The following is a 144,179-nucleotide window of genomic DNA, read 5'->3' as shown; positions in this document are numbered from 1 at the left end:
AAACAATTGATGACGCCAACTCTGAATCAAAATACACAGCTGCCAAATTTTCTATATATTAGCCTATAAGCATTATTATCACAACTTTACAGCTTTAATGTGCCCTTTTTTTCTGCCTAAATGAATACATGATGTTAGCTAAATGCATGATTTGTATTAACTTAGAACAGTATGTTTTCTGTAAATCTGCTTCGATACTAAATGGATTGTGAAAAGCGCTATACAAATAAATGTGAATTGAAATCTTAATTAAATATACTACAATGAATATCAATTTTATTCCCAACCAAAATATTGGATACAATTGAGAAGTTTGGTGTGGGACGAGATACTTCTTTCATGCTAAGTTAATTGTGTGTTGGATAATAGTTTACGTCTCTAGCTCTTCTCACAACAAAACGACATGGAATTTATGTCTCTAATGCTTTAAAAAAGTAATAGCACACCAAAGTCTATTGTATTCAGGTAATGTTCCAGCAACAAAAACAAGCTGACAAAGGGCTATGGAGTTCTTGGGGACCGCAAACATGTAGGGCAATAGAAAAATGCATGGGACAAACTCTTTGTTCACTAACGAGAAGAGAAGGCAGACACAGGAATGAAGCACCCATATATCTACACATTACCATCCCTGTGTTTATGGCCTGTGCGGGGCACAAGCGGGAAAAGTGCTCCTGCTAAGTGATCCTTAATGATGTTATGGCCGTTTGTGAACTGTCAGAGCGGCCATTTTACATCCATTATTAATGCGATGGATTTCACCACTGCTCTCAGTGCTACACACCCTGCAATAATATCTGAGCTTTCCTTCTCATTGTATAAACACGCCATCATCATCAGGATTTTCTCTCAAAAGTGAGCAGGAGGAAGAATTTATATGAGTGTGTGTTTGTGTTCAGGAGATGCTGTAGGCCTAAGTCTTTGTGTCTGTCTGATATAAAGATGGTTCTTCAGTCTAAATTTGACCTATTTCTTTCTGGTTATTGGTCAGCAGAACTCAGATACATGTTAAGATACAGGCTTAGTCCAAACTTTACACTACCCAAGCTTTGGTTCCGGAGAGAAAATAAACCGTGTTGGCTAGTTAGCTGGTAACTTTTGTTTTATAAATTGCTACACAATTGAAGATGATTCAAATGATATTCAAATGATATTATGTCATTGCCATACTTTTACTGTAACTTCCAAACAAGTAAAGACACTGTGCAAAAATAAAACTACATCAGTTCTTTGTGACAGGTGTCATTTCACCAAGAGAAGACAAAACAAATAGTCAAACAGTGGCAAATTATATGGCAAACATACATTGTTATGGCAAACAAATTATTTGTACTTTTACTTTACTAGATTCAAAAGCATAATATTGTCATTTTTACTCTGCTACATTTCATAAAAAGACGTTGTTCCTCTTTATTTTGAACTTAAGAAACCGTCACCCGCTCAGAGACACGATAGTGGTGTCCGAACACACAGAACGATTTATTCGTGAATTGGACCGATCCGATTGCATCTGTTTTTTGAGTCAACAACTCACTGGTTTATAATGATCTGTCAGAGCGAGTCTCCAGTTTACAATTCACTGAATTCACAAGTCTGACACAAAATGAGCCAAGAACGGGGATACTTGGAGCAACTGATGGCGCGAATAGTTAGTTACTAAGGCTGAACTTTAAGATGTATTGTAAATGTAAACAGTGCCGCTGCTAGCCATTTTGGTGCCAAGACAAGAAGTAATAAAAGCAAAATAAAACTGATAATGAGACTAGAAAAAAATAAAGAAACAAAATACTGTAATAACAGAATCTAGAAAAATGTATAAACAAAAGATATAAATAGATATAAATAACTGAAACTTGCAAAAAGAAATAAAACAAGACAGCAACCTTGTAGGGAACTAAAAAGAAAAGATATAAAAGATTAGTTAATAATCAAATACAAAAACAAGCGAGAAACCAAAAATAAAGATTGGAAGAACTAGATCAAGATAAAGACTAGAACTTGACTAGACTTTCAATTAGTGATGTGACATTTGAAGCGAGGTTTCGGAGCTTGTGTCGAGAAAAAATGCGTGTGCCAGATGAAGCCGCGATTTGAGGCTTGTGTTGTTAACGTGAAAATCACGTGACTAATGACAAACGCGGCCTTGGTCTGTGTGGATACGTCATCGGTTTGGTCTGAGTGTCGCTTCCGGATAAAGGGGGTTCGACCCGTCTAGGCTCAACAGAAGCATCAGTATCTTCATTTATACCAGCTGGTATTTTTATGTTCCTCTGCATCCTCTGTTCCTTGTGAAAGGATCTTTTCCAAGGCTGGAGAAGTTTTATCCAAAAAGAGGAACCGTCTAAACCCCAACACACTTGAAAAAATTCTGTTTCTCAATAAAAATCTATTGTAATCCTTCCTTCACCCACCCCAAACTGCAGTATTGCAGTTTGCTCCTCTATATCCCCAGTCCCATAAGCAAAACACTGCACTAAAAATAGTAACAGTTCACTGCACAAAACCCCCCAGAAACAATTCTTAACTTTTTTCCACCCCAGACTATTCTGTTGCAGTTTACTTTATTACACTCCCTCCATCATAAGCACTGCACTCAACACAGTGTCACTTTTGTTGTTCATACTGTCACCATCCAAACAATTTATGAATAATTAATTAACTGTGTGTGTGAACTGCACTAGTAAATTCAGACAGAGAAAGATACATATTTTATTTTATACCCAGGCAATGGACAAATGTCTGCTCAGGTCTTTTTATTGTTGCAAATGAAAGATTACAGACATTAACAGTGAGAAGAAAATAAATAAATAAATAATTGAAACAGAATCGGGGGTGGGGTGGGGGGGGGATGCGGGGGTATATGGACATCATAAGTCTGCTCAGGTCATTAGTTCAGAATTAATTAATTTGTCTGCTACTTCTTTGCACAGTATCTAGGTGTCACTAGTGAGCAATGCTGTTGGGTGAAGCAATGGGCTGCGAGGTCTCGGTGGTTCAGGAAGCCTCATTTTGCCATCACTACTAACAATCAGGAACAGAGAAAAAAACTGGATAAAAATCAAAACAAACACAAAGCTAGACCTGACAGAGAAACTAAATCTAGCACCGACTGACAAGAAGCAAGAATGCATGCACACAATGAATGCAGATAACGCATAAAACGAACTAGCAAAGACATGAGGGAAAGAGGCACAATATAAAGGGACCAGAGCACATGCGGATCAGGTGAGCACAATTAGTGAAAGAGGACTAGACGTGGATTAAACATGGGTGCATGGTAACAGGGAAACCAGGAGGCGGGACAAGAGGAGCAAATGGCCAACACAAACAAAGACAAAGCCATGTGCTCAGGCACAAGAAAAACAAAGAAATATTGAACAGAGACAAGACTGACCAGACTGTCAGGGTTCTATCCTGTGGGAACAAGATGGACTAACATGTTAAAACCCAATGCCATACTGTATTGTATGTAATGCTGTGGCTCTAAAGTAAAAAAAAAAAAACGCTAATTAATGCTCATGCATCTTCCCGAAGCCATTGCAGTATCAAATTATATAGCCTAAAACTTTGTTTGCATAGTGTTCTTTTTAAAATCTTAACACATTTTGCCCTATGTGACGTCTGTTTTATATTGTATGTTTATATATCAACACACATTTAGTTTTTCTTCATTTCTTGGTACTATATAGGATGTTTTGTTATTTTCACTTGCACACTTGAATTATCAGAAATTATCAGTAGGGTAGCTATCAGTATGACAAGTTTTGGTAATACAATAAAACATTTTCATAATCTTCAAACATAATCTTTCTTGTTGAATAGTGCTGACTAGGAGCCAAGTGTGAAAACGCTCTCTCTCCTTTAGTGGACTTAGATTTCAAAGACATTATCAAAAGTTTTGCAACCTTAAAGAATGTGATTGATTGTGGCACAATAGAAAACCATTAAGGCCTTATATGTCAGTTGCAGGTCTTTGTAATCAAAATGGAACCTAATAGATATCTGTACTTTTACTCAATTACTTGATTTGTGTACTTTGTCCACCTCTGTAGTAAAATAATATAATCGTCATATATATTTGAAAAATTAATACAAAATACACTTTCATGGCTGATAATCAATATTAATGGCAACAAATGTGAATTTTCTCAAAATGGCAAAATGTTACTTTTAGACCCTCTTTTGCCCTGGATAAAGGATCCTAAAAGAGAAATATATACTTTGTTCTAGTCAAATTGGAAACAAATAGAAACATCCTACTCCTGTTTAAAACATGAAGTCTTTAATATGGAAACAATATTGTATGTTCCTTTCATATCAGAACACAGAAAGTAAAAATTACAACAAGCACACTTAAACAAGGAACACTGCTCAACATTATCCAGAAATCCACTTTCACATTATTAAATTAACAGTGAATAGTCAGACAGCAATTAATAGTAATTGATGAGTATGTTCTTCAAACACGGAATACCAGATCACCTGATTTGATGATTCAACAAGATCAAAAAAACAAAACAAAAAAAAAACAGAAAGGTTTACGTTGACTGGTAGATGTTACACATACTGTCTATATATATATTAATGTCTTTCCATCAGCAGCTCACACACACAGGCTGCTCTGCTGTACGTACTCGCAATCTGTTTCTCTGACCTTCATTACCATCGTGACATCACAGATCATGACATCACAGATCCCGCCCCCTCATTCATGCTAATGACATCACATCATCAACCTTCTCTCATGTGTGTTTGTGTATCTGTCCAGTCTACTAGACTCATCCATCTATTCTGAATAAAGCCATGGTCAAGCATCAAGTACATTTTATATCACTAATAATCTTATGTCGTGCTTTGAAGGAGTATACTATATTAATGTGTTTTCTAACATAAAGCACGTGTTAAATACTTGATTATAATTTTAACTATAGGTGTTGTTCAATACTACATTTAAAGTTATATATTATTATACAATATATTAAGTGAACTAAATTGCAACTGTTAGGAGATACAGACCTGAGACATTGATGAATTGATGAAAATAATACACAAGCTTTGTGTATTATTTTCATCAATTCATCAATGATGAATTGAACAGTGTCCACAACAGGCAAGTAAAGACCCCAAACGATATGCAGTGCAATAGAGCGGGCTCTGGGGCTGTCAAATTGTGAAGGTAGTATTGGAGAAGTGTGCTATTATTGTTCCAAGTAATCAGATCTACACCTAGTTCATATTTTGAATTCACACATAAAACAGAACAGCAGAAATATAATGGCACGTGTCTATTATCTGTATTTACCTGCACCACAAAAAAAATTCCACACTGTGTCCAATTTGGGCTACCTGAGAGTGTTTGAGAGTTTGTTATGCAATGTGTGTTTAGCAAGGTGTCAGAAAGATAATCACTACACAGCATTGCACTCAATGCCTTCTCTTACCCGAGTGTCCTGAAGTGCTCTGGAGTGGGAGGGGCTGAAGGATGCATGTTATGTAAGCTTTTAAATCAAGGGTCCTCTTTCACAGAAAAGTAGCTACAGTGGTGGTACAGTAATGGTATCAGATGGTAATACTATGGTACTTTGATGTATACTGCAGTTGAAAAATGAGTAGCATCACTTTTGCAAATAATGTTTTTACTATCATGGTATATGTCCAAAATAATACATAAAACCATAGCTAATGCTAGAGGTAAGATGTAGCTAGAATCTTGTAAATATTCTTCATCTTTAGGTCTGCTGCTCCAAGACTCATATATGTTTTCTCAGAGTGGATGAAGCGAGCAGAGAAGGAATGATACAATGCACAGAAATGATCAAACGCAAGGAAACCAGAGAGAATGAGACACTGTTGTATATTGTAAGGCTTATACCTGGAGATCTTTTAAGGCTATATACGCTTTTAATCAATATTAATTTCCATGCAAAAATGAACACCCCTAGAAGCATCCACGAGTCCACATATAAGCGACGGTTCATGTAGGGTACGTTTCCATACAATAAGAAAGCAGATAGGATGGTTTTGGGTCTTGAAATAGATCCTCTCAACAGCAGCAGGTAAATGCCACTGTTTCTCCTGCAGAGATGAGTCACAATCCAGCAAGACAACCCCACCCGAGTCAAAGAAAAGATTTGTTTCAAACCTATATGAATCTTCTTTGAAACACAAAAGAAGATATTTTGAAGAATGTTGGTAACCAAACAGTTGATGGCCCTACTGACTTTCATAGTATGAATGAAAAAAAATAAAAATACTATGGAAGTCCCATCAACTCTTTTGGTTACTGACATTCTTCGAAATATCTTCTTTTGTGTTTAACAGAAGAAATAAAATTCACACTGGTTTGGAACAACTTGAGGGAGAGTAAATGATGATAGAATTTCATATTTGGGTCAACTATGCCTTTAAGTAAAGCATCCACGTCTTTAACACCCCTAGAAGCTGCCACGAGTCCACATATAAGAGACGGTTCATTTAAGGATTCAAGCACGTAAGGATTCAATGATGTACGTCACAGATGCTTTTTTCAGGTACGGCATCACGGCACAAGTTTTATGAACAAAGAAAGAGCATGAGGATTTAACATTCACCAGAAGGCTCCACTCCAAATGAGCTTCATTAATATTTTACTATTTTTACTATTTTAAGAACTGTGATAATTTGAGAGAAAATTGAAACTGCCACGACCTCCTGGTCATGAAAATTAACAACCCGCTCAATATGCCACTTCTTCTTCCACACACACATAAACTCTCTGCTGCATGGCAGATGGATGCCCGAATAGTCAATGTCCCCATTAATGCCATTTAAACCTTGTCTGTAAACTTCTGAACAGAAGAATTTGGAGTAGGTATCTAAGGGTGTCACTCTTGATTGGCTGAATATAAAGACAAATGAGCTTATATGGTGTGAGCAGAACAAACCGAAGAATTTGGGTCACTCATTACAGAGGAAATTAATTGATGTAACGAGGCTGACATAGATGTTGAAGTGTGCCATGGAGAAATTCAGTGCGCTTGTCATAACCTATTTTTCCTTTTGGTGTTTTCAAAAGATTCTCTTAAATAATACATGAAGAGTTGCAGTAGAGTAATGGAACTGCCTCCATCTAGTGGCCACGGTGGTGAAACCTATGGCTATAATCAGCTGTTAATAACACACTACACAAGCTGTTTAGACATGTCAAACTGAATAGATCAAAAGGGAATTCAAGGACATATCCGGAAATTCAAATGCAAGTGTCCTTGTTACACGTTACATGTACTTATTACCAGTAAATTATACATAATTACATTCAACTAACCTTTCATTTTTTTAAAAGAAAAATTAACATAATCCTCCTAACCATAGTAAGTACATTACTTTACATTATTACTCAGTACTAAAATGTATAATTACACTGTACCAAGGACACCTTAAAATTTAAAGTGTAACCAGATATTTTTACAAAGACTCTTTCTAAATATCTATTGAAGCAAATAGCAATAGTTTGTAATAGTTTGACTGAATAGGGAAATTTAACAGTTTTAAAATAATGTGACCTGGCAAAACCTTTTATAACCTTTCATTAAAGATGAAATACACCACAAATACAAATACAGCATACACTGTCACGAACAGTGTGTTTAGTTTTACTCTCATGGACATTTAGTTTGTTTTCGTTAGTTACCCGTTTCCTTTGTTCCTAGTTTCCCGCCAGTCATCAGTTTCCATGGACACTCATTAATCATCACAGCTGTTAGTCAGCGTCTCATTATCACTGTGTTTTATGTTCTTATTTGTGCTCATGCTGGACGCTGGCTGGGTACATCAACTCCGCCCTATTGGTCGACGGATCTTCTTTTCCCAGCACTGCCAATGAGGAGTCCCGAGCTTTGCCTCGGTGCGTCAACCAATCAGCTCCGCCCTGGCAGCTTTCCCCATTGGCTCCACCTGGGACCGTCGTCCCTTTGTCATCACCGGGCTCCCTTGTCCCACTGGCTCCTTCCTGGTCAGTTAACGCACCATCATCGCTACGGTCTTCTGAGCTGTCTGTTGTGCTCCACCCCTCCCCGCTACGGCCCCGTCGGGCTCCTCTACCCCTCAGGCTTCACTGGAGTCCTCAATCACACCGGCGTCGCCTCAGTCTTTCGGCCCCTTGGTTCCACCTCGGCCACCGCCGCCAGGACTCCGCCTTGGTCTCCCAGTCCGTCGATGTCACCAGGCCTCTCGGCCCATCCGGACGTCGCCTGGGCCTTACCATCTCCCTGCGTCACCTCAGTCTGTCTGGCTCACCCCTCCATCACTGGAGCTGTGGACCACCCTGGGTCCTCCCTCCATCACTGCCGCTGTGGGCCGCCTCCATCATGGCTGTCTCCTGGGTCGCTCTGGGATCTCATCAGCCATCCATGGGCCCTTCCACCATCTTCATGGCTTCTCCCACCATCAACTCCTCCATGGTTCTTCCCATCAGCTCCTACATATCTCCTTTTGCCATCTGCTCCACCCTGATCCTCCCATCTGCCACCCTATGGCTTTTCAGCGCCTCGCTGGTCCCTCGTCCACCACCTGAACCTCCACCCTCCTTCCATTCGAGCTATCCATCACGGCTCGAGGCTGCACCTTTCCGGGAGGGGGCAATCTCAATGAACAGTGCATTTAGTTTTAAATAGTGCTGCACGATTAATCATATCGCAATCGCGATGTCAAGCCGATGCGATTATATGATGCAAAATGCAGCGATTTTATATGAAATAGCATAAACAAATTAGGGCTATTAACGCAATTAACGCAGAATCTGTTTATTTTTGTCATCATTTGGCTAGTGTTACATGATCCCGCTCTTATTCATGCAAATGCTTTTAAACCATTTATGCGCGACAAGACAAAAACAGAGCACGCTGTCTGTGAATGTTCTGACTGTGACTCACAGAAAGATGCACGCCAGTATCATGCGTGCGCACAAGACAGCACGCCAGAATCCAGTTCTCTTTCGCGCTTGAATGAACAATAACACACAATTATGCCAAAATGTTTTTTTTGTCGAGTATCTTCATAACATAAGAGCAGTCTTATGATGAACGTAAAGAGTTGTGACTCGTGATAGAATGATGCGCGTGTGAGATCCGCGTCTCTGTCAGCAGCGGCTGGTCTTAAAGGGACAGTACACAGCAGCCACTAATTATCTCGGTCGTTAATCAAAGAACAAAGGGAACAGAGAAAACACTCACTGCTCTTGACTAAAGAACTTTTGTAACTTTAATAAGGATTAGTCTATATATAATTTAAAATGTATGCAGCACAGACTGTTTGATAACTTCATTCAATGTCTGTATATGTCCTACCTGTTAGACAGGAAGTTGTTATATTTTTTGAAGCCTAATAAATGTTTTAAAAAAATTGATAGCTTCCAATTGTAATGACGGAATCACTGTAGCCTAATGGTTTTTTATCCAGACATCAATGGCTTATTGATCATTATAGGTGTTATCAATTATTTAGTTTTTGTTGCTAGTTTGAGTTGAGAAATACACATTTCAGCATTATCACTAATCTGTGTGTGCAATTTCCTTGAGAACCAAGCAAGTTGACTCATGAAACCATTTGTTTATTATAAAATTATATAAAAGTTATTTAAAATTATATATTTTATTATAATGTTATAAAACAAATTATATAATACATTATACAATATAAATGTACTATGTTTATATTATATATGTAAAATACATTAGATGTAAAATAGATTCACATGTTGTAAAAATAAGAAATGTTGTCAAAATTTTAGCCTCTATTAAGTCACTTTCCCTGGTCACACTACACAACCTCTGTGAAGCAGCGATGCACATACAGTACATTGACCACTCAAACAACCCCACATGAATGGATAATGACAGAAACAATATGCTGGCACCTGTATGAATATGGATGCTCTGATTGATTAAGCAGAGACTTACCTGTCGTTTGATGAAGCTGGAGGTGGTGTCAGACGAGGTGCTGCCATCTGAGCGTTTAAAACGACCCTTGCGCTTTGGCAACTTTCGTGGTAGCTATAAGGAGACAATCACATCAACACAAACAGTCACCCGGTTATGGTAACATCAGACACAAGATGCCTTGTATGCACTTCATAAAACAGATGCTGAATTCTTCAGAATTTGTTTTACTAAACCATTCAATTCATATGGATTAGTTTTACGATCTCTTAAAAAAAAAATTGTTGGTAAATCCAACCCGATCACACTAGAAAACGTAGCTATGATGTGGCGATTTTATATGAATTCATACGCAGTCATTGAATTAAAACAACCATGTAAGTAAGCATGAAGGTCCACTCCTAAACATGTAACAAGAAGTAACAGGGTGTAAACACAAATGTACAAATGAAGTCGTACGAATTCAGACAAAATAGCCACCAGTTCGCCAAAACGTTGCAAAATTGCCTTGAAATTGTATTGGAAAATCCAGGTTAAGATGGTAGTTGTGTTTTGGAAAATAGTCTAAGATGTTCATTAATTAATAAAAGCTGGTTTAATAGCTGACTGATCAGACACCATTTCCCCCAAAACAGGCTTGACATCAGAATGACCAGTATTGTTTCTGGTTCAAGATTGTATACCAAAATGACTGTTTTGGACTAACTAATAACCAACTTAGACCCAGAAACCATAATGTTCAAAAACACAAACTAGCTTGCATTTGAAACAGGGACTTGACAGGTGACCATGGGACTAAGTTGGCTACAGGTGAGACCCATGACATGACTAGTAAGGATTGTCCATTTCAGTGCCGTTTATACGTACCAATATGTATAGAAACTGAAAGAGAAAAGTGTTTGAACTGTAAACACTATGCCTATAGATGCCTGGCCTTAAGAACGAGGCCTTGGTTGCGGAGTGAAATCTCAGGGCGGAGGAAAAACGGGAATTGGGAGTTTCGCGGATGGCGGAGGAGCATCAAACATCTTATCAACATCTCCCCTCCGCTCATGAAAAACAACTGGCGCGATAAAAGCGCGATAAAGGCTATATTACACGGGCAGATTGTGTAGCTGTAGCGCTCTGTCGATAAAGGCTTCAATGCACGACAGCTCAACAACAAGTAGCCAAAATTTAACCATTTACTAGAACATATACAAATCCCCCCAAAAGTCTTACCTGGAAATAGTGAGACTGAGAAGCGCTTTCTACACCAGACAGAGGGTCTCCGGAAGATTTGGACATCTTTACTTGCACCATCTATTTGAGAGCGCAGGGAGGCGGGTGCATGCATGCATTGGTGCTTACTGGAAGAAACGGCGATACGAAACACATATGCCTGCCGAGGAAGAGAGAGTATCACGAGTGAACAGTGACGCCTCTATTTGAGCGGTATACGCAGAGATCCTCTGATATATTCCCTCGCGTGGGTTATCATAAGCTAAGACAGTTATACAGGTGTACAAATGCAATGTGTCTATTTCTTGTGCATGCGTCTTTTGTAATGATGTGTCTCTGTCTCGCGCGCTACCGTGTGTGTGTGTGTGTGTGTGTGTGTGTGTGTGTGTGTGCTGCGCTCTCTCTCTCGTCTCTCCCACTCTTTCCCAAGAGCATGCTATATTTGCCACTTGTTCAGCATGGCCGATTGCTTCCAGCAAACACATTTCCCACCCAAAACTCATTAGACAAAAGAGTAAATTTCTTTTTTTTTAAAGAACATATCAGTTGGATTGGAATACTGTTTAATATTCTAAATGTTGAGATTTCTCAAATAAGTAGGCCTACACTGCAGTGGTGTATTACAATATTTGTCAGGTAATTTAAAGCTGATGAAAGCGATGTTTTAAAGTGAACAATGCCTTAAAATGTTTTCTAGTGCATGAAATGTACCATTAAAGTAGGTAATCTGGAGAAATTACAAGTTTATTTAACAGCCTTATTTGGGCTCTGGCAGTCTCAGAGTCAGCTGGCGTGAATATGGGGCGGGGATATTCATTTGATCGCCTATATCAACTAAGTTAGCAGACAATTATTATTTGCAACTGAAAATTCGTATAGTAAGGACAGCCCTAAAATGATATTAATAATATAATCAAAGCAGTAGGCTATTTAAGTAACAGCTTTATAAATAAATAAATAAATAACATAAATAATTAGAAATTGAAGCTCAACGCCATTGAGTGTAGGCTATTAAAGGAGTGGGATCTTAGTCGAATTTAAGTTAGTGATTTTGTTCATGTTTATCTTCTAATGAAAATTTAAAAACATTTTTTTTTATCTGCATCATCTGTACACAGACCCTATTACACCAATAAACCCTCGTGTAATTCCCCGAACCTTGCCGAAATACCTCTTGCAGCATTGAGAATGAGATTTGAAAGCTGCAGAAGCGGGAAACATTTCAGCAATATTGCCAGTAACAATATAGCCTATAGTTGACACTAAAGATTCATTCTCTGTGAAGAAGTAAACTATGCCATCTGCTGGCACCGTGGAGCATATGCTATAGCCTACCATATAGAAAATGGTGTAAGTTTAAAAAGGCTTACCCCTGGTAATTTGTAAAGATTTTCTCAATCGATTTGACACAGATTTTCAAACTCAGATCACTACCTTCAAAAAAATTAACACAGTTATCTGAACACTTTGTAATTGTCCCAAACAGCTTGTAAATTTTCATTAATTTCATAGAAATTACAAATCGGGTATGAGATATACAAATGAGAGTAAAACTAAACACGCTGTTTGTGACAAAGTTTTCGAATTTGTGGTGTATTTCATCTTTAATAAAAGGTTATGAAAGTTTTGCCAGGTTACATTATATGCATTTCTTAAAAGATTGTGAACAAAATTCTCCAATGTGTTCACAACAGTTCAACGAACCAAAATTTGTATAGGCTTTATCAGGAAAAACATTTGCAGCTCTTTTTATTGATTTTACAAAAATCCCAAACATTTATGTACCATTTTTCCAAACACAACAAACAAAACTCATATTGTATTCTTAAAATAACATAGATTATGTATTTTGTTATATTCTGAATTGCACACGGAATGATTTCATGAAACTGTATCTGCTGGGTTAATATATTACACACATAACAGGGAACTATGTTTTTCTATGGTCTACAAAGCTGTCACAACTGCATTTATGTAAATCCTTTTTAACAAACATTATTATATACAAATTTAAAAAAAGAATAAGAATAGTCATGAGAAGGAGAAAAGAAAGAGATGTAGTGGTGGAGAGAGTTGAGGAATGGTGTAACGAGAGGGAGAGGAATATATTTGGAACAGGTATGAGATGAAGGGAGAGGAGGAGAGAGTTTAAGAAAATAATAGGGCATATGTAGAATGGGAAAAGGAGGAGAAGAGATGGGTAAAGTAGAGGGCATTGGTGTAGTGGAAAGAATAAAAGAAGAAATTGTTAGAAGACATGAACAGAAAGGAAGGAGACAGCAGGATGGAAGAGGAGTGAAGAAACGTAGAAGGTACAGACTTTCAAATGAAATGGGAGTCAGTCACACTAATTGACCATGTGATAAACCATGGCCTCTTCTTGAGAGAAGCTAGGAAACAAATCCAAAGTGTTACTATGGCATTCCACTTCTAGCCTATTTATGAGTATCGTACTATGATTATACTATAGGCTAGTTTACATTGATGTTGAGGCAGCCTTAGTGAAAAAAGTTCTGTAAATGTCAAAACATTTTTCAGAAGTAAAGTTCAAGAACACTGATGTGGATGTCTAGTTTGTTTTCAATGGAATTAGACCATGCCATTGTTAAACAATACCACCAAATTAGACCATGCCATTGTTAAACAATACCACCAAATTAGACCATGCCATTGTTAAACACAATGGAAGAGGCCTGTAAAGATGTTGAGGCAGAAGAACCATGGATGCATGATAAGAATATATTCTGTGATGTAGATTAAATTATCATGGCCAGATGTAAATTAGAGGCATGATCAATACAGGTTGGTGATTGCAGTACTGTACAACAATAAACATTTGCTGCAGGATTGTACATGTTATTTTTTTTTATGGGTGAAAACATAGCCTATATAACAAAACTCCTCATTAACTGAAGAACTTTACAATAAACATGCATTTTTATCTAAAGCTGAATATATCAATAGAGAACACATCTGTAGTTTTGATGATAGCATTTACTTTTAATAAATGCATTACCAGTATTAAAGGCTCAAGAGGGACTTTTATTTTGAAGCCATAGTCATAGTAATAATCCAGTAGCAAGCAGCGTAGGTCCGCTATCTGCTCTGTCATTGCGATCTGTTCGAGCCGCCAGCTGAAAGGATATTCCAGTCTGTTTGTGGTGTTTGCTGCCAATGTAATCAAGGTGTCGGTCCTTGACCTCAAAGTTAAGCCATTTGTATTATATTTGGGTGTACAGTGTTCAGACCGAACTGTAGGCTACTGTATTTAATTTCTGTGACATACATGCATGCCCAGACATGTGCTGTTCTGTTATTCAGATCGTTAATATTATTTAAGGTGTGATTATTCATTCTTTATGAAGTTGTGGATCAATGTTACTGGTTCCTATTTATATGATGTTAATCTGTATTCTGTTATATTACCGTATTAATGATTAGCCTATAGTGTTATGTTCCATTAAACGTTGCTCATTTATGCCACGATTCTATACGTATGGACACATTTTATTAATGGAAACTTATCGCTTAAAGGAATAGTTCACTTTAAAACTGAAAATTCTGTCATCATTTACTCACCCCCAAGTTGTTTCAAACCTGTACGAATTTCTTTCTTCTGCTGAACGAAAAATATATATATTTTGAAGAATGTCTGAAAGTTGATTGACCCCATTGACTGTCCATCAACTGTCTGGTTACCGATATTATCCTTCCAGTTCTCTCTCTCTCTCTGTAAATCCCAGACCACTTATAAGATTGACAATGACTTTACTGCAGATCGTCTTAACCTGTTGCATCAGTCCTACCCACTAGAACAGCTACAATGGAAGTGCAGACATCTGCAAGATCTCCCAATTCAAATGCTTACTGAAGTCCGGCCTTTTCTTCTCATAGGTTCCAATCAGCCCCATCTCATCACTCTTACAGAACCTGTTTGATGGGGTGGCCCGACTGCACCAGGTGCTGTTCATACACTCCTAGGATGGCCGCTTCAGGGCCCCATACGGTCCATGGGGTGCTATCCTGTTGCACAGCAATGTCTACTAACCTACATGGCTCCAACTCAGGATGAACTCTTCCAGAACGTTCAATAACTGTGGCAGTTGGATGCTGTTTGCAGTAGGAAGGGATAATGGGTTAAATGCCTTACCTTCCTCTTCGGTCAACATCGATAGCTGGAACTACAACACCTGGAAGGAACTACTGGACTTCACCGCCCGAGAACTTTGTACTAATCTTGCTCCAGGAATTTCTCCAGAGACTGAAGATTACTGCCTCATCCTCAAATCGATGCGGCAGGAATCCTTCCCTGAGGATTATAAATGTTTAGGGTTTGAAGTAAGGAGATACTACTGGATTCTATCAGGCCACAAAGCTGTGTGGGGGTTTCAGCATTACTGCCCAAAATGTTGATGAGAGAGGGCCCAGCCGACAGTCTCTAAAATGACGGATCTACCTACTGCATGCCTTTGGCTCTGCAAACCTACCTTATATTCCTGTGGACTGGACCCCACTTCCATGGGGTTGAAAAAGAGTTACGGGAAACTTATGCCACATTGGTTCCTAAATAAAAGTGTCACCTTACCCGCCAGAGGATCCACTTCTGCTTTAATCCTCCATCAGAGCCCCACTTTGATGGAGTTTAGGAGAGGGAGGTGAGATCTGTTAAATGGACTTTGTACACAGTTTTTGGTTCACAGTCAATTTCCTTGGGGTATGTGTCATCAGATGTGGCAGATTCTGACCCGGTGATGCCAAATAGTCTTCTTATGGGGCGGCCCAATGGGTCTCTACCCCAAGTCGTTTACCCAGAATCAGAGACTGATTCTGGACAAGGTTCATAAGGGATTATCTTCTTGGCCTCCAAAACTCTGCAGAAATGGCAAGCCTCCCCACCTGACTTGAAGCAGAAAACATTTGTTATGATTGTAGACCCCCAACTACCTCGGGGCTTATGACCTGTGGGACAAGTCATCAAGACCCACCCAAGCCCAGATGATCATATCAGGTCAGCTGATGTAGAGATAAAGGGCAAAGTTTTTACTAGACTGGTAGCTCACCTGGTCATCCTACCAGCCTTACCAAAGGATGGTCTTAATGCCCCCAACCCTGATTATTTGAGTCTTCTTTCATGAAAACAAAGATGCTCTTCATGTATTAAAAGTCTCCTTCAAGAGGGACTTTTATTTTGAAACCATAGCCGTAATAATTTTCCGGCAGAAAGCAGTGTAGTTAGTTGAGCTGCCACTATCATCTGTATCATTGTGATCTGTTCGAGCCGCCAGCTGAAAGGTTAATTCCAGTTTATTTATGGTTAATTCATGGTGATTGCTGCAGATGTAAGCATTTGCCATTTAGATTATATTTGAGATTTCGGTGTTCCGACTTGTAATGTATTTAATCTCTGTGACATGCGTGCATGCAGGCCTGTAGCGATTGTTTTGTGTTATTCAGATCTGTTATATTATTTGACGTTGTGGCGAGCAGGACGAGGTCGACGGACGTGAGAGAACGGCGCGAGGCCGATGGCGCGATTAATGATGAACGACACCTGTGAGACGCACCGGTCTCGTATCTCTCACGGAGGAGCGGAAGCATAAAAGGAGGAACGACGACTGTGAAAATCGAGAGAGGAACCGGCCTGAACTTGTGTTTTGTTTCTGTTTTTTGTTGCCAGCAGTCGTCCGTGATTGGCTGCTGGCTTATTGTCAGGGACCAATCAAGCTCGGTTCCATTCACCACACAGAGATCGCTCTCTCCAGAGTACTAATCACCCACACCTGGTCACTATTAACAACCTCATTTACCGACACTTAAAACACTCACGATAGCTCCAGTCTATGTCAAGCCTCCAACAGGAACTGAACTTATCCCGTTGTATCCTGAACCTTAGCGTCTCCAGAGTTGTCTTAATGTCACGTATGCCCTCTTGGAAAGAAACACTAACCTTTGTGGCTTTATTCTGCTGTCTCCAGATCTGTTCTCTGATGTCTGTGATCCAGCGTTCTCCTGAGTATCCTATTCCTCTTCGAATCCGAGTGACTCGCATCTGATAGAAAGGAGATAAGGATTAAAGGACTGAGACTGTTTTGTTTCAACATTTCTGAAGTAATCCGGCTGACCTGCTGTTATCCCCACGCCAAGAGATTTTCACAGAATCTGCACCTGAATTCACAATACTCACCTTGCACTTGTTTCACTTGTAAATAAAGTTGTGAAATTCACTTACCTCGACCTCCGTGCCTGAATCCTGACAGAAGGCTTGACCTATAAAAAGAAAGGAAAGAGTGCTGCTATGGACCCTGCGCAACCGGCAATCGCCGCCGCGAATCCTACACAACCTACAGCCAGCACTTCCGCAAACCCCACTTCCTCACTGGTTTGCTTCGTCAATCCCGCCTCCCGACCAGCGCCATTCTCTGGTCGGGCGGAAGATTGCACTGAATTTCTGCTGCAATGCTCACTTGCTCTTGAACAACAAATCCAGTTATTTCCAACAGAAAGGTTGAAGGTTTCTTTCGTTATTCAACAGTTATCTGGATCAGCATTAAGATGGGCTGAAACGTTGTGGATGCAGGAATCTGCAGCTACATCCTCAGTACAGATTTTCGTGAGTCATTTCAAAGAAGTTTTTGGACTTCCTGTAGAAGACTCCTCTGTTAGCGATAAATTGTCACAGCCATCGTGGATTCCGGCTCAGCAGGGGACTTCATTTAAAGAAACCTCTGTAAGAAGCTGCAGCTCCAGAAATCCAACACCTCCAAGCCATACTCAATCCATGCAGTAACGGGTGACACCATCAATAAGGGGTACGTAACATCCCAGATAACACCCATCATATTATGTGTTAAAGACACACACCATGAACTATTTAACCCATTTGTGCTAGAAAACAGTCAGACTGATATCATACTTGGTCGTCCATGGCTTATACGACACCAACCTTCCTTTGATTGGAAATCGGGCAAGATCTTGACATGGGGTTGCAAATGTTCTTCGACTGATACTGAGTTGCCAAGCTGGTCCATAGCCGAATTACCAGAATCAATCCCAGTGAGTTCAACATCCATCGAGAGTCCCACTGAAAATCTGTCAATGTCAGTCCCTTCATGTTAGTCCTCGTACTCCGATGTGTTTCAATCCTATTGCAGCCTCCAAGTTACATCCACACCGAACCTGGGATTGTGCCATTGTCTTGATTCCTGGGGAGTCCATTCCCAAGGGCCGGATTTACGCTTTTGTCCATCCAAACGGCCATGCAACAGTACGCCGAAGAGGCTCTACAACAGGGGTATATCCGACCATCCACTTCACCTGGTGCTGCTAGTTTTTTCTTCTTTCCTAAGAAGGATGGAGGGTTATGTCCATGTATAGACTACAGAGCGCTTAATTAGATCACGGTAAAATTCAGCTACTCCCATTGGTCCCATCCGCTCTAGAGCAACTCAGAGAAGCCAAGATATTCACTAAACTTGATCTAAGGAGTGCATATAATCTCGTTAGAATACGAGAAGAGGATGAGTGGAAGACAGCGTTCATCACTCCCGCAGGACACTATGAGTATCTGGTGATGCCATTTGGACTTGTAAACGGCCCATCAGTCTTTCAGAGTTTCATGGACGAAATATTCCGAGACTATCTGAATCATTTTGTGATAATCTATATTGATGACATCTTGATCTTTTCAAAGAATCCATTTGAACACCAACATCACTTCACTCTTGTACTCCAGCGTCTCTGAGAGTTCTTTCTGTTCCTGAAAGCAGAAAAATGTACATTCCATCAAACTTCCGTAGAATTTCTGGGATACAATTTAAGCGAACGGGGAGTTGAGATGGACGACCGTAAGACTAAAGCTATCACCTCCTGGCCTACCCCACAGTCCTTAAAGGAGTTGCAACGGTTCCTGGGGTTTGAAAACTTTTATCGAAGATTCATCAACCAATATAGCATGTTAACTGCTCCACTAACGTCTCTCCTGAAAGGAAAACCAAGGTCCCTCCTCTGGAACCCTGATGCTGAACGTGCTTTTCAGTCTCTCAAGACGGCATTCACTACAGCTCCTTTGCTTCGTCATCCAAATCCTGAAAAGGTATTCATCATTGAGGTAGATGCTTCTACAACTGGAATAGGAGCAATCTTATCACAGTACCAAGACTCATCTTCAAGACCTATGCCTTGTGCATTTTTCTCTCGCAAATTATCCACCGCTGAAAGTAACTACGATATCGGCAACCGAGAACTTCTGGCCGTCAAGCTTGCCCTAGAGGAATGGAGACATTGGTTGGAAGGAGCCAAACATCCGTTCCTTGTCCTTACTGATCACAAGAATCTCCAGTATCTGAAGGAAGCTAAGAGACTCACTCCACGTCAAGCCAGATGGGCCCTTTTCTTTACTCTTTTTCACTTCCAAATATCCTATCGTCCTGGTTCGAAGAACATCCGAGCAGATGCCCTATGACGTCTCCATGCCCCGAAACGGTCCTAGAAGAACCTGACACAATTCTGCCGGATAAAGTGTTTATCAAGAGGATATTGTGTCTGACAGAGGACCCCAGTTCATTTCCAAGGTGTGGCGGGCATTCTTCGCCTTAATGAATGTAACCGTGAGTTTAACCTCAGGCTATCACCCACAATCAAACGGTCAAGCAGAACGAAAGATTCAAGATGTCAGTCGGTGCCTCCGTACCTTTTGTCATTCAAATCAGAACAGCTGGAGCCACTATCTAATATGGGCAGAGTATGCCCAAATCTCCCTCCGGCAGACATCCACGAACCTAACACCATTTCAATGTGTACTTGGTTACCAACCCCCATTGTTCCCCTGGTCTGGTGAGCCATCAGAAGTACCCGCGGTCAACTCATGGTTCCAAGACAGCGAAAGAGTATGGAGCCAAGCACACCATCATCTCCAGCAAGCTCTGAATTGACAAAAACGCTTTGCAAATACTCACCGCCACGACACTCCTGAATACCAACCAGGACAACTAGTTTGGCTTTCCACTCGAGACATCTATATAAGACAACCTTGTCGCAAACTGAGTCCAAAGTACATTGGTACATTCCTCATCAAAAAACAAATCAGTCCAGTTACCTACTAACTCTGTCTTACTGCTCAGTACCGCATCCATCCCACATTTCACGTCTCTCTCCTAAAACCTCATCATTCACCCGCATCTGTCCCCTCTACAGACCCTATCCCAGACGACAACCCTTCAATACCACCCATTGAAGCCGATCCCATCTACTCTGTAAAGGAGATTTTGGACTCCCGACATCGAAGGGGTCGACTTGAATATTTGGTGGATTGGGAGAGTTACGGACCAGAAGAAAGGTGTTGGGTACCTCGTAATGACATCCTTGATCCCAATTTACTCACTGAATTTCATGATCAACATCCTGAGAAACCTGCACCACGACCTCGAGGTAGACCCCCACGATTTCGAGGTCCAAGATCCGCTGACGCGGACTCTGGAAGGGGGGGGGATGGGGGGGTAATGACAGGGACCAATCAAGCTCTGTTCCATTCACCACGCAGAGATCGCTCTCTCCAGAGTACTAATCACCCACACCTGGTCACTATTAACAACCTAATTTACCAACACTTAAAACACTCACGATAGCTCCAGTCTATGTCAAGCCTCCAACAGGAACTGACCTTATCCCGTTGTATCCTGAACCTTAGCATTTCCTGAGTTGTCTTAATGTCACGTATGCCCTCTTGGAAAGAAACACTAACCTTTGTGGCTTTATTCTGCTGTCTCCAGATCTGTTCTCTGATGTCTGTGATCCAGCGTTCTCCTGAGTATCCTATTCCTCTTCGAATCTGAGTGACTCGCATCTGATAGAAAGGAGATAAGGATTAACGGACTGAGACTGTTTTGTTTCAACATTTCTGAAGTAATCCGGCTGACCTGCTGTTATCCCCACACCAAAAGATTTTCACAGAATCTGCACCTGCATTCACAATACTCACCTTGCACTTGTAAATAAAGTTGTGAAATTCACTTACCTCGATCTCCGTGCCTGAATCCTGACATTTATACTTTTGTTTTTGTATTTGTTTTATTTTGTTATTAAAATGTTAAATATTCACCGGTTCCCACCTCCTTCTTCCCATAACATCTAACCTTGTTACAAACGTGTTATTATTATATGGGCGCTGGATGGTATTAATGGCAAATTATTGCTTACTATATGTTTATGTATAGAAATGTCACTGATGTGAATTGGGGATACCTTTGTTTGAATATGTAACAGTGAATGCTAATTTTGTTTATATATTACGTTTATTCATTATCTACTTATTATTTTTCAGACTATGCACATCTTTGAATATACATCTGTGGCCCATCCCTCTGTGTCCAATACACAGTGTTAAGCTGATTACAAGTCTCCTCATTATTTGTGCTCTGACCAGCACCCAGGGGGGTTTACTTGTCCATTACCTAATCAGAAACAGTCCAAAAGCCTCTCCAAAATAAAAACTGGTTATTTATTATGCAGTTGTAAGGATTATGCTTCAGTTTGTTAAGTTTCTTTATGTTTTGGTTTAGTTTTCCCTGTTCCCGTTTTGACAGTGTTTCCTTGTCATTGTTAGTTACCTTGGTTGCTGATTTAAGTTCCACACCTGTTCACTGTTACATTGTTTACTCCCTGTGTATTTAAGCACTTCGTTTACTTTTTTCATTGTTCCGTGTCATCTTAGTATAATGTGGTTGTTATTCAGTTCTCCTGCTTGTTTCCTCTTGAAGATTATTATTAAAAGACTATCTATTTTTTCTCTTTGTCTTCGTTATTACAACAACAAAGCTTGACAGAACACAGAACCCAAGATTTTTTGTTCCTTTATTTTAAATTTGTTACGATGGACATACCAGCAGTCCGCCTGAAGCAGAAGGAGCAAAATCTCAAGGACCACACAAGGGTATATCTAGATCTGGCGTGCATCGCCCACTACCCCGGATCGCTTTCTTTACTACACTTTACTTTACTACTTTTTACTACACCAGCCTCAGCAAGCGGTCCAAGGCATGCCTGCCCTTGGACAGTCCTCGGGGAAACTTCGCTTGTGGAGTGGGTGATGATGAAAAACGATCTCTGTTTGTCATCTGGCTTTCTTAGGAGGACATCACCAGCCTCACTCCAGATCCAGAGCCAAGCCAGCCACCCTGCACGAGCTTATGCCAGAGCCCAGAACAGACACGGAGCCCGAGCCTGCGTGATGTCCTTCGGCCTTGGCAAGGGGATCCTCTGACTCCGCCTCCAGCCGCTGAACTTGCCTTGGTTCATCGACCTCCCTCCCTCGGCTTCATCTGGGGCTGTAGTCCTTATGGCTCCACCGGGCTCCCTCGTTCCTCCAGCTCCGCCTTGGTCAGACGGCTCCACCTCTGTCCCACCAGCTCCGCCGTATAGTATGATATAGTATAGTATAGAAAGCAGTCTGTGTCAACAGAAAAATATTGAAAAAACAAGAAATGTGTATACAACATATGTAACGTGGGAGCAGGAATGAAGCGGAGAGCGAATCCAAATGCAAGCACAAATTTAATAACAAACAGGTAATCCAGGGTAATCGACAGAAACTCAGAACAGGAACAAGGAGACAGCTACAAGCAACATACCAACATCAAAACATCGACCGACAAACAACAACTGAAGCACAGGGGTTTAAATACACAGGCAAACAAGCTAAACAAGATAACAAGGGGCGGGGCTAATTATAAACACCTGGATAGACTAATAAACAAGAAAAACTACAAAACATGGCACAGAACAGGAAATAACAAAAGTCAACATGAGACAAGGAGAACACCAGACAAGAATCATGATATAGACCCCCCCACTTAAGGAGCGGATTCCAGACACTCAAAAAAAACAACAACAACAAACAAACAAACACAAAAAAAACACGAGTTCAGGAGGGTGGTGAAGCGGAGGTGGTCCTGGGGGAGGGGTGGAGGGCCACGTCCATGGAGAGGAAGAGGACCTGGAGATTGTGGCAGGATGGGAGGCCAGGGCGGAGCAGACGACCCATCGGGCGGCCAGGGCGAAGCAGACGACCCATCGGGCGGCCAGGACGAAGCAGCCGACAGTCTATCGGGCGGCCAGGGCGAAGCAGACGACCCATCGGGCGGCCAGGGCGAAGCAGACGACAGTCTATCGGGCGGCCAGGGCGGCGAAGACCCATCGGGCGGCCAGGGCGGTGAAGACCCCTTGGGCGGCCAGGGCGGTGAAGACCCCTCGGGCGGCCAGGGAGGTGAAGACCCCTCGGGCCGCCAGGGCACAGGAACAGAGACCAGCTCAGGAACAGCAACAGACACCGGCTCAGGAACTGACATCGGCTGAGGAACTGACACCGGCTCAGGAACTGACACCGGCTCAGGCTGGGCAGTATTGGCCTTGATGGGTGGAATGGGTGGCGCTGGCAGGGCCAGGAGCTTGGGCGGCGCCGGCAGGGCCAGTAGCTTGGCCGGCGCCGGCAGGGCCAGGAGCTTGGGCGGCGCCGGCAGTGCCAGGAGCTTGGGCGGCGCCGGCAGCGCCACGAGCTTGGAGACAGCCTCTGGACTGACCGAAGGCTCAGGAAGGAGGCTCTGGGCTGGACGGTGCCAGCGGTGAGGGCTCTGGGCTGGACGGCGCCAGCGGTGAGGGCTCTGAGCTGGACGGCGCCAGCGGTGAAGGCTCTGGGCTGGACGGCGCCAGCGGTGAAGGCTCTGGGCTGGACGGCGCCAGCGGTGAGGGCTCTGGGCTGGACGCCGCCAGCGGTGAGGGCTCTGGGCTGGACACCGCCAGCGGTGAGGGCTCTGGGTCGGCAGGATTGACGTGAACAGTCTCTGGGTCGGCAGAAGTGACGTGAACAGTCTCTGGGACGGCAGAAGTGACGTGAACAGTCTCTGGATCGGCAGACGTGACGTGAAGTTAAGGCTTGGCGGGTACTGTGAGGCTCCAGGGCTCCTTGTCCTCCAAACCCACTGTAAAGGTTGAGCCGCACAGTAACAGGGCCAAATCAATATAAAATTCTAAAGTCCATTGAGGATTGTGCAGTGGCATGGCTGACCCAAGTGGCTCAGATAGTCCTCCTCTAAAGAAATTAATGAGGCACAAAGAATCCATTGGAGTTACATTTGACAGTTCAATAAAGTCTCTCACGTAATCCTCAATGGGTCGGTCTCCCTGACGGAGGCGCATAATTTGTGCTACTGGATTCATCGTTGGTCGGTCGTTCTGTAATGTGGGAGCAGGAATGAAGCGGAGAGCGAATCCAAACGCAAGCACAAATTTAATAAAAAAACAGGTAATCCAGGGTAATCGACAGAAACTCAGAACAGGAACAAGGAGACAGCTACAAGCAACATAACAACCTCAAAACAACGACCGACAAACAACAACTGAAGCACAGGGGTTTAAATACACAGGCAAACAAGCTAAACAAGATAACAAGATAATAATTTTGGTGGCATTTGCCAATTTGCTGTAGGTTTTGAAGCATTAATAAAATGTTTTGGCTCAGTGATCCAAACACCTTTATTTATTGTAATCCCAAAATATACCCCAGCATGGACAGGAAAAGTCAAAACAGTGTAAAATCAACCAAATTCTTCAAACCTTTATCCCTAATAAGATAACAAAACTAATAAACATAGTTATAATATACTCAATATAATAAACTTAAAAAAAATCTTGTTCAAAATCGTTTTGAAGAAGAGGCAGAGGCTCCAATTCAAATGTTTGCGCGCACACGCGCACACGCACACACACGCACGCGCATGCACGCGCGCGCAACAAACTTCCAAACAAGTACAAACAGGCAGACGGGTAAAACCGACCAGGACTGACTGAACAAAAGCAAACTAAATACAGATACAAATCAAACATAACGGGGTGAAAACAGGTAACACGGATGATGAAGATATGAACAGGTGGGTAATTGAGGGAGTCAGTTCTGGTGTTGTGACAAGGAGGATTCTGGGAAGTGTAGTGCAGACGAAGACAGACTGGTGCAGACGATGACTGTGACAGATATAGTAAACAGAAAACATTTCTTGTTACAAGTGTGTTCAGTATTATTATACAACAGTTAGTTCCAGTTTTAAAACTTTATTGACTGAGAGGAATTCTTGGAATTTGTTTTGTTTTGTTTACTGTTTGGTCTGTGTTTGCGCATTCTAGAAAGACTGGCAGTCTGGTCAGTCTGTTCATTTGTTGGGAATTTTCTCTCTCCAGACGTTACATTGTTACGTCAGTAGGTGTCTGTCTTTATGGGTCATTAACTTATTCATTCAACTGATTTGTTAAAAATAAATAAAAAATAATGACGTACACAGATAAATCCTTTAAACATAATAAACACAGCGAAAATCAGTGTTTGAGATTCGTCGCAACAGATTCAAGCAGCTGTAGTTATGTACTTGTGTTTGTGCCAGATGCACAAAAATATGCCAGACATTTGTGAGAAAATATTCTACAAGTGTAGGCTACAACTCTCATTGGATGAATTCACATACTGATTTGCAGATGAGCAAAATTTCTCCGTGACTTCACATTTTTTGATGCGGGTTTGTAAATGCGTTTTGCACCATATTCACTGCAGAAACTGTAGCAAAAATTTGAACATACGAGTTTCTTAATTTGAGATTTGAAGAATAGGATTTGTGCACCTGCAATGAAGAATTTGAAAAGGTGTAACTGTTGTGTTGTGTTTGTGGGAGAGAGAAAAAAGTATACAAGTTTGCAACTCTTAAAACATTTCTCTCTGTTCAAATTTACTGATACACGTGTGGCTATTCTCCAGGCTACAACTACAAATTTCACTGTCACAGGCATTCAGTTGATTTGCACCAAATATACCTTCATAAAGTTACACCAGATTAACTTATTGTTTATTGAACTGTTTATGAAATATCACACTTGCTAGTCACATGCTGTTGTTCTGAATATTAGGAACAACAACAGCATTCTTCCTCCTCCTCCTCCCTCTCCTCCTCTCCTATTCAGGTATATAGGTTATTTCAACTTCCTAATTATTACAAACAGTATAAATTAGTTTTTGAATACACTAAATGGCTGAAATAATAATATTATAGTATTCTGCTGGTGATTGTTGTAACTTGTAATTCAAAGTGTCTTGTGTTGTGTGCATGTCCAAAGGCTCTTCCTCCCTGTTTACGCCATCACGCTGAAGCAATCAGGCTGTCAATCACGCGGATGTAAACTCCTTTGGCAGACACTAATCCTCAGACACTAAAATCATGCGGCCATTGAGTTGATGTGACAAGTGATGCACTGCCGACAGCTGGAGCCTGATTTCACTATGAAACAGCAGGGTGCCGTCTCTGTGTAATTACAGGTGATAAAGAGCTGTATTTGTGTTTTTTTGTTTGTTTAGATTGTTTAATTGCAATAGTTTCTATTGCACTTAAATATAAACGCCGTCAATTGGCACATCTGTTATGTAAAATGTAGTATTCAGGTTATGTTATAAGACAAGTGCTAATAGCCTATTTTAAAAGCTGTGTGTGTGTGTGTGTGTGTGTGTGTGTGTGTAATCCTGCAAATCCTGACATATGAAATAATAGTAAGAAAAATAATTTTTGAGCCTTTAGACAAAATATATAAAAGTTTGCATATATGTTTTTTTGGGTCAGGCTTTTGTGGATAATATAGTATGATATAGTGAGAATATGGAGCTCACATTCGAACTAATTTTATTTAGAGCAAAAATATTTGGTGCAGTTTCTGATATATATATATATACTGTATAGTCTTTTTACTTGCAAAGAAAGTATAAGTATGGAAGGCATGTAGGTTATCAAATTTGATACAGTAGGCTTTATAGGGTTAATTAGTGCACTTTTATACTCCTTAATAACAGAACTACTATTAAAGGTACAATATGTTAAAGTTTCACCATTACAGCACTAAAATACACAAGTTTCCCTCTGAGGTTGAATCAAACAAACGCCAGCGCTGGTTCAAATAGCAAAGAAAATAGCCCTACCTTAAGGCAATGAGGAACATATGAAGGGCAAAGATATGGCAGTCTATCCAAACCAATTTGTCAGCTGAGCATTAGACAATAGTCTTGTATTTATTCTAACCTTTTTCATGTCTACCGTCACTACAGAACAGCAAAGCAACAACCAGTGTACAGCGGCACTGAATTACAATTGTGTAAACACAACAGACAGAAAGCTTTCCAAGCTTTTGATTAAATGAAAAGCATGCTACTTATATTTGTGTCCTAATGTGTGTTTAGATGTTTAAATCATCATCATTTAATGCTCGAAAGACACATCCCAGATAGCATGGTGACATTGATACAATGTTGAGTTTTGATCCAAACCATCATTTTGGTTGAGATTGACATTTCAGTGTTTAAAGTGCGTTGGATCAGCATTGACATTTTGATGAAAGCCAACAGCACACATGGATGGAAGACAGTGAAATTGAACTAACAGTGATTTGTACAGTAGTTGATGAGCACAAGATCATTCAGGCATTTACCTCTGCAGAACACTAGTGGGTGTTTGTCAATCAGTGGGGTGTTTTCAAACCACAATGGGCATTTTCAACCGCTTTACCGATTTGCTCTAATCCACTGGGGGCTTGGTTTAGGGCTGGGCCTTCATGATTTTAGCAAGTCTGTTGAAAATGGTTGAAAAACATTTATTGTAGTTTGAAATTGGCCACTGCTTGGTAAACGCCCATTTTGGTTTTGCATGTGCACTTCTCAGTGGTCTAATGCTTCCTCATTAGAGAGAAAACATAGATGCATCCTATACAGACCTCTTGTTTGTTGAAGCACCTGACATACTTACATGACTTCTCTAGCACAGTTTCAAACAATGGTGCATCTACCTTATTTCTCTGTTCCTTTGTTTTGCGTGCTTATTTAAAAAAAAAACAAAGAGAAGCACCCTGATAATGCTGACATTGATTATACACTGAGCTGTTGTCGACAGCATAATCACCTGACCTGGGACTTGATGATATCCTGAGCCTTATCACTGCTTAATCAGGTAACCATTCATATTCCTGAATCTGTATTAAATGTGAGAAATGTAACTGATTTCCATTCAGTTTAGCTTGTTTCCACTGACACACAATAACGAAAAACATCTTGTGTTTATTAAGAAAGTGACTGAGCTATTTGTGATATTTAAAGAAATGAAGGTCTACATAAGGTGAATCGGCAGCTTTAAAGGGATAGTTCAGCATGACATGAAAATTATGTGGTCATTTATTTACCCTCAAGTTGTTCCAAACCTGTATGAATGTCTTTCTTCTGCTGCACACAAAAGAAGATAGAGTGAAGGATGTTGGTAACCAGACGTGATGGTTGATGGTGGCCATTGACTTCCATGGTATTTTTGTCCGACCATGGAAATCAATGGCCACCGTCAACTTTCTGGTGACCAACATTCTTTAAAATATCTTATTTTGTTCAAAAGAAGAAAGAAACTCATACAGGGTTGGAACAACTTGATGCGTAAATTATGAAATCATTACGGTCTGAACTATCCCTTTAAAGAAATTTTCAATGAAACAACCTATGCTCTCTTATTCTACAAGAATGCTAAGTAGTTTCACAGAAAATGAACTGAGATGTAGTTAATGGCTATAGTGTTTGTTCCTCTTCATGAAGAGTTCAGCTCCAGCACCTGGAAGTTTTCATTGATCCTCATGACCTTGATTAGCTGCCTCAGGTGTGTTTAATTAGGACACCGGACACCCCTGCCATAGTGCTTTCTTGTGACGCAAGACAGATTTTTAAAAGCCTGGACCGTTGGACCACCTGCAGTTATGACATCAGACTTCTGAAGCCAATTTTATTTTTAAAGGTTGAAATGCTTTTGTCCTATTTTTCCCCCTTTCTTTTTTAAAGAATAATCTTTGAATATATTTTTGTCATTGATTGATTGAATAAAATAAATTGACTCAACTGCTGGAAAGGTGTCATTTATATTTTAAAAGGTTTTTGCCAAATTTATAAATGGTCATGGATTTGTTGACGCACCACTGAAGTGTAGTTGAAATGTTGATGTTGTTTCAACATTAACTTGGTACATTGGATGGCAACATTGTTTGACATTCCTTTTCAGTCGTATTTTCAGTGTTTCAACAAAATGTATTTAGAATCAACATCACGTTGTAACATTGATCAAACCATTTTACCAAAGAATATTTTTGTTAATTTCAGAGCTGATTCAACAGCAGTGATTTAGATTCAACATCATAGTGTAACGTTGATTCAGCAATATTACCATTGATTATTTTTGTTAATTTCAATATTGATTCAGCATCAGTGATGCAGAATCAAACATTGTCAAATGTTGATTCAATAGCATTACCATTGATTTTCTGTTCAACATTATCTCAACATTAACTGAGGGTGCAAAAGTGATGTTGATAAAATATCACTTGTAATGTTGAATCAATACTATTACCGTCGATTTTGGTTGAAATCTCAACATTGCTTCACCATTAACTGAGGGTGCAAGAGTGATACTAAAGCAACGTCACTTTGTAATGTTAATTCAATGCAAATAGCGTTGACGCATCAACACTGAGTCAACATTGTATCAATGTCTCCATGCTATCTGGGATATCCTACTGTACTTTAAGTGGTGGGTGTGCTGTGTTTAAATGAAACGGGTTTGTCTTCACTTGGTAGTCTTTAGTATACTAGCTGCATTTGTCTTGGCTTGTTCTCTGTTTATTCAAATGTGCATGGAATAATTTATATCAAACATTTACACAATAACCATTCATAGTTTCATATTTGGCTCTCGTTTTTGTATAACTGCACAGTTCAGTATACAGCTGAAGTTGGATTCATTGCCCAGTATTGTTTTGCAGTGCATCATTAAAGCAGTTCATTTGGAAAGTCGTATCTTAGGGTGCTTTTTGAACGAGTGTGAAACTGTGAAGGGTTTAACTCAAATGTGTTTTTATGAGACGTATAGTTGCATAATTCAGTATGGCACATATGAGTTTGAGTCACTGCAACAATCTGACCTGCAGTTGATGATGTCGACAACATAATGATATGATTTCTTTTTTAAGCATGATGAGACAGTCATAACTCAGAGGAATCATTTACCCTCAATCACTTGCTCACCAAGGCTGCTTTAACAACAATAATTTTGTGAAATATTATTAGACTTTAAAATATCTATTTTCTATTGTAATATATTTAAAATTGCAATTTATTCTTATGATCAAAGCTGGATTTTCAGCATCACCATCCTTCAAAAATAATTTGAGTCACATTGTTTTGTATCAATGTACAAGTATTTACTGTCACTTTTAATCATTTAAATGCATCCTTGCTGAATATAAGTATTCTTTTTTTTTAATTCTGACCCCAAACTTTTGAATTTGCTTTAATAAAATGTCCTAAAAAATCAATATTTTTGGCAACAGAGACTGTGGTATTTACTTGTGGGTCTATGGAGAAAATGTACAATTAATGGAACAGAACATGAAATATTTTGACAGGGTTGGGGCAGGCATTACAAGTAACGCGAGTTACGTAATCAGATTACTTTTTTCAGGTAAGTAGTAAGGCAATGCATTGCTTTTAAAATTACTACAAAATATCAGAAGTGCAGATGATGAAACATGATGGTTATTGTATATCTAAACTAATGTGAGCATTCACTCATCTCACTTGCACAAAAACAGATTCAGTATTCCGAAAAATTAATAAAAAGAGTGAAATGCAAACTCAAAACATTACACAAACCTGCAATAATTAAATATGTTAATTTGCCCATATATAGCCTACTTTATGTATTTGATCTCACCTTAATGACCAATGTCTTTACCGCTGACCCACAATGATCCAAATGAGCCGTACTAATAAGCACGGGCGAATTCCAAATGGCGTTTTTGCGCCCTTAAAGGGCACTTCGGAAAGGGGACGCCATTTGTAGGAGCGTTCCAAACAAAAGTGAACAGCTGAATCCCTTCACGAAGGGCCTTCCACAGGTCCGTTAGCGAAGGAAATATGCAATAGTCACTTCAAGGAAGTAATTTAATGATTTATGGTCATATTCTGCCGTTGGGATTGAGTAGGGCATAGTGCATTGTGTTTCATTTATTCTCCTTCATCCTGTTCTTCAGCAATCCAGAGTGGCAGCGCAGCTAAAGGGTTTGTTGGAGCGCCACCCTCTACTGTACAGGTGTGGATTTGCATTTTCTTCAGCCTGAGGCTTATTGATTTCACTTTTGGTGTGAAAAGGCCTTTAAATTTGCCAAAATATAACTTTTTCTGTTATTAAACAAGCAAGCCCAGCCCAGGTGTGAAAAAATAATGCAAAAGTAACGTAACTCATTACTTTCCATAGTAACTAATGCAATTAGTTACTTTTTTAGGGAGTAACGCAATATTGTAAAGCATTACTTTTAAAATGAACATTCCCCAACACTGTATTTTGAAGTGAGTGCTCTGTTAGGGTTTATTTGTATTTTATTAACTGAATTCCCACTTGAAATGTCTTTGTTCACTGAGACAAACACTAACCACACCATCAATCTGGGTACAGCGGACATAGTGAAGGTTTTTGACCTCCAGTTTTTATCTTTGTAATCTGAGATGTTATAAGAACTCTGGCATATATGTTATAAAAGATGTAACCATTGTTAGACAGGAAATCTTACAGTTTTGTTGACGATGTATTTTGTATATCATTAATGTATTAAATAAAGGAGACATTTTGTTTTTAGATTTTGTTCCAAAATCTATTACCTTTTCAATATGCCTGTGGGCATGTCATGAGTATGTGTAAGACAGAAAATATTATAAGACAGAAACTTATTATTACACTGTACAGTATACAACTAACCAGAGTCTGTGAGATGTTTTTGAACGACAACTAAGGTAAAATATAGCAATTTCATCAAATTTAAACTACAAAATGTTTTTAGACAGTAAAAGTGTCACAATCCTCAGTCACCGGAACAGTCACCTCGCACTACATTTCCCATAATCCCGCCTGGCTCTAAACTGCACACACTCATCTAATCTTCACACCTGTTCATATTCATTTCATTATCTCTGTGTATTTAGTTCCTCTGTTTTCAGTCGTTGTTGTTCGTGTATGTGTTAGTGTTATGTTTATGCTTTTGTGCGCTCTGTTACTCCTCCCTGCCTTCTAGTTAATAAAACTTTGTTGATATTTTATAATCCTGCCTTTTGTCCATCTCCATCATCTTCAGTCCTGTGGCAAAAAGTGACAATGTGAAAATTATAATTTTATTACATTCAATTTTATTTAAAAAAATTGACTTCTTTCTGTCAGGAAATATTTATTTAAAATAAACATATTTAGATTATTTCTATTTATCTAAAGTTTAATAGAGTTTACTTTAAGAAAATATTGTAGGCTATGTAATGAGGACTTCACCCAAAAATGAAAAATCTGTCATCATTTAGGTTACTCGCCCTAATGTTGTTCCAAACCTGTATAACATTTTTTTATTCAGCAGAAAATAAAAGAAGATATTTTGAAAGTTGGGAACCAAATAACATTGGAGAACATTGGCTTTCATTGTATGCAAACATACTTCTCACATATCCGTGTCTTATTTAATATTTGCTTTGAAATATTTTGCTTGAAATGAGAGCTTGTGGCATGTGGCTTTCAAATGTCAACGGTTTGACATTTTGTTATGCAATATCATGGGGGTGGGTTATGGTTACAAATATGATAGATAGATAGATAGATAGATAGATAGATAGATAGATAGATAGATAGATAGATAGATAGATAGATAGATAGATAGATAGATAGATAGATAGATAGATGGGGTTTCCTCATATGAGAGCAGAGGAGGAGGAGGACAGGTGATATCAGCTGGCTGTGAGGAGCTGCTTGTTCGCAGGCCTTTAGGGGGAGTGTTGAGACGCGTGGAGACTGAGACTGGCACCGCGTCTGTGTGAAGGGGGAGAGGCTGGGAAACGACGGGAGCACAAGCGAGGCAGAGCTCCACAGTGTGTGGCCCTCTGTCCTCTCGTCCTCGATGCTTGCAAAAAACACATCGCCCTGCCGACAACACGGACACCGACCGACCGCCCGCGCGCGCTCTGGACGCCACCGCCGCTGCTGCGCCCGAGACCGAGAGATGTGCACGGTGAGTCAGAGCTTTTTCCAGGGTGATCAGTCATGTTTTATGCAGAGCTGCTTTCTAGCATGGTTTCAGATGGACACGCGTTATACAAGCGTTTGCCTTTTATAGAGGACATTTGGAAGAGTCAGATGCGCGCGTGTAGAAGGCTTTAATGCAGCATTAGCCCTGAGTTTTGACATGACGAATATGCAATAGCCAAATGCAACACATCTCTTCATTCACACCAGCGATATATTCAGGATTAAACGTCCCGATGTAATGCCTGTCTTAGCTCGCACTGCTGATGTTGCCCTAAAGGTCGAACGGTCCCGCAAAAAAAGAAAAAAAGAAAGTGAAATAAAGAGCAAAACAGCAGTTGCCGGTCTAAATAGATGTCATGCACGAGGCTTAAGGCATAAGGCTTGATATCCAAATGATGGTTGAGTTGTGCGTGTTTGCCTCTATGAAACAAGACGATGATGACTGATGCGTTGGAATGTTTCGCACGCTATGATCCACCGGAGCGAGTGGACGCGCGTTCACGGCCTGTAGCGCGCTATAATTCAGCTCGTTTAGGTGAAGGACGGGTCTGTATAGAGTAGACCACACTTGGCGGTCGGGTGTGACATGCTGTGTTGCACAAGTATCCGCACACTGTTACTGTAACAGCCTCTACGGTCGCTGCTGCGAATATGGTACACCACACACACATACACACTGGACACACACTCGGTGTTATGTAACGAAACATCTCCAAACGGCCTATGGGAGAAATGCTGCATAGTTCTTCTGGCAACATGAGCCATCGGTGAAGCGCTGAAATTATGCAGCATGCATATGTTACGGCGATGGCGAACAGTCGTTGATGTTTACACACGTCGATGCTCGCGTAAATATGTTTTTTTCTTTTTATAATTTTTTTAAAGGACATCATATTTTATATATTGATCTCCTTTATGAGGAAACGGAGATTTATATTAGACTAATAGCAATTAGTGTTGTGACTGATGCGACATTGCGATCTCTACATTATGTAACATCAGCGCACGGCTGTTGAAATGTCGCGCAAATGTCCCGGAGGAATACAGCACGACACGAGGGTGCACGTTACAGACACAAGCACATTTGTTCAGTAGGCTACTCCTCGTTTGTATGGCCTCTACTAAAATAATGACTCAGAATAGATTGGCTGTGGGTACAGTACTGTGTCATTAGTGCGTTCTAATGAGCGATGTTCGGTTCGTGAACGAATCCCTCTTTGATTTGGATCTTGTTCACAGAATCGATATGAATGACTCATATGATGATGATGATTGATGATGTGGTTCATGAGTATACTTAACATGCTGAATACTAGCACTACTCTCTCTTTTTATAACATATTCTTATCTAGTCCACAACTGATATGGCCAAAAGTAAGTTACATTAATAGCCATATAATAGGCACAAATGCTCTTATTAAAAGTTTTAAAGTCCCCATGAAATCTAAATTAAAGTTCATTGGCTTTAATATAAATATGTTAGCTTTACTGCTATCTCTAAGCTAGTGTGTTCAAAAACAATGACAAAATTCACATTTAGAAGATATAAGTGTTCAAAACTTAGTGTCTCTCTTCTGCCGATATGGGTCAATGATTTTGATAACATCACTTTGCACTTCTGCTTCTCATCAGATTTTCTGTCCAATCAAATGCTCTCTAGAATCTGAAGCATCCCCCCCTACATTATATATAGAAGCTGTGGTCACTTGTTCACACATTTACCATTTTCTACATGGTAAATGCCACATAGTGCACTATATGGGTTAGGGAACGATCCAGACAGTGTAAATATGCTTTCCAATGGGGTGAATATAGTCTGGTTTCATGTTAAGTGTCACATGAACCACCTCAGCTCCGGTCCAGAGACACGAGAGCACAGAGCGGAACATATATGCGGATCGGCACATACCAGAAAACTTATCTGACCCATTTGAATTCTGCACAGAATTCTATATTGTAAAATGATATGGAGGAGATCAGGAGTAGAAATGGTTAGAGATTAGGAGGAAACAGCGACTTTACCGAGCTCAATGGCTCTGGCCGAGCTGTGATATAAACTAAACGCTATTGGCTATGAAAAAAGGGGAGGAGCGATTTGATATGTCCCACCCTGTCTTCCTGTTTCAGTGTAAAGTACATCAAAACAACAAAATGCTATGCGTTTCAAGGGACTTCAATGGGCCTTTAAGTCTTGGATGACTGTTTATCGCAAAACATATTAAAATAGTTAATTTTATTAGGAATTATTATTACTACTAACTGAACTTGCACACATGACATTATGATTAACACACGTATAATAAAAACCATAATAAACCTCAATATGTGCCTATATGTCTTTCCTGGAATGTTTTAGACTATATAATTTGGTACGTTGGGATGTCAGGGACCACGCCATTGCGTAAAGAACCACTGAATCCTTTTTAGATATGAACTTTTAAATGAACTTTCAAATTAACCGTTTGGAAGAACCGATTCACTGAGTCAGAATTCCCAAGTTCCCATCACTAGTCAAAATGCGCTATACAAGTGAATATGTGCCAGTAAATTGCTGAAGACCGACAGTAACAAATTCCTGTTTGTCCATCAATACCTTTAAACCTCACCAGCTGGTCCAGATCCAGATATGTGAGACAAATATGTGCTATGTGTTCATTTGTATAAGAATATTGTTAATTTATTCGTTCATTCTGCTGGTTTAAGCCTGCCAGGACTGAGTGATTGACAGCCGGGGGATCCGTTTAAGTTGATCACGTCTTACCTCTGATTATCTGTCATTTTCTGATTAGGCAGGAAAAACCGGGACTGTTACTTTCAGATTAAAGAAACAATTATCATTGATAGGAAGTGCCATGTGCTGCTACAGTATATGATTGTCTTATAAATATAATACACTATACTATAGAGATGTAAGAGAATAGTTAGGCAATGAGAATTAATTCCAAGTTATAAATTAATGATGAGCAGTCAGTTATACATCATCGTTGCCCAGGGCAACTGTCATTATTCAGATATATTTGACTGGATGCCACAACTGGCCAATGCAAATCAAGTATTCTAGAGAACAGTGTAATATATATTCTTCTTATCCAGTGATACTTTTCATATGCAGTTTTGCAGTCACCAAAGCTTTATTTGCATGATTGTTAACATATACAGTTGTGGTCAGAATTAAAAGCACCCCTGGTAAATATGATCAAAAATGGCTGTAAAAAAATAAATCTGCATTGTTTATCCTTTTGATCTTTCATTAATTTTTTTTTGTTGCAAAAATAGAACCTTTCATTGAAGTAAAATAATTGAAAGTGGGGGGTTAATCACATTATGAAATAAATGTTTTTCTCCATAACACGTTGGCCACAATTATTGGCCCCCCTAGAATTTTTTACGAGTAAAATATCTCTGAAGTATATTCCCATTAATATTTACCTTTTTTTAGCACACCAGGGTGATTGTCTAGCTATGACTTCTTGTTTCACAGGAGTTTAAATATGAGAAAACACAAAGGCCAAATTCCCATAATCATCCATAATCCATAATAATATAATAATAACAATGAGTAAACCAATGAATATAGTTCTGATGTGCATCAAAAGATTGTTGAGCATCACAAAATAGAAAGTGGCTGTAAGAAAATAGCTAAAGAATTTAAAATCCCCATTTTGACCATCAGGGCAATAATTAAGAAGTTCCAATCAACTAAAGATGTTACGAATCTGCCAGGAAGAGGACATGTGTCTATTTTGTCTTAATGCACGGTGAGGAGGAGAGTTTGAGTGGCCAAAGACTCTCCAAGGATTATAGATGGAGAATTGCAGAGATTACTTGAGTCTTGGGGGCCAGAAAGCCAAAAAAAATATCAAACAACCCCTACATCACCACATGTTGTTTGGGAGGGATTCAAGTAAAATCCTCCTCGCTCATCCAAAAACAAACTCCAGCAAATACAGTTGTCAGACACGACTGGAACATCAAACGGGACTGGGTTCTGTGGTCAGATGAAACTAAAAAAAGAGCTTGTTGGCAGCAAACATGCTAGATGGATTTGGTGCACACAAGGATAAAGAGTACCCCTTGTCTACAATTTAATATACCGTTGGATCTTTAAAGGGATAGTTCACCCAAAAATGAAAATTCTGTCAGTATTTATTCACCCTCATGTTGTTCCAACCCCGTAACACCTTCGTTCATCTTCGGAACACGAATTATAATATTTTTGATGAAACCTGAGAGTTGGATCACTCCTCTATAGGCTTCTTGAGGGATTGAACTTGTAGGCACCGAAAAGTTATTAAAGACATTGGTAAAATAGTCCAAGTAACTACAGTGGCTCAATCTTAAGTTTATCAAACAACGAGAATACTTTTTGTGCACAAAAAAAAAAAAAAATATCGTATTTATTTCAACTATTCATGTCCTTCTCTGTGGGCCTCGAGTCAGTTCACTACTGTAACAGCGTAGAGCTTCTGTTGTTGTACGTCACACACATCACCCACATGACCAGTGTCAGCCAATAGTGAGGCTACGTGTGACGTAGCTCTACGCTATTACACTAAGTTAGCTGACTAGACGCCAACAGAGAAGGAAATGTATAGTTTAAATAAAGTCGTTATTTTTGTTTGTTTTTGCGCACAAAAAGTATTCTCGTCGCTTGATAAACTTAAGATTGAGCCACTGTAGTCACTTGGACTATTTTAACGATGTCTTTAATAACTTTTCGAGGCCGGCAAGTTTCAATCCTTTTGAAGCCTATGGAGGAGTGATCCAGCTCTCAGATTTCATCAAAAATATCTTAATTCGTGTTCCGAAGATGAACGAAGGTCTTACAGGGTTGGAACAACATGAGGGTGAGTAAATACTGACAGAATTTTCATTTTTGGGTGAACTAACCCTTTAATGTTGGGGGCATATTTTTCTACTGGAGGTCCTGGACATCTCGTTCCAATACATGGCAAAATGGATTCTATCAAATATCAACAGATAAAAAATCAAAACCTGACAGCTTCTCCTAGAAATCTTGTAATGGGGCGTGGTTGGATCTTCCATCAGGACAACGATCCAAAACAAACATCAAAATCAACACAAAAATGTGTTACGGAGCACAAAAAAAAAGCTTCTGCCATGACAGTCCCAGTTCCCTGACCTGATGAGAGGAGTGAACTGAAGAGAAGAAGCACCAACATGGATCTGGGAATCTGAAGGATCTGGAGAGATTCTGTATGGAGGAATGGTCTCTGATCTCTTGTCGGGTGTTCTCCAAACTCATCAGGCATTATAGGAGAAAACTCAGAGCTGTTATCTTGGCAAAAGAAGATGGCAAATAGTATTTAATAAAAGGGTGCCAATAATTGTGGCCAATGTGTTTCGGAGAAAAACATTTATTTCATAATGTGATTCCCCCCTCCCCCCCCCCTGCTAAGCAACTTTTGTTGAAAGTTGAAGCAGTCAGCGGTATTGGATCTGACAGCATCTGCATCACAAACCTTAAGTAAGTGTTTTCAAACACTTACTCGCGTCCAATAACAAGTGGGCGGTGATACTGTTTTCAATGCAATGATGTTAGCCAATCATTACAGTGGGCGTTTACTGACAAGCCTTAAAGGAGCCGCTCCTGAACTGATCATTTCAGACAGAGGGTCAGAATGAAGGTTGAAAATAATAATTTTCCCACATATATTTGTTTGTTTGTTTGTGTGCAAAAACTTTATTAACATTATAAGCGAATCTAAAGGAACATATTAAAATAATAAAAATATCCATTTCATGATCCCTTTTAAAGAAATATGTTATTTTAGCATAATGCCTCATCATTCCAGCCTTGCGACCCACAGCCTTGCTAGAAAAGCGTTGAAAGCTCAAATTATCTTAAATGTGAAACTTGCATCTAATGTTACAGTTTCTGAGCCTTCTTAACTGGTTTACTTAGGCATATTGTTATTAATCATTGGTGATAAGGAAGTGAAGTGTATATAGATTTAAGAGCTGCCAGTCATTGATTAGAAAAACAGTGACAGTTTAGGGAAATGAACCTGGTGCTTTCCATATTTGTTGCGATTGTTTTATTGCTTAGTTTAGGTGCAGTGCAATTTCAACCTGTTAAATAGTGTTCCTATATAGTGGAATAGTGGGAATTTTAGACAATGTGAAAGCATGTGTTATGATAACCTTCTACTACTAATTAAACTAAATGCATTTGTATGTCTTAATTCAACAGTGAAATTGTCCAGATTCTTTAAATGTATTTTATCGATCTCAAATTGTTTCTATTGATGGTTTATCGTCAACAGATCTAGATGTTATGAAGATACAGTTGAACGGTGTCAGTAAAAGATCTCCAGATCCATCAGGCCAGTCTACAGTAACTGAACGCCACTGGATTCACTGATAGCCATCACTCACTTGTCTGAACTCCACATTTTTGCTTTCACTCATCCACTGCTCTAAATGAGTGTCTCGGACAGCAAGATCAGGGCTGGGTCGCACACCAGAACCCACACAGGTAAAGAGATCCACAAAACCTCAATACAAAAACGCAAATTCTGATTCTTCTCTGATGAGCATGTTTTTAATAACTCAATTAAAATTAATTTTGATATTTTTTCCTGATAATGAAGAAGAAAAGCCTTATTACAATATTGAAATTCATGAATAGATTTGGTAGTTATTTGGTAGTTTGACATAATATTTTAATGGTAACCCTTTACAATAAGGTCTCTAATATATATATATATATATATATATATATATATATATATATATATATATATATATATGTATATTTTAACCTATGTTAAAGGAATAGTTCTGTCATTTACTCACCCTCAAGTTGTTTCAAACCTGAAACCTGAAGTTTCTTTCTTCTGCTGAACACAACAAAATACATTTTGAAGAATAACCAAACAGTTGATGGATCCCATTGACTTCCATGGTATTTTTCTTCCTATTATGGAAGTCAATGGGGTCCATCAACTGTAATTACCAACATTCTTCAAAATATCTTCCTTTGTGTTCAGCAGAAGAAAGAAATTTAAATTTTTAAGTGAACTATTCCTTTAATGTTACTTAAACATTTTCGTATTCATGTTATTTCTCAGTGTATCAACTAATGTTAACAGATACGACTTTTGATTTTAAAAATGTATTAGCAAATTATGATATTAACATTTTCAAAGATTAATAATATGCTGTAGAAGTATTGCACATTGTTAGTTTGTGTTGAGCTTATGTTAACAAATGAAACCTTATTGTAAAGTGTTACCTGTTTTATTATTTTTTATAAAAAAAGGCTTCACTGCTTATTAAAAAAAAATCTGTCATATGGTATAATTTTTTTGAAAATAATGATCAAGATTAATTTTAAAGGATGGGAAGTTTTTTATTTCTCTTTACTTATTGGCTACGCCACTTGACATTTCTTGTAAATTGTAAAAACGTTTTTCAAAACCATATTAAACCTACATGAGTAAATTTCTAAAGACCTGGCACAAGACCTGGTCCTTTAAACGTTTTTTTTTTTTGTCTGACCCACATAAGCATGGTACAATGCCATAATACTCTGTCTCTGACTTAGATTTTCCTCATGCCTCCCTACAGAATGTCCTGGATCAACGGCTTCCTAGTGGCCAGAGTGGATGATCGTAAGACCGTGTGGGGCGAGCGCAATGGCAAGAAGTCCAAGCGCAAGGTTGGCTCCTCTCTCTGCAACCCACGCTACATGAGCTGCCTGCGGGACGTGGAAGCCATGGAGCCTCCTCCCCAGCCGCCCCACTCTCAGGCCACCCGCTCTGGAGGAGGAGGAGGAGGAGGAGGAGGAGGGACGGGCGGGGGCAACTTCGGCATGCGCTGCGGATGGCAGGAAGACCACTACGGGAAAGTTGGGGGTGGGGGGGAGGGGATGGGGCTGAAATCTGTGGACCTGGGTTTCGAGGACGGCGAGGTCAAGGGGAGGAAAGGTGGCGGCTCGGGTTGCGACGGCTCCAGCGACGACACGGCCAGCGGGACGGGGTCAGTGACGGCGGCCGACTGCTGGCAGCGGGTGGTGCGCGTGTTCCAATCCAAGAAGTTCCAGTCGCGCAAACTGGAGCGCCTCTACCAGCGTTACTTTTTTAGGCTTAATCAGAGCTCCCTCACAATGCTGATGGGCGTCCTGGTGATCGTCTGTGGGGTCATGCTCACCTTCCACTGCATCCACGGGCCGCCCGACGTGGTCTACGCCTCCGTGCTCTCCGTGGCGATGGCCCTCTTCTTGGCGCTGATGGTGGTGTGCAACCGAAACGGGTTCCACCAGGACTACATGTGGATGGTCAGCTACCTTGTGATTGGAGTGTTAATTGTGGTGCAGGTGTTCGGGGTACTGATGGTCGCCCCCCGCAGCGCCTCGGAGGGGATCTGGTGGTCCGTCTTCTTCATCTACATCATCTACACACTGCTGCCCGTGCGGATGAGGGCGGCAGTGCTCAGCGGAGGAGTGCTGTCCTCCATACACCTCCTCACCACGTGGAGGATCAATCAGGAGGATGAGTTCCTCTGGAAACAGGTGGGTCCTGCTCTGTAGTCATCCATTTCAATTCCAACTAAGCTTCATATTTGATTTTGATCTATTCCTTCATTATATTTGAGTGTATTTGACTTGAGTTAGGAATTGAGAATGGTCCCATTTAAAAAAAATAATGCCCCATTTAAATTAATCCAATTTAAAACCAATTGCTAGAGCTATAAAAACGCAGATGCTTTGGACGTTGCATCTTGCTCTGTTTTTGAGCTCCCCATAAATGTGCCTTTTCAAGTGAAAAATATTTGAAAGAAAATAGACCTGCTGCATTCTTTTCCATTTTTTTGCTTTCAAGAAAACATATTATGAAAAAGCCCCATAAGAAATGTTAATTGTTTAGGGCTTTCAGTTAGGGGGTCAATGACATAATCTTTTTAGTAATTTATTTAAAAATGCATGAAAATGCAATTCATAGATGGAGTGACTTTCTGAAATTTCTGAATGATATGATATCAGGAAGAAGCTTTGTTAAAAGAATGAAAGGAAAAGGTTTTCTTTTCAAGTACTTTGGCATAATCTATTATTATTATTACTTTTCAAATCTAAGTCATGTGCAACAATCAGAATCTTGCAGACAAAAAACAAAACAGGAAAGGATATCATAGAGAGAACCCCTGTAGACCCTCGTGACCCTGTGTGTCAAGTTCAATAAGTCTCAAATCAGATAAATGGAGGATGATCTTTATATGACAAGGCTCAGGTTTCGAAATCTAATGCAGTGCATGCAATGCAGTGCAGTGCACATCCCCATCTCCAAAAACCTAATGATATTTATGAATGATTAATTCTTGATAGTTGTGAAAAAAATTTGAACTAGAATAATATTTAAAGTAAATATCATTAATATATATAATAAATAATAATAGTATATTTAAAAAAAAATTCTTGACAATGGTATAAAAACCCATAAAAAAAACAAAAAGAACTTAGACTTGGTGTGTGTGTTTTAATCTAGATTTTTTCCCCTTTTCTTTATCATGGAAATTCTTTCTTGTCATTGACCCTAAGACTGATTAGTTGACCACTAGTTCAGGCAGCTAGTAGCTTTTGGAAATATGTGGTTATGCAATATGTAAGGATATGCATATCCTTAATCGGAATCAGAACTATTAAATTTTGTCTGCGTCTGAAATCGCAAACTCTCTTGAGTACTGTAGGTATTTATTTTAATAACTACATGACCACTAAAAAAATACGTTCTTTGAATTATGAATATGTCGTATGAATGTAATGTAATGACGTACTACATTCGCCATTTTGTCATTATCATGTGAACTACCAGCGTCAGTTCCCAGACAGCAACATAGTGTCGGCCCAGATCCGGCCCACATCTGGGCCAACACTATGTTGCTGTCTGGGTTGCATCGTTTCACCTCCGTTCACAAATCCTCTCCCGTGGCCTCACGAGATAGCAAAGTGCCCATCGTATGCACACTTCAGAATCTCGCTGGAAGCAGTAGGTCATCCAGGTACTTTCTGCCTGCTCTTTTATGAGTACTGTCTGTGAATTCGGACGTACTTCTTTTGTCACATACTGTTTTTCGCCTACTATATAGTAAGGAAGTATGTGATTTCGGATGCAGCCTTTGTCAATCAACACACATTAAATAATTCCCATCCCTAATGATGCCTGTTCTAATGCCTGTGCTAATCCCCAGAGGAATATGGTTTTGCGGCAGTATGTTGCAAACTTGAGAGATTTTGATACAGAACAAATATACAGTACATATACACAGTACATATTTCATTATAAACAATATTTGTTTACACATACACAGCACTTCCATTTTATCTATGTTTAATGAGGTTTGACTACTTCCACCTGTCCATAATTATATTTCTGTTCTCAAATCTGTATTTACTGCCTTTTTTCTGGAAAGTGTTTAACATTAAAGCCATGATATATTGTACAGTGTCAATAATGCAAACACTCCGAATTGAATTCCACCATGGTAATCAGTCACCTGATCATATGTGCACTTCCACCCACAGCGCTGACATTAGCACGATTGAAGGCACCTCTATGGACATTTCTCTTCCTTTAGAGTTGGTGGCATTGAATCCCAGAATCTGTTAGTCACAGTTACTATTTGGCTTTTCATGCATGCATATTAAATGCAATCTAAAACAGAAAATAAACGTTGCAGACAGTGCTGCTTTGAATACCCTGTTGTTTTTGTCTGCTAATAAGGATTTCTTGTCAGTGTGTTGTGATAATTCTGTTAATGGACTGCATTCGGACTGCATTTAATAGGTAACCTGTTGGTGAGGTAGCCATTCTTTTAGAGAATCGATTCTGTCAAACATCATGTTAACACACTTTCCTAGTAAATGTCTTCTGCTTTCACGGTATTGACTCAACTTAGTTGACAATCTGTGTATGATTGATGTATGTACAGACCAGGGATGTTTCCCAAAAGCATTGTAAGCCTAAGTAAATCATAGAGATTTTTGGTGCCAATGGTTTCTACAATCTATTTGGCTTTTGATGCTTATGGGAAACCAACGTAGCCCAGGATGGCTGATGATGACCCATATAACGTGGATGATAGCACATGAGATGTACGTAAAATTGCTGAAATTAAACACTATTTCCCTACAATTTGTACTCATGATGTACTCAAATATTAATATCTGGCAAAAACACATGCTTATCAACAGATGCTGGTCTCAAAATTGATAATCTTGGCAATTATATTAGCCTGTCATTTGGCTAAACCATTAATGAATTCACAATTCTTTTTTTTTTTTTTTTTTTTACACATTCTCACTGTGTGGCAATTTTCCTATAGCTCAGAAATTGTGCACTGCAAACACCAAGCTCATGGGTTTCAGTAGTTTAAATAATGGAAAAGCAGCATGGTGGAAATGTTAGCATTTTACCCCTTGAAATACCTTTTTATATTAACCAATTCAATTCAATTCAATTCAAATTTATTTGTATAGCGCTTTTCACAATACACATTGTCTCAAAGCAGCTTTACAGAAAGTGCATTTCGGAAATGTACATAGAAAAATACAGTTAGTTAATCATGTATTAATTTATGGCATAACATATCGCCGGCTTTGAGTCGTCTCTTCACAGGCGTCGAGTCGTCTCTTCACAGGCGTTGGGGCATCTAAAGTCTCCGTGAGAGGCTGGATACAAACTGGAGCTGACGAACGCTATTTAGATAACAGCAGAAAGGCAGATGGGAAATAATTAGCATAGCTGATGTTCATAATGTTAATGCATTCAAACTGATTCAGCAGTAGTATTAAAGGTTAAGCATTAAGTGAATGCTTGGTTAAAGAGATGCGTCTTTAATCTAGTTTTAAACTGGGACAGCGAGTCTGAGTCTCGGACAATATCAGGAAGGCTAACCAGTCAGAAAAGCTCTTTGCTTATGATTCATGCAACATGAATCACATTTTTTGAATTGCTGGCATCTGTGTGGCTGAGATGTCTTTGGAGGTGGGGTTTTAGAGAGAGGGCGTGTTGTTGAAATAAGCAAAATGGTGGAATTTAGCGAACCAGTTCACAGCTAAACCTGATCAAATTTGATCCGAATAGGCATTTGGTGCTTTTGTCTGTGATGTATTTGTTAATATTAGCATGTTAGCATCATCTGTATCGCGTGTGTATTGGTAGCATGTTTGAAAGCGCTGTGCCAGGCTTTGGCTGTGCTATCTGTGGCCGCAGTGTGTTGTTGTGAGTCAAGCCAAGGACCTCGGGGGTAGGATGAAGGTCAGGCAGTGTGGTTGAATGAGCCGCCCCGGCAGAGCAGATCCTTTTCTCTCCTCGCGCTCCTCTCATGAAAATATCAGCATCATGTTAAGCACTGTCACCCAGGCCTCTGTGCTCCTACACAAGGAACGCTTTGTACTTTTCTCCCGGTGTGTGTGTGTGTGTGTGTGTGTGTGTGTGTGTGTGTGTGTGTGTGTGTGTGTGAGGAGTTTTTGGGGACATGAGGAGGTTGTGGGTGTGTATAAAAGGAGGGAGGGTGAGGTCTTGACCTTAGGGTCACTGTACGACCATAGCGCACTGTGAAACTGTTTACTTCTACTGTACAAAGTAGTGGGAGAGAATTGGAACAGGAGGTCATTTCATTATAAACAATCAGGAAGACAAAGCAGAATGCTTGGACCCATTAATGCAGGAAGGAATGCTTGCTTAGAAACACATTTCCATCCTTTAATTAAAGGACTGTTTTGCCGGTTAGCAGATCTCTGTGAGGATTCCTTTGCATAGTGGAAGACTGTATATTATATCTAGCTGGATTATTTGCGTTAGTCACCAATGTTTGCAGTACGCCTGTGCCTTTTTATCGTTAGCCTTAACATTTGATTAAGTCAACACATATTAAAATGACTCTCCTTCCTTTTCCAGAGATAAAACTATGTATATCTTGTCAAGTTGTCCTTGGGATATTAGTATTGAGACATTGAGCAGAGACCTCCGTTGTTAAGAGAGAATCATTGAATGTTAAAAGAATATTCTGGTTCAGCTCAATTGATTTACACAGGGAAAAAAAATTGAAACTCTTCCCTGCATTTCTAAAAACAAACAAACTGTGTTGACAATTAAGAAATTACAATAGAAGTCTATGGGGTAATAATAATGGAGTGAGTCATTTTTGTACACAAGCTCTTTTGTTTGTTTTTCTGAGTCGGAATTATTTTCTGTGCTAGTCGATGGAGCTTAAATTTTGTTTTGATCTACTATATTCCTTCAAGGTTTTGATATGCATTGCCCTTATCAAAGTCGCAGTTGGTTATGTTCTTTTTTTTTAAGCCATCAAGATTTTGATTAGTTGTCTATGCAATGTTTAGACTCCATGGGAACCAAAAACGTTTTTCTTTTTCATTTTTCACAGGGGACAAACGCATGAAAATACAAGATGAACTTTGGTAGGGAGATTAGATGAGGAGTATCTCTCTCTTATCATTTTCAAAGACATAGTTCGCCCAATGAAAATTCTGTCATCGTTTATTCACCTTGATATTGTTTCAAAGTGACGTTCTGTGGAAAATAAATTGAGATATTTAACTGAAAGTCCAGGATGCTCTTTTTCATTTAACAAAAATATGTCTGTCAAGCTTTAAAAAAGCACAAATACTGTGTAGGTCCATCAAATTGTAGTTAATCTTCCAAGCCGTAATAGTCTTCCAAAGCTATAAAATAGTTTTGTGCGATGAACAAGCCAAAGCTGTTATTATGAGGATTATGCTTAGTGGTGCTTGTAAATTCTTAGATGTTTTATTATTATTGCAAAACGTATATATATTTTCCTACACACCATCATACAAAATTGCAACTTTGTGAAATACTTGTGTTTTCTTGTAAGATCGGGTTGGATGTTTAGCTGATTTATATTTATATTTGGATATTATGATGAAATAAAGAGGTTCTTGTTAAATCTGGCCTATAAAAGTTATGTAACATTTAGACACAAAAAATAAAAGAAATGTGTTTCAAGCTTTTATGGCTCATATTGAATAATTTAGAGAGAACATGAAGCTCACATCAAGGATGATAAATGTCAACATTTTATTCAGAGGCCCAAACTGAGAAAAATTTGCAATTTAGTGCAGTTTTTTTTTTATAGGGTCAAAAAGTAAGCTTTTATAACAGTATAATACTTTAATAAAATCCATATAAATATCAGTTGTTACTCAAAATCTCCCAATAATACTGTATGTCTTCGTAAGATGATATTTAAATGCTTAGTTTTATGATTAAAGCTGTAGTTTTTATTGGGGTTGGCAAAACATGATTGAGTGATGAACAAATAAACGCTCCTCAAAAGCCTGATAGGACATATTTAATACTCATATTTTAACATGGTTTTCATGATTTTATGCTCAGTCCAGTAAATTTTCATCTTGGAATAACAATATAACAGATATTCTTACATTTACTTTATAAAAACCAGTAAAGATTTACCATCAAAAAGATACACGTATCACGACCTGAAGGGGGATGTTTTTACATTTATACTAAAATGCCCTTTACTTGCTAAAAAGTATGAGCTATTAATCAGTAATAGTAAAGTTTTGATCATGTTGATAATTTAGAGCCCTTAGGAACTCATAAATTAAATGTGATACAGTGGGCTTTATAGGATTAATAAATATTAACAAAAAAATGTTTTTTAGATCAAATTTGCATGCATAAAATAGACAATACAGCAATCTTTCCAACTATAACAATACAGTGAAAATCAATCAAAATGACTTATGAGAATGACTTTAAAAATGACTTAAAATAACTAAATTAGGAAAGAAAATGACCCACTTAGATCTCAAAATAAGTCCCTTTATTTTTTCAGATATGAGCTACGAAGTATTCAAATAGACAATGATAACTTCCCAATAACAAATCTGTCATGTACATCTGAGACTACCACCTTGTTTTTCATAAATATTTTCAATGTGACCTTTGTTGTCAGTCAATTTCTTTAGGAAGAGCAAGCACTCATGACACATACACTTATCTCTAATAGGCTGAAGTGGATCTGAGTGTAGATTTCTCAGAAAGCTGCAGTGTTATACGGGCCAATTTATCCTGCCGTGTGGACACTGCATCCAGGCATTTCCCCTTTCCTCTGTGACTCATTAAACCAGCACACCATCCCTGCTGGTTCTGCTGCTGGAGCATTTGTGTGTTTCTGCCTTCAATAATCTGTGATCTGAGACATACCGTCTGTTTGTAGCCGTCCCAGCGGTTAAAACTGACCACAAGAATTACAGCTGTGTGTTGTTAATGCCGCACCATAGAAAGATCCTATTTATAGAACAATTCATACAGTCGTAAATCTATTTTTAAGCTTTGCACATGCATCCACTCTTTCTCTCTCTTACAGATTAATTGTAGAACATTGATGTGGAAGGGGTGTTTAGGCTGATGACTCAGAAATCTAGTTTCAAGTCTTATATTAGTGTGTATGTTTTTAGATAATCGCGCACAATTTCATGTCTTGTATTTTTGTTTTGTTTTGTCTATATGTAATTTGCATGCATGCGTGTTGATGCCAGCAACACAATGCTTTGGAGTGTGTGTGAGCTTGAGTGCATTAGTCTTATTGTTTAAAGGGATGTTCACCCAATATAAAAATCCTGTCATTATTTATGCATTCATAAATGAATGAAATTCATTCAATGAACAAATCATTATTTTCAGTTAATCGTTTGATCTGGTTCACATTTCAATTAGCATGATTCATTGATGAAATGGACTGATCCAGTTTTTCAGTTCTGCAACATGATTGACACGAGAGTGAGTAAATAATGACAGAATTCCCATTTAGGGAGAACTTTTTGAGAACTTGGGAGAAAAAATAGTTTCAACTTAAAGTAGGTGTTCGTGCTGCCTTAATTTTTAAGTTTAGTCAACTCAAATATCCAAGTTGTCATTATGCACAACTTCACATTTGTTGAGTTAAAAATTTAAGGTAGCACAAACACTTTCTTTAAGTAAAAACTATATTTTTTACAGTGTTATTCCAGTAACATTAATAGAACATTGTTAAAAGTTATCTGGTCTTTAAAAATGTTCTCAAAACATTGTTTATAACTGACACATGGAGTGTTTGTCTGCATTTGTTTTAGTGGGATGTTCATCTACTGTATTTAAACATTGCTACAGTACTTACTACCTGTTTCTGAATGTTCAGAGTAGCTACACTTTAAAAATAATAGTCCCGTAATGTTTTAAAGATTATAAAATGGAACGTTCCCTGAAAGTATTCTCTAACGTTTGACAAACATTTGTTTTTACATTTTAAAAACTGTACGTTTTTAACGTTCAAGAACATTTAGAAATAACGTTTTCGTAACTTAATGGAAATGTTAGCAAAATGTTAGTAGAAAATATTTTTCTTCTGATCCACCCAGTTTTTAATATTGTAACAAACACAGATATTAGCTTTTCAAATTGATACATAATGGTGATATTGTACAAAATCCATGAATTTGAAACAGCGCTGGATGACTTAAAATACTTATTACTTAGGGTGCTTTCACATCTGTAGTCCGGTTCATTTGGTCCGGACTAAGGGAGAAAAATTATACTTTCTATCATTTTCAGGCGTTTTGCTTCCTTTTCACACCACACTAATTGCTCTGTTCTGAATCAGATGATGAGTTGATGAAACAAACCAAAATGTAGTCACGTGACAACATCCACATCACTCGTTGGCCAGAGGTCACTTTGATTGATCAGAATTAACGTGCGGGAAAATTCCAGAGCTTCCGGAATTAAACAAAGAGGAGGAATATCCGGCAGACAGCTTTTTACTATGGAGAGACGACTGCATGGGCTAATTGTATCCCTGGTCATAGTGTATTATATAGTTTGTCTACACCACTTTAGGCAAACAATAACACTTGAGAATGAAGCGAGGATGCGACTTGAAAATGTTTTAATGCATTGCACGCGGCGAAGGAGTATCGCAAGTCACTTCAGGAGGAGGCGTGCATTAATGTTGCTAAACAGTGACATGCTCTTCATCCCAAAAAAATGCCAATGATCCATCAGTTAATGTTGTTCCAAACTTTCAACAAACATTAGTCCACTTTGGCAGCTGGTTTAGTCCAAAAATGCGCAGTTCTTTGGCAGTTGGGTATGTTCGAGGTCGGATCACGTGCTCACCACAAACGAACCGCTCCAGAGTTCTCTTGAAAGCGAGACCACCTCGGCACGCTTGTTTGGTCCGGTTTTGGTGCGCTCCCGAGTGTGATTGCTGCTTTCACACCTGCCCAAACGAACTGCACCAAGGGGGAAAACGAACTCTAGTGCGATTCAACAGAAGTAAATGAGGCAGGTGTGAAAGCACCCCTAGACTCAGATTCCCTTTCTTGCTAGGTAGCAAATCGGGCAACATGGCTTTCCAGAATTTCCGGTCCTGGGTGAGGGTCTCGACATCGTTTCATGCAATGTTTAATGTCTTTAAATCCTGAATTCTTAAAGGTTCTTCGCTAAGTTAGCACCTAGAGGTTTCCACCTCATTGCAATCTTTGGGATCCTATGGTTCTTCATCCGAAAGATGTGGCTGGCCAGTTTGGGTCTTCTAAGAGCAACGATGTTATGGAGGGTACATGTGTCACTCCTTTGAAGTACTTCATCATTGGTGGTATGATCATAGACATTCAATGCTTATTGAATTCAATAGACGGACATTCAAGATACGGCGGAGGCAGCGTTGATGTAAGATGTTAAGCCTTCTATTTATGCTAGCTGATGCCTCCCATGTCTCGCTGGCGTAGATGGCCGTTGGAATCAAAATGGCGGAGAAGAGCTGAAGGTTGTTCATCTTTAAGGATATCTTTGGCGAGGACCAGATGGTATTCATCCTCTGGAAGACGGCTGCCGCTTCCCAATACTGCATTTAACATCCATCTCTGCATCGCCGTTTTGTGCGAGGACACTGCCCAGGTTGGTAAAGTTGTCCACCTCCTCAAGCAGTTGTTCCAATTGCTATCCCTTGCTAGCTTCTGTATGATTGGTCGTTGCATTTTGCAGCTTCACCTCATCTTCCTCCAGTAGGTTGATGTTGTAGACAAAATCCAGGTCGCCGAATCGGTCATGTCCCGACCACCGGATGCCGACTCCAATACACCCTCCAGCTTGTCGCATGATGTAGTCAAGGGAAGCAGGCAAGAGCAGCGGAGACAAAATGCACCCTTGTCTAACGCCGGTGACGATCTCAAAGAAGTCTGTATGGCCACTGTCAGTTTTTACGCAGCAACTCGACTGCAGAGACAAGTTCTTAAGGCGAGACACTACAGGTGAATAGGGTAATTTTTTAACTAGCAGATATCACCATGAAACTTTGCCAGTTGATTACCTACATTAAGATGAGAAAAAAATGCATTACAAGTTTTCTGTAATTTAATGTTTAAATATGCAAATGAGACATTATCTAATTAAATATGCGCTAATCTGCATATATTTAAAAAAACGAAATCTGAGTATTGGATAAAGCCAGGTTCAAAATTATTTTTTCATTGTGTTCACATATTAGATTGGAAAAAAATTACAGAGGGATTTATGGATATCTGCTTTTGTTATCCTGTAAATCAGAATATACTGCCAATAGCCTTAAAAAAATGATTTTCAACATGTATTTTGGAATAAAATGTTATATAAATCAGGCTAGGAATAATATATTTACAAATCCCTCTGTAAATGTCTTCATAATATAACTAGGTACAAGACTGGAAAGTTTGGTGTATATAGGTGCTACTGAACTGGAGATTTCGGACTTGGAGTATGAGAGAAAAGTCATTTTGAGAGAACGGGCTTTAAAGATTTTGCATCAGCCAATGAGATTGCGCATTTAGAGTAAAATCCCCCCTTTTACTTTCGTGATTGGTTGCTGATAAAAAGGAAATGACCATATTTGGATCCGGCAGTCTTGTTCAGGAGAGAGAGAGCTTTCTAACGGTGTGTGTGATGACAGGGTGCAGATTGCGATCGCGGAGCAGCGGGAGGATTTATAACGACAACTTTTGATGAATTTATGAGAAATCTACAGACGCAAACAGACAAAGTGTAGTAAAATAAAGACCCAAATGTGTATTTCGGACTTTTTTTCACCACAAGTCTGAAAGAAGACATGTTATTGAAGACAAATATCCCAATATCCCTGCCGTGTCTCGCCTTAAAGATGTTAATTAAGACTATTGGCACAACATAAGATCGCAGGATTTGCCAGAGAGACTCTCAATAAATGCTGTCGAATGCTTTCTTAAAGTGGATGAAGGTGATAGCCAGTGGTTTCCGATACTCAACGCATTGTTCAATTATTTTGCGGAGGACTAAGATTTCCTCACTACAAGATCTTCCAGCACTGAATCCAGCTTGTTCCTCTCTCAGGTGTTGGTCAAGGGTACTCCGTAAATGCTGGAGTAGGACCATGCAAAATGCCTTCCCGGGACACTGAGAGGAGGGTGATACCTCGCCAGTTTGTGCATTCGGAGATGTTACCTTTCTTTGGGATCTTGACTATCGCTCCTCTTCACCAGTCTTCTGGGACTTCTCCATGTCGCCAGCACTTGTTGAATAGCACTGTCAGAATTTCTGCTATTATTTGGCCACCATGTTTAAGGATCTCTGCTGGTATGTCCAGAACCTCTTCTATGGTGATCGCGCCAGTGTTCACTGGAAGCTCCTCTTGAGCCATATCGGCATCAAAGTCATAGGTGGTAGTCGGGTTTGGTTGATTGAGTGTGTCCCAGAAGTGCTCAACCCATTTTTTTGTTCTGTTCTTCTTGTACTGTTAGAAGTCTCCCAGTTTTATCTTCAATTGGAACGTTGGTGTTTATCCATGTTCCAGTCAAATCAATGGAGGGTCTTCGTGCCGTTTCGTCTGCCACTTGTGCTTCATCGCCTTTCAGTTCGAACCATTCTTTCTTATCCATCTGGCATCTTAGTCCAGAGTTCTTCCACATTTTTTGCCTCTTCTAGTATGCAGAAAACGGTTACGTAGTTCCAAACTAAAAGTGCTTGTGATGGTTGAGTCCTTGAGTTTCTCCATTGCATACACAATGAAAAGAAGCAGTCAAGCAACAGGAGTCGCGTTTGTTCACATTGGTAAACAGTTTCGGTAGTAAAAAAAGTAAAATAAGTCACTACGCAAAATTGTGCACACTAAAGAAAAAAGTTTTAGCAGCAGATATGTCCTGTTGGGGCATCTGTGCCTTTGTTCATAAGTAGGGTTTGTGCTTTTCAGCAATAGTTTGCATCCCTACTTTACTGACAAAAGAAGGACAGGGAAAAATATTTAATCTATGAAAAGATCAAAGAAAAACATTTGCAAAGTGTGTATTTTTCTACTTGGTACTTTGCACTTTTTTTTAAAGAAAATGTTTATTTACTATTTATTTATTTCCATGATCTTAAGAATGAAAGTGTTTAGGCCTACTTGCATTATTATGCTGTTATATTATGATTATATATTCAGTGGCATAAAATGGTTTTAAAATGACAATAATATTGTTCATCGCAATTATTTCTGGGACAATATGTTGTACAACTAAACAAAGTTATCATGCCAGGCCTAGATCTCGTTGAAATATAATACAAATTCTACCATTTGTCCTGGTTCCATCAACTTCATGACGTTTGCATTTGAGTTGGTTTACTTGGGGAACTTCCTTTCTAGTATTTCACTGTGACAGAGTTTCCTTCAGGACTATGTCATGAATACACTCTGGCTGAAGACTAGTGAGGTGGATCTTATATCTAAATCTGATCAGTGTGACATTGATATACAGGGCACATTTTCAGCAATAAAATGGGTGTAAATTTCCCATACTTACAATCGAAAGTGTGATGCAAGCCAAATCTAAAGACCAGAATATCATCTTTCTTTAGAAAATGTTAAGAATAATCTTCTATTTCCAATTGAAGTTGAGCGGTTGACTTTTGTCAAATGTGTTATTGTAAAGATCAGTGGCATTACTGCAGTGCCACAGTGGACAATGCCATTTGAAAACATGGTCATGATCCTGTTAGATCTGAATTTTATTATATTTTAATAAATGTTTTAGAGATTGTGCTTACTGTATTTGTTTATTTTAGTTTTTTCTTTTTTTCGGTTTGTTATCTGGGGTGTATTCCAGAAATCTAGGTTTAACTTACCATCACATATATGAATTTACTTTGCGACCATTAAAAATGATGTTCTACTGTATAAAGTATGAATATGGGTAATATGAATTAAATTTAGATGTACTACATTCGCCATGTTGCATGTTGTGTTGCTTCCCCTCCATAAATCCTCTCCTGTGCCCTCCTGGGATAGTGAAGTGTCCATCGGATGCATTTTATATTTATATTTAATAATTTATATTATACAAAAAATGTCCAGTAACAAAAAAGACAACTTTTTAATTGCATATCAATGTTATGTGAGATTGGTTTTAAAATTTGTGAGGTAATATAAAAGAAAAATTGGTCCATGTTATATAGACCTTATTCATAGCAGCGTCATGACAGTTATCAAAGCGAGGCTGTGAGGGATAAACTTACCGTGTTTTTAATGGCATCTGCTATAAAAAGCTGTATAAAGCTCCTAGATCACTTATAATTTTGGAGTTTTTCCTCTACTGACATTTCTTGTAAAGAAGTTTGGTCAGCAGAACAATCCATAAACACATTAAATAACAGTACAACCCACTGAAGAGATGTATGTCTATCCCTCACAGCCTCGCTTTCATTCCTGCTAAAAATCAAGATGGCGCTGCTGTGAAATAGGCCTATTAATGCTTTATAATATAAATTATATAAATTTATAAAGTAATATTATGCATGATCTGTGCCGTCACGCCCACAGGAGCGCCTCATCAAAAGGATATGTGTCCGGTGAATATCTCTCAAACTGCGTATCTAGAGTAAACTATCCCAGGAACATGAGCTCTGGAGCAGGTTATGTTCAGAGAGGAAGTTGCGATGGCTACTTGCATACCCTGAAAGTTACTTACATTTTTGGAAGGGAAAGTTGAGGTTATCCATTTACTTATCCATAAACTTACCTGGGTATGTTGCATAACCTGCTTTCAGTAATAACCCCCCGGGTATCATAAATCATAAATATTTGCATGCTATGCACAGGGTCTGTACTATGTAGTGCAGAAATTGTTGTATTGCAGTATGTAGCTATGCAGTACAAGTGTTTTTAATTTTAATTTAATTTAATTTTTTAATTTATTATTTATTATTAATTTATATTTTTTTAAAAGTCAAGTTAGAACAAGGAAACGGCGATAATGAAATAGAGGAAATTTAAAAACAAAACAAAGAAAGACCAAACTGAAGAGTGAGTGAGTGAGTGAGCTCATGTTTGATCACCTGCCACTATTTTACTTCCTGTGGGAATAGTCATACTTCTCTTTCTTGCTCTTAATTTCATTGTCTTTCATTATTTTTGCTCTTTCCATCCATCTTCTGAATCTATGAGCTGGTGTCTTCTCTCTGAAAGTAATTAGCACACAAGATACACAAGGCCCAAACAAACATGGTCACATGTACACAATAGAATCTCCTGTTTCCTGCAGCCAACACCCTCCCTGAGGGCTCTGCGCTTCGAAACACAACAGACATCAGCTGTGTGTGTGCCTGCGTGTGTGTGTTTGTGTGTGTGTGTGTGTGTTTGTGTGTGTGTGTGTATGCCTGCGTGTGTGTGTGTGTGTGTGTGTGTGTGTGTGTGTGCACGAGCGAGCAAAACTGAATTACATTTCTCAATTCAGACCTTTTATTAATTACAATCATGTTAGAAGTTTAAATGAATTATGTGGAAATGTTTTCCACAATGCACTGACCACAGCGCTCAAAAATGCCTTCTTGTATTCTCTGGGGAACAATTGCTAGTTTGTTGCCTTTTCTCAGTCTTTATGTTTTCAATTTGCTTTTTTTGAGTTCATATTTGCTAGATGGTGTCATGTTTGGTTGGTGTGGATTATATTTATATGTATAAAAAGTAAAAATGTTGTTATTAACTAAAACTATTAAAAAATAATAATTTGTTAATTGAAATGAAGATAAACATTTTTTTATATAAAATTAAATGTATAAAATGAACTTATAACATTATAAATGTTTTTAAATGAGAAATAACTGAAATAAGTTTGTTGAAATAACTGAAACTAAAGTTAAGTAGAAATGTTATTAAAAGATTACTAACAAAATGACAAAAGCTCAAAATAATATGACTGAAACTTAAAATTAATTGAAAATAAAAATAAAAGCTAATTAAAACAATTAATACTATAATAGTATATCACTAAAAAACATTATTTTTATTATTTACACAATTATTTATACATATACAATAAAAACTAAATAAAACTGCAAAATATGCTGTTTTTTGCTTTTGTTTGGTTAGCTGATTTATTGTTTTGATTGCTATAGAATATTTGATTCTATGATAAATTACTGCTAATATTTCTAAACACTCCAGAGTATAATGTTTACTATTTAAAAAAATATTATGAGAAACAACACATTAATAAATGATAACCATTTCAAACAGTAGTACGCAACATCTGGTCATGTGACCTAATCAAATGATGAACTGCACCAAATGTATCTGGTCATCTAGGCTTCATAATTCGTACAGTATTTGCATACTCTGCACAGTGTCCATACTATATAGCGTAGAAATAGTAGTATTGCAGTAAGTAGCTATGCAGCACTAGAAGGGGATGCTGGGAAGTGTAGTCTGCACTTACAGTATGAATTGTCTGTTGTGTGTTTTAAAAGCATTACAATCTACCTATGGCAGAACACGAGGAAATAACTCAACTTCTGAGTAAAATTACTCAAGGTGAAACCCTCACTCTGTCCTCTTTCAGTTATTTTGGTCAACATTTTTACCACACAGGCTTATCTGTTGACCAGCAGGCCGGGGTTTCTCTGACTGTGCGCTTTGCTATCATGGAAGTTGTTTTATTTTGTGCCATATGCAGGATAAGAGATTCCCGAGATCCTACTGGGCATGCTTGCTCTAGCTGTCCGTGTGCTCTTTTATTAAGTCAAGTTAAAATGACTTTTTAACTACAACACAGCACTTAGTTGGCTGTAAGCTCTACATAAACTAATGTATGTTATGTTTATTCTAAAGTTATTTCTAATATAATATTTGAAAATTTGTTTTGTCTTAATTATTTTAGACTAAGTAGTATAGATTTTAATATAAGTCAATTGTCAGATATTGGCCATAACATGAAAAAAATAATTATTGGCTTATCAGGACGTAAAAAATTTTTTTGCAATATTTTTTTTGGGTTAGTTATTGGCCATAACATTAAAATTAGCAGCTTATTGAATATGTATGCGGATACTTGACAATTTATATTTTAATTATTTTTACAAAATTATATTTGTATTTGCCAGCCATTTATCAGTATAGACTATAACATGGAAATTCAATTGTTTTATTTTTTTATAGTTTAGATTTTTTTTATTGCCTGTTTTTTAGGCAGTATTGGTCTATTGCTAATAACATGAAAATAATTATCAGCTTGTGGTGAAATAAATATATATATATTTTTTAGTAAGTTAGTCCCCATTTGTGATACAGCTGTGATACAGCCCCAGACAGCTCAGTCTGTTGTGATTGGTTTACCGTGTACAGCGCTCACGTCGAAAACAAAAACGCCCATTGGCATAACAACGTCAGCTCTGCCTGTCCTGAGGCTTCCTACACCGTAAACTAAACACAGTAACGAACAATTACGTTGATTTTACCATTTCAATACGAGCGCGAGTCCGATGATGAAACATTGGAAGAACTAGTTATTCAACCCGAACCTTCATCGCAAGGACGACTCGAGCAGGACGTTTCTCAGTGATAAACTCTTCAGTTTGAGGGACATTATGAGATGTTGCAACTATAATTCCTCACCATCAGCATTAACAAGTGCATGTCCATCAACAAACTGATTATTTTATTTGTACTTTATTTATTTACCAAGTATTTTTCTAATTTATTGTGGTGAAGATGTGGAAACTGTATCAATAACAGTGCATTAGCCGAGCTCTAGCGTGAATGACTGATGAAACATAAACGTTGGTAAAACAAATCTTGCTCCATGCTTAATCTTTCCTCAAAGTAGTGAGAACGACAGACAATCTGCATTAATAGACACAGTTTTAGGGAACTGGCCCACAACTGATTAGCAGAAATATTTCAGTAAGACAGTAATAATGTGAGTTAGCCAGAAGCAGGAGACCTACACAATATAAAACTCATAATTAAGGATTTTGAACACCATCTTTCAAGAGCAAGCGGTTTGTGAATCCTGCATTGAACTCTGAGATTTGAGAAGCAGTCGTCAGTAAAATAAAGGGAACACAGCAAAAGTTTAGGATTACACTGCTGTGGTATTGTGGTAGATGAATCTTATCCACTGATTCTTCACATGCTCGTCCTTGGGCAGTGGAAAAAACTGGCTTTGCCTTCACATTGTATGTAGAGCACAGCGTCTTCTGGACATGATGCTGTCCAGTTTCCACAGGAATCAGCTGCAGTGTTTGAGGTTCAAGTTTTCCCTGGTGTTTGCGAGCGCAATAAGTGGGCAGGCAATATTCTAATGATAAATCCTTTATAATTTAAATGTAACCTATGCTTTGTTTCATCCATTGTGAAAGAAAGCCTCAAACAATAATGCTGGGTGTATTGTGTGTGTTTAATTGTGTATCTGATGAAACAAAGGTTTAATCATTGTGGCCAAGCTCGTTAGGCTGTATATGAAATATGAGGGTGGGACGGTGGGAATCGTTCTCTCGCACGCTCTCGCAGAAGAATAAAGAATATATGAATGGTGCACATTGTTGTTGCTCATGTTTTTGAGGGGGTGGAGGTTTGGGTGAGTGAGTTGGGGATTTTGTTTGAATGAAGACAAAGCATGTGGTTCACGGAAACTGCATTATCCATGAGGGATTAAAGATGGCATCCTGAATCCATCTGACCATCATTTATATGTGTTAGTCTTAGAAGAAGATGGCAAAGTAACAGTAGATACCAAAGGTGGACAAAGGAAAAATATTACAGAACTTAAACCAATGTTCTGGTTGCAATGAAATTAAATCCCTATCAATAAAATGTCAGCTCATTCACATTGCTCTTTTCCATACAATGTAAGCAGTACGAATCCAATTCGATTCGAAAACACTAAACTTAATACAATTCTTAATACAAATACAATTCACATATTCGTGTACATGTGTTTCAAGCAAAACTCCTTTCACTTTCACTTTTTTACTTTGATAACACATGTAAAAAGAAAGCTGCCATAAGAGCTTTTTAGCAAATATTTAGTAAATATTCTGTATTCTGCACTAAACCGTTTGTAAGATGAAAGACAAAAATAAAATAGGCACATAAGTAAGAGGTTAAACGTATGTAAATATATGCATCACGGCAATGCGCATGACCATAGAAGTACCATGAAAGCCCCCAAAGTTTTCGAAAAATGGTCCATATGACCATAAATAAGGCTTATAAAGCCATACGATAGCATTGTCAATAAGGCTGCAACCATGTCTTGAACAACGGGCAATTTTTGCTATTAGAAAATAAATAAGAACAGTAAAAGAACTGTAATGTATTCTAAAGTAATCAATTTGATTTTTTTGCAAATAAAATTTTAATTTTAAAATATATAGACATCTTAATCACATGCCTAAAGTGTCGAGAATGTTTCTTGTCTTGTCACTTATTGATGAATTACATGAATTACGTAAATTATAGTCTAATATTTTTAATTCAGAGTGCCAAAATTTGACAAAAGCAAAGTTTGCATCACTAGATATTATTGTCATTTAACATTTCTATCATAAAACCGTTGTCAAATATTAAATATTTTTCTTAACCTGCTCTTTCACTGTTAAAAAAGAAGTTTTGCTCTGTAAATCATGATAGTCTGTGAACAGTAAAGTCTTTTTCTTGATTTGATTGGTCATCTCAATAATGTTGACAGACCAGCCTAAAAATTTAACTTTAAAAACTTCAATGGAGTGCATCAAAACAGCATCGAGAATATCAAAAACCTGAGGGACAATTTGGCCATTTCTAATTATTGGGGGGACCTGTCCGTCCCTCTCTGGGCCCTATCATACATTTGGTGCAATGCAGCGCCAGGCGCGATGCAAGTGTTCTTTGCTAGTTTCAGCCTGACGCAGTTATCATTTTCACGTCCTGCGCCACGTTGTTTAAATAGCAAATGCATTTGCACCCATCTGTTCACCCATAGGTGTTAACTGGTAAGAGGTTGAATTTCTGCATAAAAGTAAAAAAATAAATTCCTTTTCACCTCTAGTCCCTTTTTGATGCTAGTAGTGAGAGTATATTTTCTGTTGAATTAGAACCTTAAAGGCCTTTTTTTAGTTAACTTGGTTAGCTAAAGGCTATCATACAATCTGTTTTTTGTGTATCTATGTACATGTCTAATATGTACACTTATTGTTACCTCCCATAAGAGTGTGCGCTGGATGTCTTTACCCCTTGAAGGCTTGACTTAGATGTGTGTCAGTTATTTCCCTTATCTTGCTGAACATTTAGATGATAAGAGACTAGTTGTGGTGGTGTCATTGCTTAGTTCTGTATGACTCTGACAGATAAGATGAAATACAGGGACTGACTTACTCTCCTACTGCAACACTGCTCCGGCCCAGGGTATGACAATAGACACAAAAGTTTATACATTAAACATCCAGATGCTTCTTCAGAGTAATTGACTGAAACAGGAAGCATCTCAGACACAGTGTCCTATCAGTCATTGCCCTAAGAGGAAATTACTTATACATGCTTTTGCAACTTTCCCATCTTCAATGTTTTTTTTTTTAATGGTACAATTACATTTTCTTTGAGAATGTTTTTATATGCAATACTGTTCAAGGCTTTGGGGTCAGTGAGATTTTTTGAAAGGAATGTTTATTGGTTTTGAAAAGTATCTTTTGCTCACTAAGTCTGCATTGATTTTATCAAAAAGGAAAATTACATTATTAATTTATTTTTTTAGGTGCCTTTCAAGGACCCCTTACAAGGAAATGATCACTTAAAACATAAAATAAAAGAAGGCCATCAGTTTGGCCTAAAAACACAAAAGCCCTCAGTGCAAGCTTAAAAACATAAACAAAAAAAATTACATTGATAGTCACCGGAAGGCCTGTCTAAAATATTCGTTTTGACACGAGACTTAAAAAAAAGAAAGTGTCTCAATTTTGGAAATCCTGCGGAAGATGAGGGGCAGCATAGCCGAAAGCTTGAGATCACATCCCAGACACCAACATAGTGTCGGCCTAGATCCGGGGCACATCTGGTACATGTGGATTTAACGCGTACCGGATGTGGCTCGGATCTGTCATACGCATGCGTGGAAGAACGTGAGTGAATACAGAAGATGATCTAAGAGTGTGGGTGGGAGTGGTAAGAAGGTAAGACAGGAGCCAGTGCAGTTGTTGGATCGCAGGAGAAATGTGTTCAATGGAAGTAGTTCTGGAATAACTGAAGTTTATGTAAAAGCTTGAGAAAAAAGACCATAAAGAAGCATTACAGTAAGCAATGTGTAATGTGACTGGGTGCAGCCACGTCGAGAGGGCTGGACAAAGACGGTAAATGGTATATGGGCTTGAATTTCGGTGTGGGATTGCGCAAATTGCATAATTTTACTCATTCCCGCAGATTTTGTGATCACACCCAAAGTGCGCACACATAAAGCAGTCTCTAAATACTAAATTGAATTCTTTTTCACAGCTTATTGCGCTTTAACAGTCAAATACACACAAAATAATGTAAAAATGCCATTCTTGGTGAGTATTTATGTAAACATGGTCAGTTGTTTTAAGTTGATGTGAAAGTTCAAAGCGATGCATTGGAAATATATCCATATTTAAAACTTTATAAAGTAAAATAACTAGCTTAAAGCAGTATGAATTTCCTCGATTAGGCAGTGTGTTGGTTTATGGGTCAATGAAAAATAACATTCTACAATAAATGAAATGAAAATCTAGTTTAAAGTGCCACGTTTTTAGAAATGTATTTTTTTATTCATGTTAGTTTTGAAAAACTTTTATACCATTTTCAATAAATGTCACAATGTCATGTGGTGCAAATGAGGGCACTTTCTAACCTCTTCGCACAATCTCTTGTCTATGTAGGCCTCCATTGTTGCTGTAGCTTGCATGCGTTCACTATGATATAATTAACTGTTTTATGGTTTACATGCATGCATCACCTGACTCAGATTTGGCGAACAAATATATTTTAATTCAGAAATTCAATTTTCTGATATTCTGTATGTACTAAACACATTTTTGAATAAATCAATAGATCCAGACTTATTTTCTCAGATCATGGCCTCATGCACTCCAGCAAATAAAATTTCAGATGAATTCATGAAGCATGTAGACTTGGTTAAGACTGTTGGTTTGAACACGTTTCTCGATTGAGAAGAACTTATTGTGTTGTTATCTGTGACATTGATACTCTGATGAAAACAGCGAGCCGTTGCCAGTTAGCAAACTGCATTTCCATGCAATGCTTGTTCCATAAAAATATTCTCAGCAATGCACATGTGCTTCATTTGACAGCTTTTTTCTGTCCAAGATCTGCCCACTTAAACAGGAAGAGCCCATCTGACCAGCATGTACCAGCCACAATTTTTTTTTCTTTTATGTGGCATTTGGTGGCAGGTAAATCTGAAATGGATGAATCCACAATAGTATCCCTTTAAAAGTGCAGGTACAAACCTGCCAATCTGATTGGAGCTTGATATTTTGGCAAGTGCTTGATATTTTTGTTTGCAATAATCATCAGGTGGTCACAGAATAGACTTTGGGCTGCTACTAGCTCATATCCAACTTGACAATGGGCTCTTAGGTCATGCGAGTCTTTGGAAGGACGTTGTGGAATTTGGGCTAGAGTCGATGAAAGAAAGCCAAAGTCGTGACGGCTCGTGGACAGCTTGCCATCCTCACGCCCTTATTAGAAGATCAATTTTGCAGTTTTATGGAAAAGCTGGGTTTCTCAGTATCCCTCGGCCAGCTTTGAAGGTTGAATTACTGCAGCAGAAGGTCTCGAAGGCATTAGCTCAGTGTTAAATATTCTCGCTGCTCGACTGCTATGCCACAGAGGTAGCACATAATCACTGACCTCTCATGTGTTTAGAAAATCACAGTTCATGTGGACATAGACAATAGCTCGGTTAAAACCCGGTCTGTTGCCTTACATCAGTACACTGTTAAAGAGGCATTGTTGAGAAAACCTTACAAATTTGACCAAACCTGATGTGTTCAGATTAACATCACTATTATTACCTACATTTTGTGTGGTCAGTTTGAATTTGTTCATTCACTAAATGCTTCGTTCAGCAAATAAATTCATCAAGGCAACTAGCTACAGATTTTCTTGTGCAACAAATTTTCGTTTAGTTATACATTTTTTATAGAACACTTAATATGTGAAGTGAACTATAAATTTTGAAGGCACAATCTCCTTGCAAAGCAAAGAAGTCTGGGATACAGTTCTAGGATCTTGTACATAAACCTCAACACTATCAGTGTTGGGGGTAAAGCACTACAAATAATGTGGGTTATGTAATCAGATTACTTTTTTCAAGGAACTAGTAAGGTAACACGTTACTTTTAATTTACAACAAAAGTTACTTTTTGAAATAAGTAACACAAGTTACTTTGTTTTCCCATGTATTGACTGACAGCTCTCCTGTCCTCATGTTGAGTGAAATCAGGAGTAAGTGTAGAGGCACTGTGTGTGAACGTGACGGTTATTTCTAAGTTCTAGACTAAATGTGTGCATTCACTTCTCACTTGCACAAAAAGAGATTCAAGTATTCCTCGAAATGAATACAAAATTTAATCTTAGAATAGTACACAAACCTGCAGCCATTAAATGTTAACACTTTCCCTGCCAGCGTTTTTGAAAAAAGTTGCCAGCCAGCGCCAGCACTTTTGATCATTTTTTAAAAAGTTTCATAGCCTCCAGAATATATAGTTGTATGAATATCAGATCATGCAATATATCAAAAGAAAGAAGATACCTTCTGCTTTAAAAAAAAAAGAAAGAAAAAAGCATTTTATTCTATCTCAATGCATTCATTTTGATCAACACTTGAATGTGGGCAAGTTTAATCAAAAAGTAACATTCTGAGCAAAAAAAGTTTTTGAAAGGCAAAAAAAGTTTTTGGCAAAGTCTACGTCTGGATCAGATTCAGAACGATGATAAAAACACAGATGGAGTAGATCGAGTGAGTCCATCATCACCCCCAAAGCTTCACAGTCCTATAGCTCATCCTGGGTCGACATTTTTTATTCAGTGACATGTTTTTATTCGGTAACATTAGGCAGTTTTGATGTATATGCTTTTTAATATTGATTGTCGTGTTATTTTATACATGCATCTGCTATCGCTTCTTCTTCACCTGTCTTTTGATCAGGAGATTCAGTACTCTTTCAGAAGATGTGTCATAGCGCCCCCTACCATATAACATTGAAAACACGTAAAATCGCCATCAATGGCGGGGAAAGAGTTAAATAACAGAAATATACTTTATGTATTTAATCTCACTTTATTAACCAATGTCTTTACTGCTGACCTTCAATGATCCTATTCTTCCATACTAATAAGCTAAAATGACTTGATAACCACCACATTTGGTTCATTTTGTTGTTTTTATTGCTAAAGTAAGTGTTGAACTTTCTTCTCCTTGTTCTTCTGTGATCCAGAATGTTCAGCTGAAAGGTTTGTTAGAGATGCGCTCTCTGCTATACATGAATTTGCATTTGTGGTGTGAAAGGGCCTTTGCATTTGCCAAAAATATAACTTTTGTTTTGTTTTGTTATTTAAAAAAACAAAAAAGCAAGCCCAGCCCAGGTGAGAAAAAAAGTGATGGAAAAGACACATAACACATTAATTTCCATAAAAATTAACAAAGTAAAGGAATTTGTTTCTTTTTAGGGAGTAATGCTTTACCCGATTGTTTATATTGTAACTGTTTTATTGCACAGCTCAACATTTATATATATAGCAAATCTTTTTATATTTTATATTTTGTCGCAAAATGTAGTAAAATTGCCCTGTTCTTAATCTAAAGTTGGATATAAATGTATACCCAAGTGTGTACAGCAAATCTCAACTGCTGGATTGCTTGTAACGTTGCAAAATGTAAACGGTATTATCGCCCAGATCTAAACTGCTACATGTGACTATAAGGTATGAAGATATTAAGATATTATAAACATGAACATCATGATTTTCTGCAGAACTGCTTTGAAACTATTTGACTTGGGACAATATTTGGGGGAATTCGGTTGGTCTAACAAGGGGATTTATGTAGTGTCAAGTAATTCACTTTACTTAGTAGTTGTGACACCAAAGGTCCTGCAAATTGGAAAATTTAGATGCTTTTTTTACTCATTATAGCAAGCATTAGTAAGTAGATGTCGATCAATTTATCTTTTTTGATGAAGTATGAACCTTTTTAGATGCCATCTGTCTTTTAAGGTTGTCATCATGGAACATGTTTCCATCACTTTCCCACCATTCTCTCGCTATCTATTTCCATCCCTCTCACTCCAGATATTCATGGCTACAGTTTTCTGCACGAGGGAACATACTCATTGTCTAAGTCCAGTAGTTTCATGTTTCCACAGTTTTTATTGCAGAAGCGAGGCGTTTTGTCCCACCCCACCCCCTTTAGTGCCATCACAGAGACTGGACATAATCTCCAATGATCATAATGGCTTTATATAATATCTGGAGCAGCCACAGGTAGATAAACACAGACCAGCACAAAAGAGGATGAATGGGGCTACAAACATAAATGATCCAAAAAAATCATAAATACCTGGAAGTGGTGAATTGACAAATGAACAGAAGTAAAAAAAAAAGAAGAAGCAAAATCGAATCACACACAAAGCAAAATCATACTTATACACCTGATTTTTCTTGGATCTGTTTGGTTTGTGTCTTGAAATTGCCTAACAGAAAAAATACAACCCTCAAGTCAGCATGAAATGGAAGTTATGATGATATTTTCTTCCCTATTGTGACGTGCACCGGCATGAAACTGCTTCTCGAACAAGAAAAATTGTAGGGCGAGACTTTATTTTGTCCATTGGATGGTTGTGGTTTGCTATTGGTGGATCTCATGTGAGTGACAGGTTGCCCCGCCTTCAACCCACTAAACATGTCATCAGAGAAGAGAAGTTATTTTGAGGAAAGAGGGCACGTGAATTTAACAAAAAAATATGTGCACGGATAAATCAGTTATATTAACTTATATTAAAACTTATATTTTATGCAATATTCCATAAAAAAAATAAGAATAGTCCATTTGATTTGGATGGTGACTTTAAAGGTGTCCTATTATGCTTTTTCACTTTTTCAACTGTAGTTAGTGTGTAATGTTGCTGTTTGAGCATACATAAAGATCTGCAAGGTTACAAAGTTCAAAGTCCACTTTAAAGGGAGATATTTTACTTAACAGAATCCTCTTTCCAAGAACTACAACAAACGACTTTTTTGGACTACAACACGGTTTTTTCAGATTTAATGAAGTCACAATGTTACTCATTTAAATAATCCCCACCCACAGAATACACAAAAAAAGGGAACGAGGTCTGGCTGAGCTGCATTAGAGAAGACAGTGTTGTCGCTATGTCAAAAAAAGACACTGTTTCTCCAACTCATTTGTTTGACCTTCCTAAAGCTGATGATTTTAAACCCCAACGTTTATCTGTGTGCTGCACATTTTATGGAGAACAGCTTCCAGACCAGAACCACAATCCAGGCTATACGCACAAAAGCTTTTCCTGAAATGAAGCAGTTCCCACTTTGTCAGGACAATCTGTTGTTTATAAATCCTAACTTCTAAGTATGTCTTATAATTGGAACTGTTGATAGAAAACACAACTACAAATAATAAGTTTTATGTAGTCGCTATGATATAAACAAAGGTCAAAGCTTTACCCCCGCTCGTCTGCTTACTAAAATTACAGTATTGATGTAGTGTTTACTTCAGCTTTTGTAAACTCTTGCTTTTGTACAACTGTTCACCGCCCCGTAGGAAAATTAGCCATGGTTTTGTGATGGATTGCTGTTTGTATTACCATAGTTTTTTATTAAATGGTGTATACATCATTAAAAAAATAAATAAACTTTTACTAAAACTAAAAAAAATACACACCACTCTGAAATCTGTGCTTGAAATACGTTCTACATGATCCTCTTGTTCGTTAACATTTTTAGGGTCTGAATCGGGCTTGAATTGGAGTGAAATTGACACCATATTTACACTAGAACTCACGGTTGTGGACATTTCCTGAACACAGGCTGAACGGTGCAAATCACGACATGCTGAGCCAGCTAACCAATCACAGCACATTTCGTATTTCAGAGAGAGGCGCTTCATCGAAACAGGAACTAACGACATGTTCAAGCCAGATAGCGGAAAGAGTTGCTGTAATAATGTAAAATATGTGAAAAAGAATGCGTTTTTTGAACAAGCAAGCATGAAAGCATATTCTAATACACCCAAAAACAAAATCAAGACTTCATAAAAGGGCATAATAGGACCCCTTTAAAGGAACATTCTGGGATAAATACAATTTAAAGCAATAGTTCTGCTATTTTCATCTCTGAAATTGATTGGTGTAGGAGCTGTCAAACTCCAAAAAACAAGAAAAAGCACCTTCAAATCCAGTCCAAAATTTTCAGCTCATATCTTGACAGTTTAAAACGGGTAAACCTGGTAGCTTACACAGGATTTTGCATGTTCACAGGAATTACTTTATTAACTCATAACTTGTTCATCCATCTATAAATGTTCCATATTATTTAAAATTGTGATGACAACTTGACAGCTCAAATAAGAAACCTTGTACTAAACAATACAATCTGCAAATGTTTGCTTTTGTTGCGTTGGCCCATACACTTAAGAGCTCAACTGTAAACTGTTTTTTTAAAAGCTCTTATATTACATTCCTTGGTAATCGACACAATGCCGCAGATCCTGTTCATATTACGCCCGGATTCCCTTAAATGTTTTTGTTTTTTTGTCTTGAGTAATAAAAAGACTGCAGTGGACATTCGGACTTAGCTGTAATCATATTTTGATTTTTATGAAGGTTTGTTGACTTTTACTAGAAAAATTTGGCAGACACATGAAGGATCTCTAGACATTGGCTTTTAAGGAAAGAGATGATCTCAGTGTGAGCGAATGTGTCACTTTGAAGCCAGTGTGTGAGAACATGCTGCGAGGGAGTCAGGAAAATGTATTTATTTGATGATTTGTGAGTGAAAGGCAAAGAAAAAGAGACAAAGGAGAAGATTGAAAGAGCGTAAAGGCGTGAAGGTGTTTCTCTCTCTGTGTTCCAGCGCTTGTGGTGGTTATTGTATATAAATCTTTAGCGTGAAGGAGAGAGGTGTCAAGTTGCGTAAACAGAACGGCCGTGTGTGTGTGTGTGTGTGTGTGTGTGTGTGTGTGTGTGTGTGTGTGTGTGTGTGTGTGTGTGTGTGTGTGTGTGTGTGTGTGTGTGAACCCACTGAACCTCTGTTGAAGAGCGAGTAATTAGGACCTGCCTGTGATACACACACACACCGATCATAACCATTTCTTGAGCGCTAGCAAATGAGAATGTTTTGCATGTTATGTAATTTTGCATGCCAAACAAACATATGATTAGATTAGAGCTGATAATCGTTTTTAAAATGTAACCAAATTATAAAGATAAATCATTACTAAGTATAATTGTTATATTGTTTATCATTTATTTTTATTCAGATAATAATTGTGGTGACAAGCATTTTTTTATTATTATATTGGCTTTAGAAGTCAATATAGAGATGCACTAGTATTTCAATTCTTTAATAATGTAATAATATAAAAAAAAAAATTTAAAGTAATTATTTTGATGTTCTGATTGATAAAATATAAATAGACAATATGTATGTATGTATGTATGTATGTATGTATGTATGTATGTGTGTGTGTATATATATATACAGGTCCTTCTCAAAAAATGTGCATATTGTGATAAAGTTCATTATTTTCCATAATGTAATGATAAAAATTTAACTTTCATATTTTTTAGATTCATTGCACACCAACTGAAATATTTCAGGTTTTTTATTGTTTTAATACTGATGATTATGGCATACAGCTCATGAAAATCCAAAATTCCTATCTCAAAAAATTAGCATATCATGAAAAGGGTCTCTAAACGAGCTATTAACCTAATCATCTGAATCAACTAATTAACTCTAAACACCTGCAAAAGATTCCTGAGGCTTTTAAAAACTCCCAGCCTGTTTCATTACTCAAAACCGCAATCATGGGTAAGACTGCCGACCTGACTGCTGTCCAGAAGGCCATCATTGACACTCTCAAGCAAGAGGGTAAGACAGAAAGAAATTTCTGAACAAATAGGCTGTTCCCAGAGTGCTGTATCAAGGCACCTCAGTGGGAAGTCTGTGGGAAGGAAAAAGTGTGGCAAAAAACGCTGCACAACGAGAAGAGGTGACCGGACCCTGAGGAAGATTGTGGAGAAGGACCGATTTCAGACCTTGGAGGACCTGCGGAAGCAGTGGACTGAGTCTGGAGTAGAAACATCCAGAGCCACCGTGCACAGGCGTGTGCAGGAAATGGGCTACAGGTGCCGCATTCCCCAGGTCAAGCCACTTTTGAACCAGAAACAGCGGCAGAAGCGCCTGACCTGGACTACAGATAAGCAGCACTGGAGTACCCACAGTCAGTGATGGTCTGGGGTGCCATGTCAGCTGCTGGTGTTGGTCCACTGTGTTTTATCAAGGGCAGGGTCAATGCACTTAGCTATCAGGAGATTTTGGAGCACTTCATGCTTCCATCTGCTGAAAAGCTTTATGGAGATGAAGATTTAATTTTTCAGCACGACCTGGCACCTGCTCACAGTTCCAAAACCACTGGTAAATGGTTTACTGACCATGGTATTACTGTGCTCAATTGGCCTGCCAACTCTCCTGACCTGAACCCCCTAGAGAATCTGTGGGATATTGTGAAGAGAAAGTTCAGAGACGCAAGACCCAACACAATCATGGGTAAGACTGCCGACCTGACAGCTGTCCAGAAGGCCATCATTGACACCCTCAAGCAAGAGGGTAAGACACAGAAAGAAACTGCGGCGTGGCATGGAGGCAATCAGCCTGTGGCACTGCTGAGGTGTTATGGAGGCCCAGGATGCTTCGATAGCGGCCTAAAGCTCATCCAGGATGCTTCGATGAGTTGTGCAATTATTGGTCATGTGGGCCCCTGTATGTGACGTTAGTGTCCTGGTTAGCGCAGCGCCTATTTTGTATATCAAAACAATGGCCGCGCCAACTCCTACAACAACAACTCCTGACTAGGAGTTCGAAATCTACACTCCTCACAATTTGAAAAGCAACGTGTGGTGCTACTTACATTTTACCAGGTATTCGTTTTCTGTTAACATCATTCTGTGAACGGTAACTTAAGCTCCGGCTTCTTTAATCATTTTGACATCGATGAGCTAACGTTAGACCGCTGAACTTTTAGTCATCATGAAAACAAACAGAGTGGTACGTAATGGAGTGCATCAGAGCAGCATCAAGAATATCAAATACATTGCCGAGAATCTCTTATTTGCATCTTAAGTTTATTGCCAATAATAATGACTGGTTTGTTTGCGAAAAGTGTAGAACTCGGGTGACAGTGAGCTCGCGCAAAACACCTCTTCAGCACAGGAACGCATCTGATTGGCCAAGGCGTTCAACAGACATGTCTGTGATTGGCTACAATGCTCAACGCTGCAAAAGCACATTGCAAGTACCTTTAATGCAGAGGTAAAAATATAAATAAAACTGTAATAGCCTATGCACTTTTCATGATTAGGTAAGTTAATCGCGGCATCTGTAATCTTATTCACATTTGTTTTTCTGATTAATTGTTTTGCTCGATGAGAAAGACAAGGTAACAAAATATTTGGGGCTTTACTTCAAACATTCGGGGCTTAAGCCCCCTTAGCCCTAGCGCCCCTCTTAGCCCTAGCGCCCCCTTAGCCCCCCTTAGCCCTTAGCCCTAACTATATTAACATCACGTGGACGGCCATGTATGCGTGTGCCGTTTACCCGGGGGAGCGACGGCACCAGGATGGCAGAGCATTTAATGGTCAAAATATTAATAATTAATATTCTAATATATTTGAATATTAATAAACAAATGAAGCATATTCTAATACACCCAAAAACAAAATCAAGACTTCATAAAAGTAGATGACACTCCTTGCTATGTATTGCACCTTATGTGTTTTAACCCGGGGGGGGTCGGGCGGGTGACTGGGTAGGAAGAGTGGGGGGTAGGGGGTGGTGGTGTAGTGGTACACTGCCATGTTCCTTCTATAAGTTTTAGGCTGTGGATACTTTATCTTTTATGCTTATTGTTTGTTTGATGTTTTTATGTATGGATTGCCGAAATTCTCCTGTCTGCACCAAAATTTTACCCTCGGGTACTAATAAAGACACCTTGACCTTGAACTTCGATTATGATTCTTGGGGAAAAGTCAAAGCCCTAATATATATATATATATATATATTAGTTTTTTATATCAATAAACATTTCTACAATTCACAATTGAGTCTGTCTGAGGTAGACTTTGAGGTGAATGTATCGTGTCGTGTCTTTAAATACATATACACTGATGAGCCAAATCATTATGACCAGTCACAGTAATATTATTGATCATCTCCTAAAACGGCCACATATTAAGGTCTGGGTAGATTAGATGGTAAGCAAACAATTAGTTCTCGTAATCAACGGATGCCGGAGAAATGGCAGGAAGATCTGAGCGACTTTGACAAGGGCCGAATTGTTATGGCAAGGCGACTGTGTCAAAGTGTCTCTGAAACGGCAAGACTTGTGTGTTTCTCCTGATCAGCAGTGGTGAGAATTAACCAACAGTGATCCTGAGGAGAGACAAACCTGTGGCAGGGTGTTGGGAACCCAAGGCTCATCGATGCACGAGGGACACGAAGGCTATCCCGTCTGGTCTGAGCCAACAGAAAGTCTACTTTGTGTTTTCACACAAAAATTGAATGATGGTTATGGGAGGAATGTGTCACAACACTCAGTGTGTCGCAGTCTGCTGCGTATGAGGCTGCGTAGACCACAGACCTATCAGAGTGCCAATCATGACCCCTGTCCACCGCCGAAAAGCCTACAATGGGCACACTAGCGTCAGAACTGGAGCAGTGGAAGAAGGTCACCTGGTCCGATCAGTCCCATTTTCTTTAACATCACGTGGACGGCCATGTATGCGTGTGCCGTTTACCCGGGGGAGCGACGGCACCAGGATGGCAGAGTGTGATGCTCTGGACAATGTTCTGCTGGGAAACCCTGGGTTCAGCCATTCATGTGGATGTCAGTTTGACACATGCCACCTACCTACACATTGTTGCAGACCAGGTACACTCCTTCATAACAATGGTGTTCCCTGGTGGAAGTGCCTCTTTCGGCAGGATAATGCGTCCTGACACACTGCACACATTGTTCAGGAATGGCTTGAGGAACATGATGAAGAGTTCAAGGCGAATGTGTCAGGTCGTGCTGTTCTTGGCAAATTGCACCTATTGTAAGATCCCTTATCAAATTAAAAGTAGTGAAAATGCTTTAAAAATGTATCCCAACCTTTTATTCTTTGTGTCTCAATATATTTAAGTACAAGAATATATTTTGTGTGGACGGCAAAAATATTCTTTACAGTTAGGTGTTATTTCAAGGTTGAATTGCTATGTACGGGTCAGAGGCCATGATTAAAAGCGTACATTTTTAAACTATTTTTTCCATCATGAATTCTACTAATTTAACACATCAAACTGACAACTTTGACTTGGATATAACACTATTGTTGATATCTATTGTTGAAGCTCTAAAAGCGTCCATTTGCACGTGCACACTGACTCACACATGCACACATACAAAACAGGGCTGGTTTTGCTTGAACAGAAACTCTAATGTAAACAGAGCTCACAGCCATCTGCCTAATGTCAATGTGGCCAACACACACACACACACACACACACACACACACACACTGCTCTACAGCATTGCCTCTTGCCTGTCCTTTTGGTTTTCTCATTTCATATGCTGTGTGCTGGAGCAAACCATTGTTTATCAAATCTATTGTTTTATCCTATGTAGAGCAGCATATAGTACACCATGTTCTCTGCTATCACTTCAGATTAATCCTCTGTAGTTTTCAAAACAGCACAGACATAAACTATCCAGTCAGTTATAAGAGGTTATTAGATTAATATTTCTGCTATAAACCTGCCTGTTTGACACGGTAAAGTGGCACTGAGAAATGATTTCAGTTTATGGCGTACTCTTTGTATCAAATGGTCACGCTTGGTCAGTGTATTGATTGGTGGATTACAGTGGAAGAAGTGTTATCGACTGATTGCCGTTCCACCATTAACAGCGCTTAATTTAGTGTCGATTGACCTCTGACTGTGTTCATGCTCCAAAAATACAGAGAAAAGGCTTGTTCACACCAAGAGCGATAACTATAAAGAAAACTACAATGATATAATGCCCATCTCAGTGAATTGGTTCAAAACCTTGATTCAATGATCAATTTGTGTCATTACTCAATTTTCATTTGAGGTCCTTGTATTTGCTTTTATTTTTAATTTTTTTTTAATTTTTTTGTAATTGTTCTTATATATTAGTTTTAAAAAAAATATAGCCTATAGTGCTAAATATTGATTTTTTTTAACTTTTTTTTTGTTTTGTTTTTCAAAGAAAGTTCGGGGTCAGTACAATTTTTTTAGAAATAGAAATTAATAGTTATATTCAGCAAGGATGCATTCAATTGTGCAATTTTACATTATTACACAAGATTAATCAAAGTCAAATCTATTAATAAAAGAATGCATGTCTAAATTTCAACAAAAAAATATGAAGCAGCACAACTGTTTTCAACATTGATAATAATAAGAAATGTTTCTTTAACATCAAATCAGCATAGGTATTATACTGTATATTTGTTTTATTTTTTGGTTGTTGTTGTTGTTGTTGTTGATTCTTGTCTTATACAGTTAAACATAAAATCTACTCACCATGAAGGGGTGTTAAGTCAAAATAATTGTTCCTCCAACAAAAAAAAAAACGTTTCAGAGAAGTATCTATATATTCAGATTTTTTTTAAAGTAAAATATTGTTACATGGCTTAAGAAATAACAAGATAACTTTTATATTTATATTTATATATTTATATATATATATATATATATTGGCCAGCATTACCTACAGTAAAATATCTGACCTGTATGGAATCTGCTGTGGCAACATCAATGTTACTTTTTCACTATTTTGGTTATACAGTATTTTCACAATGAAATGTTATAATGACTTTCGACTCACTTTCCCACAGCCACGTAATGTGTCCCCTGGTGTGACACGGAAATAATTATTTAGCATATATTGATAGTCCGACAAGTGGTTCATAGTGATTCTGCAGTGCTTTCAGCAGAGTGTAATGGTGTGAACCATGTGACCTGTAGTAACCCCCATAATTCTCCCATTACCCCCTCCCTTCATTTACCCAAAGGAAGTAACAGTGTTGGCTCTGCTTCAGGCTCCATTTTTAGCTTTGTTCTGGCTCCGTTTTAGTGTAAACGTCTCTACAGGAAGAAGCCTCTGGGTCAGAGGTTGTCTTTTTTTCCCATACTACAGTTGAGTAAAGCCCCCGAGTACGACAGATGTCCTGGGATTCCAGTGTGCTGAGCTAAAGCTGGTTTGGTTCAACTGATCACTAGAGAGACATTGAATGAGTGTTTTTTTCTTCTTCTTCTCCCCTCAGCTGAGTGCAAACGTGCTGATCTTCCTGTGCACCAACATCATTGGGATCTGCACCCACTACCCAGCAGAGGTTTCTCAGAGACAAGCCTTTCAGGAGACACGAGGCTACATCCAGGCCCGATTGCACCTGCAGAGAGAGAACCAGCAGCAGGTCCGTTCTCACAACTGGCTCTTAGTGCCTGACAATCAGTCAATTCTACTTCAGTGTTGAGGTCATGACCATTGGCTGGCACAGTTCAAAAGCATTCACTACTTTTTACTTTTTTTTTTTTTTTTTTTACAAAAGATGACAAATCTGAGTGAAATGGCTTTTGGAATAGGGATGTTCAGTTCTTTAACGGATCGTTCTTTTGAGCCGGTTCACTAATCGAACTGAATCTAACTCTAGTGACGGCTTGATTATACGCAAGACACACATCCAAAGTAGCACGTCTGACTCAGAAAGAAACCGAATGAGCTGGTCCAACCAGCTGTCGAAGTTTGCAGAGGATTAATTAGGACTCTGATGAGTGAGTTGACGATACTATGCAAGCCTGTGGCATGTACTGGAAATATGCTTATTATGAGTACTTTTATTAAATATCATTTTATTAAAACCTGCAAGAACCTTAAATTTTACTATGGTCTATTGTGCAGGAAGAGTTGTTAAATGAAATCAAGGAATTTCAAGAAGTTTAATTCTTTCTTTATACTTTAGAGATGTAGAACATATCTGCGTTTGTGCATCAATGTCTGTAATGTCTGCTGTAGATGCGAAAACCTTTAGGAATCTTATCCAAGGCTACTCAATATTTTTCATCCGTGAATGAAACTGTGAGCACAATAACCATTAATTTAAGTGAATGAAAGGCAATAATCAACGCAATTTGCGTTCACACAAATAACTTTTTATTTGAATGTTTCAATATGCATGGACACAAATGACTTTATTTGAATGCTTCATTGATATAAGATGACACTGAGTTGTTAGAAGAGAAATGCGTACTGACATCATTGCGTGATTATGTAAGGAACTTTATTATGTAAAAAACGTTTTGTTTTTTTTACCGGTTCATGAAATGAACTGTCTGAAAGAACCGATTCGTGGAAATGATTCAGTCCTCTACATAACTATTCTGAAATGAGAAGGGCGGGATTTGTTTTCGTCATCGGGAGCTGATTGGAGCGTAGGAAGTTGGGTGTTGCTAACTCAACAGAGGCAGATCTGAATGCCAGTTTGCAGTCAGTTGTGGAGGATTTTTAGTCTCACCCTCCGCCGAGACGCACGTTATGAAGATAACAGACATTGTTTCGAGGGGGAGGGGAGGTTAACGTTTTTGATTAAAGATTACGAGTGTACTTGAATTGAAAAAAAAATTATGTGCATGGATAAAGCCTTAAGCACGGCAACATTCTGTAAAAAAAAAAAAAAGGAATTGTCCATTTTGATTTCATAGGGACTTTACAATTTGTAGGCTCTCCCCTCAAGCATATGTGTCTTAATATGGATATTTTTTATGTAAGTCTCCCTTTTTAAAAATATATACTTCAATCAAAAATACAGTAAAAACAGTAATAGTATAAAACATTATTACAATTTAAATGAACTATTTTCTATTGTTATATAGTTTAAAATGTCATTTATTCCTGTGATCAACGCTGAATTTTCAGCATCATTGATCCTTCTGAAATCATTCTAATATGATGATTTGATAATCAAGAAACATAAGGCCGTTACCGTTATAGTCTCTGTGTAAACTACAAAAAGGTACATTTGTGAAAACAATGACGTCATGCGAATGTGTATTATGTGTTCAGTCTATAGACGCATAGTGTTTCTTTACAGAAGTGCTGCGTTTGTACTCGTTATCGTGGATCCATGTGAACGGGGACCATTTTGACAATGTTGTCATCAGTACGCGAAAAATGCAAAGGAAAAACTATTTTACTTTTAGTACATCGTTGTCGTGTAAATGTTCCCTGAATCTGTTGAAAGTTCTACTCATTTATTACTTCTACCCTGTTAATTGCCCTTATTTTCTAATTCTAACAGAGAAAGAATAATAAAAGTCTAAAAACTGTAGTCAGTGGACAAGCCACCAGTATATATGCACTGGGATGCCGATGTTTGACATGCAAAGATCAACTTCATAAAGAAAGGATGGTTGAACTGCACAGTAATCTTTCATTCTCTTTCACACACACACATTCCCTCTCTTCTCTCCTCTCTACAATTTTCAGGAACGCCTGTTGCTGTCTGTTTTGCCAAGGCATGTCGCCATGGAAATGAAGGCTGACATCAATGCAAAAAAAGAAGACATGATGTTTCACAAGATCTACATCCAGAAACACGACAATGTCAGGTGAGCATTTCTGTCATATGTCAAACTGTGCCATATTAACTATCGATGGATTTGATCTGAATGTGAAAAGCAAATCATGCTAGTATACAACGTGTCCAAAGTATTTTTCCGGCCATTATGGCCTTAATTACATCAGCACAAAAGTAAAGCTATTTCAGATGTGGAGAAACTTGGATATAATTCATAATTTTCATTTGGAATTATGAAAAGGCAAACATTCATTCAGTTCTTCAGTGAATGACCACAAAGACAGAAAGAAATAGTTTAAGGGTGCGTTTCCCAAAGCCAACTATGGTCGCAAGTTCCATCGTTACCAATAGAGTTCAGTGGAAATTGCGATCATAGTTGGCCAACAATGCTTTTGGGAAACGCACCCCAGTTTTGTTTTCTGTAAACCTGCAGATCCTTTGACTATTAGCATTAGCCTTTAGCTAAGGTAATTCATCTGCTTTTTATCATCTCCTGTGGCCTTTTGTCCCTTTCTGTGTTTATCGTCACTCAATTCCATTCATCTCTCCTATCTCTTTTATTATTTTCTTCTTTCCTTCAGCTCTGGGAGCTGGTAATAAGGAGCAATGGGGCTTTTATTTCGAAAGGTGGTCAGCTAATTACGGTGAAAGAGAGAATAGTTAATTATCAGTCACGAAGCTAACGCTAACCCCAGAAGATACTGAAATGAAGCCACGATTCAATTAAAGTTCTCCACAGCGTCTGCCACTACACAGAGTGAATTTCCCCTCAGCTCAAGGGATTCACACACACACGTACTTTTCTACCTAGTTGTTTAAAAAGATAATGTTATTGACCCATGTACATTCAAACATTAAAATTAAAGCTTTTTTAATCTCTATCATAATTCATTGTTTGATTGGCATGACTGTTGGCCTATCAATATTACCAAAGCATTTAATCAATACAGGAACATTGCTATGAATGTTTTGTAATGAAAAAAGCAACAATGCATAGTTTAAATCTGTTTCTGTCTCTCTCTCTCTCTCTTTGTGTCTGTCAGTATTCTGTTTGCAGACATTGAGGGTTTCACTAGTCTGGCGTCGCAGTGCACGGCTCAGGAGCTGGTCATGACTTTAAACGAGCTGTTTGCCCGCTTTGACAAGCTGGCCTCGGTGAGCACGACTACTAACACATGATCAAAAGATGTTTTTAACTGGATCATTCATTGTTGCAGAATTATATGTTTATTATGGTAAAAAGATGAAGTCTACAGTATATTTAATAAAATGTTGAGACTGCAAGATACTAGTTCTACATTACATTTACATTTTTCATTTGAATGTTAATCTATGTTTAAAATACACTACCGTTCAAAAGTTTGGGGTCAATAAGATTTCTTTTAGACGTTTATATAAAACATTTCATGTTTTTCGAACTATCTATTCATTAAAGAATCCTGAAATGATAATGTGTCACAGTTTCCTCAAAAATACTTATCAGCAAAACTGTTTTGAACATTGATAATAATCAGAAATGTTTCTTGAGCAGCAAATCATCATATTATAATGATTTCTGAAGGATAATGTGACACTGAAGACTGGAGTAATGATGCTGAATATGATCACATCACAGAAATCAATTACATTTTAAACTATATTACAATAGTTGTTTGAATTTTAAAAATGTTTCACAATATTACTATATTACTGCTTTTACTGCATTTTTGATCAAATGAATGGAGCCTTAGTGAGCATAAGAGACTTCTTACAAAAAATCTTTTAAACGGTAGTGTGTATATGTCTAACTACAAAGGCAAAAAAAGACAAAAACTACAGTAAGACTAAAGCAAAGTAATTAAATCACTGTTTAATTATAAGGGTCAATAAGAGGATGAAAAATGTCTATGCATGAAAAACTTGTTCCAGTCAATGGTGGTTTTTTTTGTGGATCTGCCAGGGGTTTACCAATGAGTTAACAAATTTGGGTGAACCTCTGTGAACCACTGGCGAATGTGGCACATGGTCCCTCAGGGTGGGGAGTCTGAGCTCCAGGCTGTGGGAATGAGGCTCACAGTGGGCATTCTCAGCACGGGCTCCACCACAGGGCACAAGGGGTTTTCAAAGCCCAGCGTGGTGCATAAAAACAGATTCTGTGTCCTTCAATTGAGCTGATGTTGAAGCCCTGGTGGGTGCTAGACAAATTGTTCGAAATTAGAAAGACATCTGCATTTCTAATGTAATGTTCCTCCAACCCGAGTCACTTGAGCAGCCTGGCCTTGCTCCTTTTTCTTAATGAGGGAGTCATTGAATTGTTCACTCAAATTATTTGTTCAAAAACTCATTCATTCCGGAGCAAAAAACACTACTGTGTTGCTCTGCTTGAACTTCACTTATTTATTACCTTTTTTTCGCTGTAACACATGTCCATAGTGAACGTCTTGGGACAGCCTTCGTCGGCTTTCGAATGCAGCCTTTGAAGGATGCAGTGTATGAATTGGGACGCAGCTAATATGTCACAAGCACACACAAAAATCACACACTCTCTGTATCACACACTAAGCAGAATGACTACCCACTTTTTACACCTCAGCGTGAAGCTGTCATCTTCCCAGCTTGAACTTTCTAATTAACTTCTGTTCTGTGTGTGTGTGTGTGTGTGTGTGTGTGTGTGTGTGTGCAGGAGAACCATTGCTTACGGATTAAGATCCTGGGGGATTGTTACTACTGCGTGTCAGGCTTACCCGAGCCCAGAGCGGACCACGCTCACTGCTGTGTGGAAATGGGGGTGGACATGATCGAAGCCATTTCGTAAGTCTCACTAAGCTGTCAGACAATAACTTTCATCTGACCTTTTTGAAATTTATATAATGTTGAATATTAAATGTTTTATGAGGGATTTTTGAACAAAATAACACAATTATATCATTATTATTATTATTTTTATAAATTAAAGGGCCTATATGTAGAATTCAGTAACCCTTTTTACTAGCGACACCGGTGGCCGTTAAGTGAACTGCAGTCAGAAACGTATTGCTCGTGCTCGCACTCATGCACACGTAACGTACAAGAGACTGAATGTTATTAAATGGCTCGATATATTCACCGTGAAGTTTAAAGAAGTTGGAAATACCTTTGCTGCGATTTACTGTTAATGAACATCCTGACGCCGACAATGCTGCTGTTTAGATGAATACGCATATATGTGCTACGTGCTTCTCTCTCAGTAACAAAATACACACAACAAAAATGACGGCAGTGAGAAAACGGCAGTTAAGAAAGATCATAGCGATGTGGATATGTTTGAACCAATTCACCAGCAACATGTCGACAGATGAGGTCATTAAAATCACACTGTTATGATTGATTATAAAGTATATTTGAGACTATAGATTGTATAGATCTGGCTTTGTGAGACTATAGTTTAAATTAATCCCTTTTCTTTGCATGACATACATTGACATTACAGTACAGAATAGCTCTTTTGGTATTATCCTGAACATTGTATAAGCATTAGTTGCATGTGTCATTGAACAGAAGAGAGGCTCTCGGGAGTCCGTCACATCCTTTTAATTTTCCCGGGAAAAATGTCCCGAGTCTACAGATTTTCATTGTCAACTTAGGAAGTCAGAAGCTCTTCACACATTGGCAATAAAAAAAGATGAATACATGAAAATTCTTACATATAAACCCTTTTAAATTTAATTTTAAAGTGAGACCTCCGGGGTAAGATGCCGGCCTGATAGTTGAGGCAAATGGCCAGCGTTTTATTCAATATAATGATTATTTATATTATTTGATAATAGTTATTGTTTAATTATTAAAAATGATTAGATGTAAATGTATGGAATTATATATTGCAGCCACTGTTATTATTGTTAAATAATAATTATTAAAAGTATTTAAATAATTTTTGCTCATTTAAATAAAGCTTAAATGAAATAAAATATTAATATTAGATGAAAAACTGTTTCAGCAACTAACTGAAATAATTAAGTTGAAGTTCTAAATTTACTAAAAACTTAACTAAAAAACGAAAACTGAAAATAAATTAACGCTAAATGGAAATATTTAGAATAAAAGAAATATAAACAATATTATTAAAACTTAAACTGAAATTAAAATTAAAATTATTAAAAATAAATGCTAATTAAAAATATGAATAAATACTATATTAGTATATGAATAATACACTAATTTCAGTGTGTAGTTTATTGAAAACATGTTTGCGTCACAGATTGGTGCGAGAGGTCACGGGGGTCAACGTAAACATGCGGGTCGGTATACACAGTGGTCGCGTGCACTGTGGAGTTCTTGGATTGAGAAAGTGGCAATTCGATGTGTGGTCCAACGACGTCACGCTGGCCAACCACATGGAGGCTGGAGGCAAAGCCGGGTGAGAGTTAAAGACAGAACACGGATACACACATCATACATGTACACAGCTATACTTAACACTGGACAGACTGTTTAGTAACTGCAAAATTAATGTTCCTCAGGAGGATCCACATCACTAAAGCTACTCTGCAGTACCTGAATGGAGACTATGAGGTGGAACCAGGTTTTGGAGGGGAGAGAAACGCCTATTTAAAAGAGAACAGCATTGAGACCTTCCTAGTGTTGGGCTGCAGTCAGAAGCGGGTTAGACTCGTCATATTACAACAATTAACTCCTTCCCCGCCAGCGTTTAAAAAAAAATGTTGCCAGTGTCTGCCAGCGTTTTTGATAATTTTCACTAAAATTTCATGGCTTCCAGAATATTTTGTTGAATGAATATCTGAATATCCACCGAATGGAGATTCTGTACTCTTTCAGAAGATGTGTCATAGCTTTAGATTTTAAATCTAAAATATTTTTATTTAAAAATGTAAAAAGATATATTACATTTTTAAATAAAATATTTTAGATTTAAATTAAGAAAACGATTTTTTTGCGGTTTAGAAATGTCCATTGTACATATATATATATATATGCATTACATCTTTAAATAAAAATATTTTAGATTTAAATTAAGAAAACGATTTTTTTGCAGTTTAGAAATTTATATATATACATTTTTAAATCTAAAATATTTTTATTAAATATATATACATCATTTTTTTTTAAACAAGATCAATTAAATTATTTTTATAGTGTACATTATAGTGTTGTGATTATAAATTATGGATTTTAGGTCATTTTTACGCAACAACGATGGATTTATTTAGCATTTTTCATGTACAGACGGAAACATTGTCAAAACGATCCCCGTTTACACAGATCTGCAAAAACGACTAAAACGCAGTATGATGCCAGGCCAGTAGATGGCGCATGTGCATGACGTCACCGTTTTCACAAATTCGATAAGATAACTGAGACGAAATTAGATAAGAGACGAGAACTGTATCATATTTAAAAATGTGCACTTTGAAACCCATTTTCTTTGCCCATGTTTGCATTTTCAGCACCAAAACGCCATAAACAGCCAATGCGCATAAAAAACATTTTTTTTTGTTGAAAATTTGGACAAACAAATTACAAGATTTATCGGTTATCTGTCGTTTTGGTTATCTGTCAAAGCACAATCATTTTAATATTGGTGCATCCCTAATTTTCATTCATCATTATATTCAAGAATCTTGACCACAGTACTTTTCATTTGCCCTTGGCTGTTTCAGAAAGATGAGAAGGCCATGATGGCTAAGATGCAGCGCACGCGGACGAACTCCAACGAGGGTCTGGTACCGCGATGGGTGCCTGACAGATCCTTCTCCAGGACTAAAGACTCCAAAGTCTTCAGACAGATGGTGAGACCCCACATGACCTGTCGCTCAATCTGTCACCCACTCCTTATGGCACTCGCCTTGTCGCTCTCTCGTGTTCCTTTAGCAGTCTTCTATATGTCCTCCTATATTACTCACAGATCTTTCTGAAACCTCTTTGACTTACATTTGTTCGTCTCTTCACTCAGGGCATTGATGAAACATCCAGCAAAGACAAGTAAGGGTTTTTTCTTGTCTTTTTCAGAATGTAGTTGGGGAAAAAAGAACGCAAACTGTTTTTCTAACTGTTCTTCTGCTCACGAACACAGCCGTGGTGCTCAGGAGGCGCTGAACCCGGAGGACGAGGTGGATGAGTTCTTGGGCCGTGCCATTGATGCTCGCAGTATTGACCAGCTCCGCAAAGACCATGTGAAGAAGTTCCTGCTCACTTTCCAAACCTCCAGCCTGGAGAAAAAGGTCAGACTCAAAGACACTGGCTGAGTTCCAGCTTCCCGTCCAGATCTCCCCACCCATTCAAGTTTAATTTAGCAGTGCCGATCGTCTAGCAGACTAACAGGATGGATGAGATCATGTGAGATCAAATGTCCTCCAATTTCCTGTTTGGTATTTAAGAAGGGGAAAACTAGGAGACTGAATTCTTTGGATTTGTTCGGAGTAGTTTTTAGCTTGTCATGTGGTTAACAAGGCCTTCTGGGTGGTTACTCACCAGGGACGTGCACAGGGGGGTTGCTCAGGTTGCCCGGGCAACTGCCCATATGCCCTTCTCGACTCAGGTTGCCCTTCCGAGAAAAAAATAATAAAAATCGTACAATGGCTGCAGAATTTCACATAGGCCTAGATACATTTTTTATTTATTTTTTTTAAATCGCAAAGCCTCATTCACTTCCATTCGTGCACCGAACTTGAAAGTCAGTAAGGGAAGGGCAAACTGTTTACGTGGCTGCAGCGCTGCACGCGACCGGTGCGTAAGACCCCACAAATTACTTAAGGCCCCGCCTCCATCTCGTGTCATAGCGTGTCAGTTAATGTGTACAACATCCATGACAAAATGAAGCGAAACTATCCTTCTGGTCACGAAAAGATGAAGAAAAAACCCATGAGAGTGAATTGCGGGAACAACAATCAGGTAAACTTGTGTTCTCTCCTCTCTAAGTTTGATGTCAGCAAAGTTTGATGTTTTTCGGTCTTGCTAACCTAGCTGGGCAGGCAGTGCATCTCTTGCATCACTTTGTGCCTGACAAAAGTGAGAGTAAAATAAAAAAAATTATTACGTTTGTTTTTGATAAACGACAAAGTGCAACGGTGTTTGTTTACTGCAGCTCGGAAAACATAACCACGTCGCGTGTGTTATCGTGCGTTCATATGCGCGTGCACGAAATGAAACTCGCATTTTTCAAGCAGAAATATGTGGAGACCAGACATACTGTACAATACATGCACGTGAATGATGGCACTCCCAATCAAAGTCACATTTATAAAACAAGAAACTGATTATCTAGTCTCAGTGTAGTTAAAAACTCTAAACAACTGCACTAATTATCCAAGATAGAAAGCAATGTATTGACAATTTGACATTGATTGACTATTGATTTATAGGCTATATTGAATTTAAAATGTTGATTAGCTGGACATACTGGTCAATATGGATGCACATCCCTCAGTAAATAATAACCATAAATCAAGAATTGCTTCAACATGCATAATAATAAATAAATAAAAATCATACTGATGCCGAAAATACCCAGCTGTAGAGAGAACCAAAGTTAATCCCAAAAGCCAAAGCTCAGGGTTATAATTTATTATTTTCTTCTTATTTATGTTTACGTTAATATTCACTTGTTATGTCAACATTCTATAGAAAATACTCTATTCAATAAATATTGTTTGTTTGAACCTCATTCTGTTCTATATTGTTGTACTTATTCTTTGACTGTTTTGTTTCAAGGAGGGAGGATTGTATTGGGAGCACTGAAGTGTCAGGTGTGATTGTGTGGCAATGGCAAATGGTTTACATAGCTCACGGCCTCACAGGTCAGGTAGAGGGCCCCTTTTGCTTAGGGCCCCAGGGGGAGTTCAGGATCGGCCCTGGGTTTAGCAGTCGATTCTGTTCCCTACCGGAATTCCTGTTCCCTTTACGCAATCATACTACAAATCATGCGTAGTTGCCCGTAGCCTACCATCAGAACTGAATACGAGCAAGAAGCACAACTGAATGTAGGGGAAGCCCTTTTTTCAGGTCAGAGCAACTGCCCCTCATAATTCCTGTGCACGTCCCTGTTACTCACCCTCAAGTTGTTTCAGACCTGTATGAGTTTTTTTCTTCTGCTGAACACGATTTTTATAAGGACGATATTTTGAGGAATGTCGGTGTGGCGAGCAGGACGAGGTCGAGGGCCGTGGGAGAACGGCGCGAGGAGGAGCGGAAGCATAAAAGGAGGAGCGATGACAGTGGAGATCGAGAGAGGAACAGGCCTGGTCTTATGTTGTGTTTTGTTTTATTATACGTGACAGCAGTCGTCCGTGAGGGGCTGCTGTCTTTTACTTTCGTTTTATATTTAGTTTGTTGAATGTTCGCCGTTTCCCGCCCTACTTCTTCCTACAACAATGAACTGCGCTACAGTCGGTAACCAAGAAAGCTGATGGACCCCATTGACTTCCATAGTAGGAAAAAAAAATACTATGGAAGTCAATTGGGTGTTCAACTGTTCGGTTACTGACATTCTTCAAAATGTCTTCGATTGTGTCATAATTCATACAGGTTTGAAACAACTTGCGGGAGAGTAAATGATGACAGAATTTACATTTTTAAGTGAACTATCCCTTTAAGACCCGTTCACAACAAAGACGATAACTGTAACAATAATGATAAACATATAGATCTAAAAATCATTATGAATATACAAGAGAATAGCAAAGTCCTACTATAACGATCATGACACAGAGGAACGATATTGTTGGAATCACTTTTCCAGCTGATGAATGATAAAAAACATTGCCAGCCAATCAGAATCCATTCTGCTTTAAAGAGCTCGAGCATTTAAAGCGGCAGACGACAGAACTGTAGCGCGCTTATAACAGAACGATATCATACGCTGGTGTGGATGCTAATATAGTGATCATTGTAGTATTCTACACAGTTGTAGTTCGTGGTGTACACAGCCTTCATATTTGGCACAGATTAGTAAGTCAACATGTTTTGATGATGTTTTATTTTCTTGTCTTGTTTGTAGTATTCTAAGAAGGTAGATGATCGTTTCGGCGGTTATGTGGCCTGTACACTGCTGGTCTTCTGTTTCATTTCCTTTATCCAGATCGTCATATTCCCTCAGTGAGTGATCAACACACACACACACGCAAACACACACACGCACACACACACACACGTTTACTTGCCTAATAAATAGGTAAGTACTTATCTAAATGAGGACATTGCATACACTTATATTGTTTTTATCTTATAGCTAGTTATAAATACTATAACCAGGGCTTGACATAAACACTCGCTAAATGTGGGTGTATTTCAGCAATGGCGAGTAACGCAGTCACTCCTACTAACCACTTCCAAGGGTTGAATTTTAGATATAATATATACATTTTTCATTTGTCTTTTAAAAAGGCAGCTGAAATAATAAACTAAGTGCAATGTAGTGTTGCCAACAATTTTGTTCCCATGATACATAGACACAGAAATATCTGAAACGCTTCCAATGCCCATTTTCCACAGAATAGATAGACGATACCAGCTGTGCTGTCTCTCATCTCTCTCTCTCTCATCTCTCTCTCTCAGCGAGTGACACACAAACCCGCTTCCCCTCACTCACTCGTTTCATTTGCTCTGGATCAATGTTGTTGTCACAAGGCTTTCATTTCAGCGTGGGATTGCACATATTGCGCATTATTTTACTCATTGCTGCAGATTTTGTGCTCACACCCAAAGTGCGGCACTTAAAGTAATAATGTCATAATGCCGGTCTTGGTGAGTATTCACGTAAACACAATCAGTTATATTTTAAGTGAATGTAAACAGAAAAGAAAACACATGTTACAGTATAATGGATCCGTGTGTCAGGTCTTAAAGTAACAGCAGCCTAATATACCTGCCAAATTAAGAAAATATTAAATATTAATTATCTATATGGCTGTTTTCCTCATGTTATAGATGTCAAATTTGTGGCCAGTGAAAATGCCACAGTGGCTGGTGAGCAAAAAAGTGAATGACTATAACCTAACCCTAACCCACACCCTACAGGTGCTGTCACATTTACCATTGCTCAGCGAAAAGTCGCTGGCAAAATCCATTCGTTCCAAAAGAAATCCGTGCGATCAGAAGTTTCACATGAAGAGGAAAAATTTCCCAATGCAGATTCCGTTCGTGTTCACGTTGGTCACGCTATTTTGTCATGTTGACCAACAGCGGCTTGGTTTGAAAGGGTGCTTCAGACATCGCTACACTATCGACAGTCTGCTCATTAAGTCTGACGTCACACGTCGCCGTTTCCGAGGCCAAATCAGATGCCAAAAGCAAACAAAAACACAGTCTCACAGTGTGCTTTAAAACTACTGCAAAATCATAATTGTGAATCTAACCTTTATACCAAAATCCCAGGTGGCCAGACAGTGATTCATCTTTTATGAATATTTAAAACATTGGTGTCCGGGAAGCGGTGAGCCCAGAGACTGTAGTAAATACACGAGTAATGTGAATAAATAGTGCTCATAAATGGATGTCGAGAGTGTATTCTCACTTGAAACATGGAGGTTTGGATCCGCACATGGTATTCCTTACTTCACGATTCACTGAAATGTCGCTGATGTGACCGCACATTAACCTAAGATAATTTACAATTAAAAAAACGATATACTGTTTTTACAAATGAGGACCTCTCCAAACTGACAGGTTTAGCTTACTTCTGGCAACATATATGTCCCCAAATTATGGTTAACTAGTCTGAAACATGAGTCTGAAACTTCCTCTGTGTTCTGCAGTACTCTGGTCATGCTGGGAATTTACATCAGTATCTTCATCATTCTTGCCAACATCCTCTTCATCTGTGCCATTTACTCCTGCGTGAAGGTAAGCAGTCTACGTGCGCCGCTTTTCATTCTCTTGCGTTGTACAAATGTGTACAACTGGCCTGTATCTCTCCGTCTCGCAGCTCTTCCCCGCCGCCATGCAGACCGTGTCCAAGAAGATTGTTCAGTCTCGCACCAACAGCACACTGGTGGGAGTCTTCACCCTCATCCTCGTCTTCATCTCTGCCTTTGTCAACATGGTACGCAGAGCTGCCAAATCACTTCGCACACAATAGTAGTGTTCCTAACACTTCAGCTAACAATCTGATTTCTTCCAAAGAGACCGTATGATCACAAATGTTGCTTAAAAGAACAATTCTGTCATCATTTACTCACCCTCATGTTGTTCCAAAACACGTATAACTTTCTTTGGCCTACAACAATACAAAAAAATGATGATCAGGGTTGTCAAGCTCCAAAAATGGCAGAGCATTAGAAAAGTAGTGCAGTGAGCTCATCCTTTAACTGCTTGTAGCTATATAATGAGTGTATATTTTGGAGCCTGAGTGTGTGATTTGTGTTTCCGGCAGTTTTCCTGTGACACACGGAAGCTGGTGGACTGTGTAGCAGAGCGGTTTAACTGGTCGTCGTCAGAGATGGTGACTCCCTGTGTCATTCACAACTTGTCTCGCTCTGTAGCCGACGGCCTGGGTATCTGTCTCAGCGACACTCCCTCCTGCCCCTTCCCCGAGGTAAAAAGAGTGTATAGTCACACCAAGATCGGAAAACGGACACAGTACAGGTTTCATGCTGACTCATCCTTGTGTTTACCTGCTGTTCTGCTTCAGTATTTCAGCTACAGTGTGCTGCTGACCCTGCTGGCCTGCTCCGTGTTCCTGCAGATCAGTAGTATAGGGAAGCTGGCCTTAATGCTGCTCATCCAGCTCACTTTCCTGCTGCTTGTGGAGTGGCCAGAGGTGGCGCTGTTTGACAACGCAGACCTCTTCGTTACGGCCAATGCCCTGTAAGTACCACTGCCGGGCACTAGAGGGCGTCAGTACTGCTCTACTTCAACAGAGAGGAGTTGTTTTGTAGTGGCTTTATGTTCTGATGATAATAGAGGGCTGCAGGGATGATGTATTTTTGTCGGCCAAAACCCAGAAATGAGAAGTCAATGTTTTTTAATGGGATTGTGGTTAAATGGTTTTATTCTACGACATAAAACACACCAGTAATACACCACTCATGAGGGTCATTTTTTAAAGCCAGTATCATGAAAAAGGCTAACAACTTGCTAAATGGTAAAACGGGGAATAGCCTACAGTCGAGCAACCGTGGTGTAGTTTGTTAGTTAACATTAGTTAATGTTCTAACTAAAATGAACTAACAATGAGCAATACATTTGTTACTGTATTGGTTAATCTTTGTTAATGTTAGTTAATAAAAAATAAAGCTGTTCATTGTTTGTCATGTTAGTTCACAGTGCATTAACTAATGTTAACAAAATACAACCTTTGATTTTAATAATGTATTAGTAAATGTTGAAACTAATATTAACTAAGATTAATAAATGCTGTAGAAGAATTGTTCATTCTTCGTTTATGTTAACTAAGGAAGTTAACTAATGAACCTAATTTCTGCTTTTATTATTAGTTTTTGTTTAATATTTAGTTTTAATTTATTTTATTTAATCTTTCAGTTAATAAAAATGATTTGAATAGTTTGTTTTAGTTAACAATAACTAGAGAGGTTTACTTTCTTGTTCCCCCCCAATCCTGAAAATGTGGTTCTATCTCTGATTTGAATAATCAGTGTGTGTATTTATGTTAAAAATAAATGCTGTAAGGTTTAAGAATTCTTGTGAATACAATGTGTACTTTGGCATATGTTTGTTTGTTAAAACAAGTTTTCTTGCTGTTCTTTTTTTTTCTCCAGAGTTTTCAATGAAACTCTGCAATGGTGAGACCTATATTCATCTCTTATGCTTCCTTTTATTCATATATGATCATTTATTGTGTGCAGAAATGATCAATCTTTATGGTTTTCCCACAGGTCCAATCTCAACACAACTACTGAACAGTGGTATGTCTTAATAGACTTCTATTTTTTTTTTTAGTTTTGAATTATTTGAACTGCTTTGAATGTTTACCTGTAGACACTAAATCTTTCTTGTGGTTGTGTGTGCTGTATTCTGTTACATCCATGCTGTGATGTAAATAATAGATCCTGTGGTTGACCTGATCTCTCTTGTTGCAGTACTTTCAGGGTGACTAAAGTGTCCCTAAAGGTCATGACCCCAGTGATCCTCACTGTATTTGTGCTAGCACTGTATCTACATGCCCAGCAAGTGGAGTCAACAGCTCGTCTAGACTTCCTTTGGAAACTTCAGGTCAGGATTTGAATCTACGTTCTACACATATATATATATATATATATATACAATAGCGTGTGACCAAAAATAATTTGTTCATAAAATACTTTCATAATTTGATATATATACTGTAATTGGTTCCTCCACAGGCCACAGAAGAGAAGGAGGAGATGGAGGAACTTCAAGCCTACAACCGTCGGCTTCTCCACAACATCTTGCCCAAAGATGTGGCCGCCCACTTTCTAGCTAGAGAGAGGAGGAACGACGAGCTGTACTACCAGTCGTGCGAGTGCGTGGCTGTCATGTTCGCCTCCATCAGCAACTTTTCTGAGTTCTACGTGGAGCTGGAGGCCAACAACGAGGGAGTGGAGTGTCTGAGGCTCCTCAATGAGATCATCGCTGATTTTGATGAGGTTAGAAGGCTGGGGATTAATGCTTGAAGAGAATGAGGGAATCTTTAATTATTAAACCAATCTGTGTGACGAAAATGAAAACATCTTTGCTTGGCTTTTTTGTCATGAATACACTACCATTTAGTTTGAGGTTGGTTATATATTTTTAATGTCTCTTACACTCAACAAGGCTGGGAATACAATAAAAAGAGTAATACTGCGAAATAATATTAAAACTCAAAATTACGTATTTTATTGCAATATATTTTCAAATGTAATTTTTTCCTGTGTTGGCAAAGCTGAATTTTCAGCATCATAACTCCAGTCTTCAGTGTCACATGATCCTTCAGAAATCATTCTAATATGATGATTTGATGCTCAAGAAACATTTCTTATTATTATCAATGTTGAAAACAGTTGTGCTGCTTCATATTTTTGTGGATAAATATTTTCAGGATCAAGTTAAAAAGAACAGCATATATTCCAAATAAAAATCTTTTGTTTAATTATAAATGCCTTTACTGTCACTTTAAATTAGTTTAATTCATCCTTGCTGAATAAAAGTGTTAAATTATATTTCAAAACAAAATCTTACTGACCGTACATTTTTAGGAGGTAGTGTACATTGATGAAACCCTTTCTCACTCTTACAGATCATCAGTGAGGATAAATACAGGCAGCTGGAGAAAATAAAGACCATTGGCAGCACCTACATGGCCGCATCTGGCCTCAACGACTCCACCTATGACAAGGAAGGCCGCTCGCACATAACCGCTCTGGCCGACTACGCCATGCACCTCCGCGAACAGATGAAATACATCAATGAGCATTCCTTCAACAACTTCCAGATGAAGATCGGTAAGTGTCAAAACCTGCGGGCTCACATAGGAGTCCAATGTTCACTGATTATTTATTACACACATTTGAAAATGTTTGGTTTGCCATATTAAAGTCATGTGGTGCAACCAAGTCTTCTTAAAATATAAAATAATCTGATATTGTTGATGTAAAATGTAATGCGACTCCCCACAAATAAAATTGTATTTTGACATGAATTATTCATGAGCTTTGTAACAAAACAAAAAAATATCTTGATTAAGATGTGTATGGCTGTTTTTAAGGTGTAAAAAAAAATCTATTCAATTGTTTACACCCAGTGTTATTGTTAACTAAAACTATTTAAAATGTTTTTGTTAATTGAAATAAAGCCGAAATAAAGAAAAATATTTGATAGAAGAATATACATTTTAAAAAAGACGTTAGAAATTACAAATGTTGCTTTCAAATAAAATGACTAAAACTGAAATATTTAAATAAATATTTAAAATAAAAACTAATACAAATGACAAAGCACATAACAAAGTTACTAAACCTTAAACTGGGTTAAAAATGGTAAAAAAAGTAAGTAAAAGTAAAAGAAGTATGTCCGACTTCACAGGACTCACAAAAAAGTAGGCAAAACTATATAATATACTTTACTATCCCATGAGGCCAAGGGAGAGGATTTATGAATGGCAGTGATGCTGGTAGGTCCCATGATAGCATGATGAATGCAGTACGTCCGGTTTACATTCATACTACACACATTCATACTATATAGAACATCATTTTTTAGCGTTCATGAAGTAATTACCTATTCAAAATAAGTACCTACTCAAGAGAGTATGCGATTTTGGACGCAGCCTCGGACTCAGGTGTGCACTTGTTCAGGAAGTGAAGTAACCTGCGCATGCATTTTACCCAATGACGATGTCACTATTTAAATGAAACGTCAATAAACAACGTAGACCTCTTGGTTACTGCCAATGCCCTGAAAATACAGCTCAATCTGGATATGAGCGAGAGTAAGCGTGGCGTGTAATTGCGCATAGTAAGATCAGCCAATGAATGGCAAACAAATGTTTCCTCAAAAGAGTCCGTTTGCAAGCGGCAGAAAGCCGCCTTTATGTGACGAACATACAGGAAACCCAAGTATTGTTCACTCTGTTGCATACAAAAGCATCAAATTCATGAAAAACACCATATAAACGTGCCCAGTGTGAAAGCCCGCTTAGAGTACATTCCTAAGAAGTTGGCATATGCATGTGTGTGCAGGGCTGAACATTGGGCCAGTGGTTGCAGGAGTTATTGGAGCCAGGAAGCCCCAGTATGATATCTGGGGAAACACAGTAAACGTGGCCAGTCGGATGGACAGTACAGGGGTCCCAGACCAGATTCAGGTAAACCTTCAACCTGTAGAGGCTCCCAGTGTCATCGTCATCCTGAGCAAGTCACGTAAAAGTGATTTTCTGGTATTTTACAGGTGACCACAGACCTGCACCAGGTGTTGGCCAGTAAAGGTTACCAGCTGGAGTGTCGAGGGGTCGTAAAGGTCAAAGGCAAGGGTGAGATGACCACTTACTTCCTGAACAACGGACCTCCCAACAGTTAGCAGTGCACTAGAATTTCTTTGGAATCCCACAATTCCCCGGAGAGGAGGATTTCTCCAGGCAAGCTGAAGACAAACACGTAGCCATCGCCATCACTTGAAGAAAGAAAACAAACAAAAAAGGAAGATTATTGAAAAAACAAACCAGACTCCACACTGGAGAGTTGTGGCGGTCGTGGATATGCCTGTGCACCTTGAAGGACGATTGTTTTTAAGCCTCTCCCTCAGGCTGCTTGAAAGATGCAAAGTCTGTTTATTTAATAAAGGCCTTTATTTGCCGAAGAAAAACGCTGTACATAAGGCATTTTCTCCCGTTTTATTTTTGTGACATTTTTTTTTTTCTTCCCGTTATCTTTATTTCAGGAGAATATAAATACAGGTACTCATGTTTCGTTCGGAATTCCTTATTTATTTTGATCTTGATGTTTTGTGCAAAAAGTCCTTTATGGAAAAAAGTTGGAAAACGCATACACATTTATACCGTACATAAACATGTACGCTCGTATATTTGTGTGTGTACGAATACAGTATCTGTATAAATTATAAAGAGAACTATTGACCAAAGACCAAAGTATTTCATAGAAAGGAAGTTTGCGGAAGTTTTGAATCTTATGTAATGCTCTGACGCCCTCATCCCTCGATTTCCCTGTTTTTATGGCGTTTTATCATTTAGAGTAAATCACACTGATTGACCAGCAATCTCTGTCACTGGCAGAGCGTTGTGCTCTGGATCATATGAAGGATTGAATGATTTAATTTAAAGCCTTGCTTTTCCTTAAGAATTACAAATTCTAGATGGAAAAGTGTGGAAAACTGTTTTTTTTTTTTTTTTTTGGAAGTACGACCAGGTCTGGGCCTTTAACGTCCTCAAGGGAGACTTCGGTTTAGTTTTGTGTGTTCCGTCAACCATTTCTTCTTCTTTCAAAGAAGTATTTTTGGTACAAAATGAAATAAAAGGGGGAAAAAAAAGAGTTTTTCGGAGGCATCTGGGGAAAAGCCACGGCATTGGATATCACGGTACAAGACAGTTTATCGAGATCCAATTCATTCTAGAAGGACTTTTTTTTAAAAATGAAAGAAATATATCTATAAATTATGACTGAATACTGTGCTTTGTAATCTCGAAGGGGCATAACTCTTTTCACTGTGAGGTTTCTATGATACGACTAGCTGCTTTCTTGCCAAACTAAACAGCTCAAAAGCATGTCTGATTGTGGTATCTTCTCTACGATTTTTGTTTGTTTGATTCCCTTAATACGTTTTAATGTTTGGGTATTTTGTATCACCTCTGTATCCGTTTTTATTCCTATTCTGGTTGTTCTTATCTGTTTGATTATGATTCCATTCCAGCTGAGGAGATCGAGGGAACCAAGACCTGAATTGAGACGTTCTAGCAAGTTGGTACTAACTGATCAACCGCAGTCAGTGACGTATGAACAATATTCGCTCCACTCCATCTCTTTAAGGAAAAAGCCACATGGGGAAATACGTCATCAAAACATACACTTCAAATTCATTTAGATGTACTATAATACTTAACAGTTGCTAGTCAGCTAATTGCTAACATAGAACCAATAGAGACTTACCGCACACTGCATGCCTGCAGTGCGAATTGCAGTGCATTTGCCTTAATTGAACAAACTTCAGTATGTGATAACAGTGCCTCTTTAAATCACACGCTCAAACCGCGCAATTCACCTGTTTGATGCAACCCATTACAGCAATGTTTGTTAACTCGGTCACCTCTTTCAGCGAATTGACTTGCATGATGGCCAAAGCACTTTCTTTCTCCTGCTGTGTGTTCTTCACTTATTGAAAACTTGATAGTAGCTTGGTCATTGCATGTCAGTTGGTCACGTTCGTACCAAAGGCAGGGCGCCCCGTTGTTCCGTCCAGTATGTGCAATAAAAGCGTGCACGAATGGAGATTCGGCGTGAGGAAAGGAAACATACTATCTGATGTACTACTGTGAGCAAGCAGGAGTGTATTTTAGTATACTACTGACTCTCACACTGGGGCCTCTGTCTAGATCAGGGCTGAACGACTCCTGATCGTCTCTTTATTTTCATTTACCTTTTTGTTCGTTTGTTTGTTTCATTTTTTACTTTAGTCGAAGGATTAGAAAAGGGACAAGCTTTTCAACTTTGCAAAGTAAAGTTGAGAAAAGACTCTTGAATATAGGCAAACTTTTCCCCTCACAATAAAAAAATATCTGTTTTATTTGTTTTTTTTTGTGATTGCTTTGTATTGTGGTTTTTGTTTAAAGGGATAGTTCACCCAAAAATCAATATTCTGTAATTTATTCACTTTCATGTCGCTCCAAACCCGTTAAGACTTTAGTTCATCTTCGGAACACAGATATTTGTAATGAAATTTGAGAGATTTCTGTCCCTCCATTGACTGTCTATGCAACTACCGCTTTCACGCTTCAAAAAAATTCATAAAGAGATCGTAAAACTACTCCAAATGAATTGAGCGGTTAAGTTTGAATTTTCTGAACACGATCGCTTTTGTGTGATGAATTTAGGTTTTTATGTACCTATAAACATTGATCAGTATACTGTATGATCAGACATAAACAGAATCTCAACCAAACCTGCTTGACGCGTGAGGAAAAATCCCATTGGTTCTTGCTGAAGCTCAAACGTGCTGCGTAACACGAGAATGAACCTCATTGGTTCTCGCATGTCAAGTGAAAATGCTTGAGCTAATGTGCGAGTTGATGAATGTTTATATGTGAATAAAAGCCTAAATTATATCTGTTTAGTGTATAAAGTGATCGTGTCTCTTTGGACTAAACTGCTCAATTCATATGGATTAGTTTTACGATCTCTTTATAAACTTTTTTTATGCGTCAAAGTGGAAGTTGTTTATGGAGGAACAGAAATCTCTTCGATTTCATCAAAATGATAATTTGAGTTCCGAAGATGAAGAAAAGTCTTACAGGTTTGGAACGGCATGAAAGTGAGTAAATTATGACAGAATTTTCTTTGACAGAATAATTTTTTGGGTGAACTTTAAATCCCTTTGTTTGGTATATTTTAATCATTATATTTGAGTAACCATAAATGATACATCATTTGAAGGGTTTTAGTCACATTGTACATTTCACCAGTTTTACCGGCATTACTGGGAGAAAAAATGGGAAATATATATATATATATATATATAATTTGTTTTCAATTAATGATAGTGACTTAAATAATCAAACTAATATCACGTAGCTTCAATAACTTCAAGGACTTCAATAATCAAACTGATTGATTTCATCTTGAAACTTTACCTGTAAATAGAGATGCCTTGCAAATAGTAAATATTTTATGCATTTGGTGAGTTGAACCATTTTGTAATTCAAATACCAATACTTAACATCTAATCCTAGATCAGTTATTTCAACGTTTTAGTCCATTTCTGATACAAATGAAAGAAGAAACAAAACATTAAGGGGTCTTCAAAAAAATTTTTTTAACTTAAAAATAACTTTTAGAATGAAAGCTGCTTCAGGTAAAGTGTAAAGTTTAGTCACAAATAGTTCATTGTTTTATCAATACTGGATTTTGCCGCCATTATACAGGCATATGCAAAGAATAACATCACATACAGTATGGGACTAAATTTATTACACTAAATTCTCAAAACAATATGGCACAGACATAAATGTGTGTAGTAGATACAAGTTACATTTGCGTATCCTCGGCGACGTGACACACTATAGTATTGAAGCATTATGGGACAGTGATCATTATAGTTTCATAGATCAGGAATCAAAACAAGCTGAAGTCTGGGTAGGTCATTGACATCTCATTCACAAACCTGAGAAAATAAATGAAATACATGTATTAAAGCTTTACACAATTATTTGTTGACACGCATTGGCCTACACAGAGTTTGGCTCATAGCTTAAGATTCATCATACTTTGTCATTTCGCTGTTTTTGCGTGGGAAGCGACGGGTTCGAGTCCAAGGCTCCTGGTTCTTCAGGCCTCCAGTGGGAACCCACCAACCGTACTGCTGGCTGTCCGTCACAGGAACACGATACAGTTCTTTAGGAGCTGAAAGGAAAACAAGATCTCATCAGTGACCAGCAAGAATGTTGCAAATAAATGCAGATCTAAAGCAGGGCTGATAACTTTTGAGTTCAGCTTGGAGTGAGAATTATAGTATTGTTTCAGATTTTGAGTTAATTCATAAGCTTGCGATTTGATTCCCATCTTGATTTCAATTAGATTCAATGTTGATTCATTTCAATATACTGTATTATTTCAGGTACAGTACATGTTATTTTTTTTCTGGCCCATGTGAGTTTATATCTCACAATTTAGAATTTTTTCTCACATTCTGATTGTCAGTTGTGAGATATAATGTCCAATTCTGAGGTAAACAATATATATATATATATATATATATATATTTAAATGTATATATATATATATTTAAAGTCAGAATTGCGAGATGTAAATTCGCAATTGCGAGAATTTTTTAAATTGTTTTATTCAGTGGCGGAAACAAGTTTCCATAGAGTGGCTTTCCTAAGATAAACAAAGTTACGTGACATTGTGTACAAGCCTTTTTATTGACGTCTGACCGAGCTATTACATGACATGATACATTTCAATGGGTTGTGACGTTTCTTTCAACATACCTTTGGATGTCCATTCATGTTTATTTTGTGCTATAACTATAGTAAAGAGGAAGAGATGGCGCTTGAACTTGGAGCTACAACGATCCCTAATGCTCATTAAAGAGCCACAAACCCACTTATTTTTGTTTGTTTGTTTGTTTAAATTTCGTAATAAAATTGATAGAATTGGAAAACAGACTTTGTTTTATATCAAAAGTAAACTGCTCTGTGTTTTGTCAGTGTCATTGCTTCTCAACGTTTCTTTCATTGAGGGCGGGATGCTTTACATTCTAGAGACCATTTGATTGGATAGAAAATCTGATGAGAAGCTGAAGTGCAGAGTGATTCATCAAAATCAGTGACCCATAATGAAGGAAGTGAGAGATTGTACGTTTTGAATGATTTTATCTTCTCAATGCGATTTTTGTGATTGTTTTGGTGGAGAACATAGCTTATAACAGTAGGCTAACATATTCACACTAAAAGCCAAAAAACTTCAATTTTGATTTCATGGGGACTTTAAGAATTCATTACAAATTCCATAATGAACATGATGCACATGAACACGATGTATATGGTACTGTATATTAATCATTAATTTCTCTATTTTGAGAAAGCATAATTGCATGAACTAACGTTAGCCTATACAAAACAATAGGTTACTATCGTAACCCCGGTTCTCTGAAACATCGAGTGGAGAGATCCACCTATGGGAAGGGCATCCGTACCTGACCTCTGCAGAAGCATCCAATTGCACCAAGTCTGGCTAGACAGACAGAAGCGCGCAGCCAATGCCAGGTGAGGCCACACCCCCTCACCTAAGGGCATATAACATCTGGGCGCGCTGCTATTCCTCAGTAAGTATATTCGCTTCTCGTGCAGCAAGCGGGGCAAAGCTGGTGGATCTCTCCACTCGATGTTTCAGAGAACCGGGGTTACGATAGTAACCTATTGTTCTCTTTCATCATCTCGTGTTCGAGATCCACCTATGGGAGAGACATGGACAGCTCCCCGATTGCCCAATACACTCACAGTGAGGTTCTGAAAGCCAGAGAAAGACGGTCACCCCGGGGAGGCGGTGCCTGACACGTCCATTAATCATGAACCTGCAAAGGTGACGCCACACCGACTGCTGTGGACACGCAGGACATGAAGCATGCATGAGACACATACATGAAAGTACCCCCAACCCACCAAGGCACATAAACTAAACCCATAACGGGAAGTAAATGTTTGGTGGCAAGAATGAACATGACCAGCCGGGCCATTCACTCTTATTGGTTTCAACAGGGTACAGGGAAGAGCTAAGAAGACCCAACCCCTAAAACCGAATGTGCTACCGAGGTTCTGGTGACATCCAGCCGGTAGTAACGCACAAAGGTATGAGGAGAAGCCCAACTGGCAGCGGAGCAGATGTCCTGCAGTGACACTCCCCTAAACAAAGCCCAAGAGGCGGCTAAGCCCCTTGTGGAATGAGCTCTGATGCCCCTTGGGGGCTGCACTCCCTTTGCTTCATAAGCCATAGTTATAGCGCCCACAACCCAATGTGAGAGGCGTTGCTTCGATATGGGACTCCCTCTGTGCGGAGGGGCCCATGAAACAAAGAGCTGGTCGCTCTTCCGGAAAGCGCTGGTCCTGGTCATATAAGCCTGTAAAGCACGGACTGGACACAGAGCATTCAGCCTCTGATCCTCCAGAGAGGTAAAAGGTGGAGGGTGAAAAGCGGACAGCTCCAACACCTCCGAAGTGAACGCAGGGAAGCACTTCGGCATGAAGGCCGGGTTAGGCTTAAGGGAAACCTTATCTCCACTGAGGGAGAACTTAGTGCACGAGGGGTGAACCGAGAGTGCATGTAGCTCACTGACACGTTTGGCAGATGCCAAGGCCAAGAGCAAAGCTGTCTTGAAGGACAGCAGCTTAAGGGAAATACTCCCCAGGGGCTCAAAAGGATGTTGAGACAGTGCTTCCAGCACCATGGAGAGGTCCCATTCCGGAACAGTTCTCCTGATGACTGGCAACGAGCGGCGTGCACCCTTCATGAATCTGCGGATTAGAGGGTGCTGCCCGACAGTAGAGCCCTCAAAACCCACATGACAGGCTGAAATCGCAGCCAAATAGACCTTAATGGTGGAAAAAGACCTCCCTTTTTCCATGAGGTCCTGAAGGAAACACAAAATATCAGGAACTGAGCACTGATAAGATGTGAGACCGCGCCCATCGCACCACCCTTCGAACACGTGCCACTTACAGCCATATAAGGACCGTGTAGAGACGGCCCTGGCATTCTGAATAGTGGCGACCACACGCGGCGAAAGCCCAAGTGCGTTCAGGTTCGTCCTCTCACGGGCCAGGCCCAGAGAGCCACCCTGTCCGGGTGGGGGTGGTAAATCTCCCCGTTGGCTTGGGACAATAGATCCGTGCGAACGGGAAGGCGCCACGGCTCGGCGTATAACAGAGGAATTATCTCCGCCAGCCATGGTGCCTTGGGCCACCTGGGTGCTATCAGAATGAGAGACAGGCCCTGCTCTCTCACCCTGGCCAATGAGGGAATTATCAGGCACAGGGGAGGAAAAGCATACAGGAGCACTCTGGGCCATGGGTGGGCCAGTGCGTCTACCCCGAGGGGCGCGTCCATGTCCCTTAGAGAGAAGAACATAGGACAATGGTAGTTTTCGCGCGAGGCGAATAGATCTACGCTCGCCCGTCCGAATCTCATCCATAGCATTTCCACTATCTGAGGGTGAAGACGCCAATCTCCGTAGATTGGGTTTCCCCTTGATAGCAGATCCGCACCTCTGTTCAGAATGCCCGGAACGTGAGTTGCGCGTAACGACAGGAAAACCCGTCTGCTCCACACCAAAAGCTTGTAAGCTAGAGCGTGGAGTTTCGACGAGCGCATGCCGCCCTGACGGTTGATATAAGCCACAGCCGTGGTATTGTCGCACCGTACTAGAACGTGATGTCCCTGCAGGCGAGGCAGAAAATGATTCAGAGCTTTCCAAATGGTTAAAAGCTCTAAATAGTTTATGTGCGCTGAACGTAGTCTGTTTGGCCACAGACCGTTCACCGTTCTGCCCTCCTGGGTGGCACCCCAGCCTGTCAAGGACGCATCTGTCGTCACAACTTTCCGCATCGTAACCGCCCCCAGAGGGGTTCCCCGTGCGTAAAAGTTCTCGCTCTCCCAGTGGCGCAAGGTCGCCGAGCAGGCGCGTGTCACTGTTACCGAGCGGCAAAGGTCGCGAATCGGGCTGAAATGTAGTGACAAGACCCATTTCATGAACGCCCTCATCCTCAGAAGTCCCGATGGCACAACTTGGGTGGATGAAGCCATGAGACCCTGTAGCCTGAGACATGTGCGATATTGCACTTTCGCCCCTTCTCTGAACTGCGTCAGACAGTTCATCAGAGAGCGAACGCGCTCTTGAGAGAGGCGCGCTCGCATGGAGACCGAATTCAACTCCAAGCCCAAGAAAATGACATTCTGACTGGGCGTGAAATTGCTCTTGCTCACATTCACTTGAAACCCGAGCGATGTGATGTGCGCGAGCACACGGTCGGTGTCCTGCAACACCTTCTCCTTTGATTCGGCTATGATGAGCCAATCGTCTATATAAGTCAGGATTCTCAGACCTGATATTCTCAGAGGTGCTAAGCCCGCCTCCGCGCACAGACAGAAAGACCGGGGACTCAAACTGAGTCCAAACGGAAGAACTGTGAATTCGTAACATATGCCCTGGTAGGCGAAACGAAGAAACTTCCTGTGCGGAGGATAGATGCTTATGTGAAAGAAAGCATCTTTCAGATCGACTGATGTGAACCAGTCGTTCTGTTTTATGGCACGGGCGAGTGCGCCTTGTGTCAGCATTCTGAAATTGTATTTCCTCAAATGTTTGTTCAACACTCGAAGGTCCAAGATAGGGCGGAGAGAGCCGCCTTTTTTCGGGACCAGAAAATAACGGGAATAAAAACCCTGGTTCATCAGATTGGGAGGTACCACCTGAATCGCTCCCTTGTTTAAGAGAGATGAAATTTCCTCTTTCAGAATGTGAGAGGCGTTCTCTTCCGTGTGAGAAAAGAGAATGCCGTTGAAATGCGGGGGTTTTACTGCGAATTGCAATCTGTAACCCTGCATTACTGTACGCATCACCCACTCGGGAGCTGAAACGGTTCGCCAAGCCGCTTCGTGACTCGCGAGAGCTCCCGCTCGGGCCGGAGCGGAGCTGTGTGAGACCGACAGGTTTATTTGTGATGCAATGGCGCCATCTAGTGGGTACACTAGAGGCGACATGCAGGGGTTCGGAGGGATTTCCTCTCTCTGCAGTGAGATGAATTCTCTCTGCGGAGAGAGGTTTTCCCGCCGAAACGAATTCATTTGATTCGTATTTTTTTGTGTTTTGTGTGTTTTGTGTTGGGCAAACACTGGGGCCGAAGCCTTTATTGAGAGAGTGAGGGGAACAGAGTGTGGGCAGTGTGGTGTCACTGAGCTTAAACTTTCCCTTACAAAGGGCCCCCTGAACGTGGGGGGAAAACACACATCTCTCGAACACACGAGCTGGGCAGTCTCGTTTACACACGGAGAGCTGACCCATCCGCGGGACCCCCTGGGTTTTTTGGACGGGGGTCCTAGAAGAGGAGGGGAGTCCGAAGGGCTTGCGGCCCGTGAACATGGACTCGAAGCCCCCATCGGCTGAACATCAGGCAGGCCGCTTGCGTTTCGAGTCGGTGGGGTTGGAATTCGCAGGTCTCCCGGCCGCGGCCGCGGCGGGAGCGGGCTTACCCCAGTGCTTGTGTGTAGGTGCTGGGTTATGTTGCCGAGGGGGTGGTTTGTTGCGGGGCTTTTCTCTGCCCTGATGAAACTGTCGTCCCGTGGCCGGTGGGTTAGGCAAACGCACAGGGGGCGCCTGGCGTGGGACTGACTTCCTAGGAAGGCAAAGTTTGAAGGCCTCATCCTCCTTTTTCTTATCGTCACACCGTTGTTGCATCAGTGCGACGGCGGGGCCGAAGAGAGCCCGGCCGGGCTCCACCGGCGCGCCCGCGATGCGCCGTTTCTCACTGTCAGGGAGTCCCGACAGGTTCAGCCAGAGCGCGCGCTCTCCGACCACGGAAAGCGCCATGGAGCGCCCGCAAGCTTGGACGGCCTGCCGAGCGTTACGGAGGACGAGGTCGTTCACCGTTAGGATCTCCTTCCACAGGGTTTCAGAAGGATTTCCCTTTTCCAATTGTTGCCCTAACTCTTCAAGGATCTCCGCCTGGTAGGCGGAGAGGAGCGAAGAAACGTTAAGGGCCCTGACAGCCACGGCCGAGGACTTATAAGCTGCCTGGTGAACGGAGGCAGCAAAACGGTCCATCTTGTTGGGCAAGACCGGCTTGGGGGGAGCGAGCAGCCCGCCCTGAGCGGGGTTAAGGTGCCTGGCGATGGAAGGTTCGACGGTGGGAGGTTCGCCCATACCGTGCGCCGCCATGTCCTTAACCTCGAGTCCCGTGAGACCGTGTTTGAAGTCGAGCGGGTCGCTCCAATAATTTCTCATGTGCTTCGCGCACGCCGGGAGGATGGGGAAGAGTTGTTTCCTCGGGCCGGGAGGGGGTCCCAGCACTTTCCCATCATAAATATCCCTCTCCTGGTCGGTGGCGCTCTGCGGTGCCGGCCATTCGATGTTGAGACGAGCGGCCGCTCGCTCACACACTTCCAGGAGGATGGCTTGAGGCAGAACCGCGTGGGCCGTAGCCTGGGGAACACCAGAGGGCGGGATGGCCTCCTCGTCCTCTGAAACCCCAAGAATGGCCGCATCCTCCTCTTCGCCAGAACCGGGCAGGTCGTGGACGAGAGTGAGGTTGTCCCCGAAGATGTCCTCCTCGGGGAAGGCGGGATTGGGCTGGTCAGCCCAGACGAGAGACGTTGCGCCCCGGGAGGCCCCCGGTAGCGCGTCGTCATCACCGTGTCCCCCGTCCGAGTCAGAAGGGCTGAGCCCGGTGCACTGTGTCACTGCCACCTTAAGACGGCGTTTTAGCAGCTTCCTAGGCAGCAAGAGGCAGAAACTGCAATTCTCCGGGTTTTCAAGGGCTTCCCGAGCGTGCTTAAGACCCAAACAGACCACGCAAAGCTGATGAAGATCCTTAGCTGCGATGAGGGCACCACACGCGGCCGGGCAGGCCCGTGACATGCTATCCCCTGGAGAGGCTGCAGGCTTAGACAGTGACATACCAGCGAAGAAAACGGAGAAATCCGTGGCGGGCAGCCGTGAGGAGAAACGGTGAAAATAGCGAGAGCGTGGGCGGCTCCGAATGCAAAGCAGCAGTAGTTGAAAAATAAACAACTGTCACGTCCGGCGGAGGCTGATCTGGTCGATATGTCCTCCTGAAGACACGAGGTGAGCAGTGTAAAAATCCAACCGAGCTGTGAGATGCAGAGATCGCGAGAAGCGAATGTCAACTGAGGAATAGCAGCGCGCCCAGATGTTATATGCCCTTAGGTGAGGGGGTGTGGCCTCACCTGGCATTGGCTGCGCGCTTCTGTCTGTCTAGCCAGACTTGGTGCAATTGGATGCTTCTGCAGAGGTCAGGTACGGATGCCCTTCCCATAGGTGGATCTCGAACACGAGATGATGAAAGAGAACCTCTCTTTGGTTAGTAATAAATGCAGTATGTGAGTTTTTGATGTATTTAGTGTGAACTTACACCCCCGGACGCGTCTGATCATATCCTGATATCTGCTCTGGCTGCCAAGATGCAGGTCTGATGAGTCTGAATGAAAAAAAAACAAACGTTACTGGACCTCACTAATATATGTAAACAGATGTGCTAGAGACACGCAGCGCCTGCATTAAAGTCGAACCAAAGCAGCCATACCTCGCGTATCTAGTTTGTTTTGGGCAGATGGTGACATCCTGTCCCCAAAAGGGTTCTGATAGCCCAGATATGTGATTCCGAAGAAAGCCATAATCAAAGCTGTAATTAGTACTAACGTTAACGTTACCTCTACAAGAGCTGAACCGAACGAGCACCGAAAAGAGTCGAGCACGAGCTTCACGCGCTAATGTTTAATGTGTTGCCATGGATATTTGCACCGCCCCTCATTTCCTTATTATTCATCAACAGCACGTTTATTTCATGCTTCCTAAATATCACCTCCGTCCACTTATTAGTTCACGGTTCTTTAGTTAACAACTTGTTTGTATAGAAAATAAACCAGTTAAATTATTCAATGAGATGCACCTGGCATGACAGAATGATATTACTGCTAGAAAAAACATCAATACGAGCCATTTTCACAATATCTTCTGTGTATGCTACGTTTACAACTGTAAAGTGGTTAGGCTACAACGCGTCCACTAGTGCAGGATTGCAGGTAAGTAACTGAAGCACCATTCTTTGAACCACCTCACTCCTTTTCGTGAAATATATTTATCATACAAATTGTATCTGTGTGTCATGTAACTTATCCGCACACAGAAAATAGTAGCTCTGACTCGGTGCTTTTGTGGTTTTGAAGTTGCATGCTGAGTGAAGCTGAAATTATTTTGACGAATTAGAACAATTGATCATGTGCAGCCAGTCACCGGTTGTAAAAACAATTGTTTTTGCTTTTTATGTGTCCATCTGCTTTAACAAGATATCCAGTATCCAGGTGTAGCAACACATGTGCTTCAGAGGCAGTGCCAAAAAAATAAATAAACATGAACTGCTAGGCCAAAAGTTAAATGTATCCTTAAATACCCCTGCCAGGTGACAAATTAATTGAAATATTCCTTGTTTCCTTCATAAAAATTAATTTGTAGTTAGGAAAATGCTATATGTTGTATAACATGTCACACTGAGGGACACTGTTGTCAATGATCTTCTAAAATTGAAAACAAAGTAATTTATTTTGCAGAAATGTTCTGGTACTACAACAAATGTATGAAGTTACAAAAAGTTCTTGTTGAACCAGAATTTGTGATTCAGTTTGGTTTGTTTCGATTCAGGATGCGTTTACGAAGTCCTCAATGTGCACTACACATAAATCTGAGCTTCTTGGGACTGAGCCTTTTAATCACCATTCTATGGGTAATACAGCTGGATCTAGGGGGGTGGAGGTCTGCCAGCGGGTTTCAAGGCATTTCCCTAAAGCCAAGATACAGAGGCAGTGTGGGTTTGAATTCCAGCAGCACTTGGCATTTTCGAAAGGATGCCTCAGCACCACAATTTGAAGGGGCTTCAGCATTATCTGGAGATGCCAGCTGTCCCTCTGGGTTCTATAGCATGAAGGACCTCAGGCCTCACATACAGAGACCTCAGGAGGATCCTGAAGGACCTGGAGCTGATGGAAACCCATTCATAAATGGCATCATGACTCATGTGGAGTTGAGGGAGAAGCAGGAGGGTCTTTCTAGAAACGGCTTCAACCAGTATGCCAGTGACCGCATCTCCTTCCACCGCAGTCTTGGTGTCGATACGCGGCCCCCCGAGTGAGTATCATAAGAGGCAGACAGAGCAAAATCGTTTGAGAGACCTTTTGACCATGTAGTTCTAGATTAATTCCAAATATCTAATCCAATTCTCTGTTACTCTTTTAAGATGCATTGAGAAAAAGTTCAGCAGATGTCCACGGTTACCCACTACCAGTGTGATAATTGTGTTCCACAATGAGGCTTGGTCCACTCTCCTCCGCACCATCTTCAGTGTCTTGCATACTTCACCTGCTGTTTTACTTAAAGAAATCATACTGGTGGATGATGCAAGTACTCAAGGTGAGTTAAGGCAAAGATACATTGCATTTTTAGGTGCTTGATATGAATAAGGTTGACAATAAAACGAGCGAACAAATTCCATGGACTTACATTGAAGAAGAGGCCCAAGCCATATCTAGAGACTCTTTTGACTTGAGCCAGTAAGCAACCGCCCAGAACACCCTTGTAGCAATGCCTTAGCAGTCAGGACACCTTAGCAATGCCTTAGCAACCATTCAGGACACACTAGTAACACCTTATCAACCACCTAAAACACCCTATTAACACCTTAAAAGCCACCCAAGAAAATGGCAATGCCTTAGCAACCACCCAAGATACACTAGTAACACCTTGACAGCCACCCAAAACACCTTAGCTACCACGCAGAACACGATGGCAACTTCTTAGCAATTCAATTCACGTTTATTTGTAAAGCGCTTTCCACAATACATATCATTTCAAAGCAGCTTTACAGTAACCGCTTAACAGCCACCCAGAAGAAAATGGAAAGACCTTAGCAAACTCCCAGAAAACCATGGCAATGCCTTAGCAACCACCCAAAGCACACTAATAACACATTGACAATCACCCAAAACACCCTAGCAACACCTTAGCAACCACCCAGAACAACATGGAAAGACCTTAGCAATCACCCAAGAAACGCTAGCAACACTTTATCAACCACCAGACACTCTAGTAACATCTTAAGAACCACCCATAAAACCCTAGTAAAAGCTTAGCAACCACTTAGGACACCCTAGCAACACCTTGTCAACCACTCAGCATACTATGTGTTAAATCGCTATGTCTTTTTCAAATGTGGAAATCTAGTTAAAACCGTATATCTTTGATTTGAAATTTTGTAGATTAAGGCAGTTTTCATTTCAGATCATCTAAAAGCCCCGCTAGAACATTATGTCCAGTCTCTTGAGATTGTGCGTGTCCTGAGGCAGCGTGAGAGGAAAGGTTTAATAGCTGCCAGACTCTTGGGTGCACGTGAGGCTGGAGGAGAAGTGCTTGCCTTCCTGGACTCCCACTGTGAGTACATGCTATCGGGGACATTATAGAGTGAAGTGCACCACAACATTTGGCTTTCACAGAAACTGAATTGTCTTTTAAAAGGTGAACATAATATATTCATGAGGATCGAGTCCAACCAAAGTTGATTTGTTAAAGTAGACATATAATTCATAATCTGATTTAGTGTGTGTTTTCCCAGGTGAGTGTTTCTATGGTTGGTTGGAGCCCCTGTTGGACCGGTTAATTCAGGAACCTACCACAGTTGTGAGCCCAAGCATTGCTGTCATCAACAAGGACAATCTACAGTTTATAAAGCCAGTGCCGTCAGCCCTCACACATACCCGAGGGAAATTTGACTGGATCCTGAGTTTTGGCTGGGAGACTATACCTGAAGAAGAGAGGGTGAAACGCAAAGATGAGACCTATCCAGTCAGGCAAATGATAGACACACACACACACACACACACACACACAGAGGCACACACACACACAGAGGCACACACACACACAGAGGCACACACACACACAGAGGCACACACACACACACAGAGGCACACACACACACACAGAGGCACACACACACACACAGAGGCACACACACACACACAGAGGCACACACACACACACAGAGGCACACACACACACACAGAGGCACACACACACACAGAGGCACACACACACACAGAGGCACACACACACACAGAGGCACACACACACACACACACACACACACACACACAGACAGACACACGTTGAGTTTCCATGTTATGGGGACGTTCCATAGACATGATTATTTTTATTTTCTACAAATTGTATACCCCCTAACCCCAAAACTACCCATCATAGAAAACTTTCTGCATTTTTACATTTTTGAAAAACATCATAGTATAATTTATAAGCTGTGTTCCTCATTGGGACAAAAAAAGAAATCCCCACAAGGTCAAAAATGTTTGGGGGACATTTGGTCCCCATAATGTAGGGTTTAACAGGAACACACACACATACAAAAAACACATTTTCTTAGTAACGTACATCAGTTTAAATTGCATTTATATCGCTGCTGCATGAGACACCAATTTACATGTGGTTACATTTTTCGTTCAGGACACCTGCTATTGCCGGAGGACTTTTTGCCATTTACAAGCAGTACTTTGAACACATTGGGACCTATGATGACATGATGGAGTTTTGGGGAGGAGAGAACATAGAAATGTCATTTAGGGTAAGACCCTCACACACACGTTTTTATCTTTCGCATCCTTTAACAGCGTCATTACTGTGTCACATGATCCTTCAGAAATCATTCAAGTGAACTTTTGTTAACATGTAACATAAAATTAGACAATTTTGACATTTGTCATTTTAACTAAATTGTTAACTAAAACTATAAAAATAATTTGATGAAATGAAAGTAAAAATTTTTATATATATATATATACTGTGTAATAACAGAAAACTAAATATAATAAAATGTATAATTAATAATATATAACAAATATGGCAACTAACTAAAATAAAATGGTTGAAGTACTAAAATGACTAAATCTAAAATAAAAATAAATTAAAGCTAAATTTAAATCTAAAATAAAATAAGCACAACTGTTGTGATTCCAGCATGTGTCCCCCTGGTCCTGCTTGCACTTTTATGCTGTTCTACTCCATGTTTTGTAGTCCTTTTGTAGTTTTTTGTTGTTTGATTTGTTCTGTGATTGTCTGTGTAGGATTGTCCAGTGTTTAAGTTCCTCGTCGAGTCTTGTCCTACATGGATGCATGTTTGGTGCTGCTCATTCTGTTACCTCGTTTTTTAATTCACCCGGCGTTACAAGAACACAATTTCAAAAACTAAAATGTAATTGAATTTAAAACGACACTGCTCTGGTATCATACTTCTGTATTGGCTCTTTCAGGTTTGGCTGTGTGGAGGTCGTCTAGAGATCATTCCCTGTTCTGTGGTCGGCCACATCTTCCGCACCAAAAGTCCGCATTCCTTCCCAAAAGGCATGGATGTGATCATAATCAACCAGGTTCGCCTCGCAGAAGTCTGGATGGATGATTACAAGAAGATTTTCTACAACAGAAATAAAAAAGCTGCTGCCTTTAAAGCAGAGGTGAGAGAAGTAGATAATATTTGTAATATTTTTAATTGATTGCAAAATAAGTCTTATTTGTAAAGCTCACATATTTCTCTTTTACCTTTGTGGGGCACAGAAATCATACGGGGACATAAGTGAACGCCTGAAGCTCAAAGAGAAGCTACATTGCAAAAATTTCTCCTGGTATCTTGAAAACATATACCCAGAGTTCTTTGTGCCTGATTTGAACCCTGTGCTGTTTGGATCGGTAATGCCATGTTATAATTTGATCATTTATTGCAGTAATAATTAGATAATTTACAGCAATATACACGTGTGTGTGCACATGTTTATTGTGTCTGTAGTTGAAGAACATTGCCACAAAAACTTGTCTTGATATTGGTAAGAAGAATCCTGGAGGGAAGTCAGTGATTTTATTCATTTGCCACAAAATTGGAATAAATCAGGTATTCTAATGACCACTGCTGTCATCCTCACATTATTATTATTATTATTTTGCCATTTACTTAATTGCTTCCATACTTATAAAAAAATAAATAAATTGTTTTCACAATGAATTTAACCACTCATAAACATGAAAACGTGGCCACAGTAAACAGAATCGCACTGCTTTTTCTGTGTTATTTTATCTTGTAGTATTTTGAGTACACGTCGCATCAGGAGCTGAGGCATAATATTGATAAGCAGCTGTGTCTGCATGCAACGATCGAGCCTGAACCTGTGCGAGTGGAGCTGTGCAACTTTCAGGGTGATGGAACCGTCCCAGCTCCACAGCAGATGTGGAGTTTCATTCTTGTTTCCCAACAGGTATAGTACATTTCAATATCCCAACAACCCTTTGCCCCTTGACATTGCAAAAAAAAAAAAAAGTACTATCATGGCACAATATATAATATTATGTAATCTCAAACTTTTGTGCACTTCGTTTTAGAGAATTTAATTTGGACTTTGTTTTTGTTATTTTACCTTATACATTTGTGATTTTTTGCAGATATATCTTCTCCACAGTGCTCTGTTTAATAAGTGTTTAATGGTGGAGTATGGCAACATCATCATGAAAAGCTGTGACCCTGCCAACAATTATCAGCATTGGTCTTTCATCTGATCTGTGTCCTCCATCAGATTACCCGACTCTCTTTAGGAATATTGCACAAAATAGAAGTGCAATGAATAGTTGCACAAATGTTGCATCATGTTGTGCACTAATGTAAGTTTGTGCAATGCATCAGGAGTTCTTATTTGATTTCAGTCAAATGAAATTAAACGTGACCTGATAAATGTTTTGTTAATGTAGATTAAAAAAATAATCTAAAATTATTATTTTTCAAATGGTGCACACATTTATCACATTGAACACTGTTGCTAACCAATGTATCTATTATTACATGAATGCTGATGAATTAAAGATATAAAGACTTTTTGTAAGCGAGGTGTGCAATGATTTGTGTTGTTGTGAACTGGATTTAAATGCTCTTTTTAATGGTTTATCTCTGAACAAGACCACTTAAAGGGATAGTTAACCCCAAAAGGAAAACTCTGTCATTTACTCACCCTCAAGTTGTTCTAACCCTGTATGAGATTTTCTTCTGCTGAACACAAAAGAAGATATTTTAAAGGATGTTAGTAATCAAACAGTTGACGTTCCATACTATGTTTTTCTTTTGTGTTCAACAGAAGAAAGAAACTGGAACAACTTGAGGGTGAGAAAATGACCATTTTCATTTTTCGGGGCACTATCCCTTAAAAATCCAATCGAAGATGTTCATCAACGCAAGGTGGCGCTGATGCAATAGATTAGAATAGAGTTTCTAGAGACACAATGCTGTTTGTTCTGCAGTTGTTAACGTAATAAATAACTCTGAATCTTAACGTTATACGAAATATGCCAAATAGACGCATTTATTTAAAAAAAAAAAAATTAATCTGCAATGTCATACTGACATTCTTTTTAGAACTGTAAGTGACTTTTTTTCTAGCTCTTGTCAGCAGGACTTCCGCAAATACCGCAAGCGCGCTCGCAATTGCTGCGTTTAGCTGTCAATCATCGCCATGATTGGTTTGTCGCACACAAGCCCCTCCCCCTGCAATATAGCCCCGCCCACCTCCTTTTTCCTCGCGCGCAGTTGCGCGGATGACGTCACATGCTCGAGCAATGATGGGCAGTCGAGCGAGCGCTGGTGAGTTCCTCTCTACACCAATAAAATCACTGAGACCCGCCGTGTCATTTTAACAGGGAAGGAGGAAACCGTCTTTAAAGAAAAAAATGTCACTATAGTCGCTAATGTTTCATCTCTGCGCTCATACACAACGAGCCTGGTACAACTCTATAAGTTTAGATTTTAAATCCTGGTATTTTTGTTTTGTTTAGTAAAGAGCACTAAATGTAAGTACCACGTTGTCATAGTGTGTGTGTGTGTTTTTGGTTCTGCTGTTTACTAACGTCAGCAGCTCTAACCACAACTAACGTTAAGCAACTTTGCCTTATAGCAGGTGATTTTAAATGAATTCTAGATAACTGTATGTTTAAAGCATTTGTTGTGAATGTGATGCTTTGACCGGACTAACAGCTTGCTAGTGTCAGGCTGAGCCCTGTTAAATAAGGGATTGTGCTAATACCATTATGGTAAGTTGAGAGAGAGAGTGTGTGGGTTGTGAGAGCATGTGTTTTTGTGTCAGTTTATACCTTTATCTTTCCTGTATGCCACAGAGAGAGCACCCACTACAGTCCCTGAACGCAGTGGTAGGACTATGCGTTTGTCATCCCAATGCAAATAGCTGCGTGATGTGACTTGTCAAATTACTAGACTAGTCTATTGTTAGAACAGTTACAGTGTTTGTACGTCTATTGCTCGAAGTGACTCGGCATTGGCAACATTATTGCATGTGAAATATTGCAAATGCAAACCATTTTCTTAGAGTATATTCTTCCAGGTGGCATTTACTGTAGGTCCAGTTTTCATATTAAGGCCACTTAGTAAACAAACTTGCTCTGATGTGTCATTTGTTGATATTATGTTGCTTGTTTAATATTTGTTGACACTGTAGTACTTTGTGTGTTTGGCAGCTTTAGTCAAAGTGCTTTAGAGAACAGAATAGAGTGTGAATCTGTGTGCCTGTAGTAATGTACCAATTTATTTATTAATTTAACAATTTAAAGGTTGGTGATTAACGGACATGTTACTTCCTTATTTGTCCAAACAATCTACCAAGTGCCTAAAACCTTTTCTATACTACTAAAAAAAATTAAATTGGGGATTGAGAAAATTATGTATAAAAGTGTTCTAATTGGAAATTTTGCTGTCAATTTGTTGTCATTTAAATTGCTTTATGTACTGTATTCATCAGCATTATATCTGCCATCTTGATCTCTAGCTCTCAAATAATTAAATAATTGCCCTGACAACATTTCACCACGAAATTTACATAATAAAACCTTTATTTTTAGAAACATATTTTTTGTATTTGTCATGTAACATAAAAGCTGTAATTATTATTTTCACTTAAACGGCAACACAATACTAATTGAACCTAAATAAAAAAATAATAATAATAATAATGAGAAAAGAAAACACAAAAAATAAAACCTTGAGCCAAATGTTACCCCCCCCCCCCCATTCTCATGCTCCTCTACATGCAACTGCTTGCTCCGTCTCAAACAGTATAAATAAAGCAAATATTCAGTGAAAAGACATGCTTATTCAAACAAAGATCTTCCCTTAAATAAGATCTCTTGTAAATTGTCTGGTAGATGCTTCATAACCGGCCCCCCACGTCTGTCCAGCAATTGCTTTTCTTAAGCAAAATTGTTTTTTTAATTTGCAATTATAACTGGAAATTATACATCTGTAATATAACCCCAGAAAGCTATAAATTCATAAACACTTTTTTTAATCTGACTGTACGAACATAAGGACAACATGAGATTGATCTCCTGCACTTTAATCTTTTCCTTGGCAGACAAGATGAGCACTCTTCCCCTCTCACGCTCAGAAGTGTTTGGGCAACTGAGGAAAGAGCTACACGATGATGTGGAGTTTCACCAGTCCGATGTGCATATCTTCATCATCATGGGGGCTTCGGTGAGTCCCAGTGTGTGTGTGTGTGTGTGTGGAATATTTTAATATCTCTGTCTCTCCTAGTGAGGAATTGACACGGTCTCATATGCAGGCTTGAATTGTCACTCATTTTGAACACGTTGCATCTATTGACAAACCAAAAATTAGTGTGAATTCATGTATTTGGGACACTTTTTTTTTTTTTTTTACAGTGACCACATTTGCATCCACCTCAGTGTTCTGATAGTAATCCGAATTTGGCAGTTTTCTGTTTATTGATGTAATCATGTTACATCATGATTTAAGACCATATTCTGATTCCACAATTTTCAATTCCCCAAAATACGCATACAATCAGAAAACGGTTGCATGTAAACACCTTATTCAGACAGTTTATTGAAAGGAGATATATGTGCGCACTCCACACAATTTTCCAGTTTGTAAAGCACAAAGTAGGATGCATTACAACTGCCGCAGGTGTTCGTACAGTTTCATCACACTTTGAGTTTGTGGAATGAGTGTTTCCAAGTCTCCATTCTGTAAACTCTTTAACTTCACCTCTATCTCCTATCAGTCCTTCCTGCATTCTTTCATCCGCTCTCTTTTCTTCTATTGCCGAGTTACATATTACTACATGTGTTTATTAATGATTACCGCTTTCTATTTCATGGCCATGTTTTTAGACTTTTTTGAATGTGAGAAGTAATTAGAGTCAGTCCTAATTAAATTATTGTGGAAAATATACAGGAATATTCCACACGTATAAACATAGAATTGGGAATATGACTGCAACCCGAATATAGACCTTTAACAGAATTTGATGTGCATGTAGATAGACATGTTCATTGTAATGAGTGTCAAAAAGTTGCCAATTTGCCCCATATCCTTCTAATTTATTGATCTAGTTCCCATTTCAAAATATTTCTATTATTAGTATTGCACACCTTATGGTTTTACAGCACAGCCCGTTTACTGCTAGTCCGATAAAGGAAAAAAGTGATTCCTCTGAATTGGTATGGCCTTGATGTTTTGTAGAAGGAAGTAAACTGAAATTAAGCAACCATGAAGGGACGTAGCCAACATAAGGTTTCTATTATTTCATTCAGACAGAACAGGGCGGTTGAGTAATTCAGCAGCTCAGTTCACAGCTTATGGCCTTGAAAGTGATTGGTCAGGTGTGGTGACAGAAGGGCTGTGATTGGCTGGACAGGACAAAAGCCTTATCTAGACAGCCTTGATTAGGTTTGCTATGCATATAAATACAAAACCTCAAGAATGAAAAGTGAAGTTTGCATTACAGTTGGTCAAGCTTTTGCACTTCTCACAAGTGTGTTTTCCCCTTTTCATCTTTTAGTGATGAAATTTAAACCCTCTTCCTCCTTTTTTCGGCTTGCTTTTCCTTGTTCCTCCTTATTTTGTGCAACTTTTTAGTAGTCTGATTTTACACAATTGCTCTGTTGAAAGATCTTTGTTACTGTTGGATTTTCCTGTTCTTATTGTTTGGGTTTTTAAATAGGTGCTAGTGAGCTGGATTACGCAAAACCACTCTCTGTCAGCACTTTTCTTTCAGTTAGTGTGGAGAGAGAGAGGTGAAAGAGCTGGCTTGTGTGTTTGGGATGAGGGTGGGGTTTTGAAAGATGGCTGTTTGACACGGGGTTGCAAAGGTTTGTGGCATAATGATAAACATTGAATCTATTCAGTAACCATGTCAAAATCCAGATGCAACATCACCTGATTTGTCTGACCTCAAACTGGTTTCTTGAACTTGTCAGTGAGTTCACTAAACTCAAATGGCCTCCACAGTCCCCATATCTCAATAGAGCAGCTTTGGGATGTGCTGGAACGGGACATTTAACATCATAGATGAGCAGCCAACAAATCTGCAGTAAAACTGCTAGATGCTTTCATGACAATATAGACCTCAATCTCTGAGGAATGTTTCCTTGTTGATCTATCAAGACCCAGACCCTATGGCTTTCTACTGGCGTGCTCTGCTGTTTACACTCCAGGATCACTGATACACACACTCATCAGTCATGAACAAAACAAACACACAGCCTTTTTTATTCGATTTGTGGAAACGCTGTAGTGAATGCATAGGATTTATCTGGTTGCTAGGTTTTTGCACGTTTTAGCATGATTATGCTGCATTGTTCATGCTAAAAGTTACAACATCGATGTGGATGGATTGTTGTCAAGTCACCATTACAGAGTGCTTTTCACCACAGCAAATCAGCTGGAATGATTCAATGGTTAAATAGTGAACCGTTTATTGACTAATATCTTTTAATAATGAATACTAGAGAGATGGGACTCTCCCACAATGCTGTAATTCAGCCAGGACTAACAGATTAGTGCTGTCTCACTGTGCATGAGTGTTTCTCATGTGTCTGAATGGGTGTGGAGCAGATCTGCTCAGATCAATGACCTTTGCATTGAGTCACATTGAGCTGGGATGGGTTGGCTGTCGTATTTGTTTTTTTAAAACTCAATTTTATCTGTTCTTGTGTTTTGTACCTATTATCTAATATTCATCTTTATACTCAGCTGTATGACATGAGTCACTGTGGTTCCACAGAAATTATGGCTGCATTTCAAAATCTGCCATCCTCTGTGCCAATCGGGCGCTACATAGGCATCTTCGGACAAGACTGTAATGGCCAAAACGGCTTTTTAGGCAGGCAGTTCATTATGATTTGAGTCCTTTTAAATGGATCATAACGTGAATTTTTTTTTTTCCCCTTAGCTGTCATCCCCCTTTTGATATTTGACATTAAAATGCAGTATACAAACCTAAATGGTTGTAATTCAAGAATTCTTTGGAATATAGACCTAAGTTTGGTCTTGTTTTAAAGAAAACAATCGGCAGATTATTATTATAAGTGAAAGCACTTCAAAAAATTAAAGTATGAAAAAGTTATGGAAGTAAAAATTTACAGTAAATCAAATATACTTTATTAATATATTTTTTTTAATATAAAATAAATTTTACAAAATATTTTTTACTATAAAATTACTATAAAATGAAAGCTATATATCTAACCAAGTTGTGTTCCAAATTTAAAGTTGATATCACAAAAATTGAAGTTCCCATGAGATTTTGTTTAGGCGTTATACCAAAAATAGCCACCGGGTGCCATTGCATTCCATTTAATTTAATTGTATGCATTCTGCCATAACAAATTAATACTTTTCTATCCAAATATCACTTCTGTCACTAAATATGGAACCTTGAGACTCAGATCTTTCTGACAATATGTGTTTTGTCAAGATTAGAACATTTTTGATAATAAATTATGAAAGATGATGCCCAAAAGGGGAGGGGGCCTAATAAAAAAATACCGTTTCTATGGTAACGCAACGTCCAATTTCAAAACGGTTTTTACAGGATGAATTCTGAGTTCGTAAGCTTTCAAATGATACCTAATTTATGATAACTACTAAAATATGTGATATAATAATAATAAAAAATTCTATATATATATAATATATAATATACTTTTTAGAGGACTTTTTACTTTACTTTTTAAAATATAATTTTATCTTTTTTTATTGACAAATACTAGATTATGTTTTATTATGAACTTTTAGCATTAAAAAAACCAAAGTTTCAGTTATTAAAAGTGTGTACGTCGACTTTTTGTGACAAAGGTCAGAAACTCCTGTAATGACGTCGATTTTTTGAGGTGCACTCTTGTCATAAATTCATATATTACTGTTCATACAAAATTTGTAAGAAAAAAACAGCGCTAAAATATCTATTCAGGAGTCTTAGACCATTCCAACGATATATAGTTTGTCATGATTAAATTAGGATTTAATAGTAATATTTTGAAGTAAATTTCGGTTGCCCGTATACGGGCAAGTGACAGTTAAGGGGTTAAATCTTCCTTCAACTTGACACTCATTTGTAAGGTTAAAAAAGTTTTCTTTCCACAATAAAAACAAATATATGTGGAAAAATTGCTTTTTACAACCTTCATTCCGACCCTCTGTCAAAAGATTTTGAATGAAGTAAGACCAGGGGCCTCATTTATAAAACTATGCGTAGGATCCTTACTAAAAGTGTACGTGCGCCAGAAAGCTAAAAATGGCGTACGCAAATAAATATTCAGACTTATAAAACCGTGCGTACACCAGAACCTGCGCAGAATTCACTTTATAAATCCCAGTTAGCGGAAGATTGTGCGCACATGCGTCTCCTCCCCGAAACAACCATATATGAGCTGACAACGCCTAGTTTTACTATGCATATCCTCATCTGCATATCATTTGCATATGATTATTCATCCACGTGATAACATGTTTAACGGTACAAGACATTAGGAAAATATGAAATGCGGCTGTGCTGTCACATTAGTTACATTAATAAAAACTAGTAGCCTATCCTTGCCCTGTTTTTGAATAAATCAATCAAATAGTATAGAATACATTTCGGAGAAAGTTTTTCTCAATCTTTTCCACTGGCCAAAGAGTATTTTTAATTGATTTATGTTTTTAATGGAAACAGATAGACCTTGTTGTCCGTTATTTGCACGAAACCATTTTCTCAGACAATCTGCTATTATCACGATAAGCAATTAATCTCTTTAGTTAAAACATTAAAACACAGGATGCCAGTGGAAAAGTGTTCGAAAGCATTGCATCCACAACAAATATTTCTATTTATTGAATATAAAAAATGTTGTAACTTCTCAGTAATGATTTCATGTAATTTAAGTGTTTAACTACATGAATCAGATTGACATATTTAATCTAAATTTTTACAACAGAAGTAAAACAAAGTTTAAATCATTGTTTTATTTATTTAAATTGTTATTGTGAACATGAACTGTATTTATGATTAGGACTTATAATGAAGATTTACGGTTTTAGATGCGTTATGCTATGCGTCAGTTTCACTAAACAGCCAAACGCGCTCGCTGGCGCGGACATTTAAGAAGGGATGGATATTTGCTTCATGTGATAGGCTTGGATTGTGAAATCATATTTGTACTATCTTTCTGTATATGCATAATTTTCTTCGGATTTTCTGTCTAAAAGTGATCAAAAAGACATTTAACTCCAGCTCACCATCGGTGGCGCCAAAACACATACTCTTCTAAAAGAGTGCGTACGCACGGTCAAGAGCATCCTTACGGTGCGCAATTATTTACGCCAAGTTTATTTTTTTATAAACCCCCCGATATGTGCGTGGAAAAATGCGTACACATATTTCTATGCCCATTTTGTGCGTACGCAACGTTTATACATCAGGCCCCATGTCTAGTTTTTTTTAATTTATCTATGTAAAATGATTGCTTTTTTCATCTCCTTCTCGACATGAATATAGCCGAGGTAGCCGGCATGCCGTTAAACTATAAACTAGTTTTGAAAATATTGCACAATGAAACCCTGTATAGTGAAGTGTGTCAGTTGTGTGGCGGTTTGTGTAATTGAGCCAACATGAATAAATTGTGCCGTGATGTCACAAATGTGTTCTTTTTGTAGGGAGATCTGGCCAAAAAGAAAATCTACCCAACTTTGTGGTGAGTCCTCTAACTTAACATGCCTTCATGCGTACTACTATTAACTATATACTACAGTTCATCATTTTAGGGTCGATACGTTTTTAAAGTGATCTTGTAAAGTCTCTTATGCTCAACAAGGCTGCATTTGACCAAAAATACAGTGAAATATTATTTTTTCACTGAATATTATCAAATAAAGTTTATTCCTGTGATAAAAGCTGAATTTTCAGCATCATTACTCCAGTCTTCAGTGTCACATGATCCTCCAGAAATCATTCTAATATGCTGATTTGCTGCTCAAGAAACATTTCTTATCAATGTTGAAAACAGATCATATTTTTGTGGAAACTGTTATACTTTTTTCCCCTCAGAAATTAAAAAAGAACTGCATTTATTTGAAATGGATCTCTTTTGTAACATTATAGAAGTTTTTACTGTCACTTCTGATCATTTTAATGTGTCCTTGCTGAATAAAAGTAACAACATCTTTAAAAAAATATATTTTTTAACAATAGTGTATCTATTTTTATTCCCGTTTCTCTCTATAGGTGGTTGTTCAGAGACGGTCTTCTCCCCGAACGGATATATTTTGTGGGCTTTGCTCGTTCCGATCTGACCGTGGATGCCATACGCGCGGCCTGCATGCCCTACATGAAGGTCAGCGCTCAGAGAGTTACCGTGTGTGTGTGTGTGTGTGTTTGCGCTCATGTTAAACGGCCTCTGTTTTTTTCCTCCCTTCAGGCGGTCGACTCTGAGGCAGAGCGCCTCGATGCGTTCTTCAAAAGAAACTCTTACATTAGCGGGAAGTACGTGGATGAATCGTCTTTCGCTAACCTGAACACTCACCTGCTGTCCCTGCCCGGAGGAGCCGAGGCCAACCGGCTCTTCTACCTGGCCCTGCCGCCCAGCGTCTACCACGATGTCACCAAGAACATCAAACATCAATGCATGAGCACCAAGTGAGGAGCGCACACATGCAGTTGCTTTTGTTTCATTTTTGCTTAATTATGTGTTTTATGCTCTTGATACAAGGCAAGATGTGTCCAAAAGTAGGTTAGAGGTTATGCGACAGACTTGAATAAAACTTTTCTTTGTAGTCAAACTTACAATTTTGACCTGACTATCATAAAATCCCCCATATACTTTTATTGAAGAGAGGCACCTGAGCCATTTGTAGGGACCAAGGGCCGGATTCACAAAAAAATCTTTAGAAAATAAGAAGGAAAAAAAGCAGTTAAGAAGAATTGTATTCTTATTTAAGAAAAGATAAGAATATGTAGTATTGTAAAGGTAAAATGTGTAGTGAATTTATTGGGTTGTTTCAAAGATTAAGCATTACAAAGTAACACAGGCTACATGTAATACATAATACTAGTAGCAGGAATGTGGATCGATCATTGAAAGAGTGATCACTAGAGTGAATGCATATACATGATGCGTTCGCTGTAGCTAACACAGTATAGAAAATAGTCTGAGCGTTTATTACAACTACAGTCTGCAGGTGGTCTTTGAGGGGTTTTTCATTGAGCGAGTCTTTAGCATGTGTGACGTGTGGACTTGCATAGATCCTGCTCTTGGGCAAAATAAACAAGCTGACATTCAGTACACTCTAAATCCTTCATTCTAAATATATATAAATTTCATTTTACGTCTTTTAGTTTGTCAAAAGATTTAAAGCGCTGTTTTTGAAGAGTGCACATGTCAAAATCGAATTGAGTCATTGAAGGTCAAAGACGTTAGTTAATAAAGTGAGATTAAATGCATAAAGTACATTTGTATTACTTAGCATATTTAATTATTGCAGGTTTGTGTAATATTCCGAGTTTGCGTTGAACCGTTTGAGGACCACTGAATCTAAATATTGAAAACAATGAAATAATGAATTCTGAACTCCCGATTTCTCTCAACATGAGGACAGGAGAGCCTTCGGTCAATACATGGGAAAACACAGTAACTTGTGTTACTTATTTGAAAAAGTAACACTGATATTTTGTTGTTAATTTAAAAATAATGTTACTTTACTAGTTACTTGAAAAAGTAATCTGATTGTGTAACTTGTTACTTTAAATGCTTTAGCCCCAAGTGAAATGATGCCTGAAATGAATTAAAATTTAAAAACATGAAAATTAGAAGTGTTGCATTGGTAACAAACTGAAATAAAATAAGTTGAAGTGCTAAAATTACTAAAACTGAAAATAAGTTTAATAGAAATATTTCAAACAAAAAACAATAAAAATTTCATAAAAACTGAAAATATATAAAAAGGCTGATTTAAAAAATACCATAATAGTACTAAAATATCACTGGCTAGAAATGAGATGTAGTTTCTGTTTAATTTTCTAAGTGTATGTGGATTTGCCTTGGCAAAGGTCTTTTTTAAAATGCAGGATATTTCTTGTGTTTGTATGTTAGAGGCTGGAACAGGATCATCGTGGAGAAGCCGTTTGGCCATGACTTGCAGAGCTCAGAGGAGTTATCCAGTCATCTCTTCTCTCTCTTCACCGAGGAACAGATTTACCGGATAGACCATTACCTAGGCAAAGAGATGGTCCAGAACCTCATGGTCCTCAGGTCTGTCTGCTTATCATTCTCCTCTTCATCCCTCTCTGCCTTCTGCTTTTCACTGGCTGTCACACACAGTTGTCATTTATGAATAATTAGGGGTTAAACTCCATTGGGAAGCTCTTCCTCTGTATCTGTCTCTTGTTAGTCATGGGTTTCTCTCCTGTTTCCTTAAAGGTTTGGAAACCGGATATTTGGCCCCATATGGAACCGGGACAGTGTGGCATGTGTGGTTCTGACCTTCAAAGAGCCGTTTGGGACCCAGGGCCGGGGAGGATATTTTGACGAATTTGGTATCATTCGGTTAGTTAAGTTCCTTGCTTTGAGATGATTTTGCACCTGTGATATTTCGTAGATGTTAAAACTTATAAAGGATAGTCTACCAAAGAGGAATTCTGCCATCATTTATTAATTTTTTTGATGCTTGCTGGTGTGAAGCACCATAAAAGTAGTCTTTAAAAAGAAACAAAGATACAATGCACATTATTTCAAAGACAAATATTAAAAAAAGTGTGTTTAAAAATCCATTGCACTTTCTGTGCATGAGGATTCCCTTCAAAGGCTGAGTGGATTTAGATATTCTAATGTATTCCTCTCTTCTCTGTCTCAGTGATGTGATGCAGAACCACCTGCTGCAGATGCTCTCTCTGGTTGCCATGGAGAAGCCCGCATCCACCAGCTCTGATGATGTTAGGGATGAGAAGGTAACGAGCCGCTCGGCCAATCAGCTGTGTGTGCGCATCACTCTTATGCCACTCATGTGACTGATCCTGAATGTAGCCTTGAGGATCAAATAAATCACATTTATCCATCCATCACCAGTGTCTTTTAGTTAACCATTAGCATAAAAGGTTGGCGGACTGAAGCAAGCATAAATTAAGGTCTTGGCTCCAACATTGTTTCTGGATAATGTTTTTTTTGTTTTATAATTTAATAGATTTTTTACAGATGTGCATTTCTGCTTATGTGTAATACAAACATTTTTTTTTTTGCTTTGCAATGCTTTTTGTTTAATTTAATTTTTGTTTTGTTATTTTTTTTGGTTTTGTTTGCTTTGTTTTGCTGCTTTCGTTTAATTTGTTTTGTTTTGCAATGCTTTTTTTTTTTTCAATGCTTTGTTTTGCTGTTTGCTTTGCTGTTTTGTTTAGTTAAATTTTTTTTTTGTGGGGGGGGGTGCTTTGTTTTTTGTTTTGCTTTGCAATGCTTTTTGTTTAGCTTTTATTTGAGGACTTTTAACAGTGTGACTTTCTCTATCTGTCTGCCATTGCTAAGATAAATGGGAATGATCTCTAATGTCTCTCTAGTGTATTGTAGATTTCTGCCTGCCTGTTTTCTAATGCTCTGTGTGTCCCCCTACAGGTGAAGGTGTTGAAGTGCATTGAAGCGGTCTCTCTGTCAGACGTGGTCTTGGGTCAGTACGTGGGAGATCCAGATGGAGAAGGAGAGGCTAAACTAGGTTATCTAGATGATCCAACTGTCCCTAAAGGCTCCACTCAAGCTACATTTGCCACTGCAGTGCTTTATGTAAAGAATGAACGCTGGGATGGTAAGTGATGCACATTGTGTGTATCTAATCATTACATGTATTTTAGTAAAGCTTAGAGTATGCACTCAACAGAGTAACTAGAAAATATTTACAATCTGGCCAAAGACCTAACATTTTGACCTTTCTGAGAATATTCATTTTGACCTGTGCCTCTTTCTGGAAGTAAGAGCAGCATTTGTGCTGAATTAAATGAGTACATTTGAAGCTGTACTAACACCTTGGTCTTGAAATCAAATTAGTTTTTTGGCTTAAAATACAAAGTTAACTTGGAACAGATATGCAAATTTTGAAACGTTTAGAGTTGGTAAAATAAAAATAAATGTTTTATAAAGAAGTGTCATGCTCACCAAGGCTGCGTTTATTTAATCAAAACTACAATAAAAACAGTAATGTTGTGAAATATTATTACAATTTAAAATAACTGTTTTCTAGTTGAATATATTTTAAATTGTAATTTATACCTGTGATCAAAGCTGAATTTTCAGCATCATTACTCCAGTCTTCAGTGGCACATGAATGATGATTTGCTTCTGTATTCATAAAAAATCCTGAAAAAAAAACCCAGATGAAATCCGAAGTTCAAGAGAACAGCATTTATTTGAACTAGATTTTTTTTTATTGATTTTCTTCCTGAATGTGTTGATATTTTATTAAGCTCTCTCTCTCCAGGGGTTCCCTTCATCCTCAGATGTGGAAAGGCTCTGAATGAGAGGAAGGCAGAGGTGAGACTGCAGTTCACCGACGTCCCTGGAGACATCTTTGACACTCAGTGCAGGAGGAACGAGCTGGTGGTCCGCGTGCAGCCCAACGAGGCCATCTACGCCAAGATGATGAGCAAGAAACCTGGAGTCTACTTCAGTCCGGAGGAGACGGAGCTGGACCTGACCTACCACAGCAGATACAGGGTAAAACAGACCCCTTTGATACATCCATTCTCTGTTTTGTCGTATTCGGCAGTCCCTCCAGAAAAACACGATTATGCGATCGCATAAGTCAATGCATAATCAGCCAAAGTCCGCATATTTATGCGGGGGCCACATTTTTTCAAATGCGCTGCACTTTTGCTGCATACATTGCCGATTTCAGCTCAAAATATGCGGGCCTTGCATGATTTCATAATCCCCGCATTTTCGTTGCGAAAAAGTCACGTATATCTTAGCAGGAAGTTGAATGTTGCGTTTACTTCACACAAGACCAGCCGTTTTCCCCTGTTGCCGTGGGAACGTTATGAAGTGACGTAATTACTCAACGTGAACATCGTCGAAAAGCTGTAAAACAGGAAGCACACATTTTATTTTTTATATTTTATTTATTCATTTTTACAGAAGTTGTAGCATATTCCTTTTGTAAAGCTACAGAACGTGTTTGACTCATCAATGTTTTGTAAGTTTGAGCGTTAAGGTCTGAAATAAAACAAGATGAGACTTAAATATTCCCAGCACTTTCTGTGATGAAGTATGCTTGCTTATCAAAGGAAGTAATAAGAAATGACTCTTAACATTAGGGTAGTAGCCTAGTGAGAACAGGGTGTTGGGGGAATCACTTTTTTTTTCTCTTTTTCATCAAACCGCAGTTTTGTGCAATTTCATTGCATAAATATCCCGCATATTCCATCGCATTTTTTAAGAAAACGTGCTGCATAAACAAAAAGGATTTTTGCCCGCAACAATCACAGAAAGACTTTTGGAAGGACTGATTAGGAATCAAATGTAGAAAATTTGTTAATTTCTTTTAATTGGTTAATCTTTATTAAAGTTACTTCTCTTTATAAATGTACATTTCTCTTATTCTCTTTACAAAGGATGTTAAGCTGCCTGATGCTTATGAACGTCTGATTTTGGATGTGTTTTGTGGCAGTCAGATGCATTTTGTACGCAGGTGAGTTTCTTACAAGCTACTGCATGTTTACATGCACGCAAATAAAAGGTTATCAGTTGGATTGATGACTCAGTCGGACTGAAAAGCCTTCATGTAAACGCCTCAATCGATCCGAATGAATGTGCTGAATTTTCCCCGTGTGTACAACGCAGCTGCGTTTATAAGAACGCCAATGAGTTTGCAGGAATTAAATAAACAATATGAAGTAAATTTTATCATAATTCATCAACGGAATATCAATAAGCAATCGTTTGGTATAAATGTGTGGTATTCATTGATCGTGAACTGCATAAACCACAAGCCTGGAGAACGTTTTTACTTTGAAACATGCAGCGCTCGCGAGTAAATCATCACCTTTTGAAGTTTAATAATCACATTAGGCCGTATTGTGATTCCTGTTTTTCTGTCCCCAAATTTAAGACCTAGAAAAGATAATTATGACTTTTCTTGTACATCATATCACAGTGGGCTCCACAAATATTGGCACCCTTGATAAATATGAGCAAAACAGACAAAAAGTTTGTTTTTAGACTTTCTCTTAGTCTTTCTTTCACAAAATTATACACTATTTAATTCAGCCAGTGGATCAAAAAGAAGTTAAAACATAAACAATTTGGACAATTTAGACTTTTGAATTTTGACATTTTTATTTATTAAAAATGAGTTAAAGGCTTTATCATTTTTAAAAATGTTTGTTTTTGACCAAACCTGTATTTTATGAACTGTAAAGTTGTTTAAATTGTGATTTTATGGTTTGGATGTCACCATAGATCTTGCTCTTTCCTGCTTATGGTATTAATTTTATTTGTGCAGGTCTTTAAAAAAGAAAAGAAAAAAAAGTTCAACTTGATTTTTAAAATCCCTGCAGATACACTGCTTGTTTGGAATACATGCATACACATGTAAACAAATATGTGACACACTAATGTAAATTTGATTAAAGAATGTAAAGAACCGTCTCTGAATTCGACTTATTTTATTAAAGTGACGAGTTGAGGGAAGCCTGGAGAATCTTCACTCCTCTTCTTCATCAGATCGAGAAAGATAAGACGCCACCCATCAAATACAAATACGGGAGGTAAAACACGCTTATTTTTCTGAGTGATTGTTGACAATGCGACATGACGTGTAAAGTTTCTCATATTCTCTCTCTCTCTCTCATATAGCCGTGGTCCTGCAGAGGCTGATGATCTGGTGCAGAAGGTGGGCTTTCGCTATGAGGGTACATACAGATGGGTGAACCCACACAAACTGTGAAAGAAGAGGACGACAGCGATGAGAGGAGCTGGAGCCAGTTTATAAACATCAGCCCAAGATGAGTGCCTGAAATAAAAGGCACTTAAAAAAAAGTATTTGAAGATGAACTCTAAGCACTCATTTAAAGAAGGACCAACAAACAAGATTACAAACACAATTTTCTTTGGATGTTATGAATTAAAACCTGCTCAATATGTTATATAATGCTTTATAGGACATTCCATATATTATTTCTTTCTATATTTCAATGGACTTTACATTTTGTTATGCAGTTAATCCGCATTCTGATTCCATATTGTCTGTGTTCAGATGCTTTATTCCTTAAGCTTCTGTTATTTTCACAAACAAGTCTTACCATTAAATGCTGCTCACATTTTAAAAGTGTTTATAGGCAGAGGCATGGTGTAAAAATACAATCTGCTCCTGCACTGATAGTTGTCTTCATGCGTTTTGTCGCGACTTTGGTTGCAATCTCATATTTAAATGGTATAATTGGACCACACAAAAGAAAAGTTGCAGAAACGTACAGGGATTAGGAATGTATGAGTAATGTTGTCTTTGTTACTACTTAACAACATGAATGTATATGACATTTCACCATGTCTTAAGGCTCCCACTGATTGGCTGAAAGAGCCATGATTATGTTTAGTCTTATTAAAGCAAATGTATTGGTAAAATGGTATTACATGCCACATCCCTCTGTTAATACTTTAATAGATGAGCTTTGATGTTCATTGTTACATCGCTCTCAAAACGCATGGTCTCTTTCTGCTCGATATCATTTTTGGTTTCAGCACTAGTTAGACATTGAACCAGTGTCAAAAAACAACTTTTGTTAGCCTGCATATGTTTTGATGGCACGTTTTTGACATTACTGAATTTCAACATCATGTTAGGGAGCCTAAAACAACTTTAGAAAACTCTTTGTTTGGTGATGCTTGAACATCTGTGAGCTATTTAACTTTGCTGTAAAAGTTCTGCCCTATGTTTTCTATTTTATTTTGATAGACAGCTACTTTTACAATAAAGCATAGCTAAGATGCCTCACATGTGTCTCATTGTTTCTTCTTTTTCCATCCAGTCTTTTAAGTTCATATACTCTTTGTTTTGGAAAAGACATTGAGTGAGTAGCCTCTCTGTTTTCCATGGTCATAACATTGGAATGTTAAAATTTTACAATTGTGGAGTCTGGGCCTGGAAAAGTAATGGGAATTTTAGTAATTAATGCAAATTCTTCTGGAGATGAGGAGAATGGAGAAAGTGGAATCTTCTTTACAAATGTCTGTTTTTTTGTTTGTCTTTATGGAAACTTTTGTATACAAATAAGAACATTTGTTTTTATGTTATGTCATAAAACACACATCCTCCACATTATAAAAACATCCACAGTAAACCTGAATGACTGGAAATATAGTGGAAATGAATTTATCAAAAATTAGTATGGGCTTTGAAATCCATCAGGATGTAATTGACTTCTGCTCAAATAGTGCTGTACTCTGATTTTAATTCACAAATAAATGTAAAGAATTGTTTTATAACAAACAAACCAGCATATAAATCTTCGGCTAGACTATTTTAATGTGTCATTGTTACAGTGTAATTATATATTTAAGTACGGAGTAATACATTTTTGCAGCTATGCTTACTATAGGGTTAGGATATGATTAGGATTGTGTTAGTTGCATGTATAATTATGCATAATTTACTGTTATTACAATGGTACATGTAACACATGTAACAAGGACACTGTAAAATAAAGTGTTACTGGTGTCACCAAATTTTCTATAAATGCGTTCTTTCTCTGTAAACACTGGTTTCGTGTAACTTAATTTCCAATGGGTTTGATTTTTTTTAAGGACTTTTATCATAGTTATCACCGGAAGAACTTTACTCTCCGAACATCCGTCTTCCGGTCATGGGCAACATGGTTGTAGAGGTGTAGCTGTGTCCATCTGCCTGCCTATTCGCTTCTGTTGAAGTCCGTTTGTGTCAATTTGACAGCTGTAATTATATCAAGTAATATATTTAGCAAGCAGCCCAGCGGTCAAAATGAATATACGCAACGCGCGGGTGAGTAAATGAAAGGAGAAGCAGACATTAGTTCAGTCAGACAGTGGCTGTGTCTCAAAACCCGTTTTGGGCAACATAGTACAACGAGGCATCGAGTGCAGATATTCAGTGTTAGTTGCTTGTCTTTTAATTTTATCCACCTTTTGTGTTTTATTCGGTTTTATTGTGATGAACATTGCACACTCTTTGCTACTTTTAAAGGGGCCGCGTTCTGTAAATTTGTTTCATTTCTATTCAATGAGGTCCTGCACCAAAAACAGTCATAATTTAGTTATGTATGACTTCTTTCCATCCTCTCTCTGAATATTACAATTAATTGTGCAGTTTTTAGCTAATGTACTTTGTGTAAATGATTCAGTACTATTGCACGTGGCAGGTAGTGAATAGCTTGACTGATTGATTTACTCTTTTACATGTTTTCAGCCAGAGGATTTGATGAACATGCAGCACTGCAACCTGCTGTGTCTTCCAGAGAACTATCAGATGAAGTACTACTTCTACCACGGCCTGTCCTGGCCACAGGTCTGTGACCGGCACTGATCTGTTACAAACACTGATTTCTATAGTGATGAGATTTTCACCGCTGGCTTCTGGATTGTAGTCTTTGAAACATGCCTTTCTGTCAAGCTTCTTGGATATGTATTGTTAAAACCCGCTAAATCATCTTATGGTGAACTGCTGTGCTTGTTTTCCAGCTGTCATACATAGCAGAGGATGAGAACGGGAAGATAGTTGGATATGTTTTGGCAAAAATGTAAGTGTTGATTTTCTTTTTTGATTTTGATATAGTGACATTTACAAGATGTTTGCGGTTAAATGTTGAAATGGCGGAAGTGTGAGATGTTGCATATGTCCATGAATAATTATAATGAAATAAAACATTCTGTCCCACTTTATATTAAGTGTCTTTAAAGGGTTAAGTCATCCCAAAATAAAAATGATCCCATAATTTACTCACCCTCCAGCCATCCTAGGTGTATATGACTTTCTTCAGCCAAACATAATCATAGTTATATTAAAAAATATCCTGGCTCTTCCAAGTTTTATAATGGGAGTGAATAGTAACTGAGATTTTCAAGAAGCCCAAAAAAGTGCATCCCTCCATCATAAAAGTCATCTTTATAAACTATAATCACTGGCTTCTGGAAACGGCCGTACGTGAGTCTGGTTCCGGCGGAAGAGTGACCTCTGACCCGACGCATGACGTAGGATGCAGGAGTAGCGTAAGCGTAGACATCTCTCACGGTTCAAATGAACCTATTTAGTGTTTGCAAACAGCGATGACGTTTTTGTGGGCGGAGCCTACCTGGTGGCAGAAAATGACAGTTCTGCAGTAGCAATCTGTGAAAGCGACAGAATAAAAGGATAAATAAGTTAATTTCGACTTTATATCTCACAGTTCTGTCTTTTTTCCTCAGAATTGCGAGTTTATATCCCTTAATTCTGACTTTTTCCCCTCAGAATTGTGATAACTCACAATTGTGAGTTATAAAGTCCGAACTGGGAGATATAAACGTGCAAATGCAAGAAAAAGAGTCAAAAATGTTGAGAGAAAAATGTTATAGGCTATGTTTAAAAGTTATGTGAAATGTAATAGGTTTAAATATTATTTCATGCTGTAACTGCTATGTATGCATGTCCCCTATGAACTGCATATATGAATATTACGTAGACTTCCTGTTTACATAAAATTTTTGCTTTAATAGTAGACTAATCATTGCAGGTTTCATCAGTCCAGCCTGTGACCTGCAACATAAACGTCTGTGTTTAGCTTCAAAGGGTTCTACAAAAAGGAAGAACGTATTTTTTGCATTGACGTCTACTTCAAATTGGTCAATAAGGCTGGGAAACAAACTTGCGCTCGTCCCACATTTCTCTTTAAAAATTCTCATTTTAGAATTTAGATGCAAGCCCGTTGTTTTGTTTTGCTCTATCCCCCACGCTTCCGCCTTCGTCGGGTCAGAGGTCACTCTTCCGCCGGAACCAGACTCGCGTACGGGCGTTATCGGAAGCCGTATGGATTACTTTTATGACGGAGGGGATGCACTTTTTTGGGTTTCAATATTGAAGATACCATTCACTGCCATTATAAAGCTTGGAAGAGCCTGGATATTATTTAATATAACTCTGATTGTGTTAGTTTGCAAGAAGAAAGTCATTTTCACCTAGGACCGCTTGAGGTTGAGTCAATTATGGGATCATTTTTTATTTTTTGGGTGAATTAATCCTTTAACTACTATGGTCACACATTTAAATTGATCATTTGATACAATGCACTTATTGTGTACACACGTTTTTACGTTGTACTTATATTTTAACCTGCATGTAATTACATCTGTAATTAATTTCTGTAATTACATCTGTAATTAATTTCTGTAATGACACTGTTGACTTGACTTGACTGACTTGTCATCCAAACCTGTCCTAACCTCACCTGAATCCCACCTCAATAGCAGCACAAGCGTTCTGCAACACAACATCAACACAATAAGTACATTGTACCTTGTTAGTACATAGTAGTTAAAGACATCTAATATAAATTGTGACCAAACATTGTAATGAAATAAGATAAGTATTATTTTATGTTAACTGTGTGTCTTAAATTCCAAAGGGAGGAGGATCCTGATGATGTGCCTCATGGACACATTACATCACTGGTTAGTGTTTGAAAACATTGGCTGTTATTTCGTATCATCTGTACTGATATTGTCTTTCAATCTGTCTGAATGTGTATAAATAAATGCACTGCTGTGTGTGTTAATACAGGCCGTTAAACGCTCTCACAGGCGTCTTGGACTGGCTCAAAAACTGATGGATCAAGCCAGCAGAGCCATGATTGAGAACTTTAATGCCAAATATGTCTCGTTACATGTCAGGAAGAGGTAGGATCTACCAGCGCCTTCACTCTCTGCCATCTGAGATTCGCGGGAGGGATTTTCCTAACCTTGTTCCATTTGTTTGTGTTTCAGTAACCGGGCCGCTCTTCACTTGTACTCAAACACACTTAAGTTTCAGTGAGTATCACCCCCACCCCCTATCCCACCCCCATGAATAAATTAACGACTCTCAGTTTATTAAAACTAAATGAATTACACATTTTAATTCATAAATGGCTAGATGGAGTGTAATAGCATGGAGTAATTGCAGAGGGATGCAAGAATGCATTCTGTGTTAATGAAGTAGTTCAACTTCAAAAACATGTTTTGAGACCAGCTTAATTAACTGATAGATTAAATATAATAATTAATTAGTGTGTTAAGTAGACGGCACTAGAATAAACATATTTCCAAGGCAGCCTGAGAAACTAGCTCCGTTTCAGTCATAACACCAGTTATTGTATGAAAATGAACTAAATTGCAGGCACATCAAAGGTGCAGTAAGCGTTTTTTCTGTTAAAAGTGGATCGGATCGAGCAGCACAACACACCTGCAGCCAATCAGCAGTAGGGGGCGTGTCCACTCATGATGAGTGAGGAGGAGGAGCAGAGTGAGTGAGCCAATCAGCAGTAGGGGGCGTGCCCACTCATGATGGGGGAGGAGAGAGAGTGAGCCAATCAGCAGTAGGGAGCTTGCCCACTCATGTCGGGAGAGGAGAGAGAGTGAGCCAATCAGCAGTAGGGGGCGTGCCCACTCATGATGGGGGAGGAAGGAGAGAGAGTGAGCCAATCAGCAGTAGGGGGTGTGTCCACTCATGATGGGGGAGGAGAGAGAGTGAGTCAATCAGCAGTAGGGGGTGTGTCCACTCATGATGGGGGAGGAGAGTGAGCCAATCAGCAGTAGGGGGCGTGTCCACTCATGATGGGGGAGGAGAGAGACTGAGTCAATCAGCAGTAAGGGGTGTGTCCACTCATGATGGGGGAGGAGAGAGAGTGAGTCAATCAGCAGTAGGGGGTGTGTCCACTCATGATGGGGTGGGGGGGAGAGAGTGAGCCAATCAGCAGTAGGGGGCGTGTCCACTCATGATGGGGAGGAGAGAGAGTGAGCCAATCAGCAATAGGGGGCATGTCCACTCATAATGGGGGAGGAGAGAGAGTGAGTCAATCAGCAGTAGGGGGCGTGCCCACTCATGATCGGGGAGGAGAGAGAGTGAGTCAATCAGCAGTAGGGGGTGTGTCCACTCATGATGGGGCGGGGGGGGGGGATGAGAGTGAGCCAATCAGCAGTAGGGGGCGTGTCCACTCATGATGGGGGAGGAGAGTGAGTGAGCCAATCAGCAGTAGGGGGCATGTCCACTCATGATGGGGGAGGAGAGAGAGTGAGTCAATCAGCAGTAGGGGGCGTGTCCACTCATGATGGGGGAGGAGAGAGAGTGAGCAAGAGGGAGATTTGGAGAAAGATAGATGGCTGAGAGACATTACAAAAGAGAAAAGCTCAGAGGAATACCACTGGAAAAAGAAAGGTTATGATCATGCAAGAGATTCAGGACCTGCTTTAATATTAGAATAGCTTTCCAGTTCAAAAAAGACCGAAGCGGGAATGCCTGAAAACAGATGTTTCTGCTCCATAGGCGAGTAACATTGGTTTTGAGTGTGTTCTACGATTAACAAAAAACTCTTACTTATATTTTACTCTTGTGTACTGTATGGTTATGTTTTGTTCGTCCTTGTCGTTGGTTCGTCATTTTTGCTTTATTTTTCATGAAGCATTATTTTGCTTCGCTTCAGGTATGATATTAGACATCCTCTCTTGCATTGTGTTCATGCATTTTGGGGGTGGAGAAAAAAAGGAGGGTGTGTTTGTTTGGTTTGATTTCAAATATCAACAGTGTTTCTCTGAAATCATTTACTGCACCTTTAAGTGCATTTTTTTCAGTATATGTAGTGATACTGCGTTGTATCATAGTCATGCAAAATCTTTTCATCATTGTTCATACTGTGTTGCAGGATTAGTGAAGTAGAGCCCAAATATTATGCCGATGGAGAAGATGCTTTTGCCATGAAGAGGAATCTCACACAGATGGCAGATGAGGTATGTGACGGTGCAGTTATACATAATTATGTGATGCCAAATACAGCTTCAAAATGTTTTTTTCCCCTGAATTTAAATTTCCCAAATTGTAACCTGACCCTCTACACCCACTGAACATATGTGGAAGAATAACACAGGCATTTGTTTTTTTTTTAAATCTTCTGGAAACGGCCCACACATACTCCATTTCCCTCCACCTGGATTTTCCCAACGGTTTTATTAGGACTGTAACGTTAGTCATGGCTGCTGAATCTTTGCTGAACTCAGAAGGGAAAGTTCTTTCTCCTCCTTTCTACTCAGACATTTGAAGTGGTTTTTGAATGCCTATGCAAAAACACACATATATATTTTTTTATCTCTGATAGCTAATTACTGTAAGTTGCTCAATTATTGTGGGCGGGAAACGGACTAAAACGCAGTTGAAGAAATTACTCGCCTACATTTGGTCATTGCGATTGAGTCGCACCTTCCACAGATTTTAAATGGAAAATTATACAGGGTTAAATTGGTTTCAACTTCAAAAAGCTAATGGTAGTTTCACTTTCTTAAAAACACATTTAACACATTGCATTTACCAGTATGCCTTCCTTTAGTCAGTGGCTGACCCTGGTAGAGGAAAAAAAGTTTTTGACTTGGCCCCCACTCTGCTAAACACTAACTTTTCCTGTTGTGCAGTTGCAGAAACCAGGTGTTCGCCTGTGGGGCTCAGAGGCTCCGGCATCTCAGGACACATCTGTGACTGGGCTGGTGGAGAAGCTGACGGTGCAGGATGGAGATGGAGACAGCGGAGGAGAGAGTAAAGAAATGAGTGAGGTCAGCGAGGCCACGGAGAGCACAGACGTCAAAGACTCCTCATCAGACTCTTAACTCGCATCTCAGTCTGTTCACACCCATCTTATAGGTTTCAAATCGGCTTACAGTGTTTATATGCTCTGATGGTTTTATTTTCAGAATACAGGAAAGCGACCTGGTCATAATGTTGAAATTACTTGAGATTTGTCAATAAAATTGGAGAGTAAACATCGTATGTGGTGGTGTTATTATCCTGGCAATTTAAAAAAAAAATGTATTAATGTGAAAGTTATGGCTTCTAAGAATAGATCATTCAAAGCAAGAAAGGCCCTTTTCACGTCTGTAATCTGAGGAGCAAGTAAAAACAGGATATTATCCTAGCCATGAATTATGAGTTGCTGCTTGTAGGTTGGTTGTAGTTCATATTAGGGATATTAACTAGATAGAATACGAACTCCAATTTTAAATATGGAAATGAATTGATTTCTATATGTTATTCTTTCAATAGACTACAAAAGTAGTTTAGTCCAAAAACATTGATTAATTTAGGAAAGAAAAAGTAGGCTAGCTGAAACTTGAAACTGATTCTCATACTAATTGCTCATATCATATCTCTGGACACAGAAAGATTGCATTGGCATTTGATTGAAATGTAGGCCTAACATCTTTGCAAAATAATCCTTGAATCATTTATTTAAGGCCATTCCAATTTTGAATAGCTATGTGATTGTGTATTGTCAACAATGCAAAAAAATCTGCATTTCCATTTTGTAGTGTGGATCATTCATTGCGACATTTAGCCTAAACTGATTCTCAAGATTCTCATATCTATAGACTGCCAAATGACATGCTTTTAAAGCTACTGTCGTCCTTTTTTTTTTTTTTTTGGCCTTCAAAAACCTTAAAATGTAGGCTACACGTCGCATTCATGCCCCCGAACCCCCCTTAGCACTTTTGGGACCTCTGTAGCCTATTCATAAAACCCTGCGTATGGCCCTGATGGTAACATCTTCCAAACAAAAAGTTTTATAAAATTATAAACATCACATATCAACGCTTTTAACCATTGTTTAAGAAAAACAATGTTTTATCCAAATTATTTTGCATTTTAGAATGCACATCAGCTTCCCTTCTCTTAAAACTGGATTGACCTTTAAATGTTTAATAATTGTTGATTTTACTAAACTGTGAGGCAGCCATCCAAAATATTCCTCAGTTTTCTTTAACCCGAGGACAAATGTACTATTTAAAAGGTTTGTTTGACCTGTTCATATGCACCACAAATCAAACAGGTAATTTTCTCTAAGCATATATTCTGTTGAATAAACGTGTTTGTGCCACACACAATTAATAAATGTGCCTTGTGCCATTGACCTTTCATGTGCCTGTCTTGATAATTAAGAAAATTGTTTGGAGGAAACATGGAATTGGCCTGTTTAATGCTATTATAGATTATATAATATTACATTTTTAAGTAGCTACATCTGAAAAGTCATTAAAAGTAAAATAAAAATAAAAACAGTGAATATTAGCATTTTCCAGCCCTTAACCTTAAATGGAAACACACGGACAAAAAAAAAAAAAAAAAAAAAAATATATATATATATATATATATATATATATATAAATATAGCTGCGAGCAGCGATTACGGGCCCAAGCCGGTGGCACCGCAACCCCGGTGCCTTTAGTTACCTAAAGGCACCGGGGTGGCGGTACCGCGGCTTTGGCCCTTCATCGCTGCTCGCAGCTATATTTATATATATATATATATATATATATATATATATATATATAAAAAGCCGGTGGCACCGCCACCCTGGTGCCTTTAGGGTTATTGTGCACGACGTGACACAAAATATCTGCTGGCTATCTGCCGAACGGCTCTGGTAGTTCCGCTTCAGCATTGATGATGTTGTAGAAATAGTGCGCTCTGGTTGGTCTGGATTATTCGGGATTTTTTATTTTATACAGAAATAAGTTATTTATAATTCAGATGAGAATAAAGTTAGTGTTGATTAAAATGAAGGAAAACAAATATATTGATCTGAAATATAGCACATTAATTTTAAATTTATTTAGGTTCAATTACCAAACATACAATCTTAATTTAATTTAAAGCAAACAATACATTTAAAAGATATGGGTTGTATGCACTTTTTTTTAATAAAAAAAGATATATATCCAAAAAACAAGGCCTTAAAGGGTTAAACTCTTGTCACTGTAACAGACACAATCTCTCTCTCTCACACACACACATACACACACACACACACACACACACACACACGTCAAGTCACTTCCATTTTAGATGCAATATTGAATAAGCAGAAAATTCGGATTTTCTGCTCTGAAAATATAAATAAGCATAAAAATTGAATAAGCACTTTTAATATTCTAAACAGAATAAGCACTAGTCGCTAATGAATAAGTACTAGTACTTAATGGAATAGATACTAGTATCTAAAAAATAAGTACTAGTAGCATGAAAATAGAGACTAGTAGGTTAAAATGATAAAATGTTAAAACAGCTTGCCATATTGGCTCAGAGAGAGAGAGAGAGAGAGAAAATGACCTTTTAGATACTAGTACCTATTAATAGATACTAGTATTTATTCAATAAATACTAGTACTAAGTCATTAGATACTAGTACCTATTAAATAGATACCAGTACTTATTCATTAGCTACTAATACGTATTCAAAAGAATATCTAAAGAATAAGCACTAGTATCTAAAGAATAGGCACTAGTACTAAAGAATAAGCACTAGTCGCTAATGAATAAGTACTAGTACTTAATGGAATAGATACTAGTATCTAAAAAATAAGTACTAGAAGCATGAAAATAGAGACTAGTAGGTTAAAATGATTAAATGTTAAAACGGCTTGCCATATTGGCTCAGAGAGAGAGAGAGAGAGAAAATGACCATATTCAAACCAAAATATCTGACTTCCTCTTGGTCTGAGCTAATGACAGTTAATTAGAAAGTTGTCCGGCTTGATCTGAACAATATGCCTACCGAGTTTTAAGATTGCAGGTAAAACTATGAAACTAACCCTCTCACTTTTGTCAAAAGGTGGCGCTACTGAGTCCCTGCACCACGCCCGTTCCTGAAACTTTGCACATGTCTACTGGCTAATATATGTGACATGTCTGTCGAGTTTCATGCAATTTCAAGCATGCTAAGAGTCTCAAAAGCATCAAAAAAGAATGTTAAAGTTTGATGTGTTGCCACGGCAACAGTATCAAAGATATCAAGAATCCATTCACAGGTCTACATATGGCGTATGTTTACATTATACAGATGAAGTTTGAAACAAATTGGGTTAAAATAAGAGGGTGATTTCGAAGCATTTTGAAAGTGACACACTTCCTGCTGCCAGTTGGTGGCGCTATAACTTTGCCTCACAATAGTCACATCCATGTGATCGGCCTCTTACAGCGAACACACTGCTGAAGTTTCATCAAGATCAGTTAATGTATGCAGAAGTTATAACACACTTCCTTATTCACGTTTCTCGCCATAATTTCGTTTCCTCGCCACGGCCAAACCGTTCGAGATATCAAAAATCCCCTCGCAATTTTTCATCCTCAATGTCTTGACTTCATGCTGACCGAGTTTCGTGGCATTTCTTTGAATTCTCTAGGAGAAGTACTTTAAATTCCATTGCATGCGTTTTACAAACAACCCTAAATAGCCGACTTCCTGTTGGGCTGGGGTAAAAAGTAAGAGCATGAAGTATATATGAACCGATGAGATCTATATGTGTACCGAGTTTCATATTCTTACATACAAGCGTGTTTGATTTATGGACCAAGTTTTCGGACCCCGTTCCAGGGGGCGCTGTCGAGCCCCCCTGCCACGCCCGGGTACCATCTTCACCCCGACCCTGATGGCCGCGGGTTCTGACCCGCGTGCAAAGTTTCAAGAGTTTTCGTGCACGTTAAGAGCCCCAAAAGTGCCCGAATAGTCGTAAGAAAAATAAAAGAGGAGAAAAAAAATAATAATAATAATCCTTAGGAAAACAATAGGGCCTTCGCCTTTTCAAGGCTTGGCCCTAATTAAGAATGTTGTGGCGCCTTTACGATTCCTGAAAAAACACTCTAGTTACACGGGAAGGGTTTGCTCGCTATGCCGCGTTTTGATGAACTTCTGGTTTGCCGTCAACTAAACTATCGTTTCACTGCTCCCTTCTTAAATAAAAGCCTCTTTGTAAAGCTCATTTCATTGCGACACATTTACAAAACAATCCTCAATCAAATGTGTCGATACTGACATACTGTTTAAAAACGAACGGCCTAGTTTTTGGGATCCTCCAGAAGGATCTAGAGCGACAGACGAGAGGCTTTTACCCACAGCCGGAGACGGCACAAGGTTTGGCAAACTTTTTTCTCATTTTACCCATTGTGGTGTTTGGGAATACAGGCATCTAACGGTACCCCACTTCATCCTGTGACTGGGGCTGCACAAGTTATTTAATACTAAATACAGGCCTTGATGTAAAACCGTGGGATGTGGTCTATTGGGTGGTTGAATAATTTACTGACAGATAAACTTATATATATATATATAAATAGGATGAGTCTGTGTGGTCCACCAGAGGGCAGCAATGTAATAATTTTTCCAATTCCAGTTTCAGAATTAGAATCAGAAAGAGCTTTATTGCCAAATGTTTACATACACACACAAGGAATTTGTCTTGGTGACACAAGCTTTACAGTGCTGAAGGAAAGTACAGACATAGTGCAGATATACATAGATACACAATATTAAAGAAAATAAAATGTAAATAATGGAATATAGTACAGTAGTAGAAACAAAGAATATAGCCTATTTGTTAATGTTTTGTACAAATGGACAGTTATGATAGACGATGTGAGTTTTAACTGTTCAGACTGACTAAAGCCTGAGAGGGAAAACTGTTGTTGTGCTTCTGCTCTGTAGCGCCAGCCAGAGGACACAAAAGTTCAGAGGCAAGGCAAGTTTATCTCTATTGCACATTTCATACACAATGGTAATTCAAAGTGCTTTACATAGAAGACATTTGAATAATCAAAAGAAATAAGAATAATTTAAACAGTTTAGAATAAAAAAAAAGAACAGTACACTGAGTTTATCATATTGATTCTTTTTGATTGATTTCCCCATCATGGTCCCTCTTTTCTGTGGTTTTCCCATGGCGTGCCTACATATAAATCTAGACGTCTCTAGAGAGATCAATTTTCACCTCAATTGAAAAGATGAGCACTCAACTTGGTCACATTTGGATCAAATGGACCCTCTGGGTTTCCCCCAATACACTCCTGTGGATTAACTGAACCCACCAGACAATTAATCTCTACTAGTCATCACAGTGTTTCTTTTGACCATCATGAGTCACCCAGCCCACTCAAAGAGAGAGTGGGCTGGGTGTGTGGGGTCCAAAGTGATTTTCTTAGCCCTTTTCCTCACTCTGGAAGAGTACAGGTCCTGGAGGGTGGGCAGGGGGACAGCAATAATCCTCTCAGCAGTCCCGACTGTCCGTTGTAGTCTCCTGATGTCTGATTTGGTGACTGCACCACAACAGACAGTTATAGATGAGCACAGGACCGACTCAATGAGGGCTGAGGAGAACTGTGTCAGCAGCTCCGGTGGCTCAGCTGGTGAAGGGAGTTCAATCTCTGCTGGGCCTTTTCACAATGGAGTGAATGTGGGTGTCCTGAGAGATGGTGTTGGCCAGGAGCCTGAATGACTCAGTGCTGCTCATGATGGTGAGTGGGGATAATGCTGGGGTGTTTCACCAACACGACTGGTTGTTAAGACTGCACCAGACAGCCAGTTGTTCAACCTCTTGTCTGTATGCAGACTCTTCATCATCCTGGATAATGCCGATGATTGTGGTGTCGTCTGTAAACTTCAGGAGCTTGACTGATCTTTAGAGGTGTAGTTATTTGTGTTCATTGAGAAGAGCAGTGGGGAGAGGACACAACCCTGAGGAGCGCCAGTGCTGATAGTGGGAGTTTTCCCAGTCTCTATCTGCTGCCTATCTGTCAGAAAGCTGCTGATCCACTGACAGATTGGGCTGGGCATGAAAAGCTGGGTCAGATTTTATGATGGAAGATCTGGTCTGATGGTGTAGAAAGCCAAATTAAAGTCCACAAATAAGACCCTTGCGTAAGCACCAGATCTTTTAAGATGTTGCAGGATATAATGGAGATATAATTGCTCTGTGGGGTATGAGACTGGGCTTTTCAAACCTGCAGTAAAACACATTCAGATCCTCAGCCGGTTGTTGTTTCTCCACAGATCGTGGGGTGGTGTCTTGTACATGGTGATGTTCCTCAGACCTGTCCAGACTGACACCGGGTCGTTGGCTGAGAACTGTTTTTTTTAGATTTGCTAAATCATTTTAGCAGATGATTTCAATCTTTCTCAAGAACCCTTTGGTGGATAAAGATATGGGTATACTATATTGTTTAAAACTAAGCGTACATTTTAAGCCTGGCCTATAATAACGGGGCCTACCATAATGTGTTTATGTACACTATGTTGTTAAAATTGTATTAAATAATCATTACTGATGCACAAGTCGAATTTACTTTAGCTTTTTGACTGTAGCTTTGGTTAAAGATCAAATGTATTTTTGTTTAATGCAATATTTTTTCATAAATTAGTTTAAGATCAAACAATAATTGGCTGCCCCTTGTGTAGGAAGAGGAATGTAACAGAGAGAAAAAGCGCTCACTGAAAAAAAACCCTACTGCATTTACATAATTATCTTAATAACAGTCACTAGAAAAACATAATTAAGAAATAGTCCAGAGTGACATTTACACTATTCAGTTTATTAACACTAATAATACATGAACAGAATTTCAGACAAGCAAAAGAATTATTTTACCATGTGCATTATGTGTAGCCAAAAAAACATACAGACATTTAGTGATGGGGTTAATATAAATAGATGTGCATGTTGAATTTTACAGTTCAGGACCTCATCAAAGTGTCCACCGTGTTATGGCTTATTATTATGCAACTGCTGTCTCTTATTACGTAACACTACTCTCTCCATTACTTAAGGAGCACCATGGAATCATTTGGCCACATGAACTGCCCTGCTTCCATGATCTTTCTGATGTTGGCCTGCCCTGTCCCTCTGTTTGGTCTCTCTCTGAAGTCATGATGAATGTGGCTCAGAAGAGACTGGTTTCGCTTGACTCCAGGATTTTTGGAAGAGGTACCTGTGGGTGTGAAACAAAAGTAAGCTCTTTTGAAATTATATCAACACAACACTGGTACTAATTTCTTGGACCACAGCTTTTCAGTTGGCATTACAATATCAAACTAAATAAAATAACAAAGATATGTCTGTGTAAAAGGAAACAACTCTCCAAGAATACCAAGTATCATGATAAAATTCAATATTGTGTTAATTCATTATTCAAATCTACAAAATGAACCAAATTTTCATATACAGACTGGCTATTGTTACCTATCAAATGAAATCAGTGTAAACAAAATCTTAGCTCTGCACAGTAGCACAGAAGCTGCATGAAGTGATATTAAGATGTGGCATAAATGCATTTACGCTGCAATTAAATGTTATGAGCTTAATCTTTTATATTTAAAACTGATTATATAAATATAAAATGTTGGAAAAATAAATAAATAATAGGCCTATTTTTAAAATGGGATACAAAAACCACCAGTAGGTGGCAGCAAGTCTCTAATTTGAAAAAAACAAACAAATCTAAAATGTATTTTTAATTTTATTTGCTCACACTAGCACAGCCATTCAATTTCATGGGTGTCAGGGACAGATGCACATTGAGTAATCTATGCAGTACAATAAAACCGTGCTTCTCAATTGATAGGTTATATATGTGTATATGTGTGTTTTGCAGTTCTGTTCTGATAGTCACAAACTGCTGTGTAAAAACTATGCTAAATGCAAAATAAGCATGGAAAAAGGCATGGCGAGTCAGATTTTAAAAAGAAGAATTCATGTTTCATAGAAGCATAGACTTCATAGAAGCTAGTCAAATAAAAAAGGGAAAATAAAATACCTTGAAATTACCTTAAAATACCTACAAATTATTATTATTCATTTACAAAATTATAAATTTTTCTAGATTCAGACTAGGGACGCTAACGATTAATCAAAGATCGATTATTTGTCGATAATTATTTAATCGATAACTTATCGATGGTCGAAGGTCATCAATAGATTGTGTAATTTTGAGGAGTGTGCGGCTCATGCGCAAAACACTTACAGCAGAGACACAGGGAAAAATGAAGCGAGCATGCCATAGTTACGTATTACGATGTCTGCTCTCTAATCGCTGTACTTTGATGTCACTCACAGATCCGTCTGCTCAGTATCAAGTCCAACACACTTAGGGCCTGATTTACTAAACAGGGCAAATTAGCGTGAGAGCGTAATTTCATAAAAATGCTGATGGGATTGGAAAGTTCTGCGTGTGATCCACTGACGACGCGCAAATTAAAGAACATAAGATTCAGCCGGACAATTTCCATAGTGATCAATACAATCTACCAAGAGCAGCGCAAATTAGCGTTTGGTTTAAGACATGCTTTTTTTGGCCCATTAAATAATGGTGCAAATACCAGTAAATTGATGAGCACCTTGTTTTGTTTATTTAAAAACTCTCCTCCCATAAATTTTGCATCTGAAAGGGAAACTCCTACAAATGGATATGCAATAAGCTCAGCTGCAAAAATAACAATGTCCATGCCTTTTCAGCACAAATTTTTCACCCACGTGTCTTTAGTAAATCCTGAGAGAAGTTATTCGCCGCCAATAGAGGGTTTGCGCTGGTGCAAACTGTAAGTCTGGCTCCTAATGTCTTCAAGCCATGCAACGTATTAGGTAAGCTAGCTGTTTATTTAGAAACAGAATTAACCAAGAGTTAAAAAACCCTTGAAAGTGATTTTACTGAACAAAAGAATTACTTACTTGTGTAAACACCACAATAAAAGTACATAGAATAAACAAGTAATAAGATCCTGGTGGATGAGTAATGGTTTTCCAGCTCTGTTTTAGCTCTGCGCTCCTAATCTATGGCTTAAACCTGTCAGTCTGAGCGATCAGACCAATCCCAGCACACTCTAGCCGTAAAACATTCAGATTGGTCTCTACACAACTTCCCTATCCACTATACCCACCCACCACCCCTGAGATCCAGTTTCCATTGGTTCAAATAACGCTGGAAAACAGTGCATATAATTGCAACACGATCCGATCCTGGAAGTTCTATAGCTTTAGCCAAGCGGCCTGTCGTGCCACTCCGGGATCTATGGATTGTCTTATGTTGTGTTTGGGCTCGCTCGAGACCACCTGCTTCAAAATAAAGATATACAATCTACTATGGTGTACTAATGTTTTGCGAAGGTACAAACAACAATCTGGCGCAAACATGGCATCATATGTATACTGTTTACACATGCGCCAGCGGCGCTATTTCATACAATACTTGATATAGTTTGGTCTAATAGTATTCTGCTTGTTGAGACCTTTCAACGATACATGACACAAGTTATATACAATGATTTTACAGATCACATTTTCATGTAAAGGAGTTATTTTTTCACTCTATGAAAATAGAGAACATCTAATATGTTAAAAAATTAAATTAACAGCACCTATATTCACT

General features: G+C 38.8%; 7 protein-coding genes and 1 long non-coding RNA gene across 15 annotated transcripts in view; 5 read left to right on the top strand and 3 right to left on the bottom strand.

The window, feature by feature from the left end:
• The window catches only part of cacnb3a (calcium channel, voltage-dependent, beta 3a), a 45,851-nt gene extending 34,299 nt beyond the window's left edge, over positions 1-11,552 (bottom strand). For all 4 annotated transcript variants that reach the window (XR_013196932.1, XM_077213986.1, XM_077213983.1 and 1 more), the window contains exons 1-2: positions 11,136-11,552; positions 9,936-10,028 (exon numbers count right to left, since the gene is read on the bottom strand). Coding sequence is in view for 3 of the 4 variants with exons in the window: in XM_077213986.1 (XP_077070101.1) it covers positions 9,936-10,028; positions 11,136-11,216 (174 nt within the window). In the remaining variant the exon portion in view is untranslated. The remainder of the gene's footprint in view (positions 1-9,935; positions 10,029-11,135) is intronic.
• On the top strand, positions 1,724-3,087 carry LOC143722596 (uncharacterized). The gene is made up of 3 exons (XR_013196939.1): positions 1,724-1,813; positions 1,864-2,022; positions 3,039-3,087. It is a non-coding gene; the product is annotated as an uncharacterized LOC143722596 (long non-coding RNA).
• A 21,480-nt stretch (positions 11,553-33,032) lies between the features above and the next one.
• Positions 33,033-95,670, top strand: adcy6a (adenylate cyclase 6a). The gene is made up of 24 exons (XM_077213966.1): positions 33,033-33,272; positions 39,577-39,788; positions 40,883-41,825; positions 75,196-75,345; positions 77,415-77,536; positions 78,549-78,660; positions 80,168-80,295; positions 81,722-81,880; positions 81,984-82,125; positions 83,142-83,270; positions 83,435-83,463; positions 83,555-83,702; positions 86,477-86,574; positions 88,233-88,320; positions 88,403-88,519; positions 88,850-89,011; positions 89,108-89,283; positions 90,195-90,218; positions 90,312-90,341; positions 90,516-90,648; positions 90,780-91,043; positions 91,676-91,880; positions 93,117-93,241; positions 93,325-95,670. The coding sequence occupies exons 3-24, from the start codon at positions 40,884-40,886 to the stop codon at positions 93,451-93,453; spliced, it is 3,612 nt and encodes a 1,203-aa protein (XP_077070081.1). The 5' UTR covers positions 33,033-33,272; positions 39,577-39,788; position 40,883; the 3' UTR covers positions 93,454-95,670.
• Positions 95,671-97,050: 1,380 nt separating this feature from the next.
• spmip11 (sperm microtubule inner protein 11) lies at positions 97,051-105,116 on the bottom strand. The gene is made up of 4 exons (XM_077213982.1): positions 104,918-105,116; positions 104,747-104,812; positions 97,367-97,502; positions 97,051-97,263 (listed from the first exon to the last, which is right to left on the bottom strand). The coding sequence occupies exons 1-4, from the start codon at positions 105,006-105,008 to the stop codon at positions 97,215-97,217; spliced, it is 342 nt and encodes a 113-aa protein (XP_077070097.1). The 5' UTR covers positions 105,009-105,116; the 3' UTR covers positions 97,051-97,214.
• On the top strand, positions 100,617-111,314 carry LOC143722580 (polypeptide N-acetylgalactosaminyltransferase 6-like). 2 transcript variants are annotated; one of them, XM_077213970.1, is made up of 11 exons: positions 100,617-104,439; positions 106,033-106,515; positions 106,625-106,797; positions 107,665-107,814; positions 107,996-108,230; positions 108,901-109,018; positions 109,704-109,904; positions 110,005-110,136; positions 110,234-110,335; positions 110,526-110,696; positions 110,881-111,314. In XM_077213970.1, the coding sequence occupies exons 2-11, from the start codon at positions 106,034-106,036 to the stop codon at positions 110,992-110,994; spliced, it is 1,878 nt and encodes a 625-aa protein (XP_077070085.1). In that variant the 5' UTR covers positions 100,617-104,439; position 106,033; the 3' UTR covers positions 110,995-111,314. The 2 variants fall into 2 exon arrangements, with proteins under 2 accessions (XP_077070085.1, XP_077070084.1); XM_077213969.1 differs by lacking the exon at positions 100,617-104,439 and adding an exon at positions 105,137-105,416.
• A 688-nt stretch (positions 111,315-112,002) lies between these two features.
• g6pd (glucose-6-phosphate dehydrogenase) lies at positions 112,003-127,744 on the top strand. Of its 3 annotated transcripts, none has more exons than XM_077213976.1 (13): positions 112,003-112,066; positions 113,847-113,968; positions 119,435-119,472; positions 120,003-120,111; positions 120,196-120,413; positions 121,867-122,025; positions 122,194-122,319; positions 122,627-122,720; positions 123,376-123,562; positions 124,232-124,467; positions 125,364-125,440; positions 126,426-126,518; positions 126,607-127,744. In XM_077213976.1, exons 1-13 carry the CDS (start codon positions 112,021-112,023, stop codon positions 126,695-126,697), a joined length of 1,596 nt encoding a protein of 531 aa, XP_077070091.1. In that variant the 5' UTR covers positions 112,003-112,020; the 3' UTR covers positions 126,698-127,744. The 3 variants fall into 3 exon arrangements, with proteins under 3 accessions (XP_077070091.1, XP_077070092.1, XP_077070093.1); XM_077213977.1 differs by having other exon boundaries at positions 112,026-112,272; XM_077213978.1 differs by lacking the exon at positions 112,003-112,066 and adding an exon at positions 112,602-112,629.
• An 842-nt stretch (positions 127,745-128,586) lies between these two features.
• naa10 (N-alpha-acetyltransferase 10, NatA catalytic subuni) lies at positions 128,587-134,759 on the top strand. Its single transcript, XM_077213979.1, has 8 exons — positions 128,587-128,767; positions 129,191-129,289; positions 129,463-129,521; positions 131,379-131,424; positions 131,534-131,649; positions 131,737-131,781; positions 133,650-133,734; positions 134,410-134,759. The coding sequence occupies exons 1-8, from the start codon at positions 128,747-128,749 to the stop codon at positions 134,599-134,601; spliced, it is 663 nt and encodes a 220-aa protein (XP_077070094.1). The 5' UTR covers positions 128,587-128,746; the 3' UTR covers positions 134,602-134,759.
• A 6,570-nt stretch (positions 134,760-141,329) lies between these two features.
• lmod3 (leiomodin 3 (fetal)) overlaps positions 141,330-144,179 on the bottom strand; it is an 8,865-nt gene continuing 6,015 nt past the window's right edge. For both annotated transcript variants that reach the window (XM_077213960.1, XM_077213961.1), the window contains exon 4: positions 141,330-141,746. In XM_077213960.1, the coding sequence (XP_077070075.1) occupies positions 141,699-141,746 (48 nt within the window). In that variant the 3' untranslated portion in view covers positions 141,330-141,698. The remainder of the gene's footprint in view (positions 141,747-144,179) is intronic.

The sequence above is a fragment of the Siphateles boraxobius genome, unplaced genomic scaffold (assembly GCF_051911475.1).
Source record: "Siphateles boraxobius isolate OS27281-9 unplaced genomic scaffold, OSU_SipBor_1 68, whole genome shotgun sequence".
Taxonomy (NCBI): domain Eukaryota; kingdom Metazoa; phylum Chordata; class Actinopteri; order Cypriniformes; family Leuciscidae; genus Siphateles; species Siphateles boraxobius.
The sequence above is the reverse complement of the archived record's forward strand: the minus strand, read 5'-3'. Positions and strand labels throughout refer to the sequence as shown.

Coding starts and splice junctions, on each gene's coding strand:
- adcy6a (XM_077213966.1), top strand. CDS start 40,884: ATGTCCTGGATCAACGGCTTCCTAGTGGCCAGAGTGGATGATCGTAAG. Junction 83,464..83,554: donor GAAACATCCAGCAAAGACAA/GTAAGGGTTTTT, acceptor TCACGAACACAG/CCGTGGTGCTCAGGAGGCGC. Junction 90,649..90,779: donor ACTTCCTTTGGAAACTTCAG/GTCAGGATTTGA, acceptor GTTCCTCCACAG/GCCACAGAAGAGAAGGAGGA.
- spmip11 (XM_077213982.1), bottom strand. CDS start 105,008: ATGGCTTTCTTCGGAATCACATATCTGGGCTATCAGAACCCTTTTGGG. Junction 97,503..104,746: donor GATCAGACGCGTCCGGGGGT/GTAAGTTCACAC, acceptor TTTTCCTTTCAG/CTCCTAAAGAACTGTATCGT. Junction 97,264..97,366: donor AAAAACAGCGAAATGACAAA/GTATGATGAATC, acceptor TTATTTTCTCAG/GTTTGTGAATGAGATGTCAA.
- LOC143722580 (XM_077213970.1), top strand. CDS start 106,034: ATGCGTTTACGAAGTCCTCAATGTGCACTACACATAAATCTGAGCTTC. Junction 110,336..110,525: donor ACAAAATTGGAATAAATCAG/GTATTCTAATGA, acceptor TTTATCTTGTAG/TATTTTGAGTACACGTCGCA. Junction 110,697..110,880: donor TCATTCTTGTTTCCCAACAG/GTATAGTACATT, acceptor GATTTTTTGCAG/ATATATCTTCTCCACAGTGC.
- g6pd (XM_077213976.1), top strand. CDS start 112,021: ATGACGTCACATGCTCGAGCAATGATGGGCAGTCGAGCGAGCGCTG. Junction 112,067..113,846: donor GGGCAGTCGAGCGAGCGCTG/GTGAGTTCCTCT, acceptor TTTCCTTGGCAG/ACAAGATGAGCACTCTTCCC. Junction 119,473..120,002: donor AAAATCTACCCAACTTTGTG/GTGAGTCCTCTA, acceptor TTCTCTCTATAG/GTGGTTGTTCAGAGACGGTC.
- naa10 (XM_077213979.1), top strand. CDS start 128,747: ATGAATATACGCAACGCGCGG. Junction 128,768..129,190: donor TGAATATACGCAACGCGCGG/GTGAGTAAATGA, acceptor ACATGTTTTCAG/CCAGAGGATTTGATGAACAT. Junction 131,425..131,533: donor ATGGACACATTACATCACTG/GTTAGTGTTTGA, acceptor GTGTTAATACAG/GCCGTTAAACGCTCTCACAG.